The 144,179-nt window shown below is 39.7% G+C and overlaps 1 protein-coding gene across 20 annotated transcripts; it reads left to right on the top strand.

Annotated features, from left to right (window-relative positions):
* The first annotated feature begins 34,134 nt into the window (after window positions 1-34,134).
* SCEL (sciellin) lies at window positions 34,135-142,256 on the top strand. Of its 20 annotated transcripts, none has more exons than XM_036296523.1 (32): window positions 34,136-34,288; window positions 53,770-53,831; window positions 55,172-55,289; window positions 58,149-58,208; window positions 61,562-61,630; window positions 66,382-66,450; window positions 67,026-67,064; window positions 68,343-68,423; window positions 71,836-71,901; window positions 88,946-89,026; window positions 91,226-91,291; window positions 93,201-93,260; window positions 97,074-97,118; window positions 98,440-98,499; window positions 98,800-98,859; window positions 99,504-99,563; window positions 101,157-101,216; window positions 103,536-103,595; window positions 107,454-107,513; window positions 108,118-108,177; window positions 109,063-109,122; window positions 112,224-112,274; window positions 118,340-118,399; window positions 118,542-118,601; window positions 118,745-118,801; window positions 129,532-129,594; window positions 131,230-131,322; window positions 132,050-132,121; window positions 133,911-133,985; window positions 137,835-137,943; window positions 139,858-139,960; window positions 141,651-142,256. In XM_036296523.1, the coding sequence occupies exons 2-32, from the start codon at window positions 53,789-53,791 to the stop codon at window positions 141,665-141,667; spliced, it is 2,037 nt and encodes a 678-aa protein (XP_036152416.1). In that variant the 5' UTR covers window positions 34,136-34,288; window positions 53,770-53,788; the 3' UTR covers window positions 141,668-142,256. The 20 variants fall into 20 exon arrangements, with proteins under 20 accessions (XP_036152424.1, XP_036152423.1, XP_036152435.1 ...); XM_036296522.1 differs by having other exon boundaries at window positions 68,340-68,423; XM_036296531.1 differs by lacking the exon at window positions 66,382-66,450 and having other exon boundaries at window positions 34,135-34,288.
* The last annotated feature ends 1,923 nt before the right edge of the window (window positions 142,257-144,179 follow it).

Below are 144,179 nucleotides of genomic sequence, written 5' to 3'. Positions count from 1 at the left end.
CATCATATCATATGGACACAAAAATATTTTTTTCTTGTGATAAAAACGGTTAGGATCTACTCTCTTAACAACTTTCATATATGTCGTACTTTTTATCACTTTGTAACTGGAAGTGTGCATGTTTTGACCACTTCATCCAATTCCCTCCTCCTACCCTCTGCCTCTGATGACCACAAAATCATGATTCATGGCATGTTCTACCATCACATCGCACTCAGCTTCATTACTGTGGTGTTTATACTCTAGTTTTAAGAATGATGAGAAGTTAAGTGGATATGCCAGGCCCAATAAGGAAACCCACAGGGATGTGTTCCAGAATATTTACATAATTATTGCTCCACCTAAACCCCAATTCTAATCTCCCAAATCTCAGGTTAGGCCTGCTTTGATTTCTGGTGCAACTGGCTATTACCGTGCCCATTTCAAGCTGGTGAAACCTAAAGAGGTCTTGCTCCATTTGAGAAAGTAGAGAGACTCAGTTCTTACCTGGTGTTTCAAACAGGTATCAGCTAAAGCTTTGCCACACACAGAGCAGTTTGTGGGTCAGCACATCAACATCATCCAAGAGCCCGCTGGAAATGCAGAATCTCAGGCCTGATTGCCCCTTACTAGAGTAAATCAGTTTTCTCATCTATAAAATGGGCATTTTATTAATGGTTCTTTCCCCAATGACTCCCACAGCTTTTAGGGTCAGATAGAAGGCACTGTGTGATCAACCCATTTCCTAGGGAACCCTGAGTTGCTAGCCAAAACTAATCCATATAGAATTAATGCAATTCAAACTCTCCTGTTTTAAAGATGAGGACAGGTTTCCCATTTCCATTTCTTAAGCCCAACTTACATTTATTCAGCCAAGAATGAGTGTCCTCCATGTGCTTAGCACTGTCCTGGTGAAAAAATACTGAGCAAGTCAGAGAGAGCCGCTACTCTCAGGGAGCTTACATCCTAGTAATAACTATCTACATTGTAAGTGTGTTTGCAACATTCACTTTTCCTTTCTGTTTCAGAAAAATTTCTATAGGGCATGGCTTGCTGCATTTCTGTAACTTCTATGTAAGCATACAAACACAAAACTCGAGGATCAAAAGGAAAAAATGCTGCTATTGTTATCCTATCTAATAAAAGAGAAACATGGTAATTAGCGTATGACCGCTACCATTCCCATTGGCTAATCAGGGCGATATGCAAATTAACTGCCAGCCAAGATGGTGGCCGGCAGCCAGGCAGCTTGAAACTAACATGAGGCTTGCTTACTTCAGTGACGGAGGAAACCAACATTCCCCGCCTGCCTTGCCGGCCTCTGAGCCTGCAGTTTGAAACATTGTAACAAATATAGAAGCTAAACAAAACCCCAGAAACCTGCTTTAGTCTGCCAGGCTTCAGCCAGCAGGATCGCAACATTGTAAGCAAAGGCCAGAAACCTACTTTCAGCAGCGGAGGCCTAAGAACTGGAGCCAAGCCTGAAAGCTAAAGCTGGCCCAGAATTAAAAAAAGAAAAAGAAAAAAAGGAGCGGTTGGGAGCTTCAGTCACCCCCATCCTGAAAACAGCCCTCAGCCCCTCACCCAGACTGGCCAGGCACCCCAGTGGGGACCCCCACCCTGAAGGATGTGTGACCAGCTGCAAACAGCCATCATCCCCTCACCCAGGCTGGCCAGGCACCCCAGTGGGGACCCCCACCCTGATCCAGGACACCCTTCAGGGCAAACCAGCCAGCCCCCACCCATGCACCAGGCCTCTATCCTATATAGTAAAAGGGTAATATGCCTCCCAGCACAGGGATCAGCGGAGCCGCGAGGCCTCCTGGCACCGGGATCAGCGTGACAGGGGGCAGCGCCCAAACCCCCTGATCGCCCTGTGGCTCTGTGTGTGACAGGGGGTGGGGCCCCATCCCCCACCCCATGGGTCCTGCTCTGTGCGTGACAGGGAGGCGCTCCCCAACCCCCTGATGGGCCCTGCTCTGTGAGTGATAGGGGGTGGCGCCGCAACCTCCCCATCGACCCTGCCTTGAGTGTGACAGGGGGCAGTGCCCCAACCCCCCAATCGACCCTACCCTGAGTGTGACTGAGGGTGGCATCACAACCTCCCGATCCCCCCTGCTCTGTGCATGACAGGAGGCGGCACCCCAACTCCCCAATCAGCCCTGCTCTGAGCCCCACCAGGGGCTGCACCTAGGGATTGGGCCTGCCCTCTGCCACCCGGGAGCAGGCCTAAGTCAGCAGGTCGTTATCTCCCCAGGGGTCCCAGACTGCGAGAGGGCACAGGCCGGGCTGTGGGAACCCCCCCTCCCCCCGAGTGCACAAATTTTTGTGCACCGGCCCTCCAGTTTAATTATAATAACCCATGAGATTTGTGAGAGCTGTTAAGTTTGGAAACTCAGGAATAAATGAAATGAAGCATTAGTTACCTTTTCAGAGTCATTCTATTAATACATGAAAAAAAATTTAGAGGCGTTAAACATCTTTTAATTTATAAATCCCCAGATTTTAAGGACCCAGGCAAGACTAAGGATTAGATCTATACTCATTCAGCTCTGCAAATAAATACCAAATGTATACCAGGTCTCAAAATACATACTTTGTTTTTATAAAAAGAATTCAAATAAGTAAAATTGGCACTTTGTTTTCCTATTTTAACAATGGCTGGCTCTTGACAAACTATTAACACACACACATTCCATGTATACATTTTAAAGTCAGGTGTTACTTCACTAAGTACTTTGAGTAAATTTACTGGGACCCAATGATGTTTCCTTTCTCTCACCCTTCCCCATCCCCCAGTAAGAATAATCCCTAATTTGAAGTTTGGTTGAGTAAGACCAGTTACAAGTTCAAACATTATTACATTTCAATACTAAATGAGTTATAAAAGTGTTATATATACATAAAACACAATTTAAAATAATCACTGTGGTAGACTTAGAAGATGAGGCTTACTTTATTGAAGATTTTGCTCCACTAAAAGATGGAAATGGACAGCAGATGGGAGGGTTAGAGACTGTGAACTCCCAAAAAGGTTTAATGACACTTGTCATCATTGACAACAAAAACCCCAGACATATTTTCTTTATGGGAAGATAGTGATGAAATGTGTGCACTAACTTGTGATGTGTCTTTTTAATTTGTTTTATTTCTGAAAGACATGAACTTCCCATTGGCATACTTAAAAAGGAAACTGAAGTCAGAAATGGTGGTTGCCTCCTGTTCTTAATAACAGTAAAATATATGCTCCTTCATGTAATTGGGAAAGTAATTTCCTAAAGAGAATTTAAATAGGCCTTTCATCATAAGTTTGTGTAACCCCAAATCCTTCTCTGACCTGACTTTCAGCTTCACTATTTTTTCTGCCCTCTTTGGAGGTAATGGGTATTCTGAGGTTCCAGCTGTAGATTTGTCCCTGAGAAATAGGACTGAAATATTATGAAATAAAATCCAAACTGGTATATTTTGGAACCAAGCTACCAGTTGAAAGCTTTTTCTCCCCTAAAGAAGCAGAAATATACATTAATAAAATGGGAGGGGGGGAGTGTCCTCTTAGTTTAATACACTAGATTTTCTCATTTTTCTTACTTTGTTTCCCTCTAGTGCTCCAAAGTGCAAAGTGCATGAGGATTATATAGAGAGACATGTCTAACTCAAAGGTATTTGTTCATTTAAAAGGAACTGGGCATATTCACTCTCATTGTCCCTTTACCTGGCATTATTACCCCATTCAGGATGATGTCTGGAACCCCCTCTTCTTCCCCAACTCACCAGCACCACTAAATACCTCTTTTCCTGGTTGTACTCAGATTTCAAGAGACTAAACACATGACTGTGTTTGTTTCCATGTCTTCTGCCTGGTCCTGGTATTAGGTCTGAATTTAATAGTGCTGCAAATTATGATGATGTGCAGGTATTAGGTTCAAATTGGAACACATTTTAGCTTATAGGTTAACACAATCAAATTTATGTAAGGCTTAATACAACTATCTACTTTATTATGCCATAATAACATATACACATAGGATTTTTAAAAGAGGGAATTGGATTAATATATGGATTTCAGGGGCCAAGCATTCTATTTTTGACCCAGGGACTCCGTCCTTGTCATATTTCTCATCATTCTGAGCATCTGAGACAATAGGAGTCTTTCCCCTGGTCTTAAGAAAGAACAATGGTCAGGACTTGCTACCATAGCAAGAATTATTACATTGGGGGAGAATTACTACCTTATTGATATTCTAAATGAGGATCAATATGCTTTGCAGTTGCTCTGGGCTGGTTCTCTGGAACTGGGGTTCAGAGCTGCTTAAAATGCCTTTTGGCAGGAGGCTCCTTAAGGTATATATGACCAAATGATATTTTCTAGCTTTTCCAGGGTTTGATGATCTCACAGTGCATACTGGACAACTCTCCACAATGACATGTTTATTCACTAGAGAATCTAGGTGTGACAACCAGTCAGGCGATGGCTTTGTCCTCTTCTCAGAAAGGAAGGTACTAGACAAGCCAACAGGGAAACTCACAGATACACTGTAAGCTTGTCCAACCTTGACCTTTTGTGGTCTTAACTTCAAATTCACACCTCTTGCCTGTTCTCTATCAGATGATAATCAGGAAACACAATAAAACAGCACCACTCGGCTTTCAGTCAGTCAGTTTTCTAATTTGTTTGTGCAGTCCACGATAGAACTGCTGTGTAGCAGGTGACATCCTGGTTATTTAGAATTCGAGCAGGCAAGGTTGAGATAAAGTCAACCTGGATGAGAAGTTTTCTTTGGCATTATTTCAAAGGTTACTTGGCAGTAATCTTCAAAGGAGGGTGTGTGTTTATCTTTCTTGGCACAGCTTTCATTTTACTCATTCTGGAGCCCCACCTCTTATTTTGGATAATATTTTCTCCAATCTCTCTGGCAGCTGTGCTGAGGCTTCTCACAGTACCAAATTATCTGGTCAACTTAGGGAAACAATTGGATAATTTTAATTTTTAGCAACCATTAGAAAGATTATTGCCTTGCAGTTCAGAATGTTGGTTGTGATGGTGAGACAAACCACAAAGCAATCTTAACACTCCAAAATTTTGGCAACTCATTTATGTAGAACTCAGTAAAGTGAGACTTCAAAAATATATATAAATAAACATCTTACTTTACTTAAAAAATGATTCCAGTTCTCTTACCCATGGCCACCAGCTTCATTTTTTAATGGCAATGACATTGCAAAAGGCAGCAATTTAGGATCTTCCACTAAAACTCGACTGTAGACCAACATTTAGGAAGGAAGTATTTAATGATTTAATTCTTAATGTAAAAATATAGTGTCAAGTGCATGGGTTTTGGAAGTATACAACCTTGAGGCTGAAAACATGCTGACAGTTACTAGTAGGGAGAACTCTCTGAAGTTAAAGACTTCATGAAATTAAGAATCTCTCTTTTCTTTTATGCCATTCTGCCTTTTGTATCTAGCAAGTGGTCTAACACACAGTGAAAGCTCAAATATGTTTAATGGCTGCATGAACAGTAAGTTTTTTTTCTGTGCATGAACATTCTTTTTGAGTTAGTGTTTTCCTATAAAAAGACTGACCTATTGCTCTTTTCTAAAGATGAGTTGGTTCTGCAGTGTATTGTGTCCCTATGAAGATGACACATCCTTCAGAAATCTGAAATCCCTTGCTTCCTGTTTCCTATTCTGTTGCTCCTTGTTGAGCATGGCAATTAAGTTGTTCCTAAAACTACTTCTTCACTGACTGTTTTATGACATTTAATAAATGAAGGAACTCTCCGAATTCAGAGTCTAAAAGCATGAGTCATTGAAACTAAGGTAAAGGGATTGTATTTTGCTGTTAAAACCTTCAGTTATAAACTATCTTCTGTACTATATGCCCTGTCACCATCAGGGAGCTTTATCAGCACCAACATTAAACTTGGGTCTTACAACCAAAGTAAACTTTGAGAAGTTGGTTCTCAAGGTCTTTTCATAATTACAGGAAATTCCGGTGCAATATCAAATGTATGTATCTGGGATATCTTGAATATCAACTCCTTTAATTTCATCAACTTTACATGAGCAATTACTGTGGGACTGGCCCTGAACCAGGCATTGGAACAACCAAAAGTCAACACAGATATTTCATATCCAAAAATTGTACACTATAGTTTACTGATAGGATAGTGACATGAATACAAACAAAATATGATACCTTGTGGATGTGAGGGTGATCCTGCTATAACATCTATCACCCCATTGATCACCTGGGTTGATTTGGCTGATCTGGCTGGCTAGGTGGGTGTCCCTCTCCTCCCTTAAATAAATAAATAAATAAATAAATAAATAAATAAACAAACAAACCAATAAATAAATAAATAGTACCTTGTAATAATGGAACGTGTACAGAATAATGGAATCAAACCTGGCATCCTGTAGTCTGTGGACCGATGCTCTATCCACTGAGCCAAACCTGCTAGGGCCAACACTGTCTTCTTATTGAGAAAGTTCTAGGGCAGCAGTTCTCAACCTTTGCGTTGTGACCCCTTTGGGGGTCGAATGACCCTTTCACAGGGGTCGCCTAAGACCATCGGAAAACACATATATAATTACATATTGTTTTTGTGATTAATCACTATGCTTTAATTATGTTCAATTTGTAACAATGAAAATACATCCTGCATATTAGATATTTACATTACGATTCATAACAGTAGCAAAATTACTGGGGGCAGGGTTGACTGGGGGAGGGGTCACAGGTGGTTGGCCAGCCAGCCCCATCCCCTGGTCGAACTCCTGGTTGAGCTCTGGTCAAGGCACAATTTGCATATTAGCCTTTTATTATATAGGATTATTTAACTAGAGGCCCGATGCACGAAATTCGTGCATGGGTGTGGTCCCTAGGCCTGGCCGGCAATCAAATCGCAAGCATCTGGCATGGGAAGGCAGATCCCAGCTGACCTCTGGATCTTGGGCAGCATCTGGGCCCCCGAGCCCCCACACACCCCCTTCCACCTGAGTTGTGGCACCTGAGTCCCCATGCAGAGATTCGGTGAGTGCAGCTGGACACCACAGGCCTGGGCGCAGCATGGGCCTCTGGGCTGCCCGGTGGCGCCACATGGACGCCAGGCAGGTAGTGTGCTGTCTCCCAGCTGGCCTCGCAGACTGGCTACTGAGCAAACCCATGCGAAGCCTCACTGGCCCCTGCAGTCCTGGTGGCTGTGGCCTGGCTCACTTGGAAGATGAAAGATGCTGTGCGAGTGTGGGGCAGGCCCCTCGTGGGTCCCGAGCACCTGAGCGTGGGGGCTTCCTCAGTGTGTGAGCCTTGGTGTCCCAGGGGAGGGTATCAGGGGGAGTGAGAGCGAGTTTGGCAGACACCCCGCATTCTCACCGCACTCTGTCCCCATCACCCCTGCCCCCATGTAGCGGCGAGAGGTTGCAACCCCCCACCCGCCACTCGTCACTGCCCCCTGGTGGTCAGCACACACCATAGCGAGTGGTCGAACTTCCAGTCTCCTGGTTGAACTCCCGGTCGAACGACCTCCCGAGGGGATAATTTGCATATTTGTTTTTTATTATATAAGATGTCCTCGAAAGTTTCATAATTTTCTGCATATCATAATTTTAATTTTTAAAGTCTTTTTTATTTTATTTATTTTTATTTTTAAATATTTTAAGTATGTTTTTTAATGATTTCAGAGAGAGGAAGGGTAAGAAAGATAGAAACATCAATTGGCTGCCTCCTGCATGCTGCCTACTGAGGATTGAGCCTGCAACCCAGGCATGTACCTTGACCAGGAATCAGACTGGTGACCTCCTGGTGCATGGGATGATGCTCAACCAACTGAGCCACACCATCCAGGCTGCATATCATAATTTTCTTGCATATCACAATTTAGTAAGCATAATGAGGTTCATCTCCCATTTTAATCTATATATATTTGTGAGACTTTTTAAAGCTCTTGTGGCTATTAAAAATAAATATTGAAATACAATGAATTTAGAATCAGATATTCAAATATGCTATTAATAGAAAAGAATTAACTATAAACTAATATTTTTATTGAGAAAAATGCTTTTATGCTATTTATAGAATAAAATAGCATTTATGTTATTCTTTTTTATTTCTATGGTGTATGTTAATAAGGAATGCTTTATAAGAAATACATGTCAATAAGATTTTTGCTAAGAAAACATAAAGGCTGGGAGAATGAAGAGCAGAGCTGCTGATGGCTTTCAGGAAATCAGGACTTGAAGGAAATGCAAGAAATGGCTGACTATGATTCAGCTATCTGTTTACCGCTGGAATGAAATAATTCACATGAGGAAGCCCAGAAGCTTTTGGAAATATCTTACATCTAAAATCTGCCAAAGAACATGATATGCCTTCCAGGGAGAGAGGAACAATATTATGATTTCTGCTTCTCTCCCATCTTCTAAAGCTCATGTTAGAGTATAATGTAAAACCCTACAGCAGGGATTCTGAGAATGTAGTTCCTAGTCTTCTAGCCCTTGTTAATAAGAGATCTTGGGCAGTAAAGAGTGTTGGGTTAACCACAGATAATTTGCACAACAAAAAAATACAAAAATAAAGTCAATATACTATATAGGTATATGCACTTGAAATGTTTTAATGCTGATGGAAATCTATATATACAAAAGAGTAATATGCAAATTGACTGGATGGCAGAACAACTGGTTGCTATGACATGCACTGACCACCAGGGAGCAGACGCTCAATGCAGGAGCTGCCCCCAGCCTGCAGGCCCCGATCTCTCAATTGGGGCCTGCTGGCCAACCTCTCAGTCCCTCTCCCCAGCTGGCAGGCTCCAATCACACAGTGGGGAACAGGAACCAGGGGTGGGTGGTGGTGGACGTTGGCGGCACCAGGCCAAGGCGGGTGTGAGCGAGCGGTGCCCCAATCCCCCTGCCAATCACCCCACACACAGAAGGCAACCAGCGGCAGGGGCAGGGCTGGCGAGCAGGCTGGAACAGCCAACCTCTCGGTCCCTCCCCCTGGCCTGCAAGCTCTGATTGCTCAATGGGGAATGGAGAACTGGGGATGGGTGGCAGCAGACACGGGCGGTGCCAAGCCAAGATGGGTGTGAGCAAGTGGGCCCTGATCACCCGGCTGGTTGCCCCACACACAGAGGGTGACTGGTGTCAGTGGCGGGGGTGGGGCTAGTTGCCTGCAGCCAAGAAAGATCAGCCCTGATTGCAGGCCAGACCTAGGGACCCTACTGGTGCATGAATATCATGCACCAGGCCTCTTGTATGTAATAAAAAAAATTTGGATTGTACTTTTCTAGAGCCCAGTAACTCTAGGGAGTCTCTCACTCAATTATTCCCTAGTTACTCTCTAATTTGTCATCCTTTTCCCTAACATTTTGATTTTTGAACACATTCTTCAAAAAGGTGACTCCAGTAAATGTTTAGGACACAATAGACTTACAGAATGCATCAATTTCCTCCTCCTCCATCCTGTGCAGGTCCTATGATGTGTAGTCGATCTTTGGCTATAAATACTTTCTTCCTGAAAATTGACCAGAAATATAGACAGTAGAGGGTACAGTTGAGTGAGCAATGTTCAAATGCTCTAATAAGGGCTGGGGAGAAGGGAAAACTATAAACCCCTCTTCATTAATATATTTGCTTCAGCACACAAAAACAGAAATAATTATAGATAGTCCAGCTTTCTGTATCTGATCTAACTCTAGTCTAATCCCAAAGGGTTGATAGCATCCCACATGCATTTTGTACAACTTTCTTTCTCCATGTTAGGGGCAGAAATAGAATATTGGGGACCAGCTACAATGATAGGAAATATTAATCATGCTCTGTTAACCATGGTGGTTCTGTTCTGATTAGAGAAAGCACATTCTAACCTGGCTGAGAGTCGAACGCCCTGGGACATGGGAGCTAACATCGGAATGCAGTCCATCCTCCTGTCCTGAGAGCTGCCTATCATTATGGAAAGATTTACAACCTGGTGGCTGACACAATCTAGTCCCGGAGGCACCCGCTCTTTACAGCCCTCTGCCCCTATTGCCTATAATCTGGTCCCAGGGTGCCTAGAGGCGCCAGCCCTCTGCAACCTCCCCCCTCCCGGCTTGCATGATTATCCTTTGCCTACTTTCCCAGGTAATATTTATCCTTCTACCCAACAAAAGCTGCTGGCTTATGGGAAGAGGCAGAGCAGATTTTTGTGGATGACCTGCGGCTCTCCCATGCTGCTGGCATTATTGGAAGAAATGCTCATATATGATTCAATTCTGTCTCTGCTTAATTGTCTGAGGTAGTGACAGGCAGCCTGGACCCTCTGGTTGTCCAGTTACATAATTTGGTGACTCTGGCGGGACACTAGTGTGGCGTTCCCTTGGGTGAGTATGGAGGATCCTGTTTGCTCTCTGGACTGGAGGTCTCCAGGACTGAGGCCTGACCTTTTTTATTTGTAGCACTGCCAGGAATTTTCCTGTTCTGAAACTCTTTAATGGGGGAAGCCAGTTGTCTGTTGCCCACTGTTTGGGGTGAGTTTGATCAGCTCCTGGTTGCAAACAGCCTCTAAAGCAGTGGTTCTCAACCTTCTGGCCCTTTAAATACAGTTCCTCATGTTGTGACCCAACCATAAAATTATTTTCGTTGCTACTTCATAACTGTAATGTTGCTACTGTTATGAATCATAATGTAAATATCTGATATGCAGGATGGTCTTAGGTGACCCCTGTGAAAGGGTCGTTCGACCGCCAAAGGGGTCGCGACCCACAGGTTGAGAACTGCTGCAAGTCTAAAGGTTCTTGCCTGGGTATTTTGTCTGGCTGTGCATGGTAAGGTCTGGCTGTGCAGTTAGCCACAATGGTTGTCTGTCTGTTGTGCGCACTCATAAATATTGTATATTAGGGTGGTTTTAGCCTGATGTAACTTTGCTTGGAATCTTGCTTAAATTGTTCAAGGATGGGTGCTGGTGGCTTGATCCCAAAAGATAGTCCATTGGTACGGATCTTGGGGTATTGGGCTACTTATGTTTATCCATCAATGAAAAAAGGAAAAGGGTGTTTTACTGCAGTACTGCTTGGCCTCATTCTTAAATATCCTCTTATTTGGAGAGAAGTGGAGATTAGTGTTTAGGATGCATGGTGTGAAGCTCTTGTCTGTGGGTTGTGCATGCCAGCAATATTGTATATGAGAGTGTCTCTGTTGATTGTTTTATGTCTCTTTGTTGTTTGGTTTAATTTTTAAAAATTCTTTATTACTTAAAGTATTACATATGTCTCCTCCCCCCCACCCCCCATTCACCTCTCCCCGGTCGTTCCCACCCTGGTTTAGTTTTTTTAAAGATGGGGCATATTTCATTTTGCTGGGGGGCCCTAGCTGCTTGTGGCAGGCTGAACCAATGGCATGAATTGCAAGAACTTCCTAGGAGCTGCCAAGTTTTTAATCTTGGGGACCCTCCCTGTTCTCCTTCTCAAGGCATCAGCCACCCCAAATGCTTAGCTAGTAAGAGTTTTGTCTGTCTGTAATGTAACTTTGGATAAGGATGTTCTTTGCTTGCTTTCTTACCTTTTGGGGACTTAGTTTACTCGTCACCATTTTATGAACACAGGGAATCCTCTGTCTCTGCTGTGTGGGCTTTGTGCCACTCAGAACCAAAGGTTATTTGCTGTTTTGGATTCTCAGGCTAATGGCCCAGTCCCTCCTTTTGGGAGTACTCATTTATTTACTTTAGGAATTGTTTTGTTTCTGTCTTGAGATAGGATACAATTTCTTCTTGTATGCAAGATTTCATGTTGCTACAGTCTACTCAGAAAGAAAATTATAAGAAATAAACCCTCCAAACCCCCCAAGTTTTTCTCCTAGAAGGGCCAGATCTGTAGAAGTGCCCTCGTGCAGGGACCACTCCCACTTTGTAAAGGAAAAAAAAATAGTAAAGTCTTTGATAACTTAAAACTTTGGAGTTCTGCTGTTTAAATAGTAGAAATTATTAAATATCTAGGTATTTTGAAATAACAGGATACTGAAATATTAATTTATTTGAGTTTATCTACTTTTGACCTTTTATTACAGAAAAGTTAGAAAAGACTTGAAACTATTAGTGAATGTTTTTTATTAGAAATATGTCTCTCAAAAGTATAAATGTATTTGCCAATCTAAAGAATGCTAACTGCTTACTTTTTAGTGATTGCCTAAAAATTAAGATTTCTAAGAGTTAAGAATTCTAACCAAGTGAAAAGAAATTGTATAGTTTGGGTAATAGAAAGCATGAGGCATGGAGATGCATTTTAAAGGAAAAAGAAAGTGAGTTCTAAAGCTGGTTATTTCTAAATGGGTAAGAAGGTTTGTGAAAGTTGAAAGGTTGTGAAGAGAAATCTTAAAAGGAAATTATAGGTAATCTGAATAATAAATTTAATTAGATAAATAAAACTAAAGTAAGCTAATGCAGAATTTGTTTAGTCTTTTCTAGTCTGTTAAAAGGAGGAAAGTTCTTTCCTGTTTTTGCCCAGGAAGCAAAAGTTCTATAAATTATTAAAATGATTATATATTATGTTATATTAATCAGGTATTTGATTACTTAAAAAGACTGTCTTCTTAATTGCAGGAACTGAAGTTTTGCTAGCCCATGTTTGTGTTGAATACCCTTTTGTCACTTTGAATGAATAATCTAATACTGTTTCATAATAATAAGGATGATATATAATCTTTTGGTAAAATAAGTTTGACAACCTTCCCAGGGTTTGAATTTTGAGAAACTTTTTTGACCTAGAATTGGCTTTTGATCATTTCAATAGGCCCTAGAATGCCTTAAGAATTTGTTTTCTCTCCTTATGAAGGAAAATTTTATACTTAAGTACATGGGAAGCTTTGTCAAATAAAAAAATAATAACTATATTATCCTATGTAATAATAGACAAACATGGCAATTGACCGTACCTTTGCTATGCCTCCCATTGGCTAATCAGCACAGTATGCAAATTAACCACCAACAAAGATGGTGGCTAATTTGCATACTGCAGGCAGGGCGGGATAGTGCAAGCTGCTGGCGCACCACCATCCAGGGCAGCCCCAGAAAACACAGAAGCTGGCCTGCCCCGCCGCGGGGTATGCGATTGTGTCCCCGGCAGCGAGGCAGAGCGGGACCCAGAAGACATAGAAGCCGGGTCTTTTTTTTTCTTTCTTTAGATTGTGTAATTATTTATTACAAATAAACGGTGGTTTCACATCTGTCAAAAATGGGTCCTGTTTTTACATGTGTATGCAGGTTCTGAATGTACAAGAAAGGTTCATGTGCTTAGTTCGTCCATGCAAAGCTCACATGTACATCACTAAACACTTTAAAAATAGAATGCTTTCTTTTTGAACCAATCTGTTTAAATTCAGGATTAGTAAAACAGTATGGAACTAATGAAATACAGTGATAGGAATTAGGAAGTGCGACACTGATGGTCCTGGGCATGTGAAGGGTGAGGGACAGAAGGGCACACACGGTCTTCCCTTCAGTTCTGCTGGAGAGATGAGCTCTGAGGGCCCGAGCTGCTCCATGCCCAGAGGAGGTGGGTGTGGTCAGTGGCTCTGTTACAGAACTTCTTGCCAAGCAGAGACCTTACCCGACCCACAGGAACCTTTTTACTCCAGAAAACAGAAACAGCCAGTTCCCAATGGGCATGGGAAAACCAGTGTCTCCTCCTGTGCAGTGTCCTGATGGAGTGACGGAGGAGGTGGGTGAGGGGAGCAGTGCAGAGTTGTTAGGCAGCTGGAGTGGGAGTGGAAAGGCCATGAAATGTCCACAGTCCTGGCTGTGCCCATGGCCTGGGCTGCTCCTCCAGGCCCTGGCTGAGGGATTAGGGCTGATTCTCTCAGGAAAGAAATATTCCATGGGTGGAAGATTTACAGACTCAGGGTGGGCCATGTGTTAGTTTGGGGCAAATCCCTCAGTATTCCTGCTGCCAAGCCCTCAAAGGAATGAGGCAGAGGCACCCCTCACCCCCAAGACCCCTTCGTGGACATTTTAGCATCTACGTGATTTTTAATTCCTTCAGGGAGCTTTCTATCCTGCAGTCCCACCCCACCCCACTGTTGCTGTTTGTCTGCCAGCTGGGTCGAGAATCAAGGGGAAGGGGGGTTTATACTCACTGAAAGACAACTGATCCTACCGGGAAACCAACCTGTTTACTGTACTGTTGTAAATATCATACCCTTTATATCCTGAATATTGGCTTCTTTTAAATAAAGTGAAATGTCTTAGAAAAAAAAAGAAAAGGCAGGCAGGACCCAGAAGACCCAGAAATTACCTGATATGGCAGTAACTCTATCAGTAAGCACTCTGAAAGTCAGTGGCATAAATGCACCAATTAAAAGACAGATTATGAGGGTGAATCAAAAACAAAACCCACTTTAAATATAAAGACACATATAGATTAAAAGTAAATGAATTAAGCTGCAGCCTGTTTTGCTCAGTGGATAAAGCATTAGCCTGTGGATTGAAGGGTCCCAGGTTCGATTCAAGTCAAGGGCATGTACCTCAATTGCTGGCTTGATCCCCAGTCCCTATCAGAGCATGTGCAGGAGGCAACCAATCAATGTGTCTCTCCCTTTCCCTTCACTCTCTCTAAAATTCAATGGAAAAATATCCTTGGGTGAAGATTAACAAAAACAAAGTAAATGGATTAAGTAACATTAAAGAGATTATAAGAAAAATATATTCCAAATGTTGTTAGTTGTATAATGGTTATGTTTAAATTATTAACACCTAAGAAATTGGGCGAAGGGTACATATAATATGCTGTAGTACTTTATAGTTTTTTTCACATGTATGAGATTATTTCACATTAAAATATTAAAAAATTAAAAATTAATAAAATATTAATTAAAATGTATCTGCATTACATGAAAAATCTCCTAATTGCTTCTAGCATAATTTATTAAATTGTGCTAAAATTTACAAGGGTTCAATTAAAAGATATCTTAATTCTAAATGATGTAATAGAAAATAAATAATAGTGCAGTTATAAGCACTTATCTGAAGATAAAAATTTAAAGAAACGAATTTAAAGAAGGGATTAGCCAAAGAAAATATGTGCACAACCCATGCACACAGACAACAGTATGGTGATGGCCAGAGAGAAGTGGGGGGCAAGAGCTGGGTAGAGGGGGGAAAAGATGGGAAATAGGGACATCCTATCCTATCTAATAAAAGAGAAACATGGTAATTAGGGTACGACTGCTACCCTTCCCATTGGCTAATCAGCGAGATATGCAAATTAACTGCCAGCCAAGATGGCGGCCGGCAGCCAGGCAGCTTGAAACTGACATGAGGCTTGCTTGCTTCAGTGATGGAGGAAACCAACGTTCCCCGCCTGCCTTGCCGGCCTCTGAGCCTGCAGTTTGAAACATTGTAACAAATATAGAAGCTAAACAAAACCCTAGAAACCTGCTTTCAGCGAGCGGGGATCTCAGAGCTGGAGTTATACAGTGTTTTGATTATAGAACCCAAACAAACCAGATACCTGCTTTCAGCAGCAGAGGTCTCAGAGCTGGAGCCAGAGCTAAAGCTGCCCCAGAATAAAAAAAAAAATGAAAGAAAGAAAAAAAGGAGCAGTTGGGAGCTTCAGCCCTCAGCCCCTCACCCAGACTGGCCAGGCACCCCAGTGGGGACCCCCACACTGAAGGGTGTGTGACCAGCTGCAAACAGCCATCATCCCCTCACCCAGGCTGGCCAGGCACCCCAGTGGGGACCCCCACCCTGATCCAGGACACCCTTCAGGGCAAACCAGCCAGCCCCACCCAGTACCAGGCCTCTATCCTATATAGTAAAAGGGTAATGTGCCTCCCAGCACCGGGATCAGCGGAGCCATGAGGCCTCCCAGCACCGGGATCAGCGTGACAGGGGGCAGCGCCCAAACCCCCTGATCACCCTGCAGCGCTGTGTGTGACAGGGGGTGGGGCCACAACCTCCCTATCCGCCCTGCTCTGATCATGACAGGGGAAGGTGCCCCAACCTCCTGATCAGCCCTGCTCTGTGCCTGATACGGGGGAGCTCCCCAACCCCCTGATCACCCTGCGGCTCTGTGTGTGACAGGGTGTGGCACCCCCAAACCCTTACCCCCCCACAGGCCCTGCTCTGTGTGTGACGGGGTAGAGCCATAACCTCCCCATCGGCCCTGCCCTGAGTGTGACAGTGGCGGTGCCCCAACTCCCCTATTGGCCTTACTCTGTGAGTGACAGGGAGGAGCTCCTCAACCCCCTGATGGGCCCTGCTCTGTGCGTGACAGGGGGGAGCTCCCCAACCCCCTGATCGGCCCTGCTCTGTGGGTGATAGAGGGCAGCACCCCAACCCTCCCCCCCCCCCACGGGCCCTGCTCTGTGTGTGATGGGGTAGAGCCATAACCTCCCCATCAGCCCTGCCCTGAGTGTGGCAGTGGTGGCGCCCAAACCCCCTGATCTGCCCTGCTCTGTGCGTGACGGGGTGGTGCCGCAACCTCCCCATCGACCCTGCCTTGAGTGTGACAGGGGGTGGTGCCCCAACCCCCCAATCGGCCCTACCCTGAGCGTGACTGAGAGGACGGTGGCATCGCAACCTCCCAATCCACCCTGCTCTGTGCGTGACAGGGGGCAGCGCCCCAACTCCCCAATCGGCCCTGCTCTGAGCCCGACCAGGGGCTGCACCTAGGGATTGGGCCTGCCCTCTGCCACCCGGGAGCAGGCCTAAGCCAGCAGGGCGTTATCTCCTGAGGGGTTCCAGACTGCGAGAGGGCACAGGCCAGGCTGAGGGACCCCCACTTTGCCCCGAGTGCACAAATTTTTGTGCACCGGGCCTCTAGTATAATAATAAAAAGCTAATATGCAAATTGACTGAACGGCAGAATGACTGGTTGCTATGATGTGCACTGGCCACCAGGGAGCAGACACTCAGTGCAGGAGCTGCTCCCTGGTGGTCAGTGCACTTCCATATGTCTGGGAAAAGGATGCAGGAATGTTTTCTCTAAAGGTTGCTGTAGTAGCTTCCTATGGTGACTGCCTGACTTTTACTGGGTGTTCTAGTCTTTAAGTTTCTAATAACTACGATATAAACTCTTCTGATAATTCCACCCTCCCTTATAGTAATAGACATACTAAGCTGCTGGCTGATTGGTTTCTGATATGTGGGGTAATTGCTTATTCATATATCCCTGCCAACGTCACCAGGGGGCCTTGTTCCCCAGAAACACCGAGGGTCTGAACCAAAAGAGACCTTCTCACTGACTGCAAAACGATCACCTGTGGAGCCCTGCTGAATATATTGCTTTAACCATTTATGTTATGCTGGTAATTGTAGGTTCCCTTAATGCAGAAGTGACTGGGCTGGCTTGTAGCGTGGTAAAAGCCCTGAATGCCACTTCCAGGTGTGTACATGGTATAAATCAAGAGCTGAGCCAGGTCAGGGAAGCAGTTCTAGAGAATCAGGCTTGATTTTCCCCCTGTTTATTTTTGTAGACTGATTGCTTACTGCTTATTCAATGTCTTCCTCTTTTTAGATCCTGTATTCCCTATTTTCCATCCCCATGAACTTCTTTCAAGACAAAAGCAAAGGAAGTCCAGCAGGATGAGACTTTTCAGCTAAAACTAATCTCATAGATATGAGATGATAGAAATAGCAGTGGGAAATGTTAGGGGCAGAAATAGAATATTGGGGACCAGCTAGAATTATAAGAAATATCAGTCATGCTCTGTTAACCATGATTGTTCTGTTCTGATTAGAGAAAGCACATTCTAACCTGGCTGAGAGTTGTACGCCCTGGGACATGGGAGCTAACATCGGAATGCAGTCCATCCTCCTGTCCTGAGAGTTGCCTATTATTATGGAAAGATTTACAGCCTCGTGGCTGAAACAATCTAGTCCCGGAGGCGCCTGCTCTTTATACCTCGCTGGCCACCCCCCCACCCCCCTACCCCCCCACCCCCATCCTCAGATTGCATGACTTGTAACCTGTAATGATTATCCAGTGCCTACTTTCTCATACCTGTAATTCCTACTTTCCCACATAATATTTGACCTTCTATCAAATATAAGCAGTTGGCTTATGGGAGAGGCAGAGCAGATTTTTGTGGATAACCTGCTGCTCTCCCATGCTGCTGGCATTATTGGAATAAACGCTCATATATGATTCACCCCTGTCTCCGCTTAATTGGCTGAAATAGTGACAGGCAGCCTGGATTCCTTGGTTGTCCAGTTACATCCGGACTTCCTTGCTGTCTATTAGTTTGTTTTTTTGGTCTCCAGGAACTGGCTTATTGTTTCATTTACCCCTACCTATGGTAAGTCAGTCTTCCTTATTGAAAAAAACAAAATAACAACAACAACAAAAAAAAAATCAGTGCTCCACCCACCCGACGTTTTTTTCAAGAGGGTCATACTTAGGTCACCAGTGATTCACAGGACCATGACAATTGACTCCCATTGAGAAATAACAGGAGGCTCAGCCCTTTGCTCAGAGTGACAACTCAGCTTACCTCTGCAGTCTCCCTGATTCCTCACTCAGCATAAGATTCCTCCCCCCCATTAGAGAAGGAGTTTTACCCACATGCAGGCCAACAGAGTGCCTTTATGACCCAACATTGGATTGTGTCCAAAGTAAGCAGAACCACAACAAAACTATAAGGATAGTGACTGACTTCATGTTGCGTCTAATAGGAATCCTTGAGACAAAAAGATAGGGGCTGGAACCAAACTCCTCTGAAGCCATTGGCATTTTCCGTGATTGATGTGGCCTGTGGAAACAAGGGTATAGTTAGAGACATTATTATCTCCCTATACACATAGTGCCCTTTAGGACTGGAAATGGTCCCTATAGAGGAGGGCCTGTTCTGGGCCTGACGCCTATCATTCCCTGTGGGACGTTAGAGGTGCTTGCGTCATCCTTACTGGGTTTCCACGATGCGCCCCGAACGTCAGGAGCTGTCTCTGCGGTTCCATGAAGGGAAGTAGATATGATATTTATGTAAAAGATCCTGTATTAGTTCCACCTTGCACTTGGTTCAGTACATTTGCCAGAGTAAGTTTTGTTTTGTTTTGAATTTTGTTTCAATATTTTAAAGATGTCAGTAGGGAAGGAAAGCAAAGCTATAGGTGTTTTAATGTGAATGTGGATTTCTGGATAAAGACAATTTAGTAGTACTTTCCTGTAGAGAGGCTGTAGATAACCCATCGCCCCTTGGCTGAGGGACTTGCTCTTTATGCCGCCACACCTTGTGAGGAAGGCAGAGCTGCCAAATTCCTCTGCTTTTGCCGTTGCCAGTGTATTTGCTCAAGCCTTGTCAGCTTTGGCTGTGCAGGGTGGGTCAGCCCACAGGGCGGGCTGCATACCTTCCCTGGGAGACCCAGGAAGCTTCCAGCCACTCACACGGCTGTGGAAACTTCAGGTAGGACATTAGGGTTTGTTGACTGTGGTTAGGCATTTGCCCAGAGGTATTTGAAGTGCTCCAGTGAGATCCTCTTGGTGGTAAAATTTTTTGGTTATTTTAAAATAACTCTGTTTACCTTCAGTAAATGACTTCAGCAACATAATTTTTAACATCTCTTGATTTGCTTCTGCTATCTTGACAGATTATATGGTTATGTGAAATATGTTGGCTTTCTTTCCTTCTAATCTTTGTAGTTAACTCAGGAAGTCCCTGAAAGAAACCCATCCGCACTGTTTCTCTCTGCCATCGGCTCTGCTGGGTGAGTGAAAGGAAAAGGAAGGCATTTACTAGTAATACAGCTGTTTTGATGATATGACCCATTGCTTCACTATCCCAGTCTTGTCCTACTTTATTGGAGATTCCAATGGGCTGTCTCACCTAATTTGACTCCAGATTTTTTTCTCCGTTACTGTTGGAGAAATGTGGATTTGGATGAAAGAGTAAAGGACAACAGACACTATGGAGTAGGTTTATTAGACCTTGCTGCAAGATAGAAGTTGGCTCCCATTTGAACCTATCTATTTTAACAGAGGCAAATGGACTTGGTTGGGAAAGGAAAGGCAGAGAAGGAATTTGAGTGGCCAGATTATTATGACCACCACATCAGTACAATGAAGGGAATTAGTTATGCAAATAATAATAATAATAATAATAATACCTTGAGAGTATTTGCTTAGGAAGTTTTCAATATTCAGTATTTTTGGAAGTATCAATGAAGTACTGATGGGGTGGTCATAATAATCTGGCCACTCAGTGTATGCTTCTAGGTCTCAGTAATCTAAGGATCATGCACTTTATAGATGCCCTTTCCTACAGTCTAAGATGGAAATAAAAGTGGGCAGACCACATAACTTCTTAAGTAAATGGACAAGTAATGGTGGTGTACATTCATGCGTAGGATCCATGAAGATTAGTACTGAATTCTCTGACATGAACACATCAATTTATAAAACTTTCTCCTTTTCAGCTCAGAGCTTGCCATCTGTGATGGCTTTTCCTTTTAATGGTGTGACACTTTCTAAACCTTCATGAGGAAATACATTTATTCAGATAAGAAGCGTGCTCTGAATGTCTCTATTTCTTCCTACATTTTCTATACCTACTTGTTCCACAGAGCTTACGAAGAAACAAAAAAGGTAGAGCAGGTGGATGCTGATGTAGTACAATGTTAGGGGTGCCGGAAAGGCAGGACTTCCTAAAAGAATCATACATTTTAGCTGTGAGACAAAAGGGAATTACAGTCCAGCTTGTCTGAGGCCTTCCCTGGATGCCTGGTGAGCCCCAGAGTTGCTCCAAGCAGCTAACAGAGTAGGAGGGACACTTAGGTGGGTCTTCTGGGATTGGTGTTGCAGAAGCAGACACCAAACACTTCCATTCTCAGCCTTTCTGCGTGGGGTTGGCCGTGGGTGTGTGAAGTCAAGGTCCACTCCCTGTTTCTGTGTTGCAGAATTACAGTTGGACTGGATTGACAAGTCAGGTTATGTGAGCACTTCTGGGGGAGAAATTCCTAACCATGACACCTTAGGTCAGATGCAACAGTGGGAAGTCTACTGTTGGCTTCCAAGGACAGACAATACACAGACTAAAATAAGAAGGCTTTTCCTCGAGGGGATCATGGGATAGTAGCAGTGGAGGGTGGAATGGCAGGCATGTTGCAACAGCAGCAGCAGCAGGAGCAGCAGCCAGTAGCAGAGGGTTAAAAACCCTGACTCTTTCTCTACCATGTGCCTGCTGTGAAACTCGAAGCATGTTGCTTAACCCCTCTGAATCTCAGTTTCTTCATCTGTGACATGAAGATGTCAGTGTCACTTTAGAAAGTTGTTAAGATGAAATCAGATAAGGTGTAAGTGCTCTAAGCTTACCAGGCATGGTAAGTGGTCAAGAAGTGTTCCATCATTTTGAATGGGCTCTGTTCTGACTGCCACACAGATGAACTTGTGAGGTCTTTGGCAAGTCACCTGACCATTCAGAACCTCAGTATTTTGGTTTTGAAAGTGAGGTTTCAACTTTATGATCTTTTTAGCATTCCCTCTCCACAGGGAGAGGAGCAACAATAAGAGGCATGTTTTTTTGTTTGTTTGTTTGTTTTGTTTTGTTTTGCCTTTTCCCCCATAGGGTTAGTTGCACAGACCAGAGACTGGCCCAGCACTGCCAGCTCCAGCCACTCCAGACCATTCTTCCCCTGCCCATTCTTTTCCATATTGTCTATGGCTGCTTTATGCTACAACAGTAGAGGTGAATTTTTGGACCTTGCTCACAAAGCCTAAAATAAAATATTCACTATCTGGCCCTTTAAGAAAAGGATTGCGAACCTGTGGCCATGAGGAAAAAGAACAAAGAGGAGGGTTGATTCTGAGCTGTATCAGTTATGTTAATAAAAAGCTTTATATTTTTATTTATAACATTTTTATTCTGTTTGATGCTACCATATCAATCTTTGTTTCTTTCTGTGCTCAGAGCCAAGGACTGTCATATTTTATTGGCTAATGTAGGGTTTGTGAACAAGGATCTTGATGGTTCCTCTAATTGGGAGGAAATGTTCTATAAGATACATTTTTTAAAAGTAACTGTAATATTTTAAACAGCATTGACTTTGGAATTATAGGTTAGTAGTGCCTTTATGTATAAAAATGAATTTAGTTGAGTCTTTAGATTACTTTTTAGTATGCCTTAAGGATTTGACTGGTTTGTTAGTTGAAAACTTCCTCACTTTCTTTATTCTTCTTTAGGCATTAGCGTTAGAACTGGTGAAAGTCAAGATGTGTTTTTACGGTAGACATCTGAATGTATAAACATATATAATTTTTTAAGGAGAGGACTGGAGTGTTGGCAGCGGGAATTGTGAAGTCAAAGTGATAATAATGCACATCAACTCCAAAGAATTTAAAAATCACTGTTTTTTAGGGACATCATTAATGTTATAAATTTTGTTTCAGTAAAGTCTAATCCATTAGTTTAAAAAATGTTTGGAAATTAAACTTTTTCTAGAATCTCTGCTCTCTTCTGCAGGATTTATACTTTGCTTATACAAAGTGAAAGAAATGGAAGACCATTTTGAGATGAATTGTGAGAAGGACTGTGAGAGGGGGAGGAAGTGGGTGGGAGGATTGGGTGCAGGAAATGAGTGGGAGAGGCTGAAGTTTTGGTCAGTGGGGGCTCTTCAGACATTATGTGTGGAGAGACACAATTTGGGAGAGATTCAGTCAGTCAGCATGTGTAAGAGGTAAATGACAATAGAGTCATAGGCATGAAGGAGTCTATCAAAGGCTGAGATACCGAGAAGGTAGATGCAAGAAAAGAAAGGGTCTGATGATTTCATTTTCTTGTCAGGTGTCTTCCAGTCCCTGTTCCCATGTGCCACATGGTAATGTGAGCATGTTCAATTAAGAAACAATCACTGAGCTCTGGCCATTGTTGCTCAAATGGTTGAGAATCTCCAGTGCACTGAAAGGTCATTGGTTTGATTCCTGGTCAGGGCACATGCCAGGTTGCGGGTTCCAACCCTGGTTGGGTGTGTAAGAGAAGCAACCAGTTGATTTTTCTCTCTCGCATCGATGTTTCTCTCCCTTTCCCTTCCTCTATCTCTAAAATCAATAAAAAAATAAATAAATGGAAAATGAAAGGCTCCGTTTTCTTTTTCTTTTTAAAAAAAAGAGAGAAAAGAAATTATCATTGAGAACTGTCTAGATCAGGCCCAGTGTAGACACTTAGGCTCCTGCCCTAAAGACGTTTACATTTTTCTTTTTTGTTAAGCCTTACCTGAGGATTATTATTTCATTGATTTTTAGAGAGAGTGGAAAGGGGGGCTGCCGGGAGCTGGTCCATCTTTGCTGTTTCAAGGGACCTGGCATATATGGCATACTGTTCTTAATATGTTTGCTCACCTTCTTGGCACTATGTGTTTTAACCAAGGTCACCTCTCTGAGAAAGGTTGTTTCCCCAGGTAAGGAGTTTCCCCCGAAGTTAGGGAGGGAATAAAACCCCTTAACTAAGTACCAGGCGGGTAGTTAATCACTTTAACTACGAACAATCATGCTTAAGCTACATAATCTTTACTCCCTGGAATGGAGATAAGAAACGCCCTAACCTTTGGAATAGAAATTGATAAGATTGAATCAATTGGTATAAATACAGATGTAACAAGACAACAGGACACAGAACCTAGACACAGAACCTAGACACAGAACCTACACAGAACCTAGAGACAGAAGAACTTCACTGGAGAGAACATGGCAAAAGATCCTGGACAGAAACTGGCCACAGAACCTAGAGACAGAACCTAGCGAGAGAACCTGGCTGAAGAACCTAGAGACAGAACCTGGCTACAGAACCTGGATAGAACATGGCAAGAGAACCTAACTAGAACCTGGTGACTGAACCTGGCTGGAGAACCTGGACAGAACCTGGCTGGAGAACCTAGCAAGGGAACATGGCAACAGAACCTGGCTGGAGAACCTGGAGAACCTGGCTGGAGAACCAAGAAAGAGAACATGGACACAGAACCTGGCTGGAGATCCTAACCAGAACTTCGCTGGAGATCCTGACCAGAACTTGGCAAGAGAACCCAACCATGCTGATCAACTGAACGCTGCCTCTGAGTCTTTCCTTCTTCGCCGACTCCGTCCATACCTTTGGGGACCCCTGGACCTGCTGGGACCCCAGCAGGGGGCGACTAGGGGGTAAGAGAGAGAGAGACAGAGAGAGAGAGAGAGACATCAATGTGAGAAAGGCACATTGAATGGTTGCTCCCACACGAGTCCTGACTGGGGCCAAGATTGAACCTGCAAACCAAGTATGTGTCCTTTACCGGGAATTGAACCCATGACCCTTCCATGTGCAGGCTGACACTCTAACCACTGAGCAATGCTGGCTGGGAAAAGACATTTACATTCTAATAGGGGAGATAAGTACAGGTAGAACTATTGATGGGTATATATAAATCTAATATACATGTGCTCTATGTGTGTAAATCTAATATATATGAGATGCATGCATAAATATATGTATTACATGTGTGAATATGAATATATGGAGGTATGCATATATATGAAGGTATATATATTTGTTTGCTTATATGTACAGCTTATGTATGTTTCCCCTAAGACTTAGCTGGTAACCAATACTCAAGCAACCAGTGATATTTTGAAAACATGCCTATTAAATTAATATTGTTTATCTTACTCATAATTGGAATGTAGAAAACAACTGTTTAAAATATTTCATGTGTTTCCAACATTTTATGATTTTTAAAATATCAAATTTTAGATGCAGTCCTAAAAATGTCACTTATTTTTAAGAGCATAGATTTTTTTTTAAATTCACTAAATCAAACAGTTGCATGCATTTTGAACTTTGGTTACTTAACAAAATGTTTAGCTTTTTAAATTGTAAAAATACACAAAATTATAGAGAACACTGAGGAACAGTAGCCATGCACCTTGGAGTTTCAGGATGGCTTGTCAGCATTGTTCAGGGACAGACATCAGAAGGCCTGGTCACCTAGCAGGAATGTGCCTACGTGACCAGCATGGTGTAAGGAATTCCCACTGAGATCCCTTTGGGTGTTCTCTTCACAAGTCAGTGTTCTTATTTATTTATTTATTTTCCATGAAGTGAAAAACTTTAATTTGCTTGATTTGGGGGTTAGGTGCATGAGTGCATAATTTAGACATTTTTCTACCAATTGAAAGGTACAGAATATTATAGACTTTCTCCACAATTTCCTTTTGGTTCTCTCTCTCTCTCTCTCTCTCTCTCTCTCTCTCTCTCTCTCTCTCTCTCTCTCCTTCCTTCCTTCCTTCCTTCCTTCCTTCCTTCCTTCCTTCCTTCCTTCCTTCCTTCCTTCCTTCCTTCCTTCTTTTATTGTGCATTTTTTTCATATGAATTCAGTGGTTCTTGTTCTGAACAAGTGGATCCTATAAAGATGCTGCCAGGGAGAAGATAGCTTCCAGGGAGCTTGCAAGTGTCTCCTCTGACCTGTTACTATGAGACAGCCTTAGCTGTGGTGCTTATCTTTAATGTGATTGCTACATTGCATCTCTTTCCTGTAATAAACTGCAGATTTCTAGGCATTATCATTTTGGGTGCTATGGGTGTTCCCTGTTGAACGGCCACTATTAGTGGGTTCCTATCAACTGAATTTTCTGGAGCTTATCTCTGATCTTTATAGCCTGAAGGAGGCTGACAAAGCAGAGGAAAGATGTGAACAGGGAAGAGCCCAATAAGCAGGTCATTAAAGTAGTATTCCCTAGAGATGATTAGGTTGGAACCAAAGCAGAGGTGGTGAGAGTCAATGGGAAGGTAAGCGTTAGACTGAATTGGAAGATAGAATCGGCAGTGGTAGGCTAGTGACCATCAATTGGATCTGGATGTGAAGAGAGTGAGGGAGGAGGTTCTAACCTTAGGCAATAAATTCAGCTATGGTAATTATTATTTGAGCAATCTCTATATAATCTAGAGAAACCTTCTATTGTTTTAAGAGAACAGTCAGTGTTACAAGTGAGTTGAGCTAATTTTATAGTCTTGAGCATATTATAGTCTATAATTTAGCCAGAGATAGAATTGTCTGATAAGAAAATCAGATTTATAAAACAGATAATCCAAATTTTTGGAAAACGGCAGATACTCTTTGTGTATTCATACTTACTGTTTATGATCCTCACTCCTTCATTCAATGAACAATTACTGAATGCTATTATGAGTCAAAAACTGTTCTATGTATTTAGAATAAAGACAAATTTGAAGGCTTGGTCGCTAATCTCAAGGGGCTTATGATATAATACTACAGAATATTTAGTGATGAAGAGACTAGTGCAAAGTGGATGAATTGACTGCAAACTGAAAAAATCAGAAATGATAGTCATGAAATTACAAAATAACAATCTAGATATAAAAGTGAGATTTTAATTATAAGATTAGATTTCTGAGTCTAAGTTTTTCAATGGAAGAAAGAATGATTCTTCCAATCTTTGTGAAATAGTTTGTTTCAGCCTGTGGCCAGGAGGATTGCAGTATATCTGTAGTGTATCTCATGTTTCTCTAAAGAAGACCATGAGACTAGGAAATTTTAAGCCCCCTGAGTATTGCTGGGCTGCAAAAATGCTGGGTTTGGTGGGTAGGAATGAGTAGAAAAACTTTCAAGCAGGGCTTCTCAGTGTTGGCACTATTAAGGAGAGTTTGGCTGTGAGTCCTGTTTACCCAATTATAGCCTGCTCCTACTTCTCTCACTAATTGGAGTGATTAATGATTGCTCAGATTGCCAAACTGTGACTATATCCATAAGAAGAGCAGAAATCTGGAAGACATTAAGAAGATCTGGGAAGACAGAGTGGATGAGTGACTCTTTTTCCACTTGACCATCTAATTACTGCCCACTTAACCTTAAAGTCGGTCAACATCACCTCCCAGGTTCAGGTAGACTTCCTCAGTCTCTCTGCTATACCGTACCCAGCATTGAAAATGGCTCTGCATGACTTCTGGTGCAGTATAGCTATTTAATCCAACGTCTGTCTCCCCAGATATGGTGAACTCTTGGAGAGCAAGTACTAGGTCTCACTAATTTTTCTATCCCTTGGAACTGAAAGAGTACCAGAAGCATACTGAGTGCCTAATATCTTAAATGAACAAATAGTGAAAGAAGCTAAATAGAGTAAGAGGGATAAGTTGGTAAATCCATTACAGAGGACAATCTGGTAACGTTTATCTACCAAGGTTAAAATGTACTAATCCTTAGATCCAGCAGTTACATCTCTAAAAATTAATCCTACAGTCATATACAGTACAAACATGTGCCAAAGATTTGTGTAAAGTGTTATTCACTTTAGCATTGTTTGTTAGCAAAAGCTTGGAAATGATGGAAATGTCCACTAATATTGATGAAATAGATTATGGAATAATTCATATTGTGGAATGCCAAGCAGCTGTGAAAATTACAATATAGAAAGGCCTTCAGGATAAAATATTAAAGGAATAAAGCAAGATTCAGAACAGTGTAATACACAACAATAGTGTAAAAAATGGAGGAAATATCTATATCTTACATTTGTATTATATATATATATATCTGAAAGGACCCAGATGAAACTAATAACTACTTTTTATTTGGAGGGAGAGAAAGGCTTTTCATTGTATTCCCTTTTATACGTTTAATTTCTGAAAAATATAAATAAATGACTGATTCAAAATATTGTGTAAATAATATTTTTAAAACCTGCATATGCCCTGGCCAGTATGGTTCGGTGGTTAGAGTGTTGTCCCGTACACCAAAGGGTTGCAGGTTTGATTCCTGACACATACCCAGGCAATCCAGGCGCATGTGTGAGGATTAAGAAAACAACAGCACAAAACTGCATTTGGATGATTAGAGAAACTTTATAAACATTGCCAAGACTTGGTAGCAGCCAAGTTGGCTTCATTAAGTGAATGAATAAATAAACTGTGATATACCAAGACAATGAAGTATTATTCAGTGCTAAAAAAAAAAAAAGAGTTATCAAGCCATGAAAGACATGTAGGAAACTTAAATGCATATTATTAAGTGAAAGAAACCAATCTAAAAAGGCCACATGCTGTATGATTCCAACTATATGACATTTTGGAAAAGACAAAATTGTGTAGACAGTAAAAATAGTCAATAGTTGCCAGGGGCTCTGTGGTAGAGAGGGATGACTAGGCAGAGCGCAGAGGATTTTTAGGACTGTGAAACTATTCTGCATGATAGTACAATGGCAGATACATGTCATTATACATTCATCAAAACCCCTAAAATGTACAGCACCAAGAGTGATACCCTAATGCAAATTAGGGACATTGGGTGATTATGATGTGTCAATGTAGGTTCATCAGTTGTGACAAATGTACCACTCTGGCGGGAGATGTTGATAATAGAGGAGGCTACGCATGTATAAGGGCAGGAGTAGATAGGAACTCTCTGTACCTTCCTCTTCATTTTGCTGTGAACTTAAAACTGTTCTAAATGTAGTCTATTTAAAAAGGAAGAAAAAAAAACACTAGTAGTTAGATTTACACTATCATTCAAGGGCCCTAAATTCTGAAGTGATTCCTGGTCATTCTGTGGTCTGACATTGTGATTTACCATATGTGGGCTGTGGTATATTTTTGTTGGTGCTGTGAGTGTATAGGTGCATACATCCATGCATATATACATACATTTCCTGCCAGAAGCCACTGCACTTTTCTGTCACCTCATAGTCGGGCTCAGGCCTGCAGTAAATTTAGCTCACTCTGCGGTCTGGCCGCAGTCTCCTGGCCCAAGTGCCTGTGCTCTTTTCTGGCACTTTGGAGCCTCATACCCAAGAATGTGGGCTCAAAGTCAGCCTGTCTGGCCTGGGATTTTAGACACATCTATTTCCCAGTTATGTGACCTTGGGCTTTTGGTTTTTTATCTCTATCATGGATATAACAGCAGTTCCTATATTGTAGGGCTTTTGTGAGGATCAAATGAAATAATACATGTAGAGCACTCAGTAGTGATTGGCACATACTAAAACTATTGTTGTGTTGTTATTGTTATCATTACCATAAGCCACGCCTAATCTCTGCTGGTTTCTTTGGGCAAGAGTAGTTGCTGGTTTGAAGCATCAAGAGTCAGAAAGACTCACTTAGGAACTCTGGCCTGACTTCTTGGTTCCTTGTTATGTCCTCTATTGGAGCACAGGCTCGGAGTCCTGGTTTAAAACACCTGACATCGTCATTGTGATCTATCCAGTTGATAAAGAGATTGACTCATCGGTCTTATGGCACCAAGGAAGACCTGGGCATAAGAGATAAGAGCTTTGCCATAGTGAATAGTGGGTCTGCACAGAAAATGGGTGTCAGGCTCCTGAGGACTCTCTGCTGTGCTCCACACCTGCATCACGGTGGTGCCATCGAAGTGGATGAAGCAATGTACCAGCTCCTGCAGCACCTCTGTCCACTCCCAGCCAAAGAGAAACTGGTTCTGTAATTATCACCATAATGATAAGTCTCTTGTTTTAACATGCACATAACATTTACTTTCTCCACCTGGGAGGGAGATTGGGGACCCTCTATCTTTCAACCCCTGAAAGTCCCAGCATAATAGATTAGAGATGCTGATTTGTTCTATTATATATATATAACTAGTGGCCTGGTGCACGAAATTCGTGCATGGGGGAGGGGGTGTTCCTCAGCCCGGCCTGCACCCTCTCCAATCTGGGACCCCTCGAAAGATGTCCTACTGCCGGTTTACAGAGATCGGGCCTAAACCGGCAGTCAGACATCCCTCTCACAATCCGGGACTGCTGGCTCCTAACCGCTCACCTGCCTGCCTGCCTGCCTTCCTGATTGTCCCTAACCACTCTGCCTGCCGGCCTGCTTGCCCCCAAATGCCCCCCCCCCGCCAGCCTGATCACTCCCAACTGCCCCCCCTGCTGGCCTGCTCACCCCCACCTTCCCTCCCCACTGGCCTGCTCACCCCCAACTGCCCCCCTGCTGGCCTGCTCACTCCAAACTGCCCCCCCCCCCGCTGTCCTAATCACCTCCAAATGACCTTCACTGATGGCCTGCTTGCCCCCATCTGGCTCCCCTGCTGGTCTGCTTACCCCCAACGGCCCCACCCCCCACCAGCCTGATCACCCAAAACTGCCCTCCCCTTTTGGCCTCTAACTGCCTCTACCTGGGCCCCGCCACCATGGCTTTGTCCAGAAGAATGTCCGGAAGGTCTCCTGGAAGGTCTCCCAGTCTATTAGCATATTACCCTTTTATTAGTATAGATAGAGGCCTGGTGCATGGGTGGGGGATGGCTGGTTTGCCCTGAAGGGTGTCCTGGATCAGGGTGGGGGTTCCCTTGAGGCGTGGGGCGGCCTGGGCGAGGGGCCTGTGATGGTTTGCAGGCCGGCCACACCCCCATGGGGTGAGGGTCCCTGCTAGGGGGGTGTGGCCAGCCTGGGTGAGGGGCTGAGGGCTGTTTGCAGACTGGCCACACCCTCTTCAGGGTGGGGGTCCCTGCTGGGGTGCCTGGCCAGCCTGGGTGAGTGGCTGATGGCTGTTTGCTGGCTGGCCATGGCCCGGGGCAACCCAGGCTCCCAGACCCTCCTTGAGCGGAGGCCACAGCAGCTGGAAGCAGGTATCTGGGATTTATTTATCTTCTATAATTGAAACTTTGTAGCCTTGAGCGGAGCCCACAGCCGGCCAGGGCAGGCGGGAAGTTTGTCTTCCTCCATAGCCAGGGGCAACCCAAGCCTCCTGTTCACTCCAGCTCTGTGGCTGCTGCCATCTTGGTTGGGTTTATTTGCATACTCACTCCTGATTGGCTAGTGGGCATGGCTTGTGGGCATGACTTGTGGGTGTAGCAGAGGTGCAGTCAATTTGCATGTTTCTCTTTTATTATATAAGATTGCATTTTTAGCACCACTTTTGGAATCTTTCACGGGTGAGGAGGTATCTTGGTCCATTCAAGCAGCTTCAACAGCATACCATAGACTGGGCAGCTTAAAAACAACAGAAATTTGATTCTCACACTCTAGAAGCAGCAGGTCTGATATCAGCATGCCAGCATGTGTTTGTGAGGGCCCTCTTCCTCATTCATAGCTGGGGCCTTCTTGCTGTGCCCTCACATGGCTGAGGGGCCAGAGAGCTCTGTAGGGCTTTTTATAGAAACACTAACCCTAGGCATAAGGGCTCTACCCTCTTGACCTAACCACCTCACAAAGGTCTCAGCTCCCAATCTTTGGGGGTTAGGACTTCAACAGATGAATTTGTCAGGGTGTGAGGAACCACAAACATTCAGAATATAGCAGGAGGAAACTATCATTTAATAACAATTATTAAATGAACGTATAAAAAGTGTTTAGAAAAATGCGTGGCACATTAAAAGTGCTACATACATTTTGCTATTTTTATTATTACGTAGTAATATAATTTTCATTATTATGTAGTGTTCATCTTGGCTGATTATTTCTTTGGATACAACACATAGGAAAAGCACTGTCCTGTTTTGGGAGGAAGGGTCAGCAAACACTCCCCCATCTGAGGCCTGTGGCAGACATTGCTAATAAACCATGGCACTCTCCTGGGTAAGTCCGAAGCTGTCTACAAACCTCGTATCCCTCTAGGCAGCCAGCACCAAGCAGTTGGCTTTGGCACCTGAGAAAAATATTTGCCATTCCAAAACCTCAGCTTGGCCTGCACCCTCTTGCAGTTTGGGAGCTCTCTGGGGATGTCTCATGATGGCTTAGTCCTGCAGGGAGCAGGCCTAAGCCGGCAGTCAGACATCCTTAGCACTGTCACAGAGGCGGGAGAGACTCCTGCTACCACTGCTGCACTCGCCAGCCATAAGCCCAGCTTCTGGCTGAGTGTTGCTCTCCCTGTGGGAGCCCACTGACCACCAGGGGGCAGCTCCTGCATTGAGGATCTGCCCCCTGGTGGTCAGTGCTTGTCATAGCGATCGGTCATTCTGCTGTAAGGCCGAAACCAGCTCTCCAACATCCTCCGAGGGGTCCCAGATTGTGAGAGGGTGAAGGCCAGGCTGAGGGACCCCACTGGTGCATGATCGGGGCTGGGGAGGGACGCTGGAGGTTGGCCAGCCGGGGAGGGACCACAGGAGTGCTCCAGGGCTTATCCAGCCCATCTCGCTCAGTCCCAATCGGCCAGACCCCAGCAGCAAGCTAACCTACCAGTCGGAGTGGAGTCGGAGTGTCTGCCCCCTGGTGGTCAGTGCATGTCATAGTAAGCAGTTGAGCGGCCTTACCATATCATTAGCATATTACACTTTGATTTTGTTGAACGGCTGACTGGACGACAGGACACTTAGCATATTAGGCCTTTATTATATAGGATCATTTGTGGGCCGTACGAAATTATCAATTAGCCTGCTGTATTTGGTCGAACATTTAATTAACTCACCCCTAATGCCTTGGTGGGGCTAAGACCAAATGATTTCATGGGCCTTACATGGCCCCCAGCCTGGATGTTCCCCACCCCTGCAAACAGACCTCAGGTGCTCCAACACTCACAATGAAATAGGTGTGGTGAAGTCAAGTTATTCTAAGTATGCTCAAGACTTCCCCATTCAAGGAAGTCCAGAGTGAAACCAAGGCCAAACCTATTTGCCACCTCCACACCCAGGCACATTCTTAATTGACCTCTTCACACTGAGATTCTTAATTTTTGGCTTTTTTTTTTTCTGAATGTCTGCTCAGTGATAAGTAGGTCTGAATTTTTCCCAAGTGTTTAGAATTAGCTCTTTTTTTGAATCAAAGGTTTGGTTCTAAATGAAAAGACACTGGTGTGGTTTAGTGGTATGGGTTCCTGGTCCATGAAATAAAAGAAACCTTCAATTACATGCAGAAATAATTGCTTAAAAGCTCAAAAGCCTTCAATGTACTTTGAGTAGTGTATTTTACTTCATTACAAGGTACAAAATGTTTCTGGTTCTATATTTTATGAAGAACAAAAACATACATTTAAACATTCTATAATGAAAGTTACTACTTGTCCCTAGAAGCCAGTTCTGAAAACTGTTTTAGTCTTTCATTTGGGCTTTCTAATTTATAATTTTAGTTCAGCCACATCATACTGGGGCTTTTTAACTTTCTCATCTGTAGTATTAATATCCAACCTCAATCTAACCAACATTTAAGAGCACCACAGAAATTGAAAACATATTTCTAAAATATTTTACATACATAAAATTCCATTAAAGGGCTGAATAAACACACATACACACACACACACATATACATGTATATGTATATATGTATGGATAGATATAATTTAAAAAATCATTTTCCATTTTAGATTTTCAAATTCCTTAGCCTAGAATAAAGGGCACATTAAGAAAGTCATGTCCCAGTTCATAGCGACTGCATATTGCAATTGCTTGTGACTTCCAATCCGAATCTTTCTGGTTCTTGTTATAGCCACTTCTGTGACTATAGCTCAGCTAGCCTGTGGTTTCCAGGAGCTGTCTTGAAACTGGGAGTGCTGGTTAATTGTTGGTGTGACAGATGAATGAAGGTGAAACTCCCATGACCTGGGCTCCCTCAGCATTGTTCCAGACCTGCTCAGCCTCTTTAAGGCCTCCCTGGCCATTGTGGAAGGCACAGCTCAGAACCCCTACGTTAGGAGCCCCTCCTAGCACGGCCCTCTGCATTGCTCCCTCCTCGCGAGAGCAGGTGTTGACAGTGGAGTCTGCCGCTGCCCTCAGATGTGAAAACAGTGGGAAGCATCCTTTTCACATTTGTGTACAAGGTAAAATCACAAAAGGAGCAGAACCCTTATATCTCAGAATGTATTTTCCTCTGATAGTTTTACAAAATACTCCATGTGTAGAACTTGTGTAACAGATTCCTTTCATATGTTCTGATCTCAAGGTGCCAAAGGACTTTTCTCTCCTAAGAGATCTTGGTTCCTCTGGGCAGTGTACTTCCTTGGGTGTGTCTGTGCCTCAGCCTTCAGTCACTGTGGGCAGATAGAGATTCCTCCTACCCCGAGTGCTTTGTTTTGGTTTTTGAAAGAGAATCCAAAATAGATTGAGTTCTGTGCCACCTTGCCAGTGATTTAGTCATGTGTGTTGCTGATATTAACTTAAAAAAGTGATCACAGCAGCGCTTTTGTTTTTGGCCAAACAAGGCCATAAATTATAAGAAGAATTCACCAGAGACAGAAGGTCCAGGAGTGAGCCTGTTTTCATTGAATTGGTATTTGTACAAGGTGACACCCTCTTTCACACCACCCACCTCCTCCCTGAATGACTCACCCCGGAGGGAGAAGCCTCTGAACTGCTCATTAACGCGGGCAGGTGAAGTGGAAGCGCCACTCAGCCCACTCCAGGTGCTCAGGCGCTTCAGCTGGACCCGCCTCGGGAGTCAGGCAGGCTGTTCAGACAAAAAGTCCTGGTTTTCAGTCAAGAGAGGTAAGTTGGAATCATATTTGCAAACAAATATGTCTGCTTTACTTGCATAACTTTCTTTGTTTTCTAAGCAAATGATTAAAATTAGAACTTAGGATTAACTTTGTCTTTTTCCAGTTAAATTTTGACAACTTCCAGTGGGCTGTTCCACTTGTCCACAGCTCCTTATTCCTTGTTGTGATGTAGATCACATGGACAGTTTTACACATCTGCAGGCATCTCAGTGATGAGAACCTTTTTGAGTTCCCCGTGGGAGCTGTCAGCTAGTGAATCCTCTCAGACACAGGATAGTAAATGCTTTAAGTCCAGGGGCCAGCACCCCCTGGCCTATTTCCTCAAGTGATGATAAAAAACTTTTTTAAAAAAGGTTCTCCCTGTTTTCACAGATGATGCTTTTAGTGAAAGGATAAACTCTACTGTTTTACAGATAATGTTATATTTGTGTTTGTTTGTTTTTTACTGCTAAAAACAGTACAAGTCACTGAGCTGTGAGAGAGGTACCAAAACCATTCCCTACCCATTCTATTTTCCCCATTAAGAAAATCACATATTTTGCATTAATGTACCAAGGAATGAATCAGGGTGGGATTAAATTGGGGGGGGGGGGGGGCGGAGGTGTGGTTTCACAGAAATTCATGCACATTTGGTTCACTTCTCTATGCTTTACCCTGAGTTCTAACCTAAGCATTGATTACTATAATGTAACCTAAGAATTGATTACTATAATGTGTATGGGGCAATTTTCAATTTCTATTCATATCCTAGTCCTGAAAAACCAGTTTTAAAAGCCCTTTGATAAGAATAGAAAGGTTATTTTAGACAGGCTTTCCTTGATAAATAATAGCTAAATTGACTTGTGGGACTGTGTTTCTATATGTGATACAAAGCTGCAAATAGAATTGAAATTGAGGGGCTCAATTTCAATTCAGGGGCTCCTCAAATTTTCAACTAGCAGCTCTCTGTCCTTCAGAGGGGGTGTTTCCCATAGCGTCCCAGGCTCTAATGAGTTCTAGAGTTTTCATTGCTTCCCTTGCTGACCAGGTCATGTGCATCTCAGGGCGGTGTAGAGCTCAATTCCTGAAGGATTACTGAAGACTTTGACAAGTTGGCTTTCAAACTTATAGTAACCAGAGAGCTAAAATTTAACATTTGTGGATTATAATTTTATTTTTCATGAACTGTGATCAAATTTAAAACTGGCTTTCACTCCCACAGTTTATAATGCAGACATAGGTTTTTTGATATTTGCTTACTCCAGTGTTTAAAGTATTGGAGAAAACTGAGATATGATATCAGTAAAAATTGTAGTAAAACATTTGGTTGACTCTAAATGTCAGGATAGAGAGTGAATGTAGATAAACCTGCCAGGAATTTTATTAAAATTTTAGCTTCGTGTAAATCTTAGATCTAATTGACATAATTTTCAATGGGAAAAAGCATAGGCTCATCTAGCATAACTCGTGGGTTTTCTAGACGAGGACAACAAAATATATAAATGTTAAGCAACTTGCCAAGACCAGAGTAACAGGACCTGAATGAGAAGTCAGATCACCTGACTTGTGTTACTAAATTTCTTCAATGATTTCTCAAGTTTCTTTCACATTAAATATGTACTAGCAATAACTGGGCATTCTTCTCTATCTATAAATGGACTACCAATGATATGGAAGTGAAAATTTTCTTACCCAGTTACACTTGAAAATTTATGACAGTATGTATGATATGATTATGACATAATGGAGTATATTTTTCATTTGTGGTTTATGAAGTCAATCTTGTTCTTTATTATATTAATGGGTTTTTAATCTCAGGAGCTGTTAGCCCCTCTGTAGGAAGGTAATGTGTGTGTATAGGTTGTGGTACAGCCAATCAGGGACATACTCACCTCACCTATCATTCCTTAAGTGCAGCTTACCTACCTGGCTGTCTTCTCTAACACTGGAATGTTTTTAAATTTACTTTTGACCCTTCACCCATTTCTTTCACCCACCACCTTCGTATCTGGCAATCACTTTTCTCTGCATCTATGAGCTAAGGTGCTCAAGGTCCATCCGTGCTGTTACAAATGGTATAATATTCCCCTTTCTCATGTCTTAATGATACACACTTTACAGCTGATAGCTCAGTTGATGTTTCTTTCTTTTCAGATTTAACCCATTGGAATTAATAATTATTCAAATAGTGTATACATTTTTGGGGGGACACCCTGTATATATATTTATATGTCTATGTCTATATCTATATCTATAATCTATATCACATTGTTTTTATCCATTAATTCATTCATGGGCATTTAGGTTTTTCCATATCTTGGCTATTATGATATTATTAGTGCTATAATAAATATGGGAGTGCATATATCTCTTACATAATCCTATTTTCATTTATTTTGGTATATACCCAAAGTGGAATTGCTGGATTCTACGGTAGATCTATTTTTAATTTTTTGAGGAACCTCCATATTGTTTTCCATACCGATTGGACCAATTTATATCCAACCAACAGTGCAAAAGGGTTCCCTTTTCATCACATCCTTGCCAGTACCTATTGTCTTTTACCTTCTTGATGATAGCTATTCGAACAGATATAAGGTAATATTTCATTGTGGATTTGATTTGCATTTCCTTGATGTTTAGGCATATTAAACACCTCTTTTGATCTGTATGTCTTTGGAAAACATGTTTATTCAGATCTCCTGCTCATTTTTAAATCAAATACTTTTCTATTAATTTTTATGAGTTCTCTACATATTTTGGATGTTACCTACTTTCTGGTATATGATTTAAAAATATCTTCTCTCATTCAGTAGGTTGCCTTTTTAATTTGTTGATGGTCTCCTTTGCAATGAAAAGATTTGACCAGTGATCCCACTTCTAGGAATATATCCCAAGAAACTAGAAACACCAACCGGAAAGGATATATGTATCCCTATGTTCATAGCAGCACAATTTACAATAGCTAAGATTTGGAAACAGCTTAAGTGCCCATCAGATGGCAGTGTAGTATTCCATTGTGTAGATGTACCACAGTTTTTTAATCCGCTCATCACATCCTTGCCAGTACCTATTGTCTTTTACCTTCTTGATGATAGCTATTCGAACAGATATAAGGTAAACAGATGAGCGGATTAAAAAACTGTGGTACATCTACACAATGAAATACTACACTGCTGTAAAAAGGGAGGAACTCCTACCATTTGCAACAGCATGGATGGACCTGGAGAGCATTATGCTAAGTGAAATAAGTCAGTTGAAGAAAGATAAATATCACATTATCTCACTCATTTGTGGAATATAATGAACAACATAAACTGATGAACAAAACCAGATTCAGAGACAGAGAAGCATTGATCAGACCGTCAGACCTCAGAGGGAAGGCAGGGGAGGGTGGGAGTAAGGAGGAGAGATCAACCAAAGGACTTGTATGCATGCATTTACTAATAAGCATAACCAATGGACACAGACACTAGGGGGGTGAGGGTAGGAGCGAGGAGGTGGGGGGGGCAGTGGGAGGATAAGGTCACATATGTAATACCTTTATCAATAAAAAAATAATGAAGAAACATTTTAGTTTAATGTTGTAGGGAGCCGGCATGGCCATGGCATACTCAGCCCCAGGGCGCCTTATGTGCCATGCCAGCTCAGCCTGGTTCAGTGACCCTGGTTCAGGGGTCCGGGGGGTGGTGGTGGTGAAAGGATTGAGAAAAGACAGACAAGAGAATGAAAGCTGGGTCTCGGTGGGACGCTGCTCCCTGATGAGGAGACAGCGCCCACAAACCGTGTTTTTATTTTATAGCAGATGCCACGAGGCAAAGTAGGGGCGTGATCACGTTGTTTACAGCATTCTCGTGAGTTCCAACCTCACTTAACTACATGCACCCGAACTCTATCACAAAGCACGTGGGGCTACGTGTTTGGACCATAGGTTCAAGCTTACAACTATAGCTGTTGGCTATAATTGTGCTGAGAGGGCCCTGCCCTCCAGCTGGGACTTGCACGTGGCAATGGGAGGACCCAGTCCTTTCATTAGTCCGAGGCTTGAACCTGTCCAAAACACTGTAGCCGCGTCCCACATAATGTAGTCCCACTTGTTTCTTTTTGCTTTTAATATCAGATTCAAACAATCATCGCTAAGACCTAAGTCAAGGAGATTACCACCTATGTTTTCTTCTAGAGTTTTATGGTTTCAGGTGTTACATTCAAATCTTTGATCCATTTTGAGTTAATTTTTGTGAATGGTATAAGGAAGTGGTCTAGTTTCATTCTTTTGCATGTGGCTGTTCAGTTTTCCCAACCCCATTTATTGAAGATACTATACTTCCTCATTGCATATCTTGGCCCTTTTGTCATAAATTAGTGGATAATTTATGCATGGGTTTATTTCTGGGCTCTCTGTTCTGGTCCAGTGATCTGTGTGTTTGTTTCTATGCCAATATCATACTGTTTTAATAACTATAGCTTTGTAATATAGTTTAAAATCAGGGAGTAATTTCTCCAGCTTTCTTCTTCTTTCTCAAGATTATTTTGACTATTTGGGGTTTGTTGTGATACCATATTTATTTTAGAATTTTTGGTTCTATTTCTTTGAAAAATTTCATTGGAATGTAGATTACTTAGAGTAGTATGGACATTTTAACAATATTGAGTCTTCCAATTCATGAACATAAATATCTTTCCATTTATTTGTATCTTTTTCAGTCTCTTTTATTAATGTCTTACACAGTGGGGCCTTGACTTATGAGTATCCTGACTAACGAGTTTTTTGAGATACCAGCTGTCTCTTGGCCGATTTTTTGCATTGAGTTGACAGAGTAATTTGAGTTAACGAGCTCCTTAATGAACTCGGTCTCAGAATGAATTAAACTCGTAAGTCAAGGCCCCACTGTAGTTTTCATACAGGGTTTTCACCTCCTTGCTTACATTTATCCCTAGATATTTTATTCTTTTTGATGTAATTATAAACCAGATTATTTTCTTTATTTCTCTTCCTGATAGTGCATTATTAGTATGTAGACACATAACAAATTTTTGTGTATTGATTTTATATCCTCCAACTTTACTGAATTTGTTAGTTCTAACAGTTTTTTTTAATGGAGTCTTTGGATTTTCTATATATAATATCATGTCCTCTACAAATAGTGACAGTTTTACTTCTTTCCAATTTGGATGCCTTTTATTTCTTTTTCTTGATTAGTTGCTGTTTTTAGGACTTCTAATACTATAGAGAATTAAAATGGTGAGAGTGTCTTATCCCTGATTGTAGAGGAAAGGTTTTCAGCTTTTCACCTTTGAGTATGATGAAAGCTAATAGTTTGTCATATATATCCTTTATTATGTTAAGGTACACTCCTTCTGTACCCACTTTGTTGAGAGTTTTTATCACGTGTGGGCGTTGAATTTTATCAAATACTTTTTCTGCATCTATTGAGATAGTCGTCTGATTTTTATCCTTCTTTTTGTTAATATGGTATATCACATTGACTGATTTGAAAATGTAGAACCATCCTTGCATACCTAGAATAAATCTCATTTCATCATGGTATATGATCCCTTTAGTGTATTGTTAATTTTGGTTTGCTAATATTTTGTTGAGGATTTTGCATTTATGTCTTCAGGGACAGGGTTATTTATCTATAATTTTATTTTCTTGTGGTGTCCTTGTCTGGTTTTGGTATCAGGGTAATTCTAGCCTTATAAAATGAGTTTGAAAGAGTTCCTTCCTTTTCTATTTTTTGAAAGAGTTTGAAAAGGGTTGATATTAATTCTTCTTTGAAAGTTTTGTAGAATTTTCCAGTGAAGCTATGTGGTCCTGGACTTTTGTTTGTTGGGAGGTTTTTGATTAACCACAGGAATTTTGATGGAAATACCTGAGAGATCTATTTTTCTGGTGACTTTGTAAACAAAACAAAGAGGATATGTTTTGAATGACTGAACTCATACTGTGGAGTGAACTGCATATAATCATTTAATTCACCAAGCACTTAACTTAAGCAAACATGATTTAACTGATAATGTCGCATATGATTTTACCATTAACTTGAAGCATTCTTTAAGGAGGAAGTTCAAGGGAAATCTTTGTTGGTTTCACACGGCTTATCTGTTGACTTTTTCCTGTTTATATGTCATTTGTTGATTTCTTTTCCCTTGCTGAGAATGTTGAAACAAGGGCTGCATGTATTAATTGCTGTGTACCTGTCTATAATTGCTCAAGTTCACTTTTTTATTAAAACTCTTTATCAAATGTATTTAAGTGTTTTTAGCTTACTGTTGTAAAAATCTATGTGATTTTGGAATTTAGGAAAGATTTTTTCTCAAATGGATGCTTTGTCAAATGACAAACACATTCATTAGGTTTGCATTTTATGTTAGTTGTTAAATTTTTTAGAGATATAAATCATCCTTTTATTGTAATCATTAATTGGAAGAGTGCACTTTATAGCTGTCCATTAAAGACAACTGGCTTACTTCTAGACATGAGAACTAATAGTCCTAAGTGCACATTGTAATTGTATACTTGAGAGCTCTAAGCATCTAAATAATTTATTCCGTGTTTCTAGACCCAATTTCTCTGGCCTAAAAAGTTATTAAGTTTCCTTTATATGGAACCTTTTGGGGCAAAGTAGTGACTATAAACCACATTTTTTAAACTGGGATACACACATCCTGAGAGACTATGGCAGTGTTCCAGAAAATGCACAGAAGCCACAAGATAAGCATGGCACATCTACACTGAGAGCTAATTTTAGTTAAAAGTTTTTGCAGAAAACTGCTCATCTAAAATCCTGCCTTCTTCCCTACTCCTTCCCATGTACTCTCTTGTGTCATTAGTTAAAAGCTTGAAAGGAATTCACATTGGAAGAATGCAGGAGGCTGGAATCCTGATAAATGTGGATTTAATTATGACCCCACTTTAGTTAAGGGTAACTCGTATGATTGTGCTTATCTCACAGCACCAACAGATAAAAAGAAAATTTAGGCTCTATCCTGTTTGGCTCAGTAGATAGAGAGCATTGGCCTATGGACTGAAGGGTCCCAGGTTCGATTCTAGTCAAGGGCACAGGCCTGGGTTGCAGGCTTGATCCCCAGTGTGGGGCATGCAGGAGGCAACTGATCAATGATTCTCTCCCATCATTGATGTTTCTCTCTCTTCTTCTCCCTTCCCCCGACCAATCACATTACACCCACCTTGGCTGGACTGGCGCCAGTGGGTGTAATAGCATGGTCCTCCGGATAGTCGTTCCACTGTTCGGCAGTTCGGTCACTTTGCATATTACACTTTTATTATTATAGACTAGAGGCTCGGTGCACAAAAATTTGTGCACTCGGCGGGCGGGGGGGGGGCATCCCTCAGCTTGGCCTGTGCCCATTTGCAGTCCAGGACCCCTTGGGGGATGTCCACCTGTCGACTTAGGCCCACTCCCCGGAGGATCAGGCCTAAGCTTGCAGTCAGACATCCTTCTGGCAGCCAGGGAGCCCTCGGGGGATGTCTGACTAAAGGCTTAGGCCCCCAAGGGATCAGGTCTAAACCATTAGTTGGACATTCTTAGTGCTGCCACGGAGGTGGGAGAGGCTCCTGCCACCACCTCTGCACTGGCCAGCCATGAGCCAGATTCTGGCTGAGTGGCACTCCCCATATGGAAGTGCACTGACCACCAGGGGGCTGCTCCTGCATTGAGAGTCTGCCCCCTGGTGGCCAGTGCGCATCATAGCGACCGGTCATTCTGCCGTTCAGTCAATGTGCATATTAGCCTTTTATTATTATTATATAGGATGTCCCTATTTCCCCCCTTTTGCCCCCTCTACCCAGCTCTTGCCCCCCACTTCTCTCTGGCCATCACCATACTGTTGTCTGTGTGCATGGGTTGTGCATATATTTTCTTTGGCTAATTCCTTCTTTAAATTCACTTCTTTAAATTTTTATTTTCAGGTAAGTGCTTATAACTGCACTATTATATATTTTCTATTACATCATTTAGAATTAAGATATCTTTTAATTGAACCCTTGTAAATTTTAGCACAATTTAATAAATTATGCTAGAAACAATTAGGAGATTTTTCATGTAATGCAGATACATTTCAATTAATATTTTATTAATTTTTAATTTTTAATATTTTAATTTGAAATAATCTCATACATGTAAAAAAAACCCTATAAAATACTACAGCATATTATATATACCCTTCACCCAATTTCTTAGGTGTTAATAATTTAAACATAACCATTATACAACTAACAACATTTGGAATATATTTTTCTTATAATCTCTTTAATGTTACTTAATCAATTAACTTTGTTTTTGTTAATCTTCACCCAAGGATATTTTTCCATTGAATTTTAGAGAGAGTGAAGGGAAAGGGAGAGACACATTGATTGGTTGCCTCCTACACATGGTCTAATAGGGACTGGGGATCAAGCCAGCAACTGAGGTACATGCTCTTGACTGGAATCGAACCTGGGACCCTTCAGTCCATGGGCTAATGCTCTATCCACTGAGCAAAACAGGCTGCAGCTTAATTCATTTACTTTTAATCTATATGTGTCTTTATATTTAAAGTGGGTTTTGTTTTTGATTCACCCTCATAATCTGTCTTTTAATTGGTGCATTTATGCCACTGACTTTCAGAGTGCTTACTGATAGAGTTACTGCCATATCAGGTGGCTTCTGGGGCTTCTAGGGCCGGCCTGCGACCCGGGATCAGATCCATCACAGGGGGCAGGCAGGCGGCTTCTGGGGCTTCTGGGGCCCGCCTGTGGCCTGGGATCGGATCCGATCACGGGCGGCAGGCAGGCGGCTTCTGGGGTCGCACACGGGTCCTGGATGGCGGCTCACACTCATGCTGTCCCACCCTGCCTACAGTATGCAAATTAGCCACCATCTTTGTTGGCAGTTAATTTGCATATCATGCTGATTAGCCAATGGGAGGTGCTGCAAAGGTACGGTCAATTACCATGTTTATCTATTATTAGATAGGATAACTGATTATGTGCCAGATGCTGTAATAAGCTTTAGAAATGCAGCTGTGGGGAACATGATCTTGGTTATGATGTCAAGACTTAAAGTGTGTGGGGATGGGGGTTGGGGAAGAATATTTAACCACACAAACAGACAGTCTGTATGGCAATGTTATAGTGAAGTATCCTTTACTCTTTGAGTACTCAGCCTGGGGAAGAAGTAGTGGGGCAGATTGGGATGGTGTCACTGAATGTTTCCAGGAGGATATTTAATACATGACTTCAAATAGAAGTCTTTCCTGAAAAGAAGTTAAGTAGTGAAGAAAACTCAGAAATAAGAATGTTTTAGGCACAAGGCATAGAGCGAGCACAATAGCTTAAAGGTGATAAAAAGGATGAAGTCCTCAAGGAACTGGAACGACTCACTGTAGCTGAATGAAGTTAGAATTGAATGAGGGGAGGGGACTGGGGAGAAATGAGGCTGGAGAGTATGGACTGGTGAGCCTTATTAGCAACTTGGGTTTTACCCTGATGGAAAGAGAGCATCATTGGTATCTTGAAATAAAAAGAAATGCAATCAATAGTATGTAGAAGTAGAGTAGTAGACTTGGTGATTGCTTGGATTTTGGGGTCAGAGAGAAGGATCATGGATGGGCTACAGGGATTTTTTATGAGTGGAAGAGTTAATAGGGGAAAGATATAGAATGAAAACCAGAAAGCTACTGATAAAAATATCACAATTAGAAGCTTAGTGAGAAACTGGGAAAACATGGATATTTTTGATAAATAAAGAAAATAAGAAAGTAGTAAGAAATCTATAATAATAACCAATAGATAATTTACAAAATAAGAAGTAACCAATAAAATTAGAAAATGTGCAACTGAAGCAAAATGATAACACTTACATCTTTTAAACTATTAAAGAGATTAATAAATGATCATTCTAAATGCTGGCAATTATATGGACTCTCATATGTTGCTAATGGATTATAAATTATTATAAGGTTTATGGAAAGAAATTTGACAATAGGAATGAAGAACATTTTAAAAGTTATACCCCCTGGCAAATAATTACACACTTAAGGATCCATTCAAAGAAAATAATTAGAGGTGTGTTCAATGACTTTTGTATGATTTTATTGCAAAAATAGAGGAATTACATTATCCTGATAAATAGGCCCATAAGATGAAATATTCTGTAGTCACAGAAGAAATAATTATTTTATATATATATATATATATATATATATATATATATATATATTTGATTTTTTTCAGAGAGGAAGGGAGAGGGAAAGAGATTTAGAAACATTGATCAGCTGCCTCCTGCACACCCACTACTGGGGATGTGCCCGCAACCAAGGTACATGCCCTTGACTGGAATGGAACCTGAGACCCTTCAGTCTGCAGGCTGATGCTCTATCCACTGAGCCAAACCAGTCAGGGCTATTTAATTATTTTTAAGTGTCACTGAAAAATGTGTACCTGTAGGATCTAATAGGCAAAAAAACAACAACAAAAACAAAACAAAACAAAAAATCAAAAAAATAAACAATGATGAAAGGTGCCTGATTTTTTCCTTTATGTTTCTTGCATTTTCCATATTCTCTGTAATAAGCATTATTACTAATATTCTGAGAAAGATTATATCTGAAGTTGGGATAAAGAATGACCACATGACAGGGCTGTTGTGAATATGAAATATGATAAAATATTTAAGGCAACTAACGGGGTTTTGGCCCTAGTTTGTGGTCAAAATTTGCATTTGCACTCATTTAACAAATATTTTCATTTAGAACTGACAATAACCTATGAGGGGCTCTGGTGATAGGTCATTTTTTATTAGCTAGCATTCTTATTAATAAATATTAACCCAGTGTTTTTGTAAAATAAAACAGCTAACTGTCCCAGAGGGTAGGACACTTTATGCGAATACTTGATGTTATCATCTGCAGAAAAGATAGGTGGCAGAAACAAGGGTGGGTGGGAGTCTTACATTAAAAATAAAAACCAACAGTAAGAAAATTTTATGGTTGGTGGTTATCAGACTCAGAAAATTGGTAGCATATAGATCTCTGACTAGCTAAAAGATTTTATCTGTGCTACATTCTGAACTGTTTCACCATCAGTAAGCAAGTTTCCCAATGTTAAAATCAGACTGTGAGGCCCTGTCTGAGAAATAGCTGACTTACAACCATTGCAGCAGGCTAAATCTGTCTACCAGCCTGATAAGATTGGTTTCCTGCCACACTGCATATTTAGAATAAACAGCCCATTAATTTAAATGGGCTTGTTGACATTTATGCTTCATGAAGCTCTGTTTGTTTTCTCCTTACATAATATTTCATGCTCTTTTAGGTGATAATTAGTTGTTTGATGGTTTTATTTGCCTTCTAGAAGACAATGCTTCTGTTTATTGGTTGGTGATTATTGGGGGCCCACTTATTCTTCTATTGAAAATGGTTTAATAAAATTTGTGCTTTTCAAGTTCCCAGGGAGTTTTCCCTATTACCAGCGATTTCTGAGATTTAAATACTAGTGGGTATAGAAACATTATTGGGTCATGAAACCCTCAAAACTTTTTCATGCACACAGTAAATACCACCATGGTGGGTACATATGCCATTTTCTGGACATTTTAGCTGTATTTCTTATTCTATGTTAGCTTTTTAATACTTTCCATCACTATAAAGATTTCCCCTAGGTGACTATTTATATTTGGTCTTTTCCATTGAGATATCAACTTACATAAGTATTTTAGAAGCTTGATAAATTGATTGGAAATGCTTGGAACAGTTAAAATATTCAGTCATCACCCTATGCTGAACTCATAAGACTTTGGTGAAATGATCAAAGAAAGTCTGCTCCAACTCTCACTCTTGCTGGAGGTCCATCACGGATGTCTGCGATAAAGGAAATATTCTTCTCACCCTGTCTTTTAGTCTGGTAATTTTGTACTTGTTGGCCCCTTTTTGCTTCCTGGGCCTTTGGAACAGGAACTTTGGTGTTAGGCTGATTTGAGTTGGAATCCTAATGGTGCACAAGCTATGTAACCTTAGGCAAACTACTCATCCTAAAACCTCTTTCCAGAAAGAACTAGTTTCATCCACTTCCAACTCCTTCCCTAGCCTTCTTCAAAAGGACTCTGACTTCATTGAAATTATTGGTCATAAATTTTCACATAAGTATACAATGAGAGTAATAATAGTGGCACCCTTAAAGCACTGTGTGAGTCTTAAATGAAATAATACATATAAAATTTGGCTCAAATAGCTAAAACTATTACATGATCCAAAATATCAGCCATCAGAATGGAATTCTTTTTTTATGCTTTTTGTTGTCTTGTTTTTTGGTCCTCTCTTATTCTCTATTTTTGTTCACTTATTTTTGTTGCACAGTTTTTCCTTTTCTGTCTTACTTTTCCTATTCTCTTTTCTTTTTGCCCCACCCAATTTCAGTTTCTTTGCCCATATAATCTTTCTTAAAAGAGAAAGTTAGCAGAGAATGGTGAAGTTATTATTATAAAGCAAATCAGGAGGCATTTTGTTCTTGGGTGGGAAGGGAAGAGTGAAATCTACAAAGTCTTTGTGTCAAGAGGACCCAAAAGATGAAGAATAAGATTGTAACTTAGTTGGGAGATGGCCTGGGGAATTCTTGGAGTTGGGACAGGAGGAGATGAGGCTGGGATCAGGCTATGGGAACAGCAGATTGATGGTTCTAAGTGGTCCCAAGGAAGTGCTATAAATTGAGAAAGATCATAAGGAGATAAAGAAAAGCTGAAAAGAAGGCAATTTAAGAAATGAGATGCTTGATAGCTTCAAATACATCCAGAGAGCACTAAGAAAGTTTATTAGTTTTGTGATTGAGAATTTCAGATGAGTGATTTCATCTAAAACCTAAAGACAGATGTCTTTGGGCAGAAGCTGTAGGTAGTGGGCCAGAAGTTGAAAAGTTCCTTTTCCCCTCTATCCTAATTAACTGTGATGTCATGATTTCATATAAGAGTTTCCAGCTTGTGTATTCAGTGCTTTAAACTCAGGAAAAGGTTTTTGTAGTTCTCAGCATAATAGACACACAGCTTTCACACATTTTTGCCCATAATATTCCAGATTTAAAATACAGTTGCTGGTGTCTGCCATTGTTAGTTATATGTACTGGTAACAGCTTTTAGAGGAGCCAAGATTGGAGTTTCATCTTTCTTAAGAAAGTGAGAAATTAAAAACTTAATTAGAATGAATGATGGCACTTAGATATGAGTACAGTTGGCTGAATAGAGACTGAAAGAGTGTTGAGTGGATTTGAAACTCAGGATAACCTCAGTCCCTACATAAATAATTCCTTTAAAGAACAATATACAATTAATATTGTGTTGCATATATTTTTTATACTACCAATTTGAGAGGGTTGTAATCTCTAATGCACGCTATAAAAGGTTATTTTAATAAGGGCATTATTCACAGAGACATATTTTAATAACAAGAAATATTCATGTATAAAATATTGCTATGTATTCTGGACAAGATGAAAGGAGTTCCACTGCAGTAAAATTTCTGTGCAATTAGAAGGTGATGAAATAGAGGCTTGTACTTTAGCAGTTTTAGATTAGAGTCTCTAAAACCTACCCAGTGGGTTGACATGAGATGGTTAGGGTGAAATGGCCAATGGGTTTTAAGGGGGAAAAAGAAGCAGAGCAGGTGGGGCTGAAGGAGGACATGCAGGAGATGTAGGAAAATTCACATAGATTTGATGAAAAACATTATTTCCTCGCAATATTGGACATTTGCATTAAAATTACTGCATACTTATTAAACTATTATAACCTTAAACATAGAACACATTAGTTTCCTTTCTCATTTACCTTCTGTAAATGAATAGCATGGGCCTAGGAAAGAGTATAAAATGTTATCCAGCTATCTAATGGGGAGATAGGTCCAGGGAATGATTAGGGCCAGGTTACTCATGGCTTCAGTGTGGCCATGGGAGGGGTAAGGCTTGAGGTTAAACCTGTCCAGGGTTGATGGAGCAGTCATTCATTACTGCTGTTCCTTCTAGCTACTCACTCATTATCTTTCCTTCTTTTAAAATTTTCTTTATTTATTGAGATATTACTTATGTGTCCTCCCCCCCTTGTCCCCGCTTCCCCCCCCCCACTCATGCCCTCACCCCCTTGGTGTCTGTGTCCATTGGTTATGCTTATATTCATGCATACAAGTCCTTTGGTTGATCTCTCCTCCTTACCCCCACCCTCCCCTAAATTCCCTCTGAGGTTTGACAGTCTAATCGATGCTTCTCTGTCTCTGGATCTGGTTTTGTTCATCAGTTTATGTTCATCTGGTTTTTCTCATTACAGTCCACAAATGAGTGAGATAATGTGATATTTATCTTTCTCTGACTGACTTATTTCACTTAGCATAATGCTCTCCAGGTCCATCCATGCTGTTGCAAATGGTAGGAATTCCTTCCTTTTACAGCAGCATAGTATTCCATCGTGTAGATGTACCCCAGTTTTCTAATCCGCTCATCTGCTGATGGGCACTTAAGCTGTTTCCAGATCTTAGCTATGGTGAATTGTGCTGCTATGAACATAGGGGTGCATATGTCCTTTGTGATTGGTGTTTCTGGTTTCTTGGGATGTATTCCTAGATCTCCCGTTATCTTTCGTCCTTTGGAACTCCAGGACATTTCCCTGAGTGTTTGGTATCATGCATATCACATGATACTTTGAGTGACGTATAATGTGTGTTCTGAAAAGAGCCCATGGAGCTACAGTCACGGTTCCTGGTTCTGCCACTTACTGTATGACCTTGGGCAGGTTATTTAACTTTTCTGAGTTTTGGGTCCTATAATTAACTATAATAATACTCATCTGGAATGATTAAATATATAATGTGCATAAAGCTGTGGCACAATCTGAAACGCATGATAGATACTCAACAAGTGAACCTTAATGGGAACATCAAACAAATAAACATATTGCTAGGGATAATATCTATACTAATAAAAGGGTAATATGCTAATTAGACGGGGTTGACCGGACATCTTCCAGTCATCCAGTCCTCCTTCCAGACAAAGCCACAGTCGTGGGGGCCAAGGCAGAGGCGGTTAGGGGTGATCAGGCTGGCAGGCAGGTGAGCTGTTAGGATCCAGAGGTCCCAGATTGCAAGAGGGATGCCCCGGATTGGAGAAGGTGCAGGCTGGGCTGAGGTTCCCCCCTCCCATGCATGAAATTTGTGCACCAAGCCTCTAATTTTACTAATAAAAGAGTCACTAGTATCTTATGTTTTGTAGATCACCATGGGCTTTTAGACCTTTTATTTGCTCCACAATGGCCTCATAACAGGTAGAAAGAACATTATTAGGCTTAAGTAACTGAAATATAGAAATACAATCTCCTGAACAGCTTTGTTTTTCTCTTGCAAGAAGAAGTGCAGAGAGAGAGATAATCCAGGGCTATTGTGGCAGCTCTAAGATACTGTCAAGGAACCAGACTCCTTCTAATTTCCCGCTCTGTCATTGTTAGTGTGTGACTGTAGTCCTGGTGGTTAATCCATGGTCCCATGGAGGCTGCTCCTACCTTTTGCAGGGCATCCTAGTTCCTGAGAAGGGAAGGGTTAAGTCAAAACGCCAAGGCACTTTCATGGAAGAGGCAACAAGATAAAATGGGGAAAGCAAGTGGGTTTGTTGGTAACTCTTCCTAGAAAATACATCAAGGACTTGGGTGAAGTTAGTGAGGTGTTTATAGGATACCCAAGGCTAGTAACTGGCAGGGAGAAGGAGGTTAACAGCCATGATATTGCTTGGAAGTCTTATCTCATTTGATTCCTTTTAGCTAGGACTTCTGGAGAATGCCTAGCTACCAAAGGCAGGGAAATACCAGACCCTCTTATAGAATGTTGGATCTGACTAGAGCAGGCCCTAAATGTGAAGAGGAGATACCTGCTTTTCTCTAGACAGCTCTCTGCAGGAAGTGGTGACAATCTGGAGTCCCTGACATAGAGGAAAGATGATGAATCTTGAGCTACAGAATTTTAGGTTGAGTCCCAGTTTGGCCAGTCATCAGCTACTCAAGCTTCTGTATCTGCAAAATAGGGATTATGTCACACTTAAAACACTGTTCTGGAAACTCAAAGAGATAAAATGTAAATAACTATAAAGTCATTGAAAGTATTAGTATTGTCTGAACTTTCCTCCTTACCTAGCAGAGCCTAAAGGGAGAATTGAGATGGGATATCAAGGAAAATCTAAAAATAACATCCATATAGAATCATACAGATGTCATAGTTTAATGCCTGGCTTATTTCATCACTTAACATGTTTCAAGCTACATCCATATTGTAACATGTATCAGTACTCCCTCTTTATTGCCCAGTAATAGTCCATTGTATGGATATACCACACTTATGTATCTATTCATTCCTTGATGAGCATTTGGGCTGTTTTCAGTTTTTGGCTGTTTTAAATGCTGCTGCTATGCCCATTTGTGTACAAGTGTTTGCGTGGACATATGCCAAGAGAATATCAGGGAGAACACAGAGAAGGCTGCTCTGTGAGGGTTTGTCCTCTGCAGTGATTCGTTGAGAGGCTGCTCTGGGTCTCATGCTGCTGGGCACTGGAGGCAGAAGTCATGGGACTTCCACAGAGAGAGATGCCAAGAGTCAGGCAGGCCCCTGCTGTCTACCTTCTTCTCTCACTCTAATGCCAGGGCACCTGTCTGGACTTGCAAATATTCATGATGAGCATTATTTCTGGTTGCTGACTAAGGACTTGGCTTTGGTTTAGAAACTAGATTCTGCTTCTTATCACCTTCGGCATGTTAGGTACGTACTCTCCCTGAGCTTGGGTTGTCTTATCTGGGAGATGACGGTAATAATAACTATCTTGCAGACTTTATTCGAGGATGAGAGGCAATGCCTATGAGGTAACCTGTTCAGAGTAGGTGTTCAGCTAATAGGTATTTACATTATTAGCAATTGCCCTGTGTGGTAGGACATTAATGACACAAGGGCTCAGGTCAGAGATAGTGTGATCCAAAGCTCTTGGAATGACTTAGTATTGAGAAATGTTTTAATCACTTTTCCCAGAAGAACTTTATTAGTTTTCTTGGGCTTCCACAACAAAATAACACAATCTGGGGAACTTAAACCCCAGAAATTTGTAGTCTCACAGTTTTAGAGACCAGAAGTCCAAGGTCAAGGTTTTGTTGTCAGGTTTTGTTTCTTGTGAGACCTTTTTCCTTTGTTTATAGATGGTCACCGTTTCTTTATGTCCTTGTATGGCCCTTTCTTTGTGCACACACATCTCTGGTATCTCTTCGTGTGTCCAATTTTCCTCCTCTTATAAGGATACCAACCAGATTGGATTAGGGGAGGGGTGGGCAAACTTTTTGACTCGAGGGCCACAATGTGTTCTTAAACTGGACCGGAGGGCCGGAACAAAAGCATGGATGGAGTGTTTGTGTGAACTAATATAAATTCAAAGTAAACATCATTACATAAAAGGGTACGGTCTGTTTTTTTTTTTTAGTTTTATTCATTTCAAACGGGCCGGATCCAGTTTGCCCACGACTGGATTAGGGCCTAGCCTCATGGCCTCGTTTAACATAATCACCTCTTTAAAGACACTATCTCCAAATACATTCACATCCTGAGGTATGAGAGTTAGGGCTTCAATATATGGATCTTCAGAAGACACAGTTCGGCCCACAATAGCACCTAGAGAGCACCTGCTCTGGGAATATAAAAAGATGGGCGCTTTCAGACACCCCAAGTTATACCTATAAACGGCTGTCTGATAAGAGTACCAATAGCATTTGTTGTTTAACAAAGTGCTTTTTGTGTACATTACTCTTGGCTCATCACAACCACCTGTAGTTGATGGCAGGTGTCATTAGCCCCATCTTCCAGGGAGAGAAAGTGGTTCAGTTGCAGAACTTGGATGTGATAAAGCTGGGCCTGGGGTGTGCTTCTGCCCTGAGAGCTGATGCCCCTCCAGCATTGCATTCCCTGCCCAGTTGGATGAACTTTGCAAAAAGCAGAACACTGCACCAGGGGCGAGCGGACATCTCTGGCTGCCCAAGAATTTTCCAGTTTTAAAACTGAAAGTCTCACATTAGTGGAAACCTAGAGCGGTCTTATCCATGAAACAGAAAAGGCAGTGCCTAGAGCCCGTGATTTTTTTTAGGGGCCCGCAAAAAGCTTCTAATTTTTATTCCTTTTATCAGCAGAAGAAAAAGTAAATAAATATAATAATAATAATAATAATAATAATAATAATAATAAAATATATAATAGTGTAGCCAGCATGAATTATTCATCTTTATACTAACATAGTCATAAATATAATTTTAAGTGTATGTGTGCATGTGTATATGTGTAAAGAAAATCTCTAAAAACCTGATATGTCCTGTATGTTATCAGTTTAAATTTAAAAATGTATGTTACAGAAAAAGTTTTTTTTTTAAAAGGAAGAGGCTCACACACACACACACACAAAAGTGCCTAATACAGGCCTGGGAACCCAATCAATTCCAGGCAAACTGGGACTGTGGTTTGCCTTAACCCCTTAACAGCTTAGAAGTGGTGGTTGGTCATAGCTAAGAAACTTGGGGCTTCCCCAAGCAGTGGTTACCTAAATGATCAGTGTTTCCAGCTCTGTGATTGCCATGGCCCTGGCTGCTTCCTTCTTCATCACACTCCAGTTGCCTGGGTTCACCTTGGCTCCCTCAGAGGAGCCATGCGCCCTCCTTGGGGCACTCGGCATAACATGCTGTCAGTTCACGTCTCATTCTATTGGCCTGGCTAGCCACGTATCTAACTCATCTTTCGCCTCCAACTACTGGCTCAGTGCCTGGCATATCATAGGCATTGAGTGCATATTTATATATTTTTAATTTTTTTCATTATCATTCATATATATATATATATATATATATATATATATATATATAATTGACAGTATTACAGATGTCCCTCATCCTCCCCCCATCCAATGCACATTTACTGATTGAATACCTGGATTAACTGATGGCCTAGTTTAGTCACTTGCTTTTTCTATAACATTGGGGACACTAAACACTCTGGGTCTCAGTTTCTTCATCTGTAAAATGAACACAGTGGAATAGATGAACTCTCAGGCTCTTAGGGGGCACTTTGTGTCATGTATTCATTATATCAGATCCTGTGACTTTGTCAGTGCCAATGAAAAATGTGTCTTGGCCCCGGCAGGCATGGCTCAGTGGTTGAGCATAGACCTATGAACTGGGAGGTCACGGTTCAATTCCCGGTCAGGGCACATGCCCAGGTTGCAGGTTCAATCCCCAGTAAAGGGCATGCAGGAGCCAGCCAATCAATTATTCTCTCTCATCGTTGATGTTTCTATCTCTCTCTCCCTCTCCCTCTTCCTTCCTCTCTGAAATCAATAAAAAAAAAATACTTAAAAGAAAAGAAAAGAAATATGTTTTGTTAGCAATGGAGAGTCCCTTGTAGATTCTTAGATTCATTGTTGTGTTTTCCCCACCCCCATTTTTCTTTTAGATCTGTACTGGAAGGCAGCATGTCCAATGTTTCCTTAAGAAAAACATCTGCCACAGGAAACGGTATGTAGATGATTTTTCCCTTCCTCAGAAAACTGAAAAATCTGGGGAAAACAACTCACAGGTCCTAATGATTTTATACAGATACTAGAGGCCTGGTGCACAAAATTTGTGCATGGTGTGTGGGGGGGGACCCTCAATCCAGCCTGCACCCTCTCCAATCCAGGACCTCTTGGGGGATGTCTGACTGCCGGTTTAGGCCTGATCCCAGGGATAGGGCCCAAACCGACAGTCGGACATCCCTCTCACAATCCTAGACCACTGTCTCCTAATCGCTCACCTGCCTGCCTTCCTGGTCACTCTTTAGTTCTACCCCTGCTGACCTGGTCACCTCCAACTGCCTCCTTGCCAGCCTAATTGCCCCAAACTGCCCCCCCCCCCACCGGCCTGGTCACCCTTATCTCCCCCCAACCACCAGCCTGGTCACCCCTAACTGCCCCTTCTGCTGGCCTGATTGCCCCCAATTTACACCCCCTGCCAGCTTGGTCACCCTTCATGGTCCCCTCGCCAGCCTGGTCACTCCATGCAGCCTGCTGTTCAGTCATTTGGTCGTCTCTCACTAACTGCCCTGCTGGCCTGGTAGGCCCCACGCAGCCTGCTGTTCAGTCGTTTGGTCATCACTCACTAACCCCCCTGCCGGCCTGGTTACCCCACACAACCTGCTGTTCAGTCGTTTGGTCGTCCCTCACTAACCCCACCCCCCTACCCCCGCCAGCCTGGTCGTAGGCAGCCATCTTGTGAGAGTGTGAGGGTTAATTTGCATATTACCTCTTTATTATATAGGATTGAATGCTTAGAAACAACTATCTAATTTAATTAGCATTGCTAAAGTTAGACAGAAGAAAAAAGTTAGAATGCAACAGCTTTTACTCATGTAAATGCAATCCAGAAATTTTTAAAAATAAAATCAGTAAAAATGTTCTGTTTTGTGTATGGCCTTCTATGCTTCTGGCTCCCATTAGATCAAAGAAGTAAGTTATTTATAACCATAAAGCTTTTAAAATAGTCCTATGCATACTTCGGAAGCATATTTCTTTCTCAAGTAAAATGGCCACCCACGAAGCCCTGCCTTTGTTTATCCTAGGCCCATGGTTCAATGTTCCTGGGTGCCAGACTGGGCCTCATGAGCTGCATGGGCAGTTTCAGTTGGCACCTGAGCAGTTACATGTTATCTTTGATGATGGGGTGTGGGATTTGTTTTTTCTTGCTGGTACATCCTACTTTGAAACAGTACTGGACTTGCCAGCCTAGAAGGTTGATGCTGGCCAATCAGATGTGACTTTCAAAATTTCTAGGTTAACAAACACACACTCAAGTCCATTCTTTCATTTTTCTGTTGATAGCTATGAAGAGTTCTACTCAGGGAACAACACAGAGACAACAGGGTTTTCTTGAGGTGAACAAAAGAAGGACTTTCTTACAGGATAATAGCTGGATAAAGAACCGTCCTGAACAAGAAAGGTAAGGGGATGTGGAGTGGGTGGATGAGGAGAGAGAGAGAGAGAGAGAGAGAGAGAGAGAGAGAGAGAGAGAGAGAGAGCGCTATTCTCTGTTTGGGAAGTGAATGGCCATCTAAAAAGGGAATACTTTCATTTTAAAACACTATACTACATGGCTTAATTTTTGGTAAGATTTATGAAGCATAAATTGGTAGCAAAAGATTTTCAGGAACATCACTACCATTTCTACTGTCCACATACTGAAGAGGTAAAATGTTTTCTTCAGGTGAAAACATGTCTGGTGTCTGCTACTCACTTCTAAGTTTAGAGAAGAATACCAAGGAAGATAGAAAAAAAAAATTCTCTTGGGATATTTGAGGGTGTATATTTGCTGGAGCTGTTTCACTATTCTCTTTGCAAGAGAAAGCAGGGTTTCATTGTTATAACCAAATAGATGCTTGTGGTGGGGAGATTTCTGGTGCATGTAGACCATGTCAGTTGAAATAAACACAGAATAGTATGATTGCACATTTACAAATGTAATAACAATTTGAAATAAAATTTATTTATGCACAAGTGAAGTCAATAAATTTGTAACTAATTTTAGTCCCAACTAGCTATCTCCCTCCAGCTGGTGGTAAATATGGTATTACTTTGAAAGGGAAAAGACTTACCATTCAGAAAGCTTTGTCTGCTTTGAGCATTGTTTCAATGATGATTTTAAAGCTATGACCATATTGTCTTCCTGCCAACATAGATTTACAATAGACATTTGTCCAGCCCAAATATATCTTTATTATAAATTATGTATATACATGTGCACACTTTTTTGATTCCCTCTTATGCATCAGGCTTGACACTAGGTACTTTATGTATCAAGCATTAGTAAATCTCACAGCAATCACACAACTGTGTAATGAGGATAAAATACTATCAAGTCCATAAAATGAAGGTGTCCAGACATAATGGGAAATCTGAGGCTCAGAGAGGTTAAGTAACTTGTCCAATGGCACATTACTATTAAGTGGTGGAGTCAAGATTTTAATGTGACCATTATCTTTCCATTATACCAATGGTTTTCAATCCAATCAGGGTAATTTTACCCTCAGGAGATGTTTGGCAAGACATTTTTAGTTTTCAAAATGGGAGGAGTACACCTGACATCTAGAGGGTCGAGGACAGTGATGCTTCACAGGACACTTCCCAGAATAAAAACTAATCAAATCCATAATGTCACTAGCGCTGAAGTTCAGAAAACCTACATTACAGAATACTTACTCTGAACTTATTGTCTGTGGGTGGTTATTTGAAGAGTATACTTGTAACTGCTAAATAAAAAAAGTCTAGTAATTTCTGTGATTAAATATTATTTTAAGGGACTATTGGGGTATTTGGAGATTCACACTAACTTTTAGAGTTAGCACTCTTGGACAACAACTACTTCCTTCTGTGAAGCAACATTATGACTTCTGTCAGAGCCTAATATGGCATTTCTGGTTTTTTTCATAGCAATAGAGTGATGTCAAATGTAGAGCATAAATTTTGGGTTGCAAATATTTGCACAGATGGGTAAAGACAGAGATGTCTAAGACAAATTACACTTGGCAGGAATGATGGTTTTTATGCCAAGCATGCCTCCTTAAAAAGTCCCAGGGAAGCCAGCCTGGGTGGTATGACAGCTGCTAAGTGAGGGGAAATTGGCTCCAATGTTTCCCCTACTCCCACTGGCCCAGTTTTGGGCTATGCGTTATAATTTTTCTTCAGGTGAAAACATGTCTGGTGTCTGCTACTCACTTCTAAGTTTAGGGAAGGTTTATCTACCAAGGAAGATAAAAAAGTTCTCTTGGGATATTTGAGGGTGTATACTTGCTGGAGCTATTTCACTATTCTTCTTTGCTTCTAATTGTCTATTATTGTATTTTTATAGCTTTATTATACATGGTTTCAGAGTGTTGAGTAACATTAGTGGAGCAGAACCAGGAGAAGTGTGGTATTTCAGGTTTGATTGGGTTGACATGAAAAAGGTTCAGGTACTTATTTTCTGCCTTGGCTCAAGACCAAAGGCTCTACTACATGTTTTGACATTTCCTAAAATTGCCTGTACTTTCAGGTCTGCTGTACAAACTAAGAAGGACTTGGCTTTGGGATTTCTGTCCGATGGTCTTTTGCAGGGTTGACCAATAGGAAAAGCAAAAGTTTGGAGTAAAATGGTCTTGGTCCTAGACCCATCTCTGTCACTTGCTAACCTTTTGGCCTTAGGAAAGCCACAAAATCCCTGATCAATTTCCTTATCTGTGAATTGGATAGGAGGGTGTCTGCCCTACCTAATTCATAGGGTTGAAGACCAGAGCAGACTGTGTATTCTCATGGATAAAAAATGGGCTATATCTCCTGTGAATAATTACCAAATAATATTAGTAATTATTTTCCTACACTTGTCAAGGAAAACTATCAAGTCCATAAAATGAAGATGTCCAGACATAATGGGCTCAATTAATTTTAGAACATTTTTATGGAAAACTTTTGCCTCCCTGTAAAAAAGTGACTCTCCTAATGCATACAAAGTAGACGGCCTCGTGTTCCCACACTCTGATGGAAAATCAAAACAAAACAACAAGCACTCACTCCATTGTTGAATCACATGGAAATCTCATGGAATAAATTAGAATAACGATCATTTGTACTGACAAACTTGTTTCTTTCCACCGTGCTCTTTCAAGTGGGGACTGGTTAAAATGAATACATAGTTGTGTTTTTATGCCTGAAGAAAAATGAATTAACCTTGCCAAAAATTGTGGGCTGTTTAATGTCTCCCTTATTTAGCGATTACTAAATACTGTGGTAACTTTTCATGTGACTTCATTTTGTTCTTTCTCTGCAGAGATGAAAATTATGGTCGGGTGGTGCTGAACCGACATAACTCCCATGATGACTTGGAGAGGTGAGTGTTTCAGAAAAACTACGTCATTAGCAGAAACACAAAGGCGGTCATTTTTCAGAAGACTTGTTCAAGACAGGCTGCATATTTGCGGTTGCCTCGGGCTTTCCTTGATGTCTGGGCACGTGAAGGATACTCTGTGATATCACCAGGGGTTTGCACAGGGCAAACTCTGTGCCTCTTCAGCTCTATGCTTCCCTACCCACAGCTTGAAGAGTAGAATAACCCATCCTCTACTTCTGATGGGACAGGGAAAGAGAAAGGGCTCCCACAGAGACTTGACCAGATAAGTTATCTCTGAACCGTAGAGAAAGGAACTCTAAAATGCAGGCCTAACAGCTCCAGAGTTCACATGCTTTCTGGGATAGTACACTCCTTTTTGGAAATTTCTAGGCTTGTAGAAAACCAGCAAATAGTCAGTGGCAAATGGACTGACAAAGACAAATTAGTAGGGAAAGTCAGACAAAACTAGTAATCATAATGATTTAAATAATCTACGATTGATCAAATAAATAGATAATATTCTTATTAAGACACATTTATACTCGCACACATGCAACCACACCCATCAAAAGAACCCAATTATTTATCAGACACAAGTTTTATCTGATCCAGTGGCCGCATGTCACCAAGGTGTACAGAGGAAAGGAGTGCAATTGTCTTTCATGGTGTGATCTTTAGAAAGTAGATACCTTCAATATGTCTATTTTGTAAACTTTTATTTGTGGATTTTTCTAAACTCTTTTAAACCTGGTCATAATTTTGACCTGCTGTAAGGTTTCCAGCCTCAACTCATCTGGTTGAGTGACTGCTCTGAGGTTCGGCGGCCTCTCCCTGTGCCTTCTCCTTATTCTTCATCAGCTTTGTTCTCAGTGGGCCCCATGTCCCCAAACAAGGGAGCCTGACCACTGAGTCCAGCCTCCAGTGGAATTGCTCCTCCATTTTATTGGCCCCTCTGTGGGACTATTAATAACATGAACAGAAAAACTAAGCTTCATGTTCTCAGTGTGTCTTAGGATAACAGGATCCTAAGGCCTTGTCTGCTTATTTTATATGTGAAATTATTTTGGTTTCCTGAAACCTTCCTGTTGGTGGGCAGCATTTTAGCTTAAGCAGCACACTTTTATCTTCAATAGCAAAAAACCGTTAAGCCCAAGACATTTTCCCTTTGACTTACATCTAATGTCTCAAACTACGTCTTCTGAAAGGGTAGTAGAGATGATTTTTTCCTTGCACTTGCTCAAACAGATGTCCACTTGACACTTGTTTGCCCCTTCGCCGAGGCTATATCCCCTTTGGTGTTTATTTAACACCACTTTGGAGCACCTACCATGGGTTGACATTGTGCCGGGTGCTGGGAGTACAAAGATGCATAAGACACCATCCTTAACGAGCTCTCACACTCATGAAAAATAGATGGATCCATAAACTAAAATACTGAATAAAATTTACTGTGGACAGTGCCCTTGTGGAAGTGTGTAGGGATGCTTTGGGGAAGAGAGAGGAGAGAGAGACTAACTCTGCCTAAATAGAGGTCGTGGTCATTTGGGTGAGTGCTGCTGCCTGAAGGATGAAGAGGAAAGATTCCCAAGGAGGAAAGGGTAGCTGGTGGACATGGGGCCTGGAAAGAAGCACTCCCAGCAGAAGTGACAATGTGTGCAAAGAGCTCCTCGTGATCAGAGACTGAAAATAAAGAAAAAGAAAATAATAAATTCTCACCACCCTAGACAAAAAGCTTCATCTTATCACAAACTAGAAAATTGTATGCTGCACTTCTCTGTCAGATCATTAAAACATGTCAAATAAGCACAAAGGACACTTGCACAGATGCCTACTGTGAGTCAGGTGCTATTGTAAGGTCTGGAAATAAAATGAAACCCCTGCTGGCATAGAACTTGCAGCCCAGTTGAAGGTGGAGGTGGGAGGGATGGAAAAGAAATAAAAACAATATAGTATGTTCTGCTGTGATCAGTGCCAGGAGAACTAAAGCCAATGAATGGGCGCACAGTGACAGTGTCCGCCGAGAAGGGGCAGCTTTACGGAAGGGTCGGATGGCCCTGCAGCACCTACTTGCATTCAAGGATTGCATGCAATGAGGAGCCAGACCATGGTTTGACGCTGAGTTTCGAAAAACTTGGGGAATTGTGTGAGGCACTGTCCTTTACTTTGTTCTCGCCTTACCTGACACTGTTCTCTCTGCTGTTTCAGTGTGTTCACATTTATGTACCCTCCAAGGTCCCACTCAAACTTCACCCCACCCATAAAGCCTTCTCTGATTCCTACCTCTGCCAATAAGCTTTCTCAGCTTGGAACTTCCTTGTACTTTACCTGAACCTCCTTTACAACACTGACCACTTTCTACCTGTGAGTGTAGGAAGGTATGTAATTTGTTCCTCTAGCTCTGCATGTGTTGGGTCCATGGTTGTTTCTTTCTTAATTTCCTCATCTGTGCATTGTATACTGTGTGCCTCCAAATATTTGCTTAATAAAAATATACAACATCAAGTTGAAAATTAAATCTTAAATATACTGTTTCAGGACTTTTTACCAATTTAATACTTTGGATCTGGCAACTTCAAAGGATGCTTTGATATGCAAATACAGTAAATCATGGCATAATTCCCCAATGAGCTTGCTTTCCCTGTCCCACAGGGTTATGCAAGACATTAAAAAGGCTTTATATTTTTTGCTGATGGATCATTCTGATCAAGATATTTCCATGATTGATGATCATAATTCATACTATTGAGACTTCTATCCTCTCTTCCCTTATTTCCTTGTCTTCTTCCCTCTTCTCTTCTCCTCTCCTTACAACATCCATCTGTTTTCTCTTCTCTCACTTTCTTTTATTTTCATTTCTTTCCAATTTTTTGTTTCTCTTTTCCTTCTTTCCTCTTCTTCCCTTTCTTCTGCCAGTGTTTTCATCTTTCAACCCTGTCCGCGGTGCTGAACTTTAAATAAAGCAATTTGTAATAGGCCTGTTGGGCTGCCTTATGTGCTGGAAAAACTCTGCAAACAAAATATAGCTGATTGTAGTAGACTAACTTCCTTGTATGTAAAAGTCAACAACATTGACAAGGGTACATATTAACCATTTTGCATGTTGTGTTGTTTCCTCAATATTACATTCTAGTTAGAAATAAGTGGACTTAGAGAATTATTCCTTTATTAGCAAGAGATTTGGGTTTTCCATATTTTATTTTTTCCAAGTAAAAATATTTGGATACTTCAGGTCTATCTTTTCTTGATAACATATATTATCTCCTACTGAATAGGCCAATATTTTACCAAATGCATGATAGGTTTTATAAACTATTTTTGATCATTTATTTGATTTTTCTTTATTTTTGCTGTAGGAAAATAAATGAGATAAATGAGCTAAAGGCCACAATTAGCCGGTACAGATCTGATGACAGTTTGGACAGGTAAGGCATTTTGAACTGTGTAAACAAATGCATGCCACATATAAAATCCCATTTCCTATAAAGCATGGCGTATTTAAATGTTCACCAAGGTAAACTTTGAACCATGAAGGGCAATAAGAATTGAATTTTCTTCTTCAAAACTCAAAATCTCAATAACACTATTTTCCTAAAATCCTGCTAATAGTAAGTTGATAGAAAAAAATTGAAGAAACTGGGTTAAGTATAGGTAGGGTGGGCATTGTGTGGAATCTGTTCAATTTAAAATGAGAATATAGTTATTTTTGTGAATATGAGTTGTCATTTCTTACTCCAATTTTTGGTCTTTCCATCCCAAGGGTGGAGAAACAATAGTTTCTATATCACTACTTTATGGAGAGAGTGCAAATTTTAATAACATGATAGTTTTGATCCACTATAGGATAAAGACATTAGCTCTTTACTTTAGAAAGGGAAACGATTCTTTCAGCCCCGGCGTCACCATATGACTTATAGAATGAGTACATTATTGTGCCTGTTGTTAGGAAAAGGTTCATCTCCATAGAGAAAGTTCAGAAATGTATACTCAGGTTGAAGTGTAAATTCTACAAAGCACGTTTAAATTTTATAGTAAAGAGATGCATAGTAAGCAAAAGTAAAAAGCATAGTTAACATCTTTAATTGGAGTCTAGACACAATGGACACCTGCAGCCATTGATAATTGAGGTCACCCCCTGTAGCTAAAGATGTGCTATTATTGTAGACAAAAATGCTGTCTGCTGTATTTAAAGCAGATGTGCTGAAACTTATAGTATCACATTTGTTCGACATTGAGGCTATGCCAGTGTTAATTGACATAGCTAATGTATATACTTTACTCACAGGTTTTCGAAGTCAGTTACCTAAAGGAGGACGGTCAGCGCTGGTATCTCTAACGAGCTGACACCTCTCTTGTGATTAACAGCCTTAACAAAGATGTGTTTGTAGAAGTATATTTGCTAGATCTCATCTCCGCAGCACTGAGTGGAGAGAGGAGTCAAAATGCCTCTGTCCATTCACCCTGGCCTTGCTGGTGTCCTATTGCGCCCGTTAAATTAGAAGAAGAAAATGCTATTTCTAGGAATGAATTTGAAAGTAGATAATTATGCCTCAAGAAAGGTAACCATGCAGGAGACCTAAGCCTTTGTAGGCTCTGTGTCTGAAAATTTATCAGGCCAGTCGGTATAGAGCCGGAAGCATTAGCCAGACCAGACTAGACCACACAGGCAAACTAGCTAAGCCACCGTCAGCTCAGCTGCATGTTAGAATTACTGAAAGGGCTTTTAGCTGTCACTGTTAGCTTGTTTCCATCACCTCTCATCCCAAAATTTCAGATTTAATTAGTCTGAAATGGGACGCAGGCATTTTTTTTTTAAGTTTATAAAGTGATTCTAATGTGCAGCCAAAATTCAGAACCACCAATATAGCCCCAAACCTTAATTTTATACACTAAAATATGAAGCCAGGGATCACCTAATTTATTTATGCAGAACTTTAGTAGCATATTTGGGAGAAATATCCTGGTCAACCCGTTTCCCAGGCAGTCATGTCTCCCAACAGTAATCTATATGTCTCAGAGTGTGGAAATAAATGTATGAGAGGGGACACAGGGGTCAGTATAGAAAGCCAAGTGCTGTTAGAAGGAGTTTTGTCCCATAATGTAGGCCACTCCTAACGCAGGATATGAAATAATTTTAGTAGGAAGATGATAAAATATATATGGTGTGTGGGTATATGCGCATTACAATAAAAACGAATTTAGTTTAAATGAAATGATAAAAGTACTGAGTTTACATTTGAAAAGTTCCCTTAAAAATATACATGTTTAGTTTAAAAATATGAGATATTATAAAGAAACATAAGTAAATAATAGTGTATATAGCATGTTCTATGACACAAATCCTGACAGTGGTTTAATGATAAAGTTGGAAAAATCTAGGTTAGAGCGACCTCTAGTGTTTTATTGTGGAAATTACCCCCCAAGTAATGTTAATGGCATTGGGTATTTTCTATCTCCAATATCGATTCCTATTAAATAACCTATTTCATATCACAAGTTTGCAAAAACTTAATTTCCCAGAGAAGCACAAAGTAATCTCTGTAAGTAATAAGTCATTGGAATATACTATATTGGAATGATGGTTTAGAGTTCTCCCCATGATTATTCATAGACTGGAAGAGATAGTGGAGGTGAAGAATAATAACTGAAGGAAGATATGAGTTTTGGAACAATCCACAACAGAATCAGATGTGTGATGACCTGGGGCCCTATCGGACAGAGTTTGGAGACAGACTATTTCCTGGTTGTGTGGCCAAGAGAATGTCACCCACCTTCTCTGAGATTCCATTTCTCATCTATAAAATGAAAATAATTACACCTGTATTATAGGGATGTTCTGAAGAGTAAAGGAAAATGTATAAGATGAGCAGTAAAGAGTAATAGGTAGCCATTTGTATTATTACATGCTGTATTGCCTTCTTAGACTTACACTGTAGAATTTTTATTAAATTCATTTAATGTCAGAACTCACCTTCACTTAAACCTCAAGAACGTTTGGTATTGAGGTTCTGTTTGCTTTAGACTGGTTGTTGCTTTCAGTGTTCCACAGTAGCAATTTCCCAACATGATTTTTACTTTATTTGAAGATCTCATAAGCAGCTATAAAGTCTGAGTAGAATTTCCAACAGGCATTTAGGATTATTTGAAATCTTACATATGGTATTCACAGTGGTTTACTGCAGTCCTTTGCATAGAAACATCTTGGAGGCTCAGTAGCAGTTAGTGCAGGGGACATATTCATAGTCTTTGCTTGATGGTCCCCTTAGTTAGGAGATTTTTATAATAGACTCAAGGATTCTGTATAAGCTAATGGCTGTATTGTGAACAGTCTGTTGAGAATATGGAACTCTGGAGGATTCCAACCTTCCTTCCCTTTTACATTTAAGATTTATCACTTTGTGGAATCCTATATAATAAAAGCCTATTATGCTAAGTGTATAGTTGTCCGGTCATCTGGTTGTCCATTCAACCAATCAAAGTGTAATATGCTAATTATATGCTAAGGCCACTTAACTGCTTGCTATGACGTGCACTGACTACCAGGGAGCATACACTCTGACTAGTAGATTAGCTTGCTGCTGGGCTCTGGCTGAGACGAGTAGACACACCCTGGGGACCTCCCATGGTCCCTCCCTGGCTGGCCAACCTCCTGTGTCCCTCCCCGGCCCCAATTGTGCACTGGTAGGGTCTCTTGGCCTGGCCTGCACCCTCTCGCAATCCAGGACCCCTCGGGGATGTCAGAGAGCCAGTTTCAGCCTGATCCCACAGGCTAGGCAGAGGGACTCCACTGGTGCATGAATTCGTGCACCAGGTCTCTAGTTATTTACCATAAACAGAAACTGTGTTTGGGGCTGATTCATAAAATTTTAATGTATTTACCCAATATTTTAGTTATACATGTCAAAATGACATCTAGGAATTTAAATTATTTTAAATGAATGACAATTGAGTCATGTAAATTTTTTTAAGAGTGAGGCATTGTGTCCACCTTCCCAGAAATGGTTTATATAAAGCCCTGTATTAAAATTGTTGGTAAAAGTGAAAGTTTAGAGACAGTCATAGTAGACCCATAGTGTGGGATCAGTAGAAGAGTCTCACTGGCCTTCTGTTTTCCTGAGCCTAATTTTGTTCCATCCTAGTTTTGTACAAGTCTGCAGAATGTTCCAGAAGACAGCCCATATATCAGGAAGAGCCTGGTGTGAGGGAAGGAAGGGATGAAACAGGGGCTATAATCATGAGATCCCACCATGGGCATGGAGATCCAGGGTTTCTAATTTGTCTTTTTTGACCCAAGGGACAGACAAGCACACCCTATCTAGACCCATCCTCCTTGAGGAGAGCTGAGAGTAGAGGGATTAAACCCTCTGATGGCCAGTAGGCCCTATTAATGAAAAGTCAAAGTAAATTAATTCACCAGGGTAATGTAACTCTTTTAACAAGTTCTTTCTCTTACCCCAAATCTCTGTGGTTTAGCACAATAGATTACTGCTTGCTCTCATCAGAGTCCAATGTGATTGGCTGGAAGAAAAGGGGACTTGCCCATGAAGTGACTCAGGGACCCATGTTCTTTCCATGATTTAATGCTGCCACCTTCAATCCATGGGCACCAAAGCCATAATGGAAGGAGAATAAGGAGCATGGGTATCATGCAAGAGGTTTTAGGATGTGTCTGGAAGTGGCAAACACGATTTTTGCCTCCATTCTTCGGTCCAGAACTCAATCACATGGTCCCAACTTAACGAAGACTGAGAAATGTGGTCTTCCTGTGTGCTCAGAGGAAAATAAAATGAGTTTGTCTGCGCCACAAAACATTTAAAAAATACTTCTCTTCCTTTGATATACTTTACCAACATAGAAAGTACTGTCATTGTCTATGTGTATTATTAAGCAATAATGAATATAAAATAGTTAATGATTTAAATGCTCAATGATTCAGCAAGGCTAATTGAAAAGCATGAACTTTAAAAATTCCAAACTCTATCAAAATTACCTCATAAATAGATTTTTGCCACAAGTAGCTTCTTAATTGTAAAACTTTTCTAAATGTAACACCTGAAAAATATTTCTTTTTACTAGAGAAAGGTTATGTCATGAGTCATTCTAGCATAAAAGAAAGTCTAAAAGGAGTTTAATAATGTAATGTTCATCCAATCTTTTGTCTTGTGTCTTCATAAAGGATCTCAGACAGACATGATGCTGCTAAAACATATAAGGCCAAAACCTTGGATAACCAACTAACCAATAGGTACCAGTATCTACTAATTTTGGGAAAGGCTCAAGTTCAATATATCCTAAGCATGACTTATTTACTTACAATTCTTCAACTCTACTTAATATCTTTCTGTAAATTCTTATCCTCTATGTTTTTTTAAACACAAAAAGTCTGGAGTAAAAACCTTTATTCCTGCTCATGGTTAGAGAAATGTAAAATCTTGTTTCCTGGCTTAAAGTTCAAGAGAGATCATTGCTTCAGGCCATCATTCTTACCACATTTATGCTTCTGTTTAAATGATCCTGATGGAAAGATTAGGAAATACATGCAAATGTCAATTTTTAAATTCTTATTGCTAAACAACATTACTGAAAAAATACTTTCCTGAAAGAAAAAAAATTTCCTTTGCAATTTAGTACAAGATTGTAAAAGATTATAAAATCACATTACCAAATTTACTCAAATTCTGATGCTTTCCTTTTCTTTCTCTCAGATAATCTCTAACCCTTCACAATCATAATTTAAAATTCATGGACAATGTCAAACAGATGCAAGCATGTATTAATTCTTCGTTGCTGCTCAAACTTTTGCCTTTTTTTCCTTGCTAGAAATATGTCCGCATTTAGATCACCAGAAGCAACAAAAATGTATGTACTTTTCTAATTGAAGTTATGTTTTCAGAATAAAGTGTATTTCTTTATATGTGTTTAAACAACAACAACAACAAAAATACAGGATATACTGCCATCAGGACAAAGTTTAATTGTAATATAATTGCTTAGGCAGAGGGAAACTGTAGAAATACTGAAATGGTCTGCAAAGCTTCAAATATTTACTATGTGGACTTTAACAGAAAAGGTTTGCTGAGCTCTGTTCTTAACCAAACACCAAAACTTAACTATTTTTTCTTTTCTTTACTTTTTTAAATCTAGATTTTTTGTTTGTTTTGTCCCCACAGAACCATTTTATTTTTTCTTACTCCCATACAGTTAAATCATTCTTTCCCTACATTCAAGTGCCTCTCCAAACATCATAATATATACAGCTCAACTGAGTCATGCAATCATGGGTTTGCTAACAATCTATTCAGATGAAGTATATTTTCCCTGAATGTACTATTGGCGGTTGTAAATTACCCAAACTAGGTAGATTTAAAAATTTTTTTCTGTAATCCTCAGCTGAGGATATATTCATGGATTTTAGAGAGCGGAAGAGAGAGAGACAGAGAGAGACAGAGAGAGAGAGAGAGAGAGAGAGAGAGAGCGATGTGAGAGAGAACCATCAGTCAGTTGCCTCCCTTGGGTATTGAACCTGCAACCCAGGTATATGCCACAACCTTTTGGTGTACAGCATGATGCTCCAACCAACTGAGCTACCTGACCAGGGCCAAACTAGATAGATTTTTGAAAACTTGATTAGTTTTAAAATTTGTATTTACATATAAAGTAATTTTCGCATTGGACTGAACCTTTCAGTTGAAATAGGCCAGGGTTACTTCCATTGTTTTGAGGGTCTGTGAATACTAAATAGAAATTAAAAATTAATGCAAAAAACATTGCAGTATAATTTTTAGTCACCATATAATTATAAGATTAAAACATATATACATAAAATGCATATATACTAGTATATCCATAGCACACCCAAATTGACTGGTCTGTATTTCAGACACACAATTAATGTCATGTAATGAATGATTTTCTCATTCAGTTCCCTTGGTTTTAGTTACTAATATGAGAACCTGTCAATTTATAAAATAGGTAAACTGAAGAAGAACTTTTTATTTTTGTTCCTCCGTCTTCAAGTTAAACACTTTGTGGTAGATGGAGAGTGGGTGGGAGTATGAGTAGGTTATAAGACCTTTAACGGTGGGATAGAATGAAAAAGTTTCAGGAACGTGAATATTTGTTCTTGTGATTCAGCAGGCGACCTGGAGGTTTTGTCAGTCTGAACACCACCAGCACCCTCCCTTCCACCTCTGCTACAACCCCTGTGAAGAAAAAGAGGTACGGTGAGCTCCTTGTGCCAGCCTCTTGCCGATACTCTCTCAAGGATTCTTCTTTAATAATTACCGCACCGAACCACCTACCAAGGCCCCAGGCAGCATCCAGAAGTTGCTCTGCTCTTCCTCCTCGCCCCCTCCCCTTCCCAGGGATCCCATGCCTGGTGAATTCTATTGTCCGCAAACTTCAGTCCACCCCCTACCCCACAATCTCCTTTTCAAACCTGCGATCTTTTCTCCAGTTCCCTTAGGGCCTTGAATATCTAGGTGTTGTTTTTGACAATAGAGCCCAGATATTCAGGTAACACAGTTTAATAAAATCCTATACAGGGAATATCTTACCCTGAAATAATGACCGGTGTGGCCATAGGTGGCCACGCTCTTGAGACCAGCTTGCTTGGCGGTGCCTCCTTTGTAAAACTCTTTCTTTTACTTTCTTTTCTCTCTTTTGGTTTTTGTTTTGCTTTGTGTTTTTTTTAAATTTTGACCTCATGACATAGATCTCTACTTAAGGGTGTTTTGGAGAGGGTGGTGAAGGAAACAGACAGGGCGTTGAGAGGAAAAACAGACACCTGATTGGTTGTTTCTTGCAGACCCTTCAGTGACCCTGTACTGAAAACCTTCAATGTCCATGTGTGATACTGGAGCCTCCCCTGTGATTTTTTTATACCTTCAACTTGTTTTTGCAGCAGAATTTTATTTATTTATTATAGTTGACATCCAATATTATATTAATTTTGGGTGTACAGTATAGTGTTTTGATATTTATATACCATACAAAGTGATCACCACAGTAAGTCTAGTACCCACCTGGCACCTACATAGTTATTACAATATCGTTGACTATACTCCATGTGCTGTACTTTACAACCATGTGATTAATTTTACAACTGGCAGCTTGAACTTCTGAATCTCCTTCACCTTTCACTCATACTCCCCACCCCCTTCCCACCTGACAACCATCACTTTTCACTCTGTATCTATGTGTTTGTTTTTGTGCAGTTTTGTTTGATCGTTTATTTTGCTTTTTAAAAGATTCCACGCATAAGCGAAATCATATGGTACTTGTCTTTCTCTGCTTGACTTATCTCACTTAGTATAATACCCTCTGGGTCTACCCATGTTGTTGCAAATGGAAAAATTTCATTCTTTTTATGGCTGAGTAATAGTCCATTATACATATGTACATCTTTATCCATTCATCTACAATGGACAGCTAGTTTGCTTCCATATGTTGGCTATTGCAAATAATGGTGCAACAAATATAGGGGTGCATATATATTTTTCAGCTAGTGTTTTCAACTTCTTCCTATAAGTACTCAGAGGTGGGTTTGGTGGGTTATATGATAGTAATTTTTTTAATATTTTGAGGGATCTCCATACTGTTTTTAATGGTGGCTATACTGTTTTAAGCTTCCACCAACAGTGCACAAGGGAGCATCTTGGGAAGGGCCCTGGTGCAGGCAGAGGCCAGCCACCATTTGTGCGGGTTTTCGGGCTTTAGTGCAAGCTCAGGACAGCTGTCACTTGTGTGGAGCTTGAGGGTATTTGGAAGAGACTGTGGGGGTGAGCAGAGGCTGGCTGCTGCTTGTGTAGAGAGTCTGAAGCCTCGGGCAGAGGCTCTGGCTGGATAGGGCCAGATCCCAGGGAATTATTAAAACTGGAAAAATAGTGTTAGCCAGGTTACTGGAGAGTGCCGATTTTACACCCACCTGTGCAGGGACAGCTAGGTAGGAGGAGAGCTCGGCAAAGAAACAATGGAACCTGCCAACCCTTCTGTCCCTTGAGAGAGTTTAGAACAATCCTTGCCCTTGCCCTGAAGTTATTCGATTTAATTCTCCCTCTGTATGACCCAGGCAATTTTGGAACTGCTGCCTCTGTGCTAGAGCTTGGAGCTAGTGAGTTTGTGTGCGTACCCTTTAAAGCCAGTATCTCAGTCTCCCACAGACCTTTTCCTCTCTCAGATATAGTCCTTGCCAGATGTTATGGGGACTTCGTTTCCCAGCACAGGTGCACCCAGCTGAAAATCCCGGTGTGAGGCTCAGACTCATTACTCCTTCAAAGCCAAGATATCCCTCTGGTTTATTAATTGTGGGTGTGGGACCTGCCGGGACCTTGTTTCTTCCCCTCTTACCTGTCTTGATGTGGCTTCTTCTTTATATCCTTTGTTATAGGATTCTGTTAGGTAGGCTTCAGGTGGTTCTCAGTGAAGGTTGTTCTATAATTTAGTTGTAATTTTGATGTTGTTTGTGGGAGGAGGCGAACTCAGAGTTTACCCATTCTGCCACCCTGACTCTGCCTTGTGCCTCAGGAATTTAAAGCCAACTCGCTGTCCTCCTACCCAAGCCTTAGGTTCTGTCACTCTTCTCTGAACATCTTCATCTTTGGTTTATATCTTATCTTAGTCTTCTTGACAGAGCCCTTAGCTATCTCTACCAACTAAAATTATGCCCTAGTAATGGGAAAACATCTTTTTAATTGGGTACATATGTATTTGTATATAAGCATATACAGGGCATCCCCAAAATGTATACACACTTTGAATAATTATAAAGGCAGTATTTATTAAAATATATTTCATTTTCAAAATGTAATAGAATTTGCAGACATTGTGTGTATACATTTTTTGGGGGGATACTATATATATATATATATATATATATATATATATATATATATAATTGATGTTAGCATTGTTGTGGTGTTCATTTATGTTTTCAGCTTTCTTACTTGTCAGAATTTTCTATCACAGTTTTTTAAAGCCATGTTTTGAATAGAGCACAACATAGCTATTATTTTTATTATGAAATGCAGAAAATAGAAAATGAGGTATTTTTATGGACCAACAATTTAGATTTTTAAAATGTTATTATTTTTCAGATTTCTTTCAGCTCTCTTTTTAAAAAAATTTCCACATTGCTAGTGTTAAAAGACACGGGGAAGGAATTTACATAGGGAAGCAGATAGCCTGTGTAGAGGATGGTTGGTTTCTTTGTTGTTGTTTTATTTTTTTAAATTGTTGACAGTATTAGAGATGTCCCCCATTTCCCCCTTCCCTCTGTCTTGCCCCCCCTTCACTGAACCCCTGCCCCATCCCAGGCCTCCACTGAGCTAGTGTCTGTGCCATGAGCTGTGCATATGTGTATATATGCTCCTTGGTTAATCTCTCTCCCACCCCGACCCCCGTCCCCCTTACCCCCCCCCCTCCACTGAGATCTAGGACAGTTATTTTCTACTGCATTTACGAAATAGCCTTTATTTTATTTCTGGGGCCTTGTAGAAAAGTCATCTTGCTGCCTTTGTTTAATCTAATTATTTTCAGCTTTTCCTGTAGAGATGTGTGTGTGGGGGGGGGGGGGGAGGGAAATCAGGCCTTTCAAGCACAGTGTTGATAACCCAATGTCATTTCTTAACAGACAGTCCTGGTTTCCACCGCCCCCTCCAGGATATAATGCCTCTCCAAGCACAGGAACAAGCAGAAGGTAAGGGAGAGGTGCCAAATGTAGTCTCTGTGTAACTTGATGGGAAAGGTGTTAGATATTGACAATGTGTAATTGTGGATGTGGCAATTTTGTGAACTCTGAGTGCTGAACAAGACAGTGCCTAGGGGAGTGCAGCCCTGGTAGGAAATCTGACAAACTGTTAGGAGTAGTAAGTAGCTGTATTAGGTAGGAAATCTGACAAACTGTTAGGAGTAGTAAGTAGCTGTATTAGTTTACTAAGGGCTGCCGTAACAGCGTATTACAAATGGGGTGGCTTAACAAAAATGTATTGTTTCATAGTTCTGGAGGATAGAAGTCCGAGGTCAAAGTGCCAGCCGGGTTGGTTCCTTCTAAGGGCCATGAGAGAGGATCTGTTCCATGCCCTTTTCTAGCTTCTGGTGGTTTCCTGACAGCCTTTGCCATTCCCTAATTTGTATAACCATCATCCTGATCTCTGCTTCATTTTCACATGGTGTCCTCCCTGTGTGCCTGTGTGTGTCCAAATTTCCCTTCCTTATAAGGACACCAGTCATATCAGATATGGGGCCCATTCTGCTCCAGGATGACCTCATCCTAACTTAACTAATTACACCTACCATGAGCCTGTTTCCCAATAAGGGCACCTGCTCAGGCACTGTGCGTTAGGGCTTCGACATGCCGATTTAACCGGTAAGAGTGGCGGAGGAGAGAACAGAGTCCAGCACCAGGCAGGGCTCCCACGTGGGCTCCTGGTGCACAGCAGCTTCTAGTCTGTGGTGAGCCCAGTCAACGGCATGGGGGTATGTGTGGCATCTTCTCTGCAAACTCTAAGTAATAGATGGGTGTTTTCTATTTTTATTTTTTGTTTGTTGAGAGCAATAATTAAACTAAATTATAGACCATGTTGGGGACAGCTTGTTCTACCATTCCAAACAGGAACGCCAGCAACAATTTAAATTAATAAGTATTGAGTAAGTGATTACTGTGCACAGATATGGTTCTAGGATCTTGGGGTGTATCAGCAAACAAAACATGGAGTCTACACTCTGGCCTTCAGAGAAGCAGGCACAAGTGTGGATCACTCCTATAACCTATGCCATCACTAACACGTGAAGAAAAACAGGTCTCCTATTTGGTTTTGCTTTAGGGTGTCCAAAAATGTTTTCATGTCTTCAACCCCTGGAATATCTTTACCACGTATTTCCGTGTTTCAGTAGGACTTATTTCCCCCATTCAACAATTAGAAAAGAGAGTTATTAAATGATGGGCTTGTTTAATATTGGATTGTTTTATTTCTTAAAATTTTCATCTGCTGTGCAGGCTTTTAATCTTTCTTTTATTTCCAAATAATAGAAATATTTGAAAAGAAGTGTCCTTTGTTGTAATTCAGGTTAGATCTATATGGACATAAGCATTAGTCCATGAATAGACACAAAGAGCTCAAGGTGCTTTTCTCACACCTGTTGTTGCATCTCTCTCTATATATACATATGTGTGTGTGTGTATTCCATTATTTATATCTGTTATATTTATATATAACATTAGCGAACATGCTGAATAATCACAACTTGGAATTATATCCACCTTCTGTTAAAATGGTGTGTTTTTTTTTTAAACCTACTCATTTGTAGGTGACTTCCAATTATATGAACTGTCAAGTATGGATTATATTTCTAGTTTAAAACCTTCTTTCCCCTCCAGCTGTGTTTAGATATTTCTCTATGGGTGATACTTGGCTACCTAAGTGGGAAAAGTTTTAACTAGGAGTTTTAGTAGCTGCTATTACTTCCTGAGTATTATAAAATCCATTTAGTTTTGTCTTGATAGAGAATAACTGGCACTTAGAAATACATATTACTTATTTCCAAAATAACTTAGTACATTTATCTTCTATTTAGTATTCCAATATTAATGTAAATTATTATAATAATAAGCAACTGGTTATATAACTATGTAAAATGATAAAACTATGTAATAATGAAGGATTATTCATGAGTTAACATCTCATGTTCTCAGTGCCCATTGAGCTGTGGATCTACGCACAGAACTGACAGATCTTGGCTACGTGCCCTTACAGTGAATGCATTGCTGAATGTGATTTACATGGGAGATAAAGTGCTCCTATTTCTGATTCCTGGCTCAGATCCACAGCACCAGAACTAAGGAAAAGAGAAGATTATTGGACTAGGTTGATCAGTTTAGATATTCATTCCTTTTATAGAGCACAGATTATTAATATAATGGCTAAACTGAAAGACTTCTCTGTGAGGATCAGAGCTAATGCCGTGCCAAGCTTTCGAGGGAAGAAGAGAGTAATAACAGCATAGCAATGCCTTTTATTTCTAAAGTGCTTTTCTTTGGAAGAGCTCAAAGTAAAGCTTCTGTTTCTCACCTTTAGTGCCAGGGCTGAGAATAGCCTTTTTAGTGAAAGCTAAAAAATAGAAGCAATTATTAAATGATGAAAGAAAGCAGAAGCTTCAAAAAGAGACCTTTGTTCTCAGAAAAGCCCAAAGAAAATGAAAATAGGTCAAACACAGATTAAAAATGTGTTTTTTCTAAATTCTCTCCCAAGGATAAGTTTTTTTTTAAAGCTGATTTTAAAGAGAGAGTGAGAGAAAGGGAGGGAGGGAGAGAGAGAGAGAAAGAGAGAGAGAGAAGAGAGACATTGCTTGGTTGCCTCCCATACATGCCATGATTGAGGATCAAACCCACAACCTAGGTATGTGCCTTGACTGGGATTCGAACCTGAAACCTTTTGGTGTATGGGATGCTCCAACCACCTGAGCCACCTGGCCAGAGCAAAACTATGATTTTTAATAGTAGCTAATAGTTCAATGTTAACCTTATTTTCTTTCATCCTTCACTTACACACTGGTTTCCTTCCTTTTCTCTCCCCTCCCATCTTCTGCAAAGGAATTTTCCCTTAATACTGACACTCTCGCTGTCTTTTCTGTTCTTCATTTTGTGAACTTTCATTTTTTTCCATCACATGATCTTTATCAGAGATTTCATTTCTCCCACAAGCCCCTGTCTGTGTAGCACATTTGAAAAAAGACCATCATATTCTGCAATCATTATAGGAATGAGTATTTGTACTGAACTTTTTGTTGTTGTTGTTGTTATTGTTGTTGTTGTTGTTGTGTATCCTCAACTGATGATATTTTTTTTCATTGATTCTTAGAGAGTGTGGAAGTGAGGGCGGGGGGAGAGAGAGAAAGAGAGAAACATCAAAGTGAGAGAGACACATGGGTTGGTTGCCTCCTGTACATGCTCACCATAGTAGGGGTTGGAGCCTCCAACCCAAGTATGTGCCCTTGACCAGGGATGGAACCTTGAAGCCTTCTGTGCGCAGGCCAATGCTCTAACCACTGAGCAACTGGCCAGGGCACTGGACTTTTTAACCCTTGACCTTTCTGTGGCCTTTGAAACCATGGTCCACTCCATCCCTCCTTTGTTCCTTTCTTGACTAATATAGTGTGGAACCATCAAATTTAGTTGTGTTTAGATTAGAAACTTCTGTTGGCATTGTGTTTGCATTAAAATCTATCACAGGCATGATGTAAACTGTGCCTAAAAGGTCTCAAGCCTTTTTTTTATCAACAGAAGAAAATATAAGTAATATTTATATGTTTACCTATACCTATGACTATATAAGTATGTATTTATGTCTGATCTATTTTTACATCTACATCTATAACTATATCTACATGTAATTCTATATATTCAATTAATATAAGGCTGGTGAAGTCAACTAGAGCTTAAATGATAAAATTTAATTTTCTAAAATAGCCATAAATCATAGCCAAAGAAAAAAGCAATTTCCTAAAATAAGTATCACTTTATGTATGATATACATAGTTTTCCAATGAAAGGGTTAAGAACTGTCTGATCAAATAAAATTCTGGAGATAAGAATTAAATATCTTTGAAAGCTTCTTGCCCCCTTCTTGATAAAACAAGATTAAAGAGATAAGTTGTAATTCATGTCGGTGAGACATAGCATGTAAAGTTTGGAACTTAAATGAAACCTCTTTTAGCTGATTTTTAGGGTAGCTCCTTGGTCATCAGGAGATAAATGTTCTCTGACCTCCTCTTCCTTCTCTTGCTGAGAAGGGAAACAATCAGCATAGTGCTTTGAATGACCAACCTATGTCAACACTATTATTTTCTCTGAAATCTTCTATCCAAGGCCATCAGAACCTGTAATTTTTTTTTTCATTTTAATGAAGACTGAAACAAGATTTTAGCTGTTCTTCATTACATTCATCTGTCTCTCTTCCTACCTCTCTGATCAAACCCCTGCTTCACAGTTTTTCTCCCTTTTCCACATTCAAATCCCTTTCATCTTAAAATAGTGTTTCCTAAAATTGAATAGCCCAATCTTACAAAAAAAGGTAAAAACCCACAAAGTTCTCAGAATGGTTAATGCTACTTTCCATCTCCATTTTCTGGTTCCTACCACTATTAGTTCATGGAAATATCTCTCCCAGCTCATTAGTGATCTTGCTGATAAATTCTTTTTGACCTCTCAGTCCCTGTGACTCCTTGACCTTTCAAAAGGCACCACTGGCCATTCCTGCCTTTATTGCAGTCTCTCTCCTTGTTTTTTTTTAGAAATATCCCCCTTCCGCCCCCCCCTACCCCCCCCCCCGCCCCCTCCACACACACACTCTCTTGGGTTTTATTTCTCTAGCTGTTCTTTCTCAGGCCCCTTTACTGCCTCATCATCCTCCGCCAAGCATGGCATGCTGATGTTCCTAAAGGCTCAAAGTTGTTCTTCTCTTCTGAGTCTGTGCCCTGTCCTTCTATAGCATCTTCCATGCCCAGGGCTGTAATGGCCATTTGTTTGCTCTCAACTCCATCATTTATATCCATTTCATACCTATCTGAGTTACCTTGGGTGGCCAACGGCCTACTCGACACCTTCACTTCAATATCTGAAAAGCACTGCACTCAACATGTTCAGAATGAAACTCACAGTTCTCCACACCAACCTGGTTCTCTATGTCAGCCAGGCAATGCCACTGAAAATTTGAAGTTATTTTTTACACCCTTCCATTCTTAACCCCCAATGTTCAGTCCACCAGCAAGTCCTGTCGTTTGACTTCTGAATGCCTCTTGAACCTATATACCTCTTTCCATTTCCAGCATCACGTCCCTCCTGGACCACAACTGCAGCTACCTAAGTGTTCTCCCTCCTTCACACTGATACGCACTTCCCTGATCACTTCTCTACACAGTTGCCAGAGTGATATCTATTTTTTAAAAATTGGAACATATCCCGCTCCTAAATAAAAATTGTGACCTTTTATTATTCTTAGAATAAAGACACAAATCCTTAGCCTTGACTGCCAGCTCAGACCCTCATAACTCCCCCGTGCTCTCTGTTCCAACCTTCCATAGACCCTTCATGCATCAGGTTTCCTCTGCCTGGAATGCAAGGGGGGCAGTTGAGCTCTTGTGGCCATGTTTTAATCTGATCCCAAAATGTCACTTTGGACTTATCTCTGTTGTGTTCTCTCTGCTCTGCACTAACGCAGGCACAGGTGATAGCAGCTTCTTTTCCTTGCTTTGTCCAAATACCACTTGCATAAGATTTTAAAAAGGATGTGGGATTGTGGGAGTGGTAGTAATGCATTGTAGAAGCCCAGGCCAAACTACGTAAAATGCTACATTACAAATCCCTATTTGTAAGTTCTTTGGCCACCTCTGCTATTGGTCCTTTCTCATTGGCTGACATTTCTCTGTAGGCATGACCCTGTTGCTAGTCTGCTCAGTAGCCCTTCACTTCTTCTTTCTTCCATCTCTCTTCTCCTCATTTTCATCCTCCTCTCTTCTTCTCTCTCCCCCTCACCCAATTCCTACAAGTTACTTATGCCCAGTAGTTTAGGTCTCTGTATGCTATGCCAGGCTATCTTCACAGAATCTTATCCTCATAACTAAACATAATCTTATACTCACTCTTTGGGAGGCACTCTATGCTGCCTTTAAAAGTAAAATTATTTTTGATGTCACAATAATATAAACATCCAGTCACATACACTTAAAACATCAAAACTGTCAGTGACCTCTCTATCTCCCTTACTACCTTTATTCAGTCATTGTAGTTCCAGGGATGTGCTGATCAAGGAAAAAAATGTGACCACCTGGGGGCAGTAGCACACTATAGGCTTCATTCTGATGGTGTTTTGACAGGTTGTCATGGGGAGGAAGTGACTGACAGCATGAGATTTGGAGAGGGGGAGGGTTGGTCAAAGATGAGGCTTACATGTTTAGGTAACCCCACTCAGTAGCATAGTGGGAGCTCCACCGGGTAAGAGCAGCTTGGGTTCTTTTATAACTCCAAAATTTGGATAATATTTGGTTGCACAAGTAACCATAACACAGGATCAACTGTGGGATCATAAGAAAAACATCAACATTTTCTGGGAACTCTGATATGGTAAGGAGAGCTTCTAACAAGGGATTCAGGAAAAGGTCCTGAAAGAAGTAGGGGTGAGGGGAGGCAGGAGAGAAATTACACAATGCCAGGCTTTCAATCCCAGAGTGATTTGAAGGATAGTGATGTCACCAGTCAGTGTAGGAAGAGATAGGAGCATAATGAGAAGCACACAGTTGGTCTTATGAAGCTGCATGAGCATTGAGTGTAGCAGGTAGAGCCTGGGATACTGGAAGGATATATTTGTGGAGGTAATTTCCAAGCAGTGAGAAATGGGAGAGATGCTCACACAAGAGGTTGGCCAGAGATTTGATTTGAGAATGAGCCCCCAATTTTAAATATGGTATCTTCAGAGTGAAGTTACGTATGGATAAAATATTAAACAGGAAGAGAATGAAATTTGAACGTTGATGTGTGTCTAGACATGGGGTGGTAGAGGAGGAACCGGAAAGCAAGACCTTAACTAGGGCAAGTACGTGGCAGAGGTGCAGTGCAATGAGAGGCAGCCAAAAGCAGCCCAGTCTTCACATTTTTACTTCCTCCACATGGCTTTCTCAGTCCAAGGGGTGGTCTTTGTAATCTGAATTCAGAAAGCTTATGGTCTGCAATCTTCACTTGGCAATTCATTGTGGATGACCTTTAAACATTACTTGCTTTTGTGGTATACTCATTGACTAGATAGCATCATCTTATAATCCTTTGAATCATCAATAAGTTTATCTATAGTAATTTGTTGATAAGTACATAGTGGTTAATTACTTTTAATATTTCTTAGTATATATAAGATAAAGAATTTCCCTCAACCCATTATCAGATTTGTCTCTTTGTAGTTAGGCTTGATTCTGTGTGCTTAAGTTATGATGACTGTTTAAACATAGCTCTCACCCTGGTCTGTTTGGCTCCATGGTCAGAGTGTCAGCCTGTGGACCAAAGGGTCATCGGCTTGATTCCTGGTCAAGGGCATGTACCTCGGTTTCAGGTTCGATCCCACTCTGTCAGGGAGGGAGTGGGAGGCAACCAATCAATGTGTATCTCTCACATCAAGGTTTCTCTCTCTCTCTCTCTCTCTCTCTCTCTCTCTCTCTCTCTCTCTCTCTCTCTCTCCTCCCCTGCTCCTCCCTACCTTCCACTCTATCTAAAAATCAATGGGAAAAAATATCCTCAGGTAAGGATTAAAAAGGATAATAATAAAATACACATAGTTCTCTTGTTCTCTCTATCCACTGTGTGTCTGTCTCTCTTTCTTCCCCCAAACACTTATTGAGCTCTGACTGTGTGCTAAGAAAGACCTTTGCTAGAATTCAGGAATGCAGAGGTATTTAAACCCAGTCCCTTTTTCAAGAAATTCAAAGTCCATGGGGGAGTCAGTTTGAGCCAGGAGTACTAAAGATGAAGCCTGTCCCCAACCGAGTGGCTCCATGTGCTTTGTCTAAGCACAAAGGCTGAGACAGCCACAGGATATGTGGCAGCACGGGGAGGGAAGCAATGGGGGGTGTGTTTGAGGTGCAGTAGGGTCCAAAGAGGAGATGATGGAAGTAAACCTTAAAAATGGATAAGAGTAAGCCAGATGCAGAGAAGAGGGGAGGACAGAGCTATTCCAAGCAACAAGGAGAGGAGCGAAGATTCTCATGTCAGAATGCATGCTATGTATGTATGTGTATACGTGCATGCATGTGTCTATTTGTGTGTGCAGAGCTATGGGATTTCTATCCAGGACACCTTCTCTGCATTCATCCTTTATCAGTTGTATTTAGCAGTAGCAGGAAATCCAGTAATTCAAAATATGATGTCATGCGGAACAATGTTATTTAGTATAAGAAATTATGGAGACATACTCATTTATAATTTGTAATAAGGTCCGGTACCTTTTCAGAATATCATTTCTGTTTTAAGAGTTAATGTTTTGTTGTTATGTGATTTCAGCTCTGACTATGCGCTAGAGATTGTGAAATATATATATATATATATAAAAGAAAGCACAAATATAATCATTATGCAAAATTATTAGAAGGTCAGAGCCAGTGAGAGTTTTTCCTTTCCCACTTTTTTGCATTTGAAGATTTATTAAAAGGCCAGACACCAAAACTGTTAATCACTAATCATTAGTATATGTCTTAACTTTCAAGTTCTTAAACCTTTTCTCACCTTCGAGTCCTTCAGGAGTGATAACATTCGCCAGGCTTGATCCAATAGAATGGATAGTAGGTGTCATTCATGAGAAATGCTTACTTGCCTCACAATGAAATATGGAAACAAGATTACTGGAAAGTTGATGTTGAAGTTGCTTCTGATTTCAGAACCTACCTTTCAATATTAGTATTCTGCTTATAGCAAATTCAATGCTTCTGACTATGCACTTAGTTGACTTAGAAACTCAGTGGTTAAATGCCACATGAAGCCCTTGGAAGTTAAATTAAGGTAGTTGCTTACCAGGCAGCATGAATGTTTATGATTGTTACCTAATGTTTAATGATTCAGAATTAACACAAAAGCCATCACCACCAGTAACAACAAAACAACAATGTGTTGTTGTTTTTTTTCTGAAATCATTTTCAAAGACAGAGAATAAAATACGTAATATCCGATAAAACAAATCATGGAGAAACACCTAGGAAAATGACCATATAGCTAAATGCCCGCTTGCTATGTTCTTTCATAATTTTTCATCCATATTTGTTTCAACCTCTTTTCCTTCAGTGGTTTTCACTTTCTGTTAGCTGATTGGTAGATTCTGAAAAAAGAAAATCCTGATTGAGAAGTGTGTTGCCATGGCAACCTTGCACTACAGTTATATTTTTTTGTCTGTTACTATAAATGGTAAGATGTAATCTATCTAATTATGCTGCAATGTTTTTAACTCTTTGGGTACAAAACCCCCTACAAAGTTTGCTGTCATGCAAAATAGAAACAATATATTTTAGTTTTACCTCAACAAAAATGTTTATATTAACTAGAATCTGCTTTGTAAAAATTAAGATTCTAATGCACTCAGTAAAATGTCTAAGTGCAGTGATTTTAAAATCTTATTTGAATGCCTAAAATGCCCATTCAAAACATTAAAAGACAAAAACAATGTTATCCTGAGTTAAGGGGTATCATTGTTAAAAGCGTTGTTCAAATAAAATGAGGAGGAAGCAGATTCACAATGTGGAAATGAAGGTCTGAATCTGGCAATCAGCTGCTTTTTCCTCAGTCCTGTGGGATCAACATAGACTGTCTCTGACCCCCTGACACTAGTTTTAATGAACTCATACATTCAAACAACAACAGACAGAAAACATCCCTGTTTCCCCTCAACCCAGATTCCCACTGCCCCTCCCTCCCATAGGGCCCAGGGCCGTCTCTACCTTCACAGGGAGCCCCCTGAAGTCTGACAAAGGAGGGAGCCTTCAGGATCAGAAACAGGGGCAAAGGGGAAGCTGTGAGAATCAGGGTTCCTTGGGGCAAGCTCTCTGCCCAAAACATCACCCTCCAAACCGCAACTCCCTCTGCCCCAGCCATAAAAACCAAACTCTTTCATTAAAAAGAATTATTTCATCATTTAGTATTGCCTAAAGGTTAACAGCTATAGATTATAAGTCTCACCTCAGTTACTAGCATGAACATCTCATAGGCTAAAGGGCTGTCTACTGTCATTCAAATCTTAGTGTCAATAACATAAATCAGGGTTTTTTCCTGCTAAAACTGGGCAGAATTGGAGCACATTGAGGGAATGGTGGTTTTGATTTTGTGGAGAGGAGGTGGCTTTGGAGCAAGTAGACCCTGGGAGGTTGGGAAGCCCGGACGTGGGTGGCAGGAGCATACTGTGACATAGGGACGGTACTTCCATGAGCCTTGGGGGAGCAGAGTGGTAATACCAGGTTGGGAGGTGGGATGCAAGGACCAATGTTTTACTTAGGACTGTCCTCATACTTGGCAAATGGAGGGCTCTTCTTCCTCTCATCTCTCTTCTCCCTCTTGGGCATGTGCAGAATGACATGTAAGTGGAATCACACAGTATATAGAACCTTTTGAATCTTCCTTTTTTCACATAGCATAATACATGTGAGATTCATCCATGCTGTTGCATGTATTAATAGTTCAGTCCTTTTCATTGCTAAATAGTATTCCATTGTACAGAGATACAAAATTCATTTATTTATTCACTAGTTGAAAGATATATATATATATATATTCCCCCAAAGATGCTTTAAATATTCACATACAGGTCTTCATATGACCGTATGTATTTATTTCTCTTGAATAAATGTCTACAGGTGGAATTGCTAGGTCATATACTGAGTATTTAATTTTATGAGAAACTGACAAACACTTTTTAAAGTGGCTGCACCATTCTGCATTCCCACAAGCAATGTAGGAGAGTTCACGTTTTTCACTTTCTAAACATCACTTAATATTGTCAGCTTAAAAAACATATTAACCATTCAAATAGGTGTGTAGTGTATCTCAGTGGCTTAAATTTGCATTTCCCTAGAGACTAGTGATGTTGAGCATCTTTTCATATGCTTATTTGTCATGTATACATCTTCTTCTGTGAAATATCTGTTCAAATTATTTATCTAATTTTTGATTGGTGCTTAGTTTACTTCTTGTTTACTTTTGAGATTTTTTTGGAAAAGGCGTTCTGTTTACAAGTTTTTTGTCAGGTATGTGATTAAAAAATATTTTTTCCCAAGTGTGCGGCTTGTATTTTCATCCTCTTAATGTCTTTTGCAAAGTTTTTAGTTTAATGAAGTCCAATTTATCAAGTTTTTTTTTAAATAAATTGTACTTTTGGTGCTATATCTAAGAACTCTGCCTACCCCATGATCACAAATATTTTTCTTCTAAAAGTTGTATAGTTGTATGTTTTACATGTAAGTCTATGACTCATTTCTAATAGACTCATTTTGAATGCTGAAAATGATTATAATTTCACCTGATAATCATTGAACTGTTCTAACTATGTCTTTGAGAAAGACATTTAAGGACCAAAAGATGCTATGACTTCACCAAGACTTAAAAATTTGTCTCTTTGAATCTACTGACCAGCTAAAAGGGTTATTAATGTTCTTATAGATCCAACATAAATGATACTAATTAAGATTTTATGAACCACAACAGCATCCACATACATTAGTAAAGTGCAGTATACAATGTGCAAGGTGCTTGGTCTACAGTAAGTAGTTGGGGCACCGTGGAACTGAGGACTCCTTACAATAACTCTGCCTATCCATAGTTGTGTAATGGTTGAAGCCATAGGTCTGGGCCAATCTTTTCCTTTTATGTATAAATAAGCAGAGTTTAGAGAGAATCAGTGCTCTTTCCAGGCATGCCCCGTTGCTCTGTTATGACTTATTGAAATGGCCACTTATTGAAATGGCCAAGTGAGACATCAGCAGCAATCATTCTTCTGAACATGCATGTTACAATCTCTAAGCTCGTTGACAGCATGGGCCACACTTTTCTTCGAATCACCAATTTTGCTTCAGACACTGCTGTGTGTCCTAACAGTATAACTGGGGTAACTGTGGAATAAGTACTTGTTGAGCTAATGATTTTTTCCTTGGGCAAGGAAATTATGCAAGACAACTTGTTATTAGATTTTCATTGGCAATACCTGAAGAATTTTGTTTGGATAGAGTATGACATAAAGAAAAAAATCATGGGATGTGACCTCAGAAAGAATAGAATGAAACCACTGACTGGCCATGTGATCCAGGGAAAATTACTCAACTTTTTGAGACTCACTGAGTAATAATAATAATGATAATAATAATAATACACACTCCACAGGATGGATTCAATAAAATAAAGTATACAAGAGCCTGGCAAATTGGCATGTTGCTAGAACTCATTAAATATAAGTTCCATATCCTTTGTCATCATTGGAATAAAAAATAAAATTTGTGGGATACAAAAGCTGTGCATAATGGAAAGTGAAAATGAAACTCATAATTAAATATTAGAGTCAATTGTTCTAGTTTCAATCTAGACCTGTGCTGTGATAATGGAAATATTCTTCACAAAGTCAGTTTTGAGCAGAAGTCACAGAGCTAAGCTTATTATTTAAAAACAACAACAGCACTATGAGAAGTGATCTCTGCAGTAGCACATGAAAAGGAAGTAACAGGAACAGTTTTACAATATTATTTCTATTAGCTCTCGTCCTTGCGCTACTATCGGCAAGTTTTCACATGTTTCTTGTGAGCGCTGCCATGTTATCCCTGAAAGTTATTCATTACAGTTGTAGCCTCTAATGTGTTGGCGTTGGTCCTGCAAAGGTCTTCTGGGACTGAGGGAAAGATAGAGGGGAGAGCCAGGGTCAATTAATCCAAGCTTAAACATATGTCTCCAAGTGGTATTCAAACAGGATCATTCTACATGAATGTCTCTTGTTTCCATCTCTTCAAAACATTCCAGGCCCTAGCTTCCTGCTTTGCTCTGGCATTTTAATCCCCCTGCTTGGCATCACCTCGAGCTCCTGGCATGGCTTGAATGATTTCTCTCATTTTCCCAGAGGGCTGGGGTTCTATCATCTGGGACTGTCATTGCAGAGATGCAAATGAAACCTCCTTTGAGGTGAATTGAAGTCAACGTGGCATCACCTAGCCTCTGCCCAGCAGGGGTGTAAATGCATCACCCTCAGAAATAAATATGCTCCCCAACTTTTCTTGGCTTTGACGACTACACACCCACCTTTTCTTTTCTTTCCTGGGTATGCTCCAAACCATCTTCACACTTGGCACTCATGTCTACTTCTCTACCCATCTCTGCCTCCCAGACACACCCAATCAGTATTTACCCCACTCTTTGGGGTCTTAGCTATTCCAAACTGGAAGAAACTTGGCTTTTCATCAATGACTTCTGGCATAAGCACCGTTTGGCATCATCCTTTTTTAATCCTCCTTTTCATCTTGTCGCCCTCTCCTGCCTATTCTCAGATATCCAGTGCCCTGTGTAGATCCATGGTTACCCAGGACTGACCATCTTCTTACCCCTATCCTTTACCCCTGGGAGAAAAGCGTATAATCAGCTAATCCACACAGGTACAATAAAGACACATGATCATGTGAGTGATATAAAATGATCCTCCAAACAGGGATATTTTTTGAGAAGATGATGGCAACACAAGTAAATTACTATCTAATTGTAAACTCTAACCCTGAGCCACAACGGGAAGCCATTTTTATGTAAATAGTTTTTCCCAGCATCTCATGTAACATAGTAACTCAGCTGAGCACCTGGCACCTGCTAGGTACCCAGGAGTGGAATCAACAATGGACTTCTTCTATGGTGCAGCTAAACTTGAAGATTTTGAAAGTTTCAGACCCCTCTTCAGTAGCCATTTCCTTCTTCACCAAATAGAAACTCATCTAATCACTCCTCTCATTCATTTCACACATCATTATTGGACATCCATGTCACACACAATTCTAGTATTTGAGATATAACTATCCTTTTAGGAGCTTTCAGTCCAGTGTGGAGACAGAAAATTATGTACAATTGAAAACATGATATGCTCTGTAAAGAGGGTGTGCTGTGAGAAACACAGGGATGTTCCCAACATAGCATTGGGTACCTCTAGAGACAGTAACACACAAGCCAAAGTCTGAAGGGCAAGGAGGAGGTATCCAGGAGAAAGGGAGAAGGCAATACTCCAGAGAGGAGCCAGAATATGGTGGTATGTAGGGGGTGAGGGGGATAGGAAATGCAAGTAATTGTCACAGGTTCAGTGTTGGGTTCCTGTGGGGTAAAAACAAAGACCATAGCACTAGGCATTTCTTGAGCACCTTCATCAGGCAGTGCTCTAATGTGTTCATGTCCTTCTCCTGGCTTCAGTGCCACCATCAACTCGAGAGTCAGGAAACCCACCATGCTCCACTCTCTGCTGCTCCACGGCCCATCACCCAGTCTTACTACCACACTCTGGGAGAAAGCTCTGGGACTAACTCAGCTATGGCTGCCACCCTTGTTAACATCATCTTGATCTCAAACCCTTCCACAGTGCCTCATGGATGTGCCATCCACTATCATCAAAACTTGCTGCTCTTTAAGCTAGTCTCTGACTGAATGGTCTCTCACTCCTCTGGGAGAACCCTGTTCCCACAGCCTTCCTCTCAGGGAGGACTGTTTTTCTCCTAACCCCACATGTCACGGGGCTCTGTTTGCTCCTCATTGCCACTTCCTATCAATTTTAACTCCCTCCTCCTTTGCACGCCTCATCTTCTTTGAGCCATGCCATTATGCACATCTCTTCCTCACACTGGAATTATCTGAAGGTATCTGAATCACTCTCTTCACTCCTTGAAGATTTTAGCACCAGGCTCATTGTCTCTCACAATCATGCCTCCTGTCATAATACTTGGTGATTTCCAAATCTATGACGGGGATCTTTTTCCACCCTGGCCTTTCATTTTCTTGACCCCTCCAATGATCTTGTCCTTGAGCATACCTGAGCCACCCATAGGTATTGCCCTTGTAGGTAACCACATACAGTATAAAATTTCAATTTCAAAGCTTTCTCTCTCTGGCTTCCACTTTCTGTCTGTCCAACTCCCACCTCTCCAGTTTTCTGATTCCAGAAATTTCTCACCCCCACCACAACCACCAATCCATTGATTTTATTATTCTTTCACAGTTTCTCCACCTCCCTCCATATCCATATTTCCCTCCATGTCCATCTCACGGTCCCTCTTTGTCATCACTTCCATGTGTACCCCTCCCCTCCCTTGCCACTATTCTTTTGTTGTACTTACATGTATGAATCCTAAACTTAGTTGAATCCAACTCTCTGTATATTCTCCCAAAGCAGCTTAATATGGCAAGATAAACCAGTGTTAACTAGCCTTATTTTAATTTTATGAGTACCAACCTCAGCTGAGCCATTGGTGCTGCCCAAGGAGCCGTTAAGAGGCAGTATGGGTTGGAAGGGCTCACGGAGCCAGATTTCCTGGTTCAGATTCCTCGTTTCTGCACCATCACATTTAGCCTCTTCATTGGATCATTCCCATCATCATATCTACCTACTCTAGTAACCTCCCTTGACCTTCATGTAGCTACGCATCTCTCACTTCTCTCTTCACTGAGAAACACCTCAATGTCACTACTTCCCATTTTCTCTTAAATCCATGCCTATAATGTTTTTTCACCACTGCTCCATCAAAACTGCTCTTATCAATTACCAATGACCACTATATTGCCCAAACCATGCTAACTCCCAGTCCTTGTTTTGTTTAATTTATCAATGGCATTTGGCATGGCCAGTTACTCCTTGAAACACTATTACTCCTTGATACCACACCCTCACATTTCTCCCGACACTCTTTTGCTGTTTTCCTCTCATATTCTTGACATCTAAAAATATTGCAGGGCCTAGGGTTCAACACTTGCCCACTTTCCATCTCTACTTACACTGATACCCTTGGTGGTTTTATCCAGTTTCAAGTATTAAACACTAACTGTAATTTGATCATGCCCATATTTATATGCTCTTCCATGGATGTTCTTGTGGCTCATTGAGCACTTCCTTCAGGTCTTGGCTCAGATTTTACTTCACAGAGAGGCCTTCCCAGGCCATTCTCTATAAAATACTATTTCTACCCCTTACTCTGTTCTATTTTTCTTTATAGCGCTTTTCCCATCTATCATATATTTATTTGTGTATTAAAAGCCTTTTGAGAACAGGGACATTGTCCACTCTGTAGAGTGTCTTGTACATAGAAAGCTACCAATAAATCTTTATTAACTAAAAACATGATTCCATTCAGTTCTGACAACACCCCAGCAGTCCTAGTAGAAGGGTTATTACAGATGAAGAAACTAAATCTGGTTAACTCATTGTCACACAGCTGACAGTTCAGGCAGCCTGGGTCTAGAGCCCACATGCTCACCTAGTGTGCTGCAGGAACCAGAGAGGTACACGAAGTCTAGATCACAAGGCTACTTTCAATAGGTATGGAATTATCTTGAGAATGATACGGACAATGGGATGTTTGTGGTGGTGAGGGGAGTGACATGCTCTGGGTAGGATGCTGACTCGATTCAAAACATGCACGTAATTTGCTGACTCCAATTCCTAGGTCATCCAGTCAGGCACTGTTGCAAAGTTTAGGCTGGCAGTATGTACATGCTTCCTAGCATCAAACTGGCCTGTACTAACAATATTTAAGGGAGATTTAGAAAAGAGTTTCAAATCAACGTTACCTTGAGGTCTGCGGAATTGAAAACCTTCCTTGCCATTTCTGTAGCAGCCTGATAGTTGACATAATTCCTAAAGGAGCTTATATATTAATACCCAAGAACCATTTACTATGCTCAGGTGCTGCTGACCCAAAATGCCATGACTTAAGCTAAGTAACCTAGCAAAATTTTAAGCTGTTTAAAAAACACACACATGTTTCAAACCATAGTTAAAGAAGATAAGACTTCAAAACATTTGATTATATATTTAAAGTATGTATAATTTAAATATTTGACTTCTTTAAAGTTTAGTGCTTTTTAGATTTGACCTTTCAGTTATCTCATGTATGGGAGGTTGTAACATGCATAAGATATTTTCATGTAGGTAACAAGTGCATTCAATTAATAGATGCTAAAATAGATCATGTTTCCATGGTGAAATGAACTGCTGTGTTCTGTTTTAAAGGGAACCAGGTGTTCACCCTCCAATACCGCCAAAGCCCAGTTCTCCTGTTTTATCTCCTAACCAGCTGAGACGGGATAATAGGTAAGACCTAGCACTCCAAAATTTCAGAAATGATGAAGTTCAAGGAAAATGAAAACAGTTGAATTGTCACCTGTTTTGTGTAAAGTATGGGTGTGTTTTGTGTGTACATTTATTGAAGAAACACTTGTAAAACTTTTTACTTTTGTTTGTCAACACAATTGTATGTTTATGTTTGCCTCTGAATACCTATGACCATTAATTGTCTTTGGAAATACAATTTCTAGATAGAAACTGAACAATCTCAATGTCCAGGCAGTGTTCATGCTCAGATGCCTTCTAATTTATGTAGTAGGAACCGATATGCAAGGAACCTCTCTCTCTCTCTCCTTTTTTCTCTCTCTCTCTTTCATAAATATACATGCCCACATATATATGGTTTATATTACATGCAAATATATATATTTGACACATATATGATTTATATTCAGTCATAGTTAGGTTTCCCATTAAGAACTACAATTTCTGATCAAAGATGTTTTTGAAATTTTGTGTTACTGCTCAAACCCTCCCTAGGTAAGAAATACCATTGGGTACTTTTTTAGTCTTATTTTAGCTAAGGAATTTGTAATTTACTTCAAAACTATCACTAATTTTGAAAAATGTTCTAATTAACTTGTCTCCAAATCAAGAATAAAAGACAGACGGCTTTTCCACTTTGAATCTCTGACACTCTGTAATTAGTACTGAGAAACAAATTCAGAGACCTGAACATCTTCCCATGTGTTCCTATTAAACTGTTTAATAAGCTCAAATCATTTTTCAAGAAGTACATTGCACATTTCCATTATTATTGTGAAACTTAAAAATGGTGTCTCAATTAAGACAATACATCAAATCCACTTCATTGCCTGCCTTTGATTCTTTTGTATTTTTGCTTTTTAATGGTGGTTTTTTTACAACGTGTAAGGCAATTCTAGAACTATTCCATAGTAAGAGGGTAGCTGCAGCTAGAAAATGCTAACTAGGCGACGAAGCTATGTAGCATTAAGTGTTCGGCCCATTGAGTTAAAAGCCCAGGTCTGAAATTCTCTCCAGTGATACTTCATAGGACCTTTGAAATGTTCTTAGAATAAGAGGATTCATTTTTTAATGAGTTAAGAGAATACATCTTCATTGAGTTAATGAAAAATATAGGCCATATTTATAACTTTTTATTTGTACAATGGTTATAATTATAGTCTTAAAAATAACTTCTCAAGCTTTTAATCTTACATTATTTTTCTTTTATAACGTTGAGAAATTAAATATTTATTTAAATAGCATTTTTAGGGAGATAACATAAATTGGATTTAGTACTCCTAAATTCTAATCTAAAATCAGCAACTCTAAAGTAGTGAACTTATGTAGATTCAAAAGAAGATACATTTCATGGGAATTGGTCTAATCCATTTTAAGTAGTCTAATTTATTTCTTCCACCAATGATCTTAAAAATAAAATTAGGACAACTTACATGCTTTAAGTCCTGATTACTTTAATCACAGCAAGATGATTTTAATGAAAGAATATGAAAGGGAAGTGTTTCCTATGTAATTAACACATGTCCTCAGGAGTACAAAAAAAAAGTTGAATACAGTTTCTTGAGAACAAGCAAGAATGTGTAAGTAGGTCAACAAGATACTGGGAAAAAGAGCAGAGAAAAACCTATATCATAAATTGTGACAGAACCTAGTATTGTAAAATTTAATTCTGTCAATTCAATGTGATCATTCTGGATATAGTGGGTATACTGGAAATTTAAAAATATTTCCCTTCATATCTGAGCAGTTATATTTCTTGATAGTATTCAAATGGAATATCTTTAAGAAAAAATTATCCCTCTGATGTCTAATAACAAAAAATGATTCTTAATATTTTATAATATTATATCATTATCTAAAAGAGATAAGTATGAAAATGCTTTATTGATGACTGAAAACTAAAATAAAACAAACATAAATGAATATATTTAGAATAGGTATTTCTATATCTACTCAGTGGTTTAAAATATATTAAGTGAGATAGATTGAATTGCAAAGTTAGTATATTAGACTCTATAATTTCAAATGGAATCTGCGGTTGAGTTCTAGAGAAGTTTGTAATCTCAAATAGTGTTCTAATACACTTTGATTTTTTGGACGTAAATGTTTTAATAACAATTTAAATCTTACAGAGAGGTGTTTTCTTACCTAACAAACATTATTTTAACTTTTAAAATACAGGCAGATTTGTCCACCTAAAGCAAGTGTATATACAGAAACCAACAGATCTGCTGAAAGAAATATAAGGTACAATGAACTATTCCTATGTCTATGCATTTGTAGAAATTATAAAGTATGCTGTATTAGAACACTTAAAAATACTAAGTAATCATCATATATAATAAGAGCCTAATATGCTAAGTATACGGTCAACCAGTCAACCGTTCAACCAATCAAAGCATAATATGCTAATGATATGCTAAGGTCCTGAACTGCTTGCTATGACATTCACTGACCACCAGGAGGCAGACAATCGACTGGTTGACCAGTCAGTCTGATGTGCACTGACCACCAGGGGGCAGATGCTCCAACTGGTAGGTTAGCTTGCTGCTGGGGTCAGGCCAATCGGGTGGGACATGTCCTGGATCCCTCCCGTGGTCCCTCCCTGGCTGGCCAACGGGTGATGTCGGTGAGCTGGTTTTGGCCTGATCCCACAGGGGGAGCGTTGCTCAGCCAGAAGCCAGGCTCATGGCTGGCGAGCACAGCAGCGGTGGCTGGCGGGAACCTCTCCTGCCTCTGCAATAGCATTAAGGATGTCTGACTGCCACGGGGAGTGGGCCTAAGCCATCATTCAGACATCCCCCGAGGGCTCCAGGACTGCAAGAGGGCACAGGCCAGGCTGAGGGACCCCCTCGTGCACTGGGCCTCTAGTTAATAATAAAATAATTAGTTTTCCAGCTGATTTCAATATAGTGGGAAATAAGTATTCTTATATGTACCTAAGAATTCTATTTATTTAATTTCTATTCTAAGATTTACATAAAGAAAGCAACCAAAATTGTCTGAATGTGATAACAGAATAAGATTAAACCCCTTAGACAGAAAACCATCTCTTCATGTCCCAAGGTTGGTGTTGTATAAATGAAAAGGTAGAAATCTAGTCATTCGATTGAGCTTGTTCTACAAAAGCTTTGCCCATGGCTGTATAAATAAGGTCACATCCAGCTCTACCTGCATCATCAGGAAGAGGCCCACAAACTGTATTGACAACTTTGGGAAAGGTTTCCCCAGGACAGTCCTGAATTATACCTGTTTCTTGCACATCTCTTCTAGTTTAGTATTTGTCTTAGATACACCATTATGACTTATTATTTAGAAAAAATGCTTTTTGAAATTAGCTCTTGAGCCAGTGCTATTTTATAGACCCATCAAGATGATAAGCCAATTTTCATTATTATAAGTTTACCATTTTAATCATTATGATAAACCAATTTTTCAGTCAAAACTTCTTTTTGAAACATACATCACACAGATACCTTACCTATGGGAAACATCGTGTTTCTCTAGTATCTAGTAACTTAAAGTGCAGCTCTACTTCAACATTTCCCAGACTGTGTCCCATGTGCCACCCGATGCTAATGCATGTTCTACAGAGGAAGGGTTCACTGGCCCAACACATTGAGGAAACACAGAGTTCTCTGACATAAGACTTCTCAAAGCCTGTAGTATGCATGTGTATCTTCTGAATCTCCAAAGGGGATTCTCCTTTGGAAGCCTGAGAAGACAGTGCCTCTTCACCTCATGTGAGGGATGAATCAATCCTCTGAATAGGCTGCTTAATGCTCCTTGGTTCCGGTAGAAAAAGTTCTGAACGCACTTCTGTGTTTACTTGTGCAGTTAACTGTGTTTTCTTTTCCACATCCTTCTTTTTAGGTATAGAACTTCAGCCAATTGCATCTTAGGAGACACTGTAGTTGTTTCAGTGAGCACTAGATGGCAGGACCAATGCCCAGGTGGACTGACAGAGTGGTGTGTGTGTGTGTGTACCATGAGCTGATATTATAGAACTATTTTGTTATTCAGTTAGACTCAATAATCTCTAAATATCACATGAACTATGGCTTTTTTCTCCTCACTGAGAACAGATGAGAAATGTTAGCTGCTTCAAGGGTAGCTCTACTGTCATTGACCTGTATTTACTTTTCATTGTTTGAAGTCGTCAGGATCTGGAGAACATCGTCAAAGTGGCTACTTCACTTCAGAGAACTGACAAGGGGTGAGATCTCAGAGCTTTGAGCTTGTTTTTTTTCTTCTCTTTATGTTTCAAAATGCTTTGCCAGTAACTTAAAGTTCCCAGTATAAGCAACATTCTGATGTTTGTAATATAATACAGAATATAAAAGAAGAAAGAATCAGTGGCTGTGGATGTGCTCCTGAAAAATTTGCTGATATTTATGGACACTTTTCTTCCTCTGCTTTCTCTTCTGGTGACAGTACACAGCCTAGTGACCTCAGCTTCCATGGTCTTGACCTCATTCCAAACCACCAGTCCTGTAATTATGTTGCTTGTCCGATCTCTTTATCTCTCTCCCAGCACTCCCATTTAGCATGTCCTAGGCCATATTCAACGTCCTTCCAAAAGAGGCTACTTCCCGACTTCTCCTCTGCTCTAATATTCATCTTTCTGGAATCATTCTTGATCTGTCCATGTCTTTTTCTCTCTATGTAACCAGACATATATGGATTAAATGTCTAAAGTATCCATCATGCCATCATGGCCTCACCCCTGTTCAAACTTTCATTGACTCCAGCACAGGTTATTAGAGTAGCTTGTCCAAATTTACTTACACTCCTCCAGTCTCTGCTCCCACTGCACCATGACTACTCATCATTCCTGCCAAAGTTCTTTTCCTAAGTTTCTGCTTGAACCATACTCCACTGGCCTCCCATTGCCCACTCAATCACATAAAACCTCATTCAAGGCCCTTGCTGAGCTGGCTCCAACCTAACATTCTAGAGTTATTTCTGACTTTACCCTTCCAGTTACCCTATATTCAATACCAAATTAAATTATTTCCTTCCTATAGTTTACAGATACTCTGCCATGTTTATGCCATTCTACCCATTTCCATCCTCAAGGTCACCATTTCCGTCCACCCAAGTCCTAGCTATTTTTCAAGATCCAGGTCAAATATCACCTCCTCTGGGAAGTCTTCCCTGAGTGATCTAGTGAAGTGTGACTTCTGCTTCTCTAAGCAATTAGAGCTCCACTATTTATATTTTATAACAACTAATCATACTTGGTGCTATTTTGTGTTATTTATATAAATGTCTCATCATCTCTATCAACTCTATCAGAGCGGATGTTTCTTCTTATTCATCATATGTCATTTAGTGAGTCTGACCTGATGCTTTGTACAAAGTAGGTGTTCATAGAGTATGGCAAAATAATGATGCACAGTGAGAAAACCTTGAATATAAATATTTCATAGTTTAAATCCTCATGCCTACAAATTTTTTTTGCTTCATGGAATTTAGCAATGCTTAGTGTTATTAGGGAATTGCAGCCTCAGTTGAAAGAACTGTAGAGAAGAAACAGAAGTGGCACTTAGCTCTGTGCAAATTCGCAAACAGAAGAGGAGCTCTGAATCTGGAAGGGAACTCTAGAGAGTATCAGGAATGTTTCATTTCCATTTCTTCTCTCATCAAAATTAGATCTCTAATTTTAATTATTCATTTTTGATCTAGGTAATATTTTGTTTTTAATAGGGCTTAAAAATAGATAGTTTTTGGTAGGTGAAAGGGAAGTTTAAGAGAGAGATAGGGGAGTGATACTGAAGAGAAATTATGGTTTCTCATAAATCAAACAAAGACAATGAGAGCTTCAGTCAGTTGAACTTTCCTGTCCACTCTCCCCAGCCATGATGCACAGACCCCAAAGCCAGATACATTCTTCTCAGAGAGGAGTTGCTGCTTTGACTGGGGGGCAGGGAAAATGTCTGTTGCATCGTAGCTGAGTATTGTTCCTGTGGGATGTTCACAGGGACTAGAATAGCTTTATTTATCCCAGCTGCCCTTTGTGAAGTTCCTTTGTGAAATTCTTATCTGATTAAAAGCATTTAATTTATTGCAAATGCAATGGTGAAACTTAATATCCAAAGCTTTCATCAATTTAAGGTCATTTTAAAAGCTGAACTTCTTCATTCAGGATGTAATCTCTATTTTATTTAATTTACTACAGAGTGTCTCCTCATGATTTATGCTAATTTTCTTGTGATAAACATGAGCAACTCCCAATCCTGATAATCTCATTATTGTGACTCATACCAGTCAGAAAGGTCTGTGGCTAAAATTTACAGGATTGTTAGGTTTGCTCTTTCCCTTGGGGACATGGGCAGATTCACAGCCTGAGAGTTGGACGGTAGAATTTCAAGCAAGAGAAGACAATGGGGCATTGTGTCAGGGGCCTGGGTAATGAGTGTCCCACATAAAGAGAGAACATTTATTTTTTTCACAGTCAGTGATTTTTGGGTTTCAGTATTTATTCTCAGCCTTCAATCGTACCATAGAATACATAATATTACCTGAACAGGTTCAGCTATGTGATGGCTGTTGATCTAACGTGTTCTTAAGGGTCTCTAGGAGGACTGTTGTTGTTACCTTGTGTCAGGCCTCTTCAAAGCACATACATGACTCAGCAACTATACCTTTCTAAGGCTAAGCCAATGTCTTGGCATCTCTAAATGCAGTTCAAAAGTAAAAAATGAAAATTTTATTTTTGACTGGGAACTGTTTAATATAATGGCCAAAATTATTTTATGGCTTGCCTGGCATCATATAAGCACTTTATCCTCATTAGTTATTGATTCTGTGAGGTGGGACCAATTTGTATTCTTATTGTACAGATGGAGAAGTCAAGGCAGAGGTTAGGTAGCTCACCCAGAGTCGCCAACTCCTATGTGGTGAATCCTGCACTGGATTCCAGGTATCCAGGTATTCCTCACTTGGGAGCCTGAATGTGTAACTATCAAGTTACTGGGCCTCACAGCCCCCTGGTTAACACCAGTAATGAATCAAGAAAGAAAGAGAAACATGGAGAAAGTATGAAAAACATGTGGTTCTAGATCAGGAAGCAGAGAGAACCAAAATTTTTAATTGAGAAAATGAATGAGGAGGGGGATGAGGACACATTTGTTATACCTTAACTAATAAAGAATTTTTAAAAAAGATAAATAAATGATTTAAATGGAAAAAATGAATGAGGAACACCAGAGAAATGGTGGTGAAGAGGGTGGACCTATGAGGAAAGGATACACCTGAGGAGGGAAGAGGGCCATGAAACCCACTGAGGTTGCCTTCTTGGGGCAGAGAGGTAAACTCGTGTTTCTAAGGGATATTCTGGAACCCAGGGCATTCGCTTAGACAGATTGCTCTCAAAGAAGCAGCCAGTGAAGACTTTACAGGCCTCAAATACAAAGACAGGCTGGCCAAATTTAGCTGGCCTGGGATGAGGTTAACAAAAATTCAAGAAAGCAGTCAGACTTAACGATGAACAAGTGTTATTGAATAGCTGCTTTGTGCAAATACATTGTGCAAGAGTAGGATCTACAATTAGCCAATGTACCTATATTTGTTGATTCACTTAAAAACCGGTATTAAGCATCTCCTGGATGAAAGACACTATGTTAAAGACTGAGGAGGATGTGAGGTAAAACAGTTCCAAATGCTGTGGGATATGTCTGCGTGCACACTTGTATGCGCAGGAGCAGGGACAGTCGTATGGGACAAGTCGCAGTTGCCATGTGAAGTGCAACCATGTCAGTGCCCTAGAGGAGGTGCAAATAAACAAAATGCTTCTGGGATTGCAAACATGGAGGGACTCTATTCAGTTGGAAGACGGTAAAGAAGTTCTTCGAGAAAGAGGTGTCTGAGGACAGCTTTGAAGGGTAGACAGCATCTTCACAGGTGATAGAGGTGGGATACGTGCTGTATTTCAGAGAACTCAGAAATAGTTGTTTTAAGGTGAATCTGCTCTTTGATTCTGGTCAGGCTTTGACTGATGTGAAATTTTTTTTTTTTCTTCCAAAAGTGAAGAATTGGATAATATAATCAAAATGAACAAAAGCTTGACTAGGTAAGATTTCAATACATTTACTTTTTGCTTTATAACTGAATTATATAGCGTGACTTCTTGTGTCTTTTCAATATTGGAGCATGAGGACCCACATTCTGGGCTAGTCAAAAGTATCCTACAAAATTTTGAATATAAAGCTTGTGGAAATCATCATTGCATCATTATTATGAATGGTTATTACAATGCAAAGATTCTAATATTAAAGTGACTTTGATTTTCACGTCACATGTGTTTAATAAAGCAGTTAAAGAAATAGTCACATTTCTCTTCCTGAAACGTTACCTTAGTATATAAACAGAGTTTGGTTTGATCACTAACTGCTGTTCATTTAACCATTACATAAACCACTTATCATCTTAGGTAACATTCTCTCTGTATTTTGAATCATTTATAACTGCATACTTTAAAAATTATAAAAAATTGAGGTTTGTGTTGGAGATGTGTGGAGTTTAAACTATCTCTCTGTCACTTTGCATTCTAACATACTGAAGAGACAGGGACCAAAGAAAAGGAGAAAACGCAAATGCCAAATGAGTTCATTGATCAAGAGATGTATTTTTCATATTCTGTTCTGACAATAATGATCCACATGAGAAGGAGGTATGAGGGCATGAATCACAGCCCCAATGGCCTGTGGAGGCCAGGCCGGTGTAAATGACTGTATAAAACTTAGGGGAATATCCTTTCCAAAGAGCACAGGTGCTCCCCGGCTCCCTCTGAGTATTGCCATGTGAGAATTTGAGCCCAGCATTGCAGGACATTTATAGGAGGTCCTGAAAATTCAGGTTTTTATAGGTCATGCCATCTTGTAACTATTGGCTCACATTAAAATAAAAAACACTCCATGACTCGGCTGGTGTTGCTCAGTGGTTGAGTTTGGTTGAGGCACCAAAAGGTCGCTGGTTCAGTTCCCAGTCGGGGCACATGCCTGGGTTGCAGGCTCCATTCCCAGTAGGGGCCCAGTGGGAGGCAGCAGATCTCTCATCAATGTTTCTATCTCTATAAAGAAATCAATAAAAATATATTTTAAAAAATACAAAAACAAATAAGAAAAAAACACTCCATGAACCCAAACAATACATCTGTGTACCTGTTATGGGTTATATATCCCCAATTTGGAACTTTTCTTTAAGCTCCACTGCAATTTAAATTTTGAGTCTATCCAAGTATCTGTTTGGAATAAAGCAATTTCAAGAATGTGGCTCATCTTTCCCAACAAGCGTCTGTTTCCTGCCTTAGATGTAAACTGGTCTATGTTTCTATAGAGTCTATGTTTCTATTATTACCACTGACAAGGTTTTTTTATTTAATACATTTGAAGAAATCAAGGTCTTGATGGCATCTTCAGAACAACTCCTAAGGCAGAGCAAATAGAGAAAAGGTAAGTGCATCTGTTTCTAACCTGAAAATGTGATTTCCCAGATTGCTTGTTTTATTCTGTCAGACACTAACTGGGAGGGAGTTGTATCCTCTGGCATGAAAATGTACTAGCAGATGGGGTGGTGCCCTCAGCATTGTACATTTAGTTCAGACATAATTGCTCAGAAGGATTTCTGCTCCTTTGTTCACTAAGAGTAAAAGAGCAATTCATGAAGAATGTTTATTGTAGTTGACCTTTCAAGATACCACATAATTTTACTGCAATATGCAATTTTTTATTTGAATTTCTTTTGTTTTACAGAGCCCAAAGCCTTGACAGTCTCCTCTTTCTGAATAGCCGGCCAAACAAAGATGGCAAAGGGTAAGGCCTGATTAAGACTCTAACAGGCTTCTCTGGTTGAGTCCTAGACTGTATTTGCTGAGGGAGACCATCTGCTCAGAACAAGGATCAGAAAGGCTGGTGGAACAGGCTGCCCAGTCAGGGTCAGGAGATGGGTGGATATCTTAGGGCAGGTTCTGCACCAGCATCAATCTGGGTGACCCAGAGTGTGTCACTTAACCTCGGGAGACCTCTGTTTCCTTATCCCATAAAATGAAGGGTATGACCTAGATGATCTCCAATTAAGTTTCCTTTTAAATCTAAAAATGGAAGAAATCTGGCTGCTCCAAGTAGTGGACAAAAGGCTGGCTTATGAACTAAATATATTTATTATAAGACTTAATGCTAGGAGCACAGCCCTTCACCACTGATGTAGTTATTGTACACTAAGGCCATTTTCATTTGAAATCTTAGTTGAGTCACTTCATAATGTATATTTCAAATATATTTGTAAATATCTCAAAGTCAAAAGCTATGCCTTTGTTTATTTTGTCTCATTAAAAGGGTTCATGAATGATCAGTTACTGAATTGATAGCATTTAAGGGAGTAAGTTATAGTTCTAGACTTTCACTGATGTATTAGAAAATTGACTTGTGTTACTGGCATTATTTTTTCATGTTGAAAGAAACCAAACTCTCGACAGTTTCATTAAAGAAAACCCCAGGACAGTCAAGAATGACAAAGGGTAAGGATTTCTGAGAGCTCTGTTTTTACCCCAGCTTGGCTATTTACTTTGTATTTGGTTAGTCACTAAGTTTGCCTTCCTCATGTGATAATTATTTCTTTTGTCTCAGTTACCTTTTAAAATTATTTATCTGTGCCAGTCTGTGCACAGAATGGTATTCTAGCTTTCCGTGTCACTCTTGGCAGGTGCATTCTCGACTTGCTCTAAGGTAGAACACTGAAAGTCTATTTGACAAAAGTGTTAGCGATAATAATCCCACAGACATGGGATGCTTGTTAATAATATATTATTATAATGTAAATATGCAAGTATTATTACAAGTTAATTTTTCAAGTGGAGAACAGATGAAGTGGGAAACTGGTCAATTCTCTGTAAGCGATTATATAAACTTTGCAGGAAAAGGTGGGATTTCAGATATTTAAAAAATGAAGTTTAGAAAGTTCCACAAAAGTAATAGAAAAGAGGAACAGTAGGGTAGGGTGAGCATCACAAGTAATCATTTCGTGGGCTAGAAAGGATGACAAAAGTGATTGGTAATCTGCAATAGCTTAATAGCAACTGGGCTTGATGCAGAATGACTGATCATGTTGGTATAGTAGGGGGAGTTCATAGTTCCTTTTTATTCTTCCCTCTCTTCCTCCCTTCCTTTTTTCTTATTTTGAAAAAAAATTAAAATGTCAATAGTCTTATCACAGTGAAATCAGAGATGGATGAAAATAGCAAAGGGGAATGCTTGGATAATTGGGGACTTGAAAGGGATAAGTTCTTATATTTCCTAATAGTTTTAAGCTCTTGGCATGTGAAAATTTTATTGGTTATGGTCAATTTATATAACATGCTAGAACCATCATAGTGTCACTTCCACTTTTCCAAGATTACTCAGAACTTTGGACTTTTTATTTTAAAACAACTTCTCTAAATGTTCAACTTGAAGAAGATTTAAAATGTTGATTATCTGACTTCTCCCCTGTTGTGAATGATGTTCATGTTTAAAGAAGACAGTGTCTGAACAGATACATTAAAGTTACTTCCCACCAACCCATCCATAAAGGACAAAGAAAGAAAAAGCTGAGAGCTGGAGGAACTTATACTTTTAATATATATAGATAGATTTCAGAGAGGAAGGGAGAGGGAGAGAGAGATAGAAACATCATTGATGAGAGAGAATCATTGATGAGAGAGAATCATTGATCGGCTGCCTCCTGCATGCCCCATACTGGGGATCGAGCCCACAACCCAGGCATGTGCCCTTGACTGGAATCAAACCTGGGACCTTTCAGTCTGCAGGCTGTTGCTCTATCCACTGAGCCAAACCAGCAAGGGCGGAACTTATACTTTTAAGCTGATTTAATCATAACTGAGGATGGTTAGGACCTTACTATTAAATAGTTACTATATCTCATCAGCATATTGCAGGAGTAGAGCCCCTTGAACTCAATATTTCTAAGGACTTCCGATGCTTTGATGCTTTAGGTACTGATAACATCTTACTCCTGTTGTGAAAAATCTGCTATTGTCCTAAGAGGTTGAATTGTTCTCTCTTTCTCTGTCTCTGTTGCTCTGCCCACCCACCTCTGCCCCAACGTGATCAAGGAACCAAGGCCTTGGGAGTTTTATCCAAGTTAATCAAAGGGCTGACCAGTGTGAGAAAGGGTAAGTAAAACTCCTACTTGATGGGGCTCCCTTTTTTTAGGTCAGCTTTTTACACCTCATTAGAAATAGGAGTGTTATGCTTTGCTCTGTCACAGATGAAGTTGCAGTTTTAGGCCTATTAGAGATAGCAGGCAAAGGAATAGGATGAATGTTGCGTCCATAGGACCACATGTTTGAGTTACATTAAAGTAAATTCAGGAAAACCTGCTACAGAATCTCTTATTCTGTATCTTCTTAAACAATTTAAAAATGAGCCAAATGTTATATTTAAATGAAGAAATATAAAGGACAAAATTACAAACTGAGAGGTATGTGAGCAAGTTTTTCTAAACTGATTTATAGCAAATATTACAATGGGAATTAATAAAGATAAGCTAAGGATAATTGCATCAAAAGTTTTTCTCATCATCGGGCCCTGGAAATGTCTGACACCCTTTCAGGGGCATTCTTGTTTGTATGGATAAAGCTCAGATGTGACTTAACTGGCATGAAGTTTTCATGGTTTTCTAAAGAAGTCAAGATCTAGAAACAATTATCAAAGCAAAAACCAGGGCAGATAAAGCTAACAGAGAATGAGAATTGCTTTGATATTTCTCAATCTTAGTTATTTTCATCCAGATTAATTGTGTGATCTTCTCAGTGATAATGAAAGGGTCACATCTTTAAATTTGTCTTCTCTCTTCTGTGTCTGACCCCTACTGCCCTGGCCTTCATTTGGAGACTCTATAGTACATTTTGTTTGAATTTACATTTACATATAGGCCAACTAAATCCCAAAGATTAATTTAACTACATTGTTTATAGGCAATTTTATAATAAAAATGAATTTAATATCAGTATAATAATTTTCTTTAAAATCTTGAATATACATATTATATATATAAAATCTTATATGTATATAAAATCTTGAATTAACCATTAATAATATGGAATATCTATATCTATATCTATATCTATTTCTATATCTATATCTATATAACACATAATACTGTTTGAAACTGATTTAAAATTTTAAAAAACTGATGAAGACCTTGACAATGTTAACAAAATTAATCCCAGGGCAAGTGAAAATACCACTAGCTAAGACTTGTTAGTGCCTTAAATCTGATTTCTGTAAGTGACAATTCATAAGAAAAATGATTTAGCATTTTAACTTTACAGACATATTTTATTAGCCTGGAATTGGAAAATAGCAATGGGCCGCATGTCCTTCCCTCCTTGCTCTAAAAAAATCACTTATTTTTGAAGAAATGTCCCAATGTTGCCCTTTCTCTCAGATTTTGGACTTTGATTGTTTTTAAGGATGAGTTACTGAATTGAATTTCTTATGCCCAGTGAAAGCACAATCTAGATAATATTTTCAAAGTGGATCTCCAAAGTGACAAAGATAGCCAAGAGTGAGGTTTGACTAAAATTCTGAAAATTAACTTCTCTAAGGATAGTGGTCTCAGAAGGCAGCCCAGTGGAGGGCTGGGCAAGTGCGCACAGTGGGAGTAAGGACATCCTCCCACTTCTCGTCCCACTATGTGGACATGGCAGCAGTAGTCAGTCACATACTATTGCCATCCTCTACTGTCCCTTAGGGTTCAGCTTCTGCTCCTTTTGGTATTATCAATGCATTTTAATGGGGGGAACATAATACAAGCAAATTCCTTTTCACAAAAAGGAATTGGCTTGTATTCAGGAGAGTAAATTGAAACATATATCCTCTGAGAAGCGAGTCATTAATTTTTCTACCATTTAAGGTTGGTGGGGGTTTTTTTTGGCCTTTGTAACTCACTGTAACTCAGTTATCTTTAGAAGGTTTGAGTTGTGGGAATGGTTGAGTTTATATGAAGGGATATATTTTTATTATTTTAAAATATTTATTATTAATATTTATTAGTTTTAATATTTTAAAGTTTTTATTAACATTATTACTCTTATTTAAAAAACAGAATAGGCAATTATATATGATTTATTGAGTAGAAATTTATATTCTGATTGGATCCAGCATAGAACTTTAACTTCAATGCTGACCATTTGGGGTATTCTTACAAGATGAATCTGAGGACAGTTGATTTTGTTAAATAACAAGTTTCACATTTACTTATGCATTTTGAGAATAGAACAGAAAACATGTTTCTTGTTAACAAAAAAAAAGGAAACTTAAATGGTCTCCAGCTCAAGATGTAAGAAAATTTTTATTTGCACTTAGAGCTTGAACAATTACAATGATAGAGAATTTGTACATTTACCACTCAATTTGTCCAATCATTGCTCACTTGATTAGTGTTTTATTTTAACAACATTCAGTAAAATTTATTTTCTTACTCAAAGAAAACAAGACCTCAGTGGAAGAATTAAAGTGAGTCCTGAAACAAATAAAAATATCAAGAGGTAAGACATTTAAAGCTTTTCCCTCCCTTTGTCTGGCATTTGTAAGCATATTAGCATCCTGAGTGCTTGTATTCAGGAGAGTAAATTGAAAATCAAGCCGAAGCAGAACTCTCTTTTCCTGAAACATTATATTAAGCAATTGTACTTTGCATACACAGAAATGATCTCTTGCATTTTATTCTTGGTTAAAGTTGGCTGCCAGGTGGATTTTGAGATATTAAATGGGAATTTTGACTGAGCTCTTCTGAGCTAAGTGATTTCTATGTATGTATATATGTATGTATGTATGTATGTGTGTGTGTATGTGTGTATAAGTAGTACATGTATAACAGAGTGGGACAAAAGTAGGTTTATAGTTTTTCATATGGAAATAATGTAATAATTAATAAATAATAATATAAGAATAAACTCTGTTTCACATACTCACAACTATAAACCTACTTTTGCCCCACCCTGTACATATGTATGTGTGTACCTATAAGTACTGTGTGTCTATAAGTGTATGTATTAATTAGGATTCTTCAATGAAGCAGAATAGGAGGTAGACAGACATATAGGTAGATATAGATAGACAGATAGGTGGGGAGAGAGAAAGAGAGAGCCTTATTAGAAGGAATTGGTTCATGTTGAGAAGTCTCAAGCTCTGTATTTAGCAAACTGCAGCTCCTAGTCCAAGTCTAGAGGCCTGAGAACCAGGAGAGCTCAGGGTGTAAGCTCCTGTCCAAGGGCAGGAGAAGACCAATGTCACAGATTAAGCAGTTGGGCGGGCGAAGTCCCCTTTTTCTTAGACACTTTGTTCTGTTCAGAGCTTCAACTGATTGGATGGGGCCTACTCATGTTAGGGAAGGCTATCTGCTTTACTCAGTCTAAGCATTCAAATGTTAATCTCATTCAAAACCTCAAAGACACACCCAGAATAATGTTTGACCAAATACCTGGGCACCCTGTGGTCCAGTCAAGTTGAGACATGAAATTAGCCCTATCCAGTTTGGCCCAGTGGATAGATCGTCAGCCTGCGGACTTAAAGGTCCCAGGTTCAATTCTGGTCAAGGGCATGTACCTTGGTTGCGGGCACATCCCCAGTAGGGGGTGTGCAAGAGGCAGCTGATCAACGTTTCTCTCTTATCGATGTTTCTAACTCTCTATCCCTCTCCCTTCCTCTCTGTAAAAAAATCAATAAAATATATATTTTATAAAAGAAACATGAAATTAACCATCACAATGTGTGCATATGGAAGTATATGTGTGTATGTATATATAAGTAGTGTGTATGTGTGTGTGTGTGTGTAGTAGTAGTAGTATATGTATGTGGGTGTGTAAGTAGTATATATGTATATATGTGAACTGTCTTCACATGTGTAGTGTATTTGTGTGTAGTATATGTTACGTGCGTGAAGTATGGTGTGTGTTTAAGATGAAAAGCTTAACAAAGTGTACTTCATTAAGAGGTCTCCTACCCATGCATTGTCAAGTAAATCTGGAAGGCTTATGTCCTCTGATTTTTATTTTTTAAAAAGCAGATGGGAATAGATTTGAAACTGAGCTTGTGGGCATGTTGCTGAAAACAGTGTACAAAATAGTTCCATGTGGTTTTAGTAGAACTCGTTTCCATTCAGTTAACTCAGGACATGATATTATTAGATTCTAAATGTGTCACTGATGCCTGTAGGCCCAGCGAGCAGGGCCAGGGCTGGGGCAGCGGCAACTCTGGGGCCCTCACTGCCAGCCTGCCCTGTTCTCAGCAGCCTGGCGTGGTCAGAGGCCCACAAACAGTACAACTTTGCTGCCAACAGATGGAGAAGAAGGCACTGATTTCCTTGGCTACTTGGGTGGTTCCGGGAGGTATCTTGAGGTAGTGAGGGGAAACATGGAGTCCAAAAGACTGGGACTCAAATTCTGACTGTCACTGGCTAGCTGTGCTCTGTGCCTCAATTTACTCATCAACAAAATAGGAATCATAATACTACCATGTCCAGCACATAGTAGATACAAGTAACTGTGAGCAGTAATAAATATCAGGTGAATTATGCTTTCTTAATAATTTATTTACTGTTCAAGGATTTAATTTACTTTGACTCTCTAAGAAATACCCATTTTCCTTTCTAATTTTTATTAGACTATTTCAAATCATTACCTATTGTTTTTCATATGTTGGTATGTATGTGTGTACCGCATGCCTATGTGTGACAGGTGTACACATACATACAAAAGTTTGTGGGGATTCATGTGTGTATGGTTATGTGTGCAGTATTCTGTAGATTTTTTTAAGTAAAATAAGATTATGTTCCCTTCCTTATTAAAAACTCTCAGCATTATCACATTTCAGATAGAATAAAATCCTAACCCTTAGTGATGGTCTTTTACTTGTTCAATAAGTCCAGCCAAAACAATCTTAGATTCCAGGCTCATTCCTACCTTCTTGACTTTATGAACTTTGAAATTTTAATAACCTTACACTAATATGTACTTTATTTAATATGTTTAAAGAGATCAAAGTCTTGGCAATATAATGAAAGCAAACTTTACGACCAACACAAATATTACAAGGGAGGAGTTACAATGCTTATTGTTGTTATTTATTTATTTATTTTTTTGAGTACCCAAATGTGGACATAGAATCTTAGGAATTTTTATTTTCAGTCACTGGCACTTAAATCTCACATACATGGTTTAAGCAAAAACCAACATCAACAAGGAGTTTTCTGGAGTAGAATAGCTATTTCTGTCGGGTTAATTGTTTCATTATTTATATGAAAAAGGTTCAAATATTTTAGCTGCTTTTAGCCTGGGTATACACATTCTCAGACATTTGGATACAAGTAAAAACTTGAGTCAACATCTGGTTGCTTTCAAATACCTGTATCTTTGATGTATAGATGCAATCACAGAGACTTTATGATATGATCTTAGTAGGGCCACAGGGCATGGAGAAATGGTAAGAAAAGCAAAATTCCATTTAGATCAGATGCAGATACTCTAAAGCAGTGGTTCTCAACCTTCTGGCCCTTTAAATACAGTTCCTCATGTTGTGACCCAACCATAAAATTATTTTCGTTGCTACTTCATAACTGTAATGTTGCTACTGTTATGAATCGCAATGTAAATATCTGATATGCAGGATGGTCTTAGGCGACCCCTGTGAAAGGGGTCGTTCGACCCACAGGTTGAGAACCGCTGCTCTAAAGGGTAACAATGAAGTCCTGACGTGTTTTCAGGGACTACGTAGAGTTTTATATTACAGTAAATATATTTACATTTCAGAACTCCATGGATTTTAATCTTTATATTGTTTGTTGCCAACACAGAACTAGTAAAAATGTAGCTTTAACACACAGTTGTAAGCACTAGAAGCAGATACCGGGCTGTATATCATGAACATTAACAAGCCGGTATATTAATCTTAATCCATTATTGTGAATAGCACACTTGCTAAAGAGTGTCATTTACAAAATATATATTCTCCAAAGTTAATTTGAAAGTTCCTCAGCATGTTGAAGTATGCTATTAAGAGGGTGCCTTCTGGAATGTGCCATAAGCCATATATAGGATTACTACAGAATGTTTAGTGCACCTGGCAAAGGTCAAGAGTATAGCATTAAATAAATCATGATAGACACAGAGTCCTAGTATGGCATTTGCTACTGGCATAATGGCTCCAAGATTAAGATCTCTCGCTGAGTCTCCATGAGTTTTAGAGATGCATAAGTTCCTACATTCTTCTGCAGTCGCCTTTACCAATCTCCAACTCTTCGACATGATCTCACTAAGTGTTGATAGTGTTTCTGAATTTTAATAAATTATTTTGCCCACTTGTTATTAATCTCTCATTAACCTCATTATTTTTTTAATGTTTTAAAGGGGCCAGAGTCTTGACAATCTCAGCAGAGTGGCCCCTGAAGTGAACAGAAGTAACTCAGGGTGAGGATTATCTCTGATCTTTCTTCCTTCCCCAGCTGCATAGATTTGTGGCACTCTTCAGAGAGGCTGTGTGGAAAAGTCTTTGAGTTTGAATCAGGAAGTCTGGGCTCCATTATTTGCCACATGGGTGCCTTGAACACACTGGCTTAGGCCTCTATAGTTATAAAATGTTTCTCCCACCTTTGTCACTTGATTATTAAGAGAATGGATATAAAAATAGTGGGTATAAAATCCCTTTAAAGCAAAAATGCACTATAAATGTAAATCATTAACACAAAAAGGGTATAGCTATAGCATCAGAGGGGCCAGGTGAAAGTTTTTGGCAAATCATTAAATAATTCCTGAATATTTTTTTAAAACTCAATCTTGCTTACTTTTATGGTTTTATTTTTAGGGTAAATGAGAAACTGGCCAGTGTGTCAATAATTTGTACAGGGGTCTTTTTTTCTCTCTCTCTTTTAAATGAAGGGCATAAACTGGTATTAATTCAAATACCAAAACTTAATAGTATAATTCATCTGGAGTACATATATTCTTTAAATTAATATACTTAGTTGATTTAATTCCATTTTTACTTACCATGTGTTTGCTTTTTGGTTTAAAGTTCCAAAGACCTTGATAACCTCATCAAAGTGAATCCAAGAACAGACAAAAGTGTGCAAGGGTAAGATTTAATAAGCTCTTCTTTCTCATTTCATGCTGACCCAGTGCTTAAAATAGAATTAAATCATCATTTCAGCGGACTGGCACTTGAGAGTTCAAAAAAAGCCATGTAACCTCCACAACCTTATATCTAAAATGTTAACAATTTTGGCCAATTAGGTGAATAGTTGTTTTTCCAGGATGGACAGGACACTTTTATTCGTTGACTTGTTTATTTTGTTGAGCAGAGGGATGGCACAGGAAAGGGGAAAGAGAACCGGACTGGAACCTGCACGTGTGGGCCCAGGCCTGGCTCTGCCCTCACTCACTGTGTGAACCGGATTGGTTCCTCCCTGTTTGAGCTTCATTTTTCTCATCCTCAAAGCGAGGAAGTTGGACCAACTGCTCTAGTTACTTCCAACGCTAATTCCAATACTACGTCTCAGGAAGATGGTTGGAGTAATGGAAAGTGCATGCACTCTGGAGTTAGATTGCTTAGCTTGAAATTTCAACCCTGCCACCCTTAGCCATGTAGGAAAATCTTAATCTTTCTGTGTCTCAGTTTTTCCCTTCATGAAATTGGGAGGATAGTTCTTCTGTCATAGATTTGAGGTGAGGTTTAAATCACCTTAATTATGTAAATCACTTAGAACAGTGCCTGGCCCATCACAAATTTTCTAAAAGCTTTAGTTATTGATTATTATTTCTATGCAGTTATAGTTAGGACCACCACAAATATATTCACAGTCAGCACAGAAAAACTTTAACCCTTTGAGATATCTCTGTTATAATAAATACTTCCTAATAAAATATTTTATAATAAAAGTGTCCCTAAGATTTAATAAATATTTGCAACTGCATGATATAAATTGACCATTGATCTGATCATTTCTATAATGTGTTAAAGGGGCCAAAGTGTCGACAGCCTCATCAAGGTGGCTCCTGAAACAAACAGAACTAACCAAAGGTGAGGTTCATGGAACTCTCCTATCTCTCATCCCCCTTTTTTCTATTTAACTTAAAAACATGATAAAATATACTGTCCCATCATGGAGACAGCCAGCAATGGGACTCAAAATCAATAGCTCTGTGTCAGCAATCTGGCATTTACATTCTTGTTCAGGGCTCCCTGGCTGTGAGCTTTAGTGGAGGAGAGGCAATTCTTTAGAATATCTCTTATCAGTATGGGATTTGTGTTCCACGCTTGGGGTTCCCTCAAAATGAATCAGACTTGCCCATGAGATGAAACATCATCCCCAAACAATTTCCTAGAGATAAGTACTCTAAACAAGGTTGTTTTTTATTTTATTTATTTTTTATAAAGTCTTTATTGTTGAAAGTTTTACACATGTCCCTCTTTTCCCTATTGACACCTTCTAGCCCACTCCGCCAAGCCCAAAGGAAATTTCTCCTTCCTTCTTCCTCCCTTCTTTATTCCCTCTACTCTTACTGTCTACCACAAAAAACCCCCACAAAAACAAAAAAAACCCTAAAATTGGAAGGTCATTTGAAAAAATTATTCTTAGTTCATTGAAATAATAAGGAATATAAAAAATGACATTTCTCTGCCTTGCCAGTGTTGCTCAGTGGTTGGGCATCGACTCATGAATCAGGAGGTCATGGTTGGATTCCCAGCCAGGGCACTTGCCTGGGTTGCAGGCTTGATCCCCGCTAGAGGATATGCAGGAGGCAGCCTATAGATGATTCCTTCTCATCATTGATGTTTCTATCTCGCTCTCCCTCTCCCTTCCTCTCTAAAACCAATAAAAGCACATTTTAAAAAAATGATACTTGTCTTTTATATAGAGGGAATTTTCTCTAAGACACATCATGTTAAGTAAGCAAAAAGATGACAAAACCATGATGCTATAAACACATATTGTCATGGTAGTTTGAACATGAGTTAAATACAAAAGGTACTAAGGAATATATATATATTTTTCTGATAGAATTCCTATCTTTGCACATAGGAATGCTCTTCCTTTACACTGTGTAGCTATCATATAAAGAGTCTTAGGCTAGATCAGGAGACAGCAACTTTTGCTTGAAGGTTCTAGACAGTAAATATTTAAGGTCTGGGGAGTCCAAAACAGTTCTGTTTTAACTAGTCAACTGGCAGCCATACATAGTACATTATAAACAAGTGGGTGTGGCTGTGTTCCAATAAAACTTTATTTACAAAACCAGACTGCAGGCTGGACTAGATAGTATTTTGTGTGGGTGTGAAAGATGAATTCTGAATATAGTTGGGGTAACTTCCCAAACACAGCCTCCTGCCCACCCATCCCCACCCTTTGCATATATTTTAATTTATTTTATGGTTACCCAAAAATTTCATCACTATTTTATCTGAATCTTTAGTGCTAAATTGTTCTTAGTTTTGTTTTTTTTCCCCACCAAATTAGAACATAACATTATTGTCTTTGTCTGGGAGTCAGATATTGAGTTTAGAGGCTATGGAATACTTTACTTTGCAGATTAAGATTCAGTGAAAGATAGGTCTCCCTTGTTCCTCTTCCAAAAATACTTAGTTTCTACAGCTGTAGAAGCAATTGGCTTAATCTCTTTTAAGCCTGAGCTTATTTACCTGTAAAGTGAGTTACTACAAAAATTAGATAAGATCGAGCTTGTAAAGCACTCAGCGTTCAAGTACTTATTAGCCATTATCTATTAGTGTTATTGTTACTATTTTTTCTTAATTGTTGGGTCCTTGTAGCACTACTCAATGCTTAAGTCAAAGAAGATAGCAGCCCGGCCAATGTGGCTCAGTTGGTTGAGCATCGTCCCATGCATCAGGAGGTTGCCAGTTCAATTCCTAGTCAGGGCACATGCCCAGGTTGCAGGATCAATCCCCAATAAGGGACGTGCAGGAGGCAACGGATCAACGTTTCTCTCTCTCTCTCTCTCTCAAATCAATTTAAAAAATCATTAAAAAAAGATAGCAAAGAAATTATCCTATTATGTTGAAACTTATAAAATGATTGATATTCAACCATTTTTGACCCACCAAATGATAATTTCATATAGTTCAACATAGTCACATGGGAAGATATGTGCATAAAATGAGTTTGCAGGCGAATCCTAAAAATTATTTAAGTGATATAAGCCTTTCTGATCTTTGTTTCTCCTCAGGATCTATAACATTGTCCCCACAATGAAGTATATCAAATTAGGGTTCTTATTCAGGCTTTTGGTATTAGGGTTTGTATGAAAGCCTAGTGTAATAGCAGAAATGTCCCTTTAAAGTTATGATTGCCTATTTGAATGCTTAGAATAAAAACAATTTTATAATCTGAAGTCTTACTAGTTCTGATTTAGCATTGCATAAAGTGTGATTCTGAAGTGATTTGATTTTATATTTTGAAGTAACCTCAATATTACATATTCATGTTATGTATATTACTATATGCCTTAGAATCAGAAAATAACTTTTTTTTGAAAGTCTCTGTTTTTATGTTTGTTTAGTTGGCTGGGTTTTTTTGGAGGAGAGGGAGAGAAATATGGAAGATACGAAAATGATGAGCAATTTTATATTTTCCTCTTATCTATTAAAACCTCCAAAAATATTCTAAATGCTAATTCTACTGTAAAATATAATATAGATAATAAGGAGTTTGTAAGTAATTTAAATTTGAGGTTACCTTTAAAGAAATAAAATAAAATGAAAATGAATTTTCATAAGTACAAAATTATGCAAGAAATGGATAGTAGCAATCGGGTTTTTCCTAGGGCTAAAAAGAGAATTTAAGTAATGATGAAGTTTTAAATTAGCAACAATCAGCCCTCGCCAGGTAGCTCAGTTGCTTAGAGTGTTGTCCGGATCTGCCAAGGTTGAGGGTTTGATCCCCAGTCAGGGCACATATAAGAATCAAACAATGAATGCATAAATAAGTAGAATAACAAATCTGTATTACTCTCTCTCCCTTCCTCTATCTTTTTCCCTAAAATCAATCAATAAAAAATTAAATTAGCAACAATCATTGAATTAAATATTAAGGTTGAAAAAATAGGCACATTATTGATTTTAGTTGATTTGACCAGCTATTGAAACTTACAACATTGTTTTAGGAACCAAGACCTGAACAATCTTATCAAAGTGACACCCTCAGCAAACAAAAGGTAAGCTTATTAAGATTATTCAAGACTCCTGAGCAAGTCTCCAATTTATGCCAAAAAATAAAATTAGAGGATATTTTTCCATTGACTTCTAGAGAGAGTGGAAGAGAAAAGGAAAGACAGAGAGAAATATCAATATGAGAGAAACACATTGATTGGTTGCTTCCTGCATGCACCCTGACCAGGGCCAGGGCTGGGGAGGAGCCTGCAACCAACATTCCTGCCCTTGACTAGAATGGAACCTGGGATCCTTTGGTGCACAGGTAGATGATCTATCCACTGATCCAAACTGTCTAGGGCAAATTGATTTGTTGATGTATAATAATGCTATAAAGATTTTTCTTTTATTATTGCTTCCATTTATTTCATTAGAATATTGTTTAAAATAATAATATTGAAGCTAATTCTGTATAACTAGAGGCCCGGTGCATGGGTTCATGCACCAGTGGGGTCCCTCAGCCTGGCCTGTGGGGATCAGTGGACCTCTACACCTCTACAGCCCGGCCTTACCTGCCAGCTCATGGGGGAGGGGAGCGGAGAGGGAGTGTCGGGGGAGGAAGCTTGCCCTGCTGCAGCGGTGCTCCCAGCCCAGCATCTGGCACCTGTTGGTCAGCTGAGAGGCGCTCCCGCTGTGGGCTGTGGGAGCACACTGACCACCAGGGGGCAGCTCCTGCAGTGAGCGTCTGCCCCCTGGTGGTCAGTGCGCATCATAGCTACCAGCCAGTCACCTGGTCGCTTAGGGTTGTTTTTTTTTTTAATATATTTTATTGATTTTTTACAGAGAGGAAGGGAGAGGGATAGAGAGTTAGAAACATCGATGAGAGAGAAACATCGATCAGCTGCCTCCTGCACACTCCCCACTGGGGATGTGCCCAAAACCAAAGTACATGCCCTTGACCGGAATCCAACCTGGGACCCTTGAGTCCGCAGGCCGATGCTCTATCCACTGAGCCAAATCGGGGGTTTTATATATATAGATTACTACTTGAGAAATTCATTTTGACACAAAATACCAAAACTAGTTTATTATTGTAAATTTACAGTAAATAAATATTAAGTTTATAAAACTGAATAAATTAAAGAATATTGGCTTTCTACTCCTTCACAAACCCAAGGATTATTTTTTTAAATGACTCCTAAGAAAATAAGCAACATTACATTCTTATATTTAAGATACTTTTCGTGACATTGAATTTGTTTCTGTCTTCTTGAGAAGTTAAGACCCATTATACAATGGAACAGAAGTTAGGAAAAGCATGGCAGAGCAACTAACTCCAAGCTACCTTTCATTCTTGGGAAGATAATGTCAGTGAAAAGCCCTGTGCAGATGTAAAGAATCATGAACAGAGAGAGAGGAAGGGTGTTAGCAGAAAGGAGCATGGGGTTTGGATCCAGTTGCCATGGTTTCAATCTTCAATGCTGGGGCAACAGCATCACAGTGTTTCAATCCTGGTTCACCCTCAGTCACTTCTTAGGTACCTGGCCCCCAGGAGTGTCTTAACTTCTCTGAAGTCGAGTTTCTTTATTTATAAAGGAGGGGTGATAGTAAACGTCTTATTAGGTTGTTTTGAGGATTTAAAGAAGATAACTAATGTATATAAAGTAGAAACAGTAAATTTATCGCTTTTTATGTAGATTCCATTGAATGATTCAAGTGTCAAAAGAAAAAAAATGCCAGTCATAAAATTTGCTGATTTCCATTTGTATTTGATCTTTTATTTTATTTTAGCAATGAAAAAGTTCTTAATACATTTAGTAATCTAAGCCCCAAAGCTGTCAGAAAAAAAAAAATGGCTGGGTAAGAGAAGGATGTTTCTTTTTGTTGTTGTTTTGTAATGTTTTGTTTCTCCTTAACTAAACACAACAAGAATATAAATGACTTATAATCATTCTATTTACAAATGGAATAAGTCTTTTAAACGCATCATACATTTTTAAATTAATTAACTGTTAACCCTCACCCAAGGATATGTTTTCCCTTGATTTTTAGAGAGCGTGTAAGGGAGGGAGAGAGAGACAGAAAGAGAGAGAGAGACAGAGAAACATTGATGTGAGAAAGACATTGATTGGTTGCCTCCCCCACACCCCCAACTGTGGCTGGGTTCACACCTGCAACCCAGGTACTTGCCCAAGACCTGGAATCAAACCCACAATCATTCGGTGCACAGGCTGGTGCTCTAACCACTGAGAGCACTGGCTGGGGCAAAAGCATCACAGTTTTTAAATGTCCCTGGAAATTTGGATTACCTGTTTGCTAATAGCAAAAAGGAAAGGCAGCTGAAAAAAATATGGGGTGGCTTCACTCTTTTCAGCTTCAAGTAAAGCAACTGAAGAGAGTGATTGTAGTAGGAGCATGACTGGTCTATGTGCCGTTTGTTTTGTAGAATTAATGTTAATACCTTTATCTCTTGAATTAATTAAAAAATAATATAATTTTAAAAAAACACTCAGACACTTCATTAGACTCATGGCCAGCAACTATCATTCATCCTTGTTTTTGAAGAGTATTTTTTTTGATACTTAGTGGAAACTTTATGATTTTACTGTTTCTTAGATGGTTTGCTGCTCCCAGCAAAGTTATGGCCCTAAATTTTGATAATTCTTTAAGTAGTACACATGTGTAAGATGATATAAGTCACTTTTTGTCTCCGGTTATATGATTAGCTTTATATCATTATACAATACTATTATATATGTTATATACTATATCTTGACAATGTTTTCATGATTTTTCTTCTTGAGTTTAGTTGGTATATATGAAAATTGCAAAATCTTAGAGGTGAAATGAAGGAACTTCAAGGAACTCATATCCCAGTTAGTTTGAACAATTTTGAAAACCTCTGTTTCAATTTAACCTAATCAATTTACAGAAGAGGAATTTAAGATTCAGAAAAGGCAGGTGATTTAACTAGGGACGTAGAGAAAACTGGTGGGATACTGAGAGTAGTTCTGTGCTCTAAGTAACTATTGAGCACCAACTGGTTTGAAGCTTACAACTACTAGTAGGTGTCATGAGTAGCACACGAGATATAATTATAGGCCATGAACGCCACAAAGAGAATTCAGTAGACATACTGAATCCTATTAACAGCAGGCAATTATCATAGATTAAAGCTAATTATATACCAGAGATGTTATTCCGAGACAATAATAGGTTGTCAATTTAATATATTACATTTTAGAATACTCACGTACTGCTTGCTGGATATAGAATGCATTCTTAGTGCGTTACATTTAAAAAGAAAAAAAGGCATTGAATAGCTAATTAATAAACATGACAAGTGGTAAATTTCAGATTCATAGATTCCTAGGAGTAGAAGATATTAGAGATGGGCAGAGCATTAGAGATGACCCAGTCCAATCTCCCCATTTTATAGATGAGAATACTGAGGCCAGGGGCAAAAATTTGTCTTCTGTGAGTTCTTCTGATGTCTAGCCTAACTCTTAGCCTGACTACCATTCTTTAAACCACAGCACACAGACTTTGATCTTAAAATAAATGAAAGTTAATTGAGAACCTCGGGAAATAGAGGAGGCTGTAAGGTTGGGATTATTGCTCTTGCCATGGGACAGCCAGGAGGTGTCTTTACTGCTTTAAAGGGTCATTTGAATGATTACTTCATAGAATGATTACTGCCAAGTACTTTACTGCCAAGCTTTTAGAGTACATGGAAGTAATAATAGGTTTTAATATTCTAATGTGTCCCTTTACTACATCCTTAAGGCAAAATAAATGAAATCAGTAACCTCAGTAGAAAACATGTTATATTTTTCCTCGAAAAAAGGTAGATATAAGATTCCTGTGGTTGTAGGTACCCAGGGCCTGAAAAAACAACTCTATAAATTTGTTGTTTTCAGTTCATTGAGATAAATTGCATGTGCTGTCAATCAAGGCAATTCAGGACTGTTACTGAGATCCTTGTTTTATTAACACACAGTATTGTCTTTTTAGGACTAGGAATAGAATATAGCGTACATTTATGTTTTATAAGTTAGTATTTCTCAAACTGTGGGTTGCAACCCATTAAAGGGTTTTGTAATTAATTTAGTGAATGGCAATCAGAATTTTTTCCCAATTAAGTAAAATGAATTAAATAGAGTAGAAAATGAGAGTTCTTATGTAGTGAGGGTATTAGTTCATGAAATTTATGTTTCATTGTGTGTGTGTCTGTCTGAATAAAGAGCTTAGTATTGGGCTGTGATGTAAAATATATTTCTTTCTCTTTTTTTAATTTCTTTATTGGGCTTCACAATCACTGTTCTAGGTAGTTGGATGAATCAAATTTTCTACGTTCAGCAGAACAGTTAAAATGGAAGTTCTGTTTATGGTTAATTTTATACAGTGAAAGACTCTGGCTTTTGAGCATATTATCTCCTCTACAAAGTTTCATTCTTTGTATTTTTTTCTTCTAATATGTCACATTAACCTAATTTTAAAAATTGTTATCTTTCAGGCATGGTTTTGCCTTATGGCAGATTGATAGGGTTTTGTTTTGTTTTTTTGCAATGGATGTTTTTCATATGTTAATCATTCTTTTAATAGTACTTATAGATACCAGTTGATTATTTTTGAGAATAATATTATTGAAGATAATTCAAAAAAGTGAAAATTCAATGAGTGGCTTTCCGCCTACCACAGAGATCTAAGAAAGGTGTTCAACTGAGTGAATCCATGCGCTGATGGAAAGCACATCCTATGGAGAGGCTAGTCAGGGGAACTTTCTCAGACCTTTTTGATGATTAACCTCTAAGAGGCTCCCCTTCCCTCACAGCAATGTTTTCCATGAGTAAAATATATTTTATTTTTATATGATTAAAAAGGGTTGTTGGAGGGAAGGCGGTACAGGCAGGTTGCTGTCCAAGATGCTGCTGGGAGCAGATGCCAGTCCTGTGACCTCTTGACATGGCAGGCTATTGTATTTCTTTGAATAGATATTAAAAAGGAGTTTAGAGGAACACTTTGAAAAGTCACAACTTTCCAGCCTTTAAAACAAGGCATTATACACAATGAGGTAGTGAATGTTGGCAAACCATGTGAAAGCAAATATTGTTCTGCGACTGGGAAAAGAAACTGGTAGGACTTCAAATAGGAATTGGACAATTTCAGAGGATGTTATTCATTTGACCATAAACAACGGAGTTTAATTTGGTTTTGCAGTCATCATAGAGGGAAGAAAACTCAATTTTGATGGATTGCTGAAACTCACTTTTGCCAAATCTTATGTTAAGCGTAATCCTAATTTTAGAGTATATATATATATATATATATATATATACACTAGAGGCCTGGTGCATGGATTCATGCACTGGTGGGGGGTGTGGCCTTCAGGGATCGGCCTGCTGTGGGAGCGCGGCTTATCCCGGTGGCTGTGGGCCTGCCCTCTAAGCAGCTGCTCCTTCTGCAGTCAGCTGAGCAGCTGAGCGGCACTCCCACTGTGAGAGGGCACTGACTACCAGGGGGCAGCTCCTGCACTGAATGTCTGCCTACTGGTGGTTGGTCAGTTTGCATCTGGTCAGTGCGCGACTGGTTGCCCGGTTGTTCTGGTTGTTCTGCCATTCGGTCACTGGGCTTTTATTATATAGGATATTTAATTGATGAATATAATTTTTAAAATAGCAAGGTCATTAGAATCAGTTTGTATCTTCATAAAGTTAAAACATTTCAGAGTGGCTCTAGCTGGTTTGGATCAAGGGATAGAGTGTTGGCCTGTGGACTGACTGAAGGGTCCTGAGTTCGATTTCGGTCAAGGGCCCATGCCCAGGTTGTGGGCTCGACTCCCAGTAGGGCGCATGCAGGAGGCAGCAAATCAATGATTCTTTCTCATCATTGATGTTTCTATCTCTCTCTCCCTCTCCCTTCCTCTCTGAAGTCAATAAAAAATATTTAAATTAACAACACAAATAAATTTCAAAGTGTTGGTTAAAAAAACTTATTTCTAGGCTGTTCTGGGCCAAATCAATATGTCTCAAACTAAATGATAAGATAACAAATCCTTTCTTCCTATTTCCAACCAACTTAAACCCTTATTACCACTAACCGAGCTGGCTTCATTTTTTTCCACTTAAAGAAATCAAGAATTTGACAAGCTCATCAAAGTGAATCCTGAAACTCTCACCAACAATCAGAGGTAATAGAACTGTACTAATTTTTCTGCTTTAGTTGGGAAGACTATTTTTGTTTTATCAGAATTCTAAACAGATTTATAACCTTCATGATCTTATCAAAAGAACCTTCTCATTCATTGGCAATCTTTTTATTTTTCTCTAAAGAAACCAGGATCTCGATACCCTCATCAGAGTGAACCCCTCAGCGGTCCGAAGCAGTCAGAGGTGATCCCATAAAATCTGTCATATCATGTTTTCATGAGTCTGTGGTCCCAGGGTGCAGCGGGTTTGTAAAATGTTGCTTTGTTGAATGAGTACCACCAAAAACCCATCGCTAACCTGAACTTATTTTCGTCTCTTTTGAATAGCCAAGACTTGGACAATCTTATTAAAGTGCAACCGTCTGCTCTCAGGAACACAGCACGGTTAGTGACTTTGCCTAACTAACATGACATGTTCTTAAGGTTCTGGGTTAGGTATTTTCTTTCTTTTCTTTGCTCGTCTTGTCTTTCTTTCTTGAAGCCTTTTATTTTTCTTTAGTGTCACATGGGGACACATCTATAACCCCAGTGTTATAGATGGAATCAATGTCGTGCTTCAGACTCAGTTCTGTACTTTTTATTTGCACCAAGACAATGTGGTGTTTGTTGTATTTAGGAAATAGACGGTCAGAACTGAAATGAAAAATGAGCGAAATTAAGTAAGAAAAAGTGTTTTGGGGAAACTGAGCCAAACTTATGGTTCATATTGATACCTCCTGAGATCGGAAAGGCTACTCAGGGTCTTTGAAACTACAGATCCACAGCTAGGGTAGGCTCACAATGTGACAGCAGATTTTAGCCTTGAACTTACAGTTGAGTTCTGCAAATGTCTTATTGTTCATCATCTTCATGTCATATCATTCACCTAAAGGGCTTTATTAATAGTTAATAAATAAATGCACCAGAGTGCATTTGAAGTCCAGACTGTTCTACTGACATGAAATTTTATCAGAGGAAATATATAGATGTGAATCATAGTCTCAATCTTCTGCAGGGAAGAAAGCAATTAGGACACAGAAAAGTGCTTTAATCCAATGGGAGAAAGAGGACGGACAGGGCCATATTCTCATTGATCTAGATCTTATGTCTCCTAGTTTGTTTTCGACATTAATGCTTTTTCCCACTTTTTCTATCTGTATGTTTTTATCTGTTGTGGGGGCTTCTGAAGCAGGTAGGTACAAAGGCAGTTGCTACTTAGACAGTAGCATTTATTGGGCACTGTCATGTAACTGGCAGTTTACACATATTTAATCCTCACAACAAACCCATGAGAAATATATTCATTCACCCTATGTTATAAAAGAGGAAGCTATAGCTAAAGATGTGAAAACACGTTCTTGACCTAAACTCAGGTCCTTGTGACATCACTATCGGCAAGAAACACCAAAGTTCTGTGGCTAAAACAGCTCAGATTCTCCTTCTCTGTTCATTCTTTACACTCTGTACAGACCCCTCCCTTCTATCCCCCTCCACCTCTGCAATTAAAGAACTACATCCAGAAACATTAATTCTAGAAAGTTATTGTTAAAATGAGAGGGAGGAGAGAAAGTACTGTCTCATAGAGTTTTTCTAGCAGCTGAAATACCAGCAGACTTTTGGTGTTGCTTCTGCCACTGAAAATCATATGAAAATATCTTTATTAAGTAGAACCATTTCTTCATAATGTACTGGTTGGGGCAGATTTCCTTTTTTATTAGTAACAGTTTTAGGAGTGATTAGGTTTAATAACCACATGTGGCTACTATAGCAAACTCTTCCCTCAGTGGGCCATTCCATAAAATGTTCTCTTTTCCTCCCTCCCTCCATCCTTCCCTTCCCTCCTCCCTCCCTCTCTCCCTTCCTCCCTACCTCCCCCACTTCTCCTTCCTCCCTCCCTCCATCCCTCACCACCTCCTTCTAACTTTCTTGTCCTTCCTTCCCTCCCTCTAGCAAATGTGCTATGTTGGCAGACCATGGTAACTTTCTCTAAAGAGTTTTGCCTTTTAGTAGAAGAGGCTAATTTTATAAAAATATGGTTTCTATCAGCAACTCCTGATAACAAATATCTATAAAAAGAAGACATTTTTCTTACACTGATAGGATTTCTATAATTTTTTAAAAAATATTGGCCTTCATGTTGTTTTCAAATGGCAGCTTTATCCACAGATGTAACCTGATATCTGATGATTCTTTAGTATTTACACCAGATTTGATGATAATCAGCTTGGATGTTCAAGAATTTTCTCAAAACAGCTGAGCAAGAAAGACTAAGCTGCCTATTTGAAAAAAAAAAAAGTGACTTCCTTCCATTCGTTCAGCCACTGTATCTATAATGTATTTATGCTGGCTGCTTGATTTCAGGGGGTAGAGGGAGAGGGGTCATTCTAAAGTGCCTCCCAGTGGGAATAACAGCCACAAGGCACTTTTACATCCAATCCAATGTGACGTGAACACTGATTATTTAACAGTGTAACAGCAGCGAATCAGAGTTCTCTTTATGGGACTTTGCTGACATTTCCAACAGCTGTATACTTCATTCGCAGTTAGAGGCAGAATAAACTTTAGCCATTGATCAGAATGTAAGCAGGTGTCCCTGAGCTCCTTCTAAGAACTCAGCAACCCGAACAAATGCAGATGTGCCCAGAATTTTCACCTATTCAAGGAGAAACTGCAGGCTCTTAGCAGTGACAGTTTCATGTCTTCATGAAATAAGAGATACTAAAGGGAGATATTCAATTATTTGTAGCCTGTAAACTGCTGCTCCCAAATGAAGGTTGGAAAGCATCTTGTGACATTTAGGCCATTACAGTTGGAAAGCGTATCCTTCATCTGAAGTAGAAAAAATACTCTGAACTATTGGAACTATTATCCTTCCATCGTTTTAAGGGCTTCCCATTTGCTGAGACATACCTCCGAGTTTTCAGTATTCCAACAAGAGCTCCTTCCTATTTTACATTTCCCATATTTCTGCTCAAGTCAGAAAGCTAGAGGGTGGGGGAGAGGGTGACACTGACTCTCCATTGCTTCATCCCCTGTAATCAATAGGTCACTTGGATGCTTCTAATTATCTCAGGAACTGAGACATTTCATCAGCCCCATGACTACTATAGTCTAGATGACTGGGCAGTCTCCTAACTAATTCCTCAGTCGCCTGTCGTACTTTCTACCCTGCAGTCCATTGGCCACATTGTAGAGTGATTTTTCGAAAACACCAATCTGATCACCTCATTCTTCTGATTAAATGGCTTCCCATTGCCATTGCCATTGGATAATGTCCACACTTCTTAACCTGCTTTCCAAAGCCCACCCCATCCTGCCTCCACAGGCCTTCTCACCACATCCTCTATTATGTTCCACCCACATACCCTAACTTACCCACACTCCTCAGGCCTCCTTCAGGGCTATTGTGTGGTTAACTTTTGCTTATCCTTCAGGTCTCAGTTTAGGCGTCAATCTCTCCTGCTGCGGAAGGCCCCACCCCCTGCCATCACATCTGTATCAGTCCTCCTAGATGTTCTCAAATTCTCCATCCTTTCTGTCCCATAGCATTTGTCTCTTAGAGGAAATGGTTACTTAATCATCTCTCTTCAACTAGAGGATTTTAATGGTAATATTGAGTGTCTTGTTCACTTCTTTATCTACAGTACATTGTACAATGCATGGCTCGTATTAGGTGCCTAATAAATATTCTGTGGGTTAGCGGCTAAATCTCGAACTAACCAACTCCCTATAATCCTCCTCCAAGAAAAAGTCTATTGCTTTCCAGCTCTAACATCCTGAGCCCCATGAGTGAAACCAGAATGAAGAATCTGGTGTCTTCTAAGTGTTCTCCTTTAGCCAGTGATCATCTACTGGTCATGGCTTAATCCCAGTGAATCATGGTGAATTAGAACCATTAGCATTCTTGGTCACATCTTATATTTAAAATATCTAAAATTTCTGATTTCTTTATGGAACTGTCAATTTCTTTAATATATAATCTTTATGACTCCATCATTGAAAAGAGTTATAAAACTATATAAAGCTGGGCCCATTTGGGGGTGTCAACAGAGTTCAAGAATTATATGGTTATCTCACTGTATTCTATACTCCTTTCAGAGAGACAAATTTTCCTTTTGCACTAAAGTTAAAGCCTCAGATTTAGTTCTTGGCGTGAAAGAAGTACCATAGTAAAACTTTTATATGGAGACTCTTAATTTTACAAATGTCTTTGATACTCTACGAAAGCAATTTAAGTAAGCTGAAGAGAGAGAAACATATTGAGGCTTTTAATAACTACCTCCCACATCTCATGGGAGAGGAAGAGCAGTTGGGAGTGAGCTGATAACTATCTCTCATACAATGTTTATCCTAGAAAAAAATGCCTAATAAGAGACCATAATTAAAGGGGATCAAATATATGGTGATGGAAGGAGGCTAGACTTTGGGTGGTGAGCACACAATGCAATATACAAATGATGAATTATAGAATTTATACTTGAAAATTGTATTATGTTATTAAATAATGTTATGCCAATAAATTTAATTTATAAAATGAGACAATAATACCATGGTCCCCAAAATCTCTATTTTCCCTTTAATCTTCTCTGTAAAGGACAGTGGAAAATACATTACATAAGGAGAACACAGATAAGTGATCCTATCTAATAATAGAGAAACATGGTAATTAGCCATACCTCTGCTACCCTTCCCATTGGCTAATCAGGGTGATATGCAAATTAATGGCCAACCAAGATGGTGGCCGGCAGCCAGGCAGCTTGAAGTGAACAGGAGGCTTGCTTGCTTCAGTGACGGAGGAATCCAACGTTCCCCACCTGCCTTGCCGGCCTCTGAGCTTGCAGTTTAAGAAACATTGTTACAAATATAGAAGCTAAACAAAACCAGAAACCTGCTTTCAGCCAGCTGGGCTTCAGCCAGCAGGACTGCAACATTGTTTCAATTATAGAACAAACGCAGATCCCTGCTTTCAGCCAGCCAGGATCTCAGAGCTGGAGGGACCAGGACTGCAACAGTGTTACAATTATAGAACCCAAACAAACCCGATACCTGCTTTCAGCAGCCGAGGCCTCAGAGCTGGAGCCAAGCCTCAGAGCTAAAGCTGGCCCAGAATAAAAAAAAAAGAAAAAAAGGACAGGTTGGGAGCTTCAGTCACCCGCCAGCCTGAAAACGGCCCTCAGCCCCTCACCCAAACTGGCCAGGCACCCCAGTGGGGACCCCCACCCTGAAGGGGGTGTGACCAGCTGAAAACAGCCAACATCCCCTCATCCAGGCTGGCCAGGCACCTCAGTGGGGACCCCACCCTGAAGGGGGTGTGACCAGCTGCAAACAGCCATCATCCCCTCATGCAGGCTGGCCAGGCACCCCAGTGGGGACCCCCACCCTGATCCAGGAAACCAGCTGGCCCCCACCTGTGCACCAGGCCTCTATCCTATATAGTAAATGGGTAATATGCCTCCCAGCACCAGAATCAGCAGAGCAGCGAGGCCTCCCAGCACCAGGATCAGCGTCACAGGGGGCAGCGACCAAACCCCCTGATCGCCCTGCGGCTCTGTGTGTGACAGGGTGTGGGGCCACAACCTCCCTATCCGCCCTGCTCTGTTCCTGACAGGGGAAGGCGCCCCAACCCCCTGATCACCCTGCTCTGTGTGTGAGAGGGTGCGGTGCCCCAACCCCCCTCCCCCCACGGGCCCTGCTCTGTGTGTGCCTGGGTAGAGCCATAACCTCCCCATCGGCCGTGCCCTGAGTGTGACAGTGGCGGCACCCCAACCCCCTGATCGGCCCTGCTCTGTGGGTGATAGAGGGTGGCGCCCCAACCCCCTGATCCGCCCTGCTCTGTGTGTGACAGGGGGCGGTGCCCCAACTCCCCTATTGGCCCTACTCTGTGAGTGATGGGAGCTCCCCAACCCCCTGATCGGCCTTGCTCTGTGTGTGACAAGGGGGAGCTCCTCAACCCCCTGATCGGTCCTGCTCTGTGCGTGACAGGGTATGGAGCCCCAACCCCCCTGATGGGCCCTGCTCTGAGCATGACCGGGGGCGGCACCCCAACTCCCCAATCTGCCCTGCTCTGAGCCCGACCAGGGGCTGCACCTAGGGATTGGGCCTGCCCTCTGCCACCTGGGAGCAGGCCTAAGCCAGCAGGTCATTATCTCCTGAGGGGTCCCAGACTGCGAGAGGGCACAGGCCGGCCTGAGGGACCCCCTCTCCCCCCCGAGTGCACAAATTTTTGTGCACCGGGCCTCTAGTTATATATAAAATTTATGCTATGGTTCTACATAACAACTAATATTTTCTCCCAAACATTTTGAAATGTACATAAAGAAAAGCATTATTAGTTGCTATGGTTAACAAAATTTCTTTTTAGCATTTCTCACTGTATCCACAGAGAAGTGATGGTTTTTCTTTGAGTTAATTCCAGCTGCTCATAAACTATACAATTATAAGGTGCAACTGACACAGAAAGGGTTTAGAATTAAGCCTTTGCTCAACCCTGAAGCACTTGGCTAGGCTTCTATAAAAATCTTTTTTTCACACTTTGACTCACAGCTTTTTATCTTCTACCACAGTGTAAAAGACAGGATGCAATAGATGTGGTCTTAATTAAAGAATGAAATTTATTTTTATATCCTTCAGCTTGAGAAGTTTATGGGCAATCTGAACTTCTTTTACTGGATCTTCAAATCTAGCTAATGATACCAGTCAGGATGAACAACCAAAGCAGATACACATTTTATACTTTACATAATCTAGAACTTTTTATTTTGCTTTAAATATTAGTGTAGACTATTCAGAATTAAATTTTATAATCCCCCCTACCAAATTGATATGTGACACTGTTTATTGAAAACTCCACTAATAATATGGTTTATTCAATGATTCACTCTGAGGCCACTTTGGGAATGTTCTTCTTTGAAGGCATGCATAGGTTCCAATTTTGAATTATCTATCTATAATTATTGCATTTGTAAGATTCTAGTTTCTTCTCTTTCCTCAGATCCAAAACCATTCCCATTCTCCCTCAAAATATCTAAGGTCCAAAAAGACTTGGGGGGCAGGGAATAGGAAAAGTGTAGGAGGGGGTGGAGGAAGTGGCAGTGGGGAGTGGGGGTGGAGAAGAAAACACAGTACCTGCAACAGGCAGGAGTAAAACATGCTGGAGGAAGTGAGGATGCCCACCATCGGGCTGAAAAACTAAATCTAATCATGTTGTGAGTGCAGAAGCTGATCTGTATTAGTTTGCTAGGGCTGCTGTAAGCAGAACCACAGACTAGATAGCGTAAAACAGAAATTTATTTCCTCACAGTTTTGGAGGCTGGAAGTCCAGGATCAAGGTGTCAGTAGGGTTGGTTCCTTCTGAAGACCGTGAGTGAAGGATCTGTTCTAGGTCCCTCTCCTTGGCTTATAAAAGACTGTCTTCAACCTGTGTCTTCACAGTGTCTTCCATCTGTGTGTGTCTGAGTCTAAATTCCCCCTTCTTATAAGGACACCACTCATACTGAATTAGGGCCCATCCTAATACCTCATTTGAACTTAATTATCTTCATAAAGACCCTATCTCCAAATAAAGTCACATTCTGACATAATGTCATTAGGACTTCAACATATGAATGTGGTGGGGGAGGGGGGTATTATCCAACTTATAACAACATCCCAAAATAAGGAATAAGGTCATGGCCATGTGTCTCTTACTCTCAAGTTGCAATGAAAAAGGTTCTCAGTTCATCCAGGGTTAGCAGAGAATCACTTTCTGGGACAAAATTCTAATTTCTCAAGATTCACATTTCCTGGTGATCTCTCACTACTTACTATGGTGTTCCCTAGTTTGGCATTCATAGGAAGCTGGATTATGGAATACCATGATACTCCACTTTTTAAATTCCATTATCCCCAAGTATTTAGTGAAGTGTTATTTAAAAATGTTAAGGGCAGAATCACTTCATGCCTAGGCTATTAAGATAGTACAGTGGCCCCGGAGGCCAATAAGGTGGCACTAGGAAGTAGTGAGGGACCATCAGGGGTAGGCAAATGCAAAGCCTTCGGTCTCTATTGCTGAATTTGAAGGATGTAATCTAGGAGGTTTCCTTATACAGTTCTAGCATTTATGTTGAGGAAGCCATTTTTTGAATTTTACATATTCAGGCTGCACAGTCAGATGATTTTGATACTTCTGAGAGATTTCTGTTGAAATCCTATACATTTTACATATATTGATTGGCATATTTCCTACTAAAAGTGTGCAGCTAGTATTTTAAATGTGAGGGGTAAGTGTAGCTAAGGAATGTTGACTAACTTGCAGATTTATCAATTATCAATGGTTGGGTGTTATAAAAAAGAATATTAAATCTTATTTCATATATAAGATAATTTTGAATATTATTTTTCATCCATATAAATATTAATTTTGTGAGTGAGAGTCCTTATACTGATTCCATGTAAAATAACATTATTTAAGTCTACTATTCAGGATCAGAAGAGATATTTACAAAAACTGAAATTCTAAGGGTGTGAAAATTTAAAAGAAAGAGAGAAAAATGAAACAGTAGTCCCTCAAAATTTTGGAATCAATCGCGCCTACTATCAGTGTTATAGCACAGATATACTGTAAATAACTACAGTTCTCTTAACTATCATTTATCTATGCTTATTCAGTTCACCTACAATTGTAGTTATTGTTCCCACAAATTTTATTTACATTAACTCATTTGTTCTCACTGCAACCCTATAAGATTAGATTTTATTATCCTCATTTACAAAAGGAAGCTTAGATAGGTTGTCAAACTTGCCCAAGGAAATAGGGGAATAGATGGCCTACTTTGACTCTTTTTTAATATATATATATATACTAGAGGCCCTGTGCACAAAAATTTGTGCACTGGGGGGGGGGGGGGTGTCCTTCAGCCTGGCCTGTGCCCTCTCACAGTCTGGGACCTCTTGGGAGATAACGACCTGCTGGCTTAGGCCTGCTCCTGGGTGGCAGAGGGCAGGCCCAATCCCTAGGTGCAGCCCCTGGTTGGGCTCAGAGCAGGGCCAATTGGGGGGTTGGGGCACCACCCCCTGTCTCACTCAAGGCAGGGTCGATGGGGAGGTTGTGGTGCCACCCCCTGTCATGCACAGAACAGGGCTAATCAGGGGTTTGGGGCGCTGCCCCCTGTCACGCACAGAGCAGGACCCATCAGGGGGGTTGAGGCTCTGTACCCTGTCAAGCACAGAGCAGGGCCCATCAGGGGGTTGGGGAGCTCCCCCCTGTCACTCACAGAGTAGGGCCGATAGGGGAGTTGGGGCACCGCCCCCTGTCACACACAGAGCCGCAGGGCAATCAGGGGGTTTGAGCGCTGCCCCCTGTCACGCTGATCCCGGTGCTGGGAGGCCTCTTGGCTCCACTGATCCCGGTGCTGGGAGGCATATTACCCTTTTACTATAAAGGGTAGAAGCCTGGTGCATGGGTGGGGGCTGGCTGGTTTGCCCTGAAGGGTGTCCTGGATCAGGTTGGGGGTCCTGCTTGGGTGCCTGGCCAGCCTGGGTGAGGGGATGATGGCTGTTTTCAGCTGGTCACACAACCTTCAGGGTGGGGGTCCCCACTGGGGTGCCTGGCCAGTCTGGGTGAGGGGCTGAGGGCTGTTTTCAGGCTGGCAGGTGACTGAAGCTCCCAACTGCTCCTTTTTTTCTTTTTTTCTTTTTTATTCTGGGCCAGCTTTAGCTCTGGCTCCAGCTCTGAGGCCTCTGCTGCTGAAAGAAGGTATCTGATTTATTTGGGTTCTATAATTGAAACTATGTTTCAACTCCAGCTCTGAGATCCTGGCTGGCTAAAAGCAGGTTTCTGGGGTTTTGTTTAGCTTCTATATTTGTAACAATGTCAAACTGCAAGCTCAGAGGCCGGCAGCGGCAGGCGGGGAACGTTGGAGTCCTTCGTCACTGAAGCAAGCAAGCCTCATGTTCGCTTCAAGCTGCCTGGCTGCCAGCCGCCATCTTGGCTGGCAGTTAGTTTGCATATTGCCCTGATTAGCCAATGGGAAGGGTAGCGGAGGTACAGCTAATTACTATGTTTCTCTTTTATTAGATAGTATATCTATGGGTGTGTGTGTGTGTGTGTGTGTGTGTGTGTATTGAGTTTAGAGAAGAAGAGAGAGGGAGAGATAGAAACATCAATGATAAGAGAGAATCATTGATTGGCTGAATCCTGCACACCCCACACTGAGATCGAGCCTACAACCCAGGCATGTGACCTGACTGGGAATCTGACCATGACTTCTTGCTTCATAGGTCGATGCTCAGAACCACGCTGGCCAGGCCACTCAAACTCTTAAACTATGTTCCTAACCAACAAAGTTCATGACAAAGGCTTTTTCAAACTCATGGGCGGGGGGGGGGGGGGGGGGGGGGTGGTCAGGAACTATCAGTGTTATAGCAAAGATATACTATAAATAAATAATATATAAATCACATACCACAGGATATTTATTGTATCTTATGAAAGTGTGTCAAATCATAAATGTAGCCCAAAATTTAAGAGTCTAATTGTCCCATTTATCCTGCACATTATGAATTATTGATTCAAATTTTGTGTTGATTTTTCATGTTCCTGTAATCCAAAAAGCTGGAGTGAAATCTCTAATTAAATATCCAAGAATTGATTTCAGATGGACAGGTGGCTCAGCCTCAAATCTTGACTCTTTTACAAATTAGTTAATTGACCTTGGAAAATTCACTTAGCCTTTCTGAGCCCCAGATGCTGTCCTGCAAGATTTTGTGAGATCCGAATGAGATAATCCATATGGAAATATGCAATTAGTACTTTGTGACACAAAGTGGTGCTCATTGAATATTCACTGAATGTGAATATCAATCAGTTGTTTCTTTCCAGACCAGATTTCTCAAACCTTCCAAAGATCAGTTCTTTGTCTCATAACATCATGCTCTCATCCTTGAGTTGTATAGATCAACAGCTCAATGTCAGATTTTTAATGTCCCATAGCTTTATACCACAATATCTAGGTCTAAGATTGTGTACTAAATTTTAAAGTTTTTATTCTGTTTTTTATTTTCTATATGAAATAATACAATGCTTATCCTAGATAATTTTCCTAAAATTATATTGTAACTAAAAATATATATGTATATAATTTATTTTTTTTCTATAGAGATCGGGACTTGGAAAATTTAATTGAAGTAAATTCTAATGTACCCAAAAATAAGAATGGAAGGTAAGGCTTAATTTAATTTACTTTTATTTTATGAATTCTATCTGAGCCTGCATAAATTATGTAAACTTGAAATGTTTTCTAAGGAATTGCACTATAGTATGGTATTTAAGTATAAATACTATCTCAACACAGAACAATGCACAAGGTGATTAATAAGCTGATATAGGAAAAAATTATTAAAATTCAAATTCTGTTAAAATTTCTGACTAAAAGCCTCCTTTCCTATTGCTTAATATAAAAGGCATCATGAAAATTCAAATTTCTGCACTTGGCCTGTGAAGACTTATTTTTACTTACTGTTGCTTGGTAGATTTTCAGTGATACAGAAAACACACTGAGAATATTTTCCTTGGATGCCTGGTGCTAAAAGAATACACAAATTCACTGCAGCCACAAAACAGGACCTAATTTTGAAATTTCTTGATACCACACAGTATAATGGCTTTAAAACTATTGTCCCTTGGTTGCTTTTATAGGAAGGTTTGAGCAGAAACTATCCTTTATTGTTGTTACAGACTGTTTAAATTAGGAAAGAATAAAAAATTATTCCATGGTAGCAATTCTTTTCTCCATATATATAGAGGGAACCCTGAAAACAGTAGGGTCCTATTTTCTATCTTACTAAGGTGCAGCTGCCTTTTCTGTTTAAAAGTTTTTTACTCTACAGAAGTGATATTGTTGATATTTTGTGCAGAGAATAGAAAATCAGGAAAAGAGGTAGGTTACTTATTCCATCCCCCCGCCCCAAACTGTATAGATCTAACAGGTAGTTTCTGTCTGTTCTCTTAGCTCCCCAAATCATCTTCCTTCTTCTTCTTCTTTTTTTTTTTTGGTATTAAGAAAACCTTTGATAAAATGAAAGAGTGAATTTTTAATCACATCACCTGGCCAGCATGGATCTGTGGTTGAGCATCGACCTATGAACCAGGAGGTCGCGGTTCGATTCCTGGTCTGGGCACATGCCCAGGTTGCAGGCTCAACCCCCAGTGTGGGGCGTGCAGGAGGCAGCTAAACTTTCCTTTTGGTTTTCATGTCATTTCTATATATGAGTTTACTAACATGGAGGAGGATAAGGAGCTAAACCTTTCACTATTTTTGCTTTAGAATTTTTCTCTGTTTCATAGGAAAAAGCAAATATGCCTAGACTTTGTTAAGCATAGTGACATTTTGAGATTAGCAGAAATCTAAGTCAAAATTCTTCTACAGTCTTCAAAGAATGGCTTTCCATTAAAAGTAAAATGAAAACTGGAATTTCTCCAAGCAACCTCTGGATAATTTTCATTAAATTGATAAACTCTCAGATATATTGTACATGAAAGGCTTTCTAAAATGGCACTGCTGCTGTGAAAATGTTACCAGGACCAAGTTTCAGGTGTTCCCTGCCCTTAATAAAAAGTATTCCATCCTAGTACTAGATAATGTGTCATATGCCTAAAGATTATTCTTAAAGGTGGTTTCTGTGAATAAGTAAAATAGGACATGTATTCTGCTTGTGTACCTGTGCAGAAACCCAGCAAACGTAAATGGGTTCCTGTTACTTGGACAGAATTTTAATGAAATGAAAAAAAATTTAAGATAAGAAAAATTCCAAGTGGCTTTGATTTTTAAGTGGCAAATATTTGTTTGCATTCTCAGGCTAGAAGGCCAAGTCAATGGATTGACGGATGCTCCCAACAACCAGTCCACCAGAACGACTACCCATTCTTATGAAGCTAGGAAGAATTTCAGGTGGTATCTTGGTCAATTATAAAACAAATGACAGGACTATTATTCCTCTGTCTTTAATAAACATCACATATACAACCTGACCCTTCTTTCAAATGCAGAAATTTCTCATTTTATTAGTGGCTAAGCAGGCTTACACAAAGGTGTTGAGTTAGCAGCTTGGTCCTTGGTAAATTGGGACATATGGATAAGAAGGTGTAAAATGTAACTTTTCTCTAAAAAGTCCACAGTATGGTGTGTTTTTTGTTGTTGTTATTTTATTTAAAGCATGATTGTGACATTGGCATTGACATTCTTTAACTAGATTTAAAAGTTTCATTAAAATCAGATGTTATTTTTAGTTAAGGTCCATTTTTGTTTGAGATTTGAGGGGACAAGTATGGTTTGGAAATATGAATGGGACATCAGAGAAACTAAATGTCCCATTAAAGACACTAAAACAGAGTGCACAAATACTCAAAGTAATCTTCATGCTCTACAGCAGACTTAGTGCGTGACCAATTTTCATATTAGTATTCTAGAAGTAGGCCAAGCCAGTGGAAGGCAGGAATAAAATGGGAGACATAGGAAATTTTGCAGAAATAAATTAATACCACTTTAATGTTTATATTTAAAAGGTAATAGCTTAGAAGTAATATAGTATTTTTTGCATTGGATTGAATAATAGCCTTGTTATTTTTTATTATTCTTGTACATAAACTTTAACTATAAACTCAATGTTTTTCCCCAGTTCCAATGCTGACACCAGACCTGCAGGACCAAAGGATACTGTTGTGTACACGAGAACATATGTGGAGAACAGGTGTTGGAAATTTCTTTAAAATATTTTTCTATACTTACAATCTTGAAATGATCTATGTTTAAGAAGAAATGGTATTATTTTAAAGTGTACTTATATTTTTTTTTTTCAAATAGAAGACCATTTAAGAGTACATTGGATTCTAGGTATAAAATTCTTCATGATGTTTCCAATATTAAGTAGTTATCAAATAATCATAAAAAGTCATTTGGTAGACTAATAATTTAATATAGCACATGCATACATAACAGGATAGCCATTTGAAAGTTTTTATATATGTTTATGTGAGAACATGACTATATATATGTATAATTAGCTTTATAAAATCACACAAGAATGTCTATGCTAATTTGGACTTGCACTTTAATTTAATGGTAGTATCCACTGTTGTTTGCCACTTATCTGAAATACTGGGTATACCTTTTGGTAGATATACTCTGGCCCAAATTCCAGGGAATTGTTGTCCCACAAAATCTGCTGGTTGTGTGGTGGATGTGAGGAAAACATCAACCAAGGCCAGGGAAGTGTGCATTTGATTTTCAAGGAGAATAAAAACAAGAGTTAGTCTGATTGCGGGGTAATGTTACGGCAGGGCATACAAATGCAGATATAGGTGACATGTGTTAATCAGAGCCCATTTCAAAGAAACCAAAGAGCAGAGCATCTGGGAGGGCTTCTGAGGGGAGGAGACTCAAGGAAATTCAGTCCATTCAGTGTCAGGTGAACAACCATCCAAAAAAGTTTCTAAACCCCACACATAATTTATGTTATAAAATGCAGCCCCCAAATTTGATTTTTCCGCTGAATCCAATTCTCCCTAAAGTCTACACCGATGGTGCAGTGCAGTGCCGAGGCCCTGGAATCAGACTTGGGATTGAATCTTTGTCATTTACTGACCGTGTGCCTCGGCAAAGCTGCTTAACCACTTCAAGTCTCAGTTTCCCCATCATTAAAATGGGAGTAATGATATACATGTCATGCAAAAATATGTGCAAACTCCTATTTAGCATCATGCGTTATGTGTTCCATAATATAGTGTCTATTTCTGACAGCAGTCTGCCTACGGGCAATTGGGAGGGAAAGAGAGTTTTCTCATTAAAAAAATCCCAAGGGAGGGCAGTGGTATATTGCTCACACTAGGAGCATATTGCTTCCATTCCTAATATATGCGCAGGTAACATATGTACCTGGCAAGCAATTATGAGCAGCCAGTTGGTTGGTGCATTACAGATTTCATTTGTCTCCAAGAAAGTGACGTTTATAAACTGAAGCCGCCTAAGAAATGAAACATGGAGGACTTTTAAAAATTATGCACTTTTTAAATTTTTGCTTTCATACTAACCTAATCTTTATTGGATATATTCAAGTAAAAATAAAATCTTCTATAGCTTGTGTAAAAGTTGAAGGGTCTCTAGTTCTCCATGTGAGCGATGTACATGTACCTGTGCTTGCACTGGCTCTCACTTTGTGCATTTCCTTTATGTTAGACTACAGGTACCTTTCTTATGGTAAATAAATGAGGGAGGTGCAAGCATAAATTTCATGAAAAATGACATTTTTTGCTGTGCCCTCTTGCCTCATTATCTGTGTGAACTTGGAGATGGCTGTGTATCAATATTTCTCCAGATTGAAAAAAGGCTATTAGTATATTATCCTGGCTTGTAACATCACAAAGGATATAATAATAAGGCTGCATGAGGAGGAGGGTGTGCTTTCTCACCTGTCTACAGGTATATACATTAACACTAGGGAAAGAGCCCAGTTCTCACATGTCCATATGTGTTGTTTGTAGTAAATCACCAAAGGATGGCTACCAGGAGAACATTTCTGGAAAATACATACAGACTGTTTATTCAACTTCAGATAGGTGAGTATGTCTATATTTCCATACGTAAAATTCTATGCGCACACATCTATGTACATACTAATACATTCTTGTTGTCTGTTGTACTGAGATGGTGCTCGTGATGGTGATTGTTATATACAGGGTGGGGCCAAGGTAGGTTACAGTTTTGAGTATGTGGAACAGAATTTATTCTTATATTATTACTTACTAATATTTGTATTATTTCCCATACGAGCATCTGTAAAAGTACTTTGGCCCCAGCCTGTGTGCGAAGTACTATAACCTCTGCACCCAGGAATTTGTGCCTTGGCTTCTGGGCTGCTGCTCATGCATTTTATTCCAATAGAGCTTCCGTGCCTTATAGCTGCCCCCAGGACAGCCCCTCTGCTTTGATGATTCCCAGAAGCCCCAGTACCACCACATTATGAGAGTCTAGGTCTCATTGCATCACTAGACTGTGCCCTCAGCCCTCCCTCGTCGCGGTTTTCTAAAGCCATCTCACCTTACAAACAGCTGTGTGGATATGCTGCCATGACCCACTCGGGGCCCACACTCCGTTCCCAGGAGGGGTTACAATGAGTATCAATTTTGTGCTGGTAAACCGACCCCAGGCTTTTGCTGTTAGTGATCACCCTTTAACATTTAATGCTCAGTGGGTCACATAGATGACACTCATGAGAGTGTGGCCAGCAGATTGCCAGTGGAAGAAATGAAAATAAATAATTAGCATTATATCCCAACCACTAGAAACCAGCTGTAATGCAAATGTCCGATGTTCTACTGACAGTGTTTCTCTATAGAAGAGCCCGGAAATAAGGCTTGTTGTAGGTAAAGACATATCTAATTTTTATGCACAACCTCGATTCATAATGAGTTGCTTGGCACGACCGGTTACTCAATAAATGTTTTCTGTTTTGTTAATCCTCACCCGAGGATATTTTTCCATTGATTTTTAGGGAGAGTGGAAGAGAGAGGGAAAAACAGAGAGAAACATCCATGTGAGAGAAACACATCTAGTGGCTGCCTCTTGCAGGAGCCCTGACTGGGGCCGGGGAGGAGCCTACAACCATGGTACATGCCCTTGACCAGATTTGAACCCAGGACCTTTCGTTAAGCAGGCCAACGCTCTATCCACTGAGCCAAACTGGCAAGGGCAATAAATGTTTTCTGAAAAACATGAACCCATGTTCTGTTTGCTAAGGGAAATATGGATGGACCAGGCATCAAAATTGTGTCTCCTGCCCTAGCCAGTTGGGTTCAGTAGGTAGAGTGTTGTTGGCCCGTGAACCGAAGGGTCCTGAGTTCAGTTCCAGTCAAGGGCACGGACCTCAGTTGACAGCTCAATCCCCAGCCCTGGTCGGGAAGCTTGTGGGAGGCAACCAATTGATGTATCTCTCTCACGTAGATGTTTCTCTCTCTGTCTCTCCCCTTCCCTTCCACTCTCTCTAAAAATCAATGGAAAAATATCCTCGGGTGAGGATTAACAACAAAACAGATATTATATCCCCTCTGTCACTTTTATAAAATTTTGTGCATTACTAATGCTCTCAGTGTCTTAACTTTAAGTCATTGCTCTTTGAGGAGTGAAGTCATCTACACAAGCGTAAGATATAGATACTGCTGAGGTGACCAAATACCAGAGCTGGATCCCTCACATACTTAGAAAACACCTTTGACTATGAGTGAGATTTTAATAAGGACAATACCAACACTGGAGCTTTCCCTAGGCTCATATCTTTAGTGTTAACTTAAGGAAGGAAAATATTCTTCATAGAAGTATTGCTCTTAATATGAAGAATTTCAATCCTGGTCCTCAAGTGGTCCTTGAAATTTTTCTTAGTCATGAAAGCAGAAGTCAATTTTCTATTAAGACCAGTAAGTCCAGCAACTTTTTATGTTGATTATTGTGTGACATGAGCCATGTCCCCACAGTTCTTATCAAAGCACACTAATCCCACTTAAGGCGGCTTCCCACTTCACAGGATTAAGACAAACTCCTCTGCACATAATTTATGGCCTTCAGAACCTGCTCCTGCATATTGACTACTGTTCAATCACTCCAGACACCCTCATTGAGTAGCACTTTGGTACAGCCTGGTCACTCTGCTTCGAATCCCCCATCATACCCCTCCCTACCTCACTGAGCGCACCTAGAGGGCTCCTTCTTCTTCAAGCTGTAAGTCACATGACACTTTTCCACAAGACTTTCCTGCCATCACCTGGGATTAGCTGCTCCCTTGGCTGTTCTCTCCGAACTCTTTCCACATGTCTATAATATGCTGCCATCATCTAGTCACACACCTGGCTACCCCAGTGGACAAGAAGCTTCTCGTTGGAAGAGACTGTCTCACATTCTTTATAGTCCCAGCTCCTAGCTCAGTGCCTCTGGAATGGGTGAATGATAGAGTGTGCCTGTCTTCTACTCCTGAGGGGCTTGCATGGGACATGAAGTGTGTGTACACATGTGTAGAGTCCATAGGAAAATATTTGCCAGGATTATATAAGCAAGTAGCTATAGAGTGAGATGCAAGAGGAAGTTGTTATTTCTATACCTAAGGGTTAGGAAGAGGTTACTTGACTGGCTGAACGTGTAAAGCCAGACAACCTTATCTACTCCAATCCCTTTCCTCTCCACCTCCTCCTCCCTTTCATTTCCCTCCTCTCTGCTTCTAGTCCTGGGCTAGATGACAGATCATCCTGGCTCTTGGGTATGACTCATTCGTGTCAACAATGTGAGCCCAGCAGTCCTCATGGGCAGGCCCAAAGGTAGCACAGGGACCCTGGGGCCATGCAGCCTTGCTCAAACCCTACCTCTGCTACTCACTCACTGTCTGGCAGGCACCCTTCTGTGCCTCAGTTTACTCTTCTGTAAAATGATAAAAAGAATAGCATCTGCTTCTCAGAGATGTGAAGAATAACTGAGTTTAAATAAGCAAAGTGCATGGAAAATGTACTGTACCTATTAAGCGTATTAGCACTGTATAAGTATTGGCTGTTTTTATTTTTCACCACTCCATTATTTACCAGCTCTGAAAATTTCAGGCCTGCATGCCAACAACCCTGAAACTAGTGAAGTCCTCAAGGTGCTATTTAAGGCAGTCCTGAGACCTTCCAAAAGGAAAAGCATCCCATAATTACTGGCTTTTCTTAAGGCTCTGCTGTGACCCAAGGTCTTCTTGGACTTGCTGATTAAATATGTACAGTTCATTTATTATTAAACATTATTTTTCCAAAGTAAATAATAAAACTCTTTTTTCTTCATCAAGTTTGTGTGTGCAGGGGTGTTATATCATATTGGAGAGTATAAATTTTGTCATAGAATGTAGCCCAGTATTCTGTCTTTTAATGATACCAAGCGTAGTGTCATAGGAGAGCATTTTGATGACTCGATCCCTAGACCCTAGGGTACTAGGGATCTATGATTTATTAATTTACCAACACACTCTTGAATGAAGTTCTATTTTGTCCTATTGAATGTTTTGAGGGTTAACATTTTATATTAATCTATAGTATAATTTTTCTATGATATATATAAATTAATAATTCAAAATCCTCTTTGAGCTTCAAGGGGCACTTATGAACTAGTTCAGTTAGGAAACTGTAATTATCTTTGCCCTGTCCAGATGCATTTTGATTGCTAATGAATTAATAATTTGAGACCTTCCTTTCTGTTAATTCTTTGGTATTATTTTGAGGTAACTAGAAGAATCAATTCTATCACTAAAATAAGTAAAATCTCAAACTTTCCTCAATTTTTACCATTTCCTAAAGTATCAACAAAATTAACATCATTTCCACATGACTTTATGGGGAATACATCTGTCTTTTGTGTGATGACAAATTTATTTTTAATTGCTAATATCTCTCTAGGTCTGTCATTGAAAGAGATATGTGCACCTACTGCCGAAAGCCCTTGGGCACAAAAACCAAAATGATTTTAGATGAATTACAAATTTGCTGCCATTCCACTTGCTTCAAGGTAAGGATATGTTTATTGTATTTAACTAAATATAAAATTGCATAATGACTGGAATAAAAATAATTATTTAATGAAATACATGAGATGAAGTTAAAGCTTTCAGAAACACTCTCATCCACATTAATAATGCATTGCTTAAGTATTTCTCAGAGTTCTTTAGCCTAACCTCAAAGGTTTATAATTACTGGCTTGGCGTTAGGCTTAGAGTTGATTACTGAAACATTTATTCCTCCTACCCTAGAGATTTAAACCTATGAAAAGATAAACACTTGTTTTCTTTATAAAAGTTTTTGCAACATTTTAATAAATCATGCATTGCACAAAATATATAATGAAGTGCGAAAGCTGTTGAGAAGAAAGCTAGCAGCTCTTTATGAGTGCTATCAGTTAGGATGATAAGCTTAACAGGAGTTGAAACTCAGTCTGCTTTTGAGAGCACGCTTAATGATAGTTAAATTGTGGTCAGTATAATAGCATTAAAGCTTACATAGTAGAATGCTTCACAGTTTATATTTTCATATTCCACTGCTTTTATTTCTCAAAATAATATTGAGTAGGTCAACATCTTAGTTTTTTGTGTAATGGGATGAGCACTCAACTGGAATCTAAAGATCTGAGTTTAAGTTTTCTAACTCTGTCACTAACTACGGGACAGGCACCTAACTTAACTTGGCCTCAGTTTTGTCATCTGTAAAAATTAAGAAGCTGACTAGACTAATGACTGCACATTAAAATCATCTGGGAGGTTAGAAGAAAAATAGAATGCTTGGGACCAGTACTAACTAAATCAAGACTCTCAGAGATGATTTCTGGGCATTGGTAGATCTAATGGGCAGCCAGTTTGAGAACTATTTGCCTGACTCTATGGGTTCTTTTTGCGCTGACATTCTATGAGTTGATGGAAATTATCTAACTCAGTCAAGTAGCTGCAATACTTTGACAACTTGTATTGTAATTGTTTCTCCTCCAAGTAGCTTCAGTGATACATAGCAATCAGAAATATGATGCCTAGTTATGAGCAAAAATAAATCTAACTTTAGGCCATACTATATAGAATACTATATAAAATATATTCTGAAAAATTTTATAATTGTTAAATTGTGAGAAAATGGAATTTTCTTTTAGTTATTAAAATTTACTCAGTAAAAAAAAGATTATAGTTCTTTATTTAAAATTAGTATGCAGAAAAAAATTTTAAAATAAGGAAATTCTCCTGGTTGTTGGTTTTGGTAAATATAAATAATTCCCATTTGTTGTATTTTGGATTATTTATTTTCATTTTCAACATAATTATAAAATTCTACTAAGAATAAAAATGTCCCACACTCCTAGAAAAAGATGGGTTATTCTATAGCCATGATAATAGAGAACCATGTAGACTGGTTTAAACAAGATGAATTAATCAATGCCAATTTGCTTCAATGAACTGGTCTCTGAGAGCCAACCAATCAATGACAGCTTCATGCTTGAAAGTTAGCCAATGGACAGTGGACTTGTTTCATGAACATAGATCTAAAGCAAGCTAACCAACACAACTCAAAATGTTTGCTTAATGTTCTGTGTGTATGCCTGAACTCTGGATTGCATAAGCAAACAAAAACTATGCTTCATGTTTCTGTTTAACATATCAACTGGTAATCTTGTGCTTAGCATAACCAATTTTTAGAAATTTATATCTACTCTATAGTGAGTTAAGTAGAAACTTTAATGGTAGAGATGCCCTGAAACGCACAGTTCTGCATGTGGATTATAGACAAGTACACTCTCACCTTCTCTGTGGGTTCTCATGAGGCTGCACCTGAGTGCTAATATCGCGAGCTGTACTGACTGAATTGAAAGGGCTTTTTATCCTGTTACACTAAGAATCTAGACTTTATTTGTAATGTAAACTTTATATATTGCCTTTTCCTTTAGTGTGAAATATGCCAACGGCCTTTGGAAAACCTGAGAGCGGGAGACAGTATTTGGATTTATCAACGGACAATACACTGTGAACCTTGCTACTCCAAAGTTGTGGGTAAGTGTTAAGCTCTGTAAGAAACTGTTACTTTTGCTAATATTAATGAGCATTTAATATTGTTGAAAATGAAGGATTTTAATAAAGCAAAACACATTTTATTAATTATATTTAGTTAAGAATTCAGTTGCAGATAGTATGGTAGTATTTTGTTTTATGGTATAAAATCAGTCAACATTTATATTGTCTTTGATATCAGACCTGGCATAGGTATAACTAAAAAAAGAGATTATTTATTATAGAACATTTTCTGTTTTTTCTAAACAAGAATAGATCTTCTCTGCTCAAATAATTGGAATTGAAGTCCATATCTGTGAATTACCTTTTACACTTGCACTGAAATATACTTTCCTACCTAATTTGGTTATTATGCTAAATGCCTTGTAATGTTTTTCATGGAAAATTTAAAGTTAATTATATGTAATTAAATATTAAATTCTATATTAAATATAGCATGTAAGTACTTTTAACAGTTTAAAATCAACATTACTATAATTTGGGCTTTTCATTAGCATAAATGATGTGAGAAGCAAACATTAATGACATGCATTTTTAGCTCACATTTCCTGTAAATTTATCATGAAAGCTTTAAAAGTTTATTTAAAAGACATGCACAGTACCCAGTAAGTTAGGAAACCAAAGTCCTATAAAACTTGATTCATTTTTTTAAAAGCCAGTATCAACATTTTATTTTTAATTCATAGTAAATAGATACAATAACCAAGATAATATTGGGGAGCTGATCAAAGCACTGCATGGCCAGCTGGGTTCCTGATGTTTCAGTGGTGAATGAAAGGGGAACATTTGTGATTCTTACCTGGTACCCAAAATATGGAATTTGGTGACAAATGTGGAAAATGCTCTGAAAAATATTAAGAAACCCCCTTTTCATCAGGCTGCAGAATCAGTAACAAGAACAAACCTAATAATATTCATACATTGCCTTTTATTTTCTGCTTGCCCCAGCCAGTTCTCATATTCTACTTTCTTTCTAATTTAGCAGCCTTTTAATGATCCAATATTATATCAAGAGCCTTGATGATATGGTAGCGGCTCTAAAACTTCCAGCCTCCCAGAAATCCATGATATAGCTTAGGAGGAGGTGTGGCCACCAAAAGACTCAGAAGTCATTGTGCCTTCCTTCCTGTCTATGTATACATAGGCATTGCATTTTTTAAAAATCCTCTCCTGAGGATATGTTTTACTGATCTTAGAGAGAGAGCATGGGAGAGAGAGAAAAAAAACATCAATATGAGAGAGAAACATTGATTGGTTGCTTCCCGTACACGCCCTCCTTTCCCCCTCCTTCCCCCCCTCCCCTTCCCCCCTCATCCTGGGACCTAACCTGGAACCTAGTACATGCCCTGACCAGGAATCGAACCTGCAACCTTTTGGACAAGGCTCTAACCAACTGAGCCTTACCAGCCAGGGCAGCTTTGCATTCTTATAGTAAATTTAAGTTGTGAAAACATAACTCTCAGACATCTCTTAAATATGAGTACCAGGCAACAGTCCTTCAAATTTATGGTGTGACCCAAAGCCATAGTGATGAATGAAGCAGAAAGAAAATGTAAAATGCTGAATCTACCATGACCCCCTTGATGAATGATTATTTAAAGAATTTTAGTTATAGAATTACTTTTGTACTGAATTTGCATATCTAACTGTTATTTTTCTTTTAAAATTTCAGCAAAGTGGATTCAATAATTCTGGCACATGGAAGTGAAGATGAAAGCATTCATTAAGGAATTAAAAAAATTTATTTTAAGAATATGTAATTTAGAAAAGCTTTTACTCTGAAGATTGACTTTTGTATACAATGAACAATTCTGCTATTGCATAAATAACATAATTGCCTTCAAAAAGGTCATATACATAAAGGGAACCATCTGTTATCTGGATAGATTCAGTCATCAAAAATTCAAGTGGTTTCAGTTACCAATGTCAAAGGAATGGTGCTCCTGATGGCTGTGAGCATCGTCGCCCCAAGCAGGTCCACCCCTGCTCCATTAAGCTGTGCATCATGATTTCTATTATAAACACATTTCTCATTGTCTCACCTTTGTTTGCCTAAGAATTTGGATTTGTGGACATTATTGACAAACTGTCAAGAAAGCAAGATATGTTTCCTTCATCTGCAAAAGAAATGTTGATAGAAATTTTCTTATACAGTTTGGCCAATAATAACATAAAGTCATATGGACCTCAGAAAGTCATTTGAAATTTCTGGTCTCTCTTTTTTTTATCTATAATATGAGGGGCATTGAAAACTGTCCCAAAGGCCCCTTTATGCTCCTCAAATTATTCTAAAGCAAGTTTTTGTTTGCTCTTTAGAAATACAGTGGGGCCTTGACTTACGAGTGTCCCAACTAATGAGTTTTTCGAGCTACGAGCCGTCTCTCGGCCGATTTTTTGCTTTGAGTTGCGAGCTAAAATTCGGGTTACGAGCCAGCTTCAGATACCCCACCACTAGTTGGCACAGCGAACGTCATAGTGAACGCCACAGCATCAGCCCAGCATCACGTGTCTCACTCGTTCACTTTTGATTTGACATACGAGTAATTTGAGTTACGAGCTCCATCATGGAACGAATTAAACTCATAAGTCAAGGCCCCACTGTATATCTGAATATGTGTTTGTTAATCATTTTGAACTGGAGAGGACATCTGAACAGCTTAACTTTCGTGTCATTATTCATTGTATTGCAGATATAATTTTTAAAAACAGAAAGACATTGGCTTATGGGTAATGGGTAAAATTATATGACATGTATTTTACATATTATAATTTGTTAATTTTTTGCATGTGTTTCAAAATCTGGTTATATAAATAATCTATGAGGAAATAATGGTTATGGACTACAAAATACTTGTTCTTTAGTATGTTACATCTATTCATATTACATAGCACTTTATATTTACAGATGGCTTATGCAAATAAAATGAACTATCAGTGATACCGAAATCATTTTGTGGTGTGTCTATAAATATCATTCATTGGCATTGATTTTGTCAATTACAGTGATCACAATTTATTATATTCTATACCACACTGGTTAACTTAATTATTTAGCATCTAAAGCTATAGCTTTTACTTTCAAAGAGCTTTTCTTCAAGGAATTGAAAATCCAGTAATCATATGTGAGAAACTTAGACTATTGTTAAAATTGAGACATTGAACTTATAAACTATTTTATGTGTACATAGCAAATGCTTCCTGAAGGAAGGCTGATGGAACAATGAGGAGAGGGTGTCATTTGGGGGAAGTTTAAAGCAGTTGTAATCAACTGACATAAATTAGGGAGATTAAAAAAGATAATCATGTATTTTTCAAATGTTGATAAATTTAAAGAATTAGTCTTCTGTATGATGATTTCAAGCATCTGCTCTTCTTAAAGACTAGCCCGTGGTTTTAAACACAAAATGCTTCTCAAAATTCAGCAATGTATAATTGTTGTCCTATAGAAAGGAGCCAGGAAAAAACAATTAATAATAATTTGATATTCATTAATTCATGCTTGATGAGAAGCAGTGGTAATTGAGCCATATGTTTTATTGTTCCTTAATTACATGCTATCAGAGTGGATCAAAAGAAATCATTTTCTTAGAGTTGGAAATTCGTGGCAGAAAAGGATGGATGGAATAGTATCCCTGCCTTTTATGTAAAGTGTATTAACATCTCAATGCATTTGTAGTAATTAAAAATCATTTGAATGCCATTTTTAAAGTAGTCTACTTTATAATGCTTCATTTTAAAAAAAACCCTAAGAGGAACATATTTCTCACTTTTCTGAAGCTGTTTAATGGACCCTGTCTTCCACTATAATATATTCAATTAAGCCAAAAGCTGTTGTAAAAATGGAATAAATACAGAGTGGAGAGAGAAGGGCTTCTGATTCATCTAGTCAGCTTCATCATGTCTGGGCTTATTCACACCATAGGAATGACCGATTCTTAAAACAATTTGGAAGGTCTCTTTATATTGCAGCCAATTAAGAGATGTACCTGAAAGAGAATGAATCGCTTCATAGGACAATATCCTTCTAAAAAACAAAATGGCAGAAATATAATAATCTCAGAAATAGAATTTGTTAAAATTCTATTTTTAATAAGGCCAAGAAATAAAACTGTATTCAAGAAGTCATCTGTGCATCCCTAGCTGTTTGATTGCAGTCACTTTTACAACTAGGTCTGAGTGGGGAATGGCCAGCTCTCACTGT

The sequence above is a fragment of the Myotis myotis genome, unplaced genomic scaffold (genome assembly GCF_014108235.1).
Source record: "Myotis myotis isolate mMyoMyo1 unplaced genomic scaffold, mMyoMyo1.p scaffold_m19_p_3, whole genome shotgun sequence".
In the NCBI taxonomy this organism is placed as follows: domain Eukaryota; kingdom Metazoa; phylum Chordata; class Mammalia; order Chiroptera; family Vespertilionidae; genus Myotis; species Myotis myotis.
This window is presented reverse-complemented; position numbering and strand designations above follow the sequence as displayed.

Coding starts and splice junctions, on each gene's coding strand:
- SCEL (XM_036296522.1), top strand. CDS start 53,789: ATGTCCAATGTTTCCTTAAGAAAAACATCTGCCACAGGAAACG. Junction 112,275..118,339: donor ACACCCTCAGCAAACAAAAG/GTAAGCTTATTA, acceptor TTCCACTTAAAG/AAATCAAGAATTTGACAAGC. Junction 129,595..131,229: donor CCCAAAAATAAGAATGGAAG/GTAAGGCTTAAT, acceptor TTGCATTCTCAG/GCTAGAAGGCCAAGTCAATG.